Below are 101,715 nucleotides of genomic sequence, written 5' to 3' on the forward strand. Positions count from 1 at the left end.
GTGGCCTAACCAATGTCCTGTACAGCCACAACATGACCTCCCAACTCCTATACTCAATGTTTTGACCAATAAAGTGTGAGAAACGAAGCTCACTGTTTAGTAATTTAAGTCCGAATCAAATTCTGAAGCAGTCTTTATTCATACAGTCTTACAAGCCCGGGTGACCATAAAGGAGGCACACCAGATCAGGAGGTTACATTACAATTTATACAGTTCAGTTGAGTCTCTTGGTACTCCCCTCTTACTTCTGCTAATCTAATCAGCTTACCACATCTGTCTGTGGCGTGCAGCCCTGCCACCCTTGATAGCTGGGTCTTATTACTTTTGCTGACACAACACTGGGTCTTATTTGGTTATCTTGTTCATACTAACTCCCTATGTGCGTGACAACTGCAACGGTCATGTCAATACATCTGTTTCTACTAGTTGACCACCTCCCTTTTCAGTTAGTTATTTCTTGGAATATACCCTCATGATTCCACCTTGAATTTTTTGCAGAAGCAAGATGCAGCTACTTGTAACTGCTTGCAAGCATATCTAGCTTAACATATACACCCCCCGTCCCCATGACTCAGCCTTATGATTTTTGCAGAAACAACAACTTTCGCAAGGGCCTCTCACAAAAGGAAAGCATACCGAATGCCTTCTTACTATTCTATCTACCTGTGACTCCACTGTCAAGGAACTATGGACCAGCACTCCAAGGTCTCTTTGTTCAGCAAGTCCCTAGGACCTTACCATTAAGTGTATGAGTTCTGCTCTGATTTGCTTTTCCAAAATGCAGCACTTCACATTTATCTAAATTAAACTCCATCTGCCACTCCTCGGCTCATTGGCCCATCTGATCAAGATCCCATTGTAATCTGAGGTAACCCTCTTCGCTGTCCACTACACCTCCAATTTTGGTGTCATTGTAAACATACTAACTATACCTCCTATGTTCACATCCAAATCATTTATATAAATGACAAAAAGCAGTGGATCCAGCACCGATCCTTGAGGCACATCACTGGTCATAGGTCTCCAGTCTGAAAAGCAACCCTCCACCACCACCTTCTGTCTTCTACCTTTGAGCCAGTTCTGTATCCAAATGGCTACTTCTCCCTGTATTCCATGAGATCTAACCTTGCTAAATGGTCTCTCATGGGGAACCTTGTTGAACTCCTTATTGAAGTCCATATCGATCACGTCCACCAATCCTTTTTGTTACTTCTTCAAAAAACTTAATCAAGTTAGTGAGACATGATTTCCCATGCACAAAGTCATGTTGACTATCCCTAATCAGTCCTTACCTTTCCAAATATATGTAAATCCTGTCCCTCAGGATTCCCTCCAACAACTTGCCCACCACTGATGTCAGGCTCACTGGTCTATAGTTCCCTGGCTTTTCCTTACTACCTTTCCCAAATAGTGGCACCATGTTAGCCAAACTCTAGTCTTCTGGCACCTCACCTGTGACTATCAATGTTACAAATATCTCAGCAAGGGGCCCAGTAATCACTTCTCTAGCTTCTCACAGAGTTCTATGGTACACCTGATCAAGTCCTGTGTATTTCTCCATTTTTATGCATTTCAAGACAACCAGCACCTCTTCCTCTGTAACATGGACATTTTTCAAGATGTCACCATCTGTTTCTCCACTTTCTAAATACAGCAAGAATGGAAAAGTCAAATTCCCAAATGTCAGGAAAACAAATTCCAATCCTGTCCTTAACATTCCAGCAGTGTTTTGAATCTCACTAATGAGCAGTGGCCATCTTTCCATGTGTTTGCAAATCATTCTTTGCCATTTTCATCTCATTTCTGTGCAGCTCCCCATTCTCTCCTCCTTCTCTGAGAAATTAGACAACATTAATTGCTGGCATAAAAGTCTGAGCAATTTCCTGCTGCCACAGCTCACTGCTTACTTCTCCAGGACTTCTTCCAGCCACAAGTGATTGAGAAATGCAGAGGGCATGAATGGTTAGTAGTTTGAGAGGGTAAGGTGAGTGAGAGCTATTGAATGGACATGATGCATAGAGTCGCTGAAGCCAAATGCCAACTGGAGGACACTTCTTCCTACAGCCCCCTCGACCATGACCCTCATTTCCCAGACCATACAGAACTTCATCACCTCAGGAGATCCCCACCCACAGCTTCCAACTTCATAGTCCGGGAACCCCACACTGCCCAGTTCTACCTCCTGCCCAAGATCCACAAGCCTGACCACCTTGGCCGACCCATTGACTCAGCATGCTCCTGCCCCACTGAACTCATTTCTACCTACCTCGACACTGTCCTATCCCCCAAATCCAGGAACTTCCTACATACGTTCGAGACACCACCCACGCCCTCCACCTCCTCCAAGACTTCCGTTTCCCCGGTCCCCAACGCCTCATCTTCACCATGGATATCCAAGCCCTCTACACCTCCATCCGCCATGACCAGGGCCTCCAAGCCTTCCGTTTCTTCCTCTCCCTATGTCCCCAACAGTACCCTTCCACCGACACTCTCATTTGTTTGGCCGAACTGGTCCTCACCCTTAACAATTTCTCCTTCGAATCCTCCCACTCCTCCAGACCAAAGGGGTAGCCATGGGCACCCGTATGGGCCCCAGCTATGCCTGTCTCTTTGTTGGCTATGTAAAGCTGTCGATCTTCTGTAATTACACCGGCACCACTCCCCACCTCTTCCTCCGCTACATTGATGACTGCATTGGCGCCACCTCGTGCTCTCGCGAGGAGATTGAGCAATTAATAAACTTCACCAACACATTCCACCCTGACCTTAAATTTACCTGGACCATCTCTGACACCTCCCTCCCCTTCCTAAACCTCTCCATCTCCATTAATGACGACCGACTTGATACCGACATTTTTAACAAACCCACCGACTCCCACAGCTACCTGGATTACACCTCTTCCCACCCCACCTCCTGCAAAAATGCCATCCCGTATTCCCAATTCCTCCGCCTCCGCCATATCTGCTCCCAGGAGGACCAGTTCTACCACAGAACACACCAGATGGCCTCCTTCTTTAGAGACCGCAATTTCCCTTCCCACGTGGTTAAAGATTCCCTCCAACGCATCTCGTCCACATCCCACACCTCCGCCCTCAGACCCCACCACTCCAACCATAACAAGGACAGAACGCCCCTGGTGCTCACCTTCCACCCTACCAACCTTCGCATAAACCAAATCATCCGCCGACATTTCCGCCACCTCCAAATGGACCCCACCACCAGAGATATATTTCCCTCCCCACCCCTTTCCACCTTCCGCAAAGACCGTTCCCTCTGTGACTACCTGGTCAGGTCCACGCCCCCCTACAACCCACCCTCCCATCCTGGCATCTTCCCCTGCCACCGCAGGAATTGCGAAACCTGCGCCCACACCTCCTCCCTCACCTCCATCCAAGGCCCTAAAGGAGCCTTCCGCATCCAACAAAGTTTTACCTGCACATCCACCAATATCATTTATTGTATCTGTTGCTCCCAATGCGGTCTCCTCTACATTGGGGAAATAGGACGCCTCCTAGCAGAGCGCTTTATGGAACATCTCCGGGACACCCACACCAATCAACCACACCACCCTGTGGCCCAACATTTCAACTCCCCCTCCCACTCTGCTGAGGACATGGAGGTCCTGGGCTTCCTTCACCGCCGCTCCCTCACCACCAGACGCCTGGAGGAAGAACGCCTCATCTCCCGCCTCAGAACACTTCAACCCCAGGGCATCAATGTGGACTTCACCAGTTTCCTCATTTCCCCTTCCCCCACCTCACCGCAGTTCCAAACTTCCAGCTCAGCACTGTCTCCATGACTTGTCCTACCTGCCTATCTTCTTTTCCAGATTAGTGGTGCTGGAAGAGCACAGCAGTTCAGGCAGCATCCAAGGAGCAGCGAAATCCTATCCACTCCACCCTACGCCCCCGACCTATCACCTTCATCCCCTCCCCCACTCACCTATTGTACTCTATGCTATTTTCTCCCCACCCCCACCCTCCTCACACTTATCTCTCCATGCTTCAGGCTCTCTGCCTGTATTCCTGGTGAAGGGCTTTTGCCTGATACATCGATTTTACTGCTTCTCGGATGCTGCCTGAACTGCTGTGCTCTTCCAGCACCACTAATCCAGAAAATGTTGCATAGAGTCCCACAGTTGTGGTACACAAGTCATGCTGTGGCGGATAGAGTTTTGACATGAATGTGCGCTGGCCTTGGTACCAGATAGAAATCCCAGCAGGGCAAGCAATATGTCTGTCAGTGGCTTTTTAAGCCAGTCATTATAATTGAATTGGACTTCCATGTTTGTTGACTAATTAGTGCAAGTGAACACAATGACGGCTTGCAAGATTTGAGTTCAAATCTACTCTTTAAAGATAATCAGAGGGTTAGATAGGGTGGACAGCGAGAGCCTTTTTCCAAGTATGGGGACAGCAAACACAAGGGGACACAACTTTAAAGTGAGGGGAAATAGGTATAAGACAGATGTCAGAGGTAGTTTCTTTACTCAGAGAGTAGTAAGGGTATGGAATGCTTTGCTTGCAACGGTAGTGGATTCACCAAGTTTAAGTGCAATTAAGTCGTCATTGGACAGGCATATGGACGTACATGGAATAGTGTAGGTGGGATGGGCTTCAGATTAGTATGATGGGACGGCACAACATCGAGGGCCGAAGGGCCTATACTGCACTGTAATGTTCTATGTTCTATGTTAAGGGGTTGGATGGAGAGGAATTTGTTAAGAGGGTACAAAAAATTTTCTTATTCTATTTGTGGATGTACCTACAAGAGAAGAAGCAAAACTTGACCTTATCTTGGGAAATCAGACAGGGCAAGAGACTGAGTTGTCCGTGGGGGAGCCCTTTGGGGCAAGTGATCATAAATGTATTAGTTTTAAAATAGTTATGGAAATGGAGAGACCTGATCTAAAGTTAAAGTTCCACCTTGGAGTAAGGCCACTTTTGACGGAATTACGCAGGAACTTTCAAAAGTTGATTGTGGGAGGCTCTCGCAGGTAAAGAAACAGTTGGAAAATGGGAGAGCTTTAACAATGAGGTGTGGGGAAAGCCGCATGACTAGAAAAATTGTCATGAGATTGATTGAATCCTGAGAGGAGTATAAGGATAGTTGGAGTATACTTAAGAGGGGATCAGGAGGGCAAAAAGGGGACAAGAGATAGCTTTGGCATATCGGGTTAAGGAGAATCCAAAGAGATTCTACAAATGCATTAAGGGCAAAAGAGTAACGAAGGAGAGAATAGGGACTTTAAAGATCAATCAGGCTGTCTATGTGTGGAACTACAGGAGATGAGTGAGAGACTAAATGTATATTTTGCATTAGTATTTATTGTGGAGAAGGACATGAAAGCTAGGGAACTTTGGGAAATAAATAGTGATGCCATGAAAAGTGTCCATATTACAGAAGAGGAGATGTTGGAGGTCTTAAAATGCATAAAAGTAGTTGGATCCCTAGGACATGATCATGTGTATCCCAGAATTTTATAGGAAGCTAGAGGAATGATTGCTGGTCCTCTTGCTGAGATACTATATCATCAACAGCATGGGTGAGGTGCTGGAAGATTGGAGGGTAGCTAATGTGGTTAGGAAAGGCCAAGGAAAAGCCAAGGAACTTGATGACCAGGGAGCCTGCCATCGATGTGCCACACTTGTCTTCATTGCTCAGTGCACTGAGTATAGAAGCTAGGATATTGTGACATTGGTGAGGCTACTTTTAGAATACTACGTTCAATTCTGGTCTTCCTGCAATAGGAAAGGTGTTAAACTTGAAAGGGTCCAGAAAAGATTTGCAAGGATGTTAAAGGGATTGGAGGGTTTGAATAGGCCTCATTTTCCCTGGAGGCTGAGGATTGACCTTATGGAGGTTTACAAAGTCATGAGGGGCATGGATATGTCGAATAGCCAAGGTCTTTTTCCTGTGGTTTAAGGTGAGCAGGAAAGATTTAAAAGGGACCTGACGGGCAGCTGTTTCATGCAGAGGGTGGTGTACATGTGGAACGGAGCACCACAGGAGGTGGTGGAGGCTGGTACAATTGCAACTTTTAAAGGGCAAATGGCAAATTTCAAGAATGAACAAGAACAAAGAACAAAGGCCAAAGAATATTACAGCACAGGAACAGGCCCTTCGGCCCTCAAAGCCTACACCAGTCCAGATCCTCTAGCTAAACCTGTTGCCTATTCCTTAGGATCTGTACCCCTCTGCTCCCTGCCCATTCATGTATCTGTCTAAATACATCTTAAATGATGATATTGTGCCCTCCTCTACCACTTCCGCTGGCAATGTGTTCCATGCACCCACAACACTTAGTGTGAAGAACTTTCCATGCATATTTCCCTTTGAGTGCGAGCAGCAGCTAAGGTAAGACAGTTTGTTTTAAAATTACTTACCGGTAGCGGGCAGCGGTGTTTTTTTCTCTCTTTACAGAAAGAGCGGGAGCAGCAGGGGGAAGTGACGAAGACCGGAGGGGCAGCCGGGTAGGTTTTTTTCCCTTTAAAAGCGCGCAGGAGAAGAACCCGAGGCACTACAGAGGTAGTGTCTCCCACCCGCCCTCCTCCTCTAACCTATATAATAAGACCCGTTGTGGTAAGTAGGTAAGTGCTGCATGTTGCTTGTTGTATTCTTTCGACCCAGTTTTTTTTTACAAAAGGTTACTTTCAGAGAGATGGCAGTGAAGGCAGTGCAATGTTCCTCTTGCAACATGTTTGAGGTGAGGGATGCCATGGACGTCCCTGCTGAAAACACTTGCAGGAAGTGCACCCATCTCCAGCTCCTCCAAGACCGTGTTAGGGAACTGGAGCTGGAGTTGGATGAACTTAGGATCATTCGGGAGGCAGAGGGGGTCATAGATCGGAGCTTTAGGGAAGTAGTAACTCCAAAGATGGCAGATAGATGGGTGACAGTGAGGGGGACTGGGAGGAAGCAGCCAGTGCAGGGACCCCCTGCGGCCGTTCCCCTCAAGAACAAGTATACTGTTTTGGATACTTGTGGGGGGGACGACTTACCAGGGGCAAGTAACGGGGCTCAGGCCTCTGGCACGGAGCCTGTCCCCGTTACTCAGAAGGGAAGGGTGGAGAAGAGCAGAGCAATACTAATTGGGGACTCGATAGTTCGGGGCACAGATAGGAGGTTTTGTGGGAACGAGAGAGACTCAAGTTTGGTATGTTGTCTCCCAGGTGCAAGGGTACGTGATGTCTCTGATCGTGTTTTCCGGGTCCTTAAGGGGAGGGGGGGGTAGCAGCCCGAAGTCGTGGTCCACATTGGCACCAATGACATAGGTAGGAGGAGCGCTGAGGATGTTAGGCAGGCTTTCAGGGAGCTAGGTTGGAAGCTCAGAGTTAGAACGAACAGAGGTGTTGTCTCTGGTTTGTTACCCATGCCACGTGATAGAGAGTCGAGGAATAGGGAGAGAGGACAGTTAAATGCGTGGCTACAGGGATGGTGCAGGAGGGAGGGATTTCGGTATTTGGATAACTGGGGTTCTTTCTGGGGAAGGTGGGACCTCTATAAACAGGATGGTCTACACCTGAACCTGAGGGGCACCAGTATCCTTGGTGGGAGGTTTGCTAGTGCTCTTGGGGGGGGTTTAAACTAACTCTGCAGGGGCATGGGAACCCAGACTGTAGCTTTAGGGTGCAGGACCTGGAGTGTAGGGAGGTTAGGAACATGGCATCAATTTCAAAGGAGGGTGCCTGTAAACAGGAAAGTGATTTGAAGTGTGTATACTTCAATGCAAGAAGTATACGAAATAAGGTAGGTGAACTTGCAGCGTGGGTTGGTACCTGGGACTTCGATGTTGTGGCTATTACGGAGACATGGGTAGAACAGGGACAGGATTGTTGCAGGTTCCAGGGTTTAAATGTTTTAGTAGGGTCAGAGGTGGGGGTAAAAGAGGGGGAGGTGTGGCATTGCTTGTCAAAGATAGCATTACAGCTGTGGAAAGGACGATGGATGAAGACTCGCCATCTGAGGTAGTTTGGGCTGAGGTTAGGAATAGGAAAGGTGAGGTCACCCTGTTAGGAGTTTTTTACAGGCCTCCTAATAGTCATAGAAACGTAGAAGAAAGGATTGCGAGGATGATTCAAGAGAAGAGTGAAAGTAATAGGGTGGTTGTTATGGGGGACTTTAACTTTCCTGATATTAATTGGGAAAGCTATAGCTCAAGTTCGTTAGATGGGTCAGTGTTTGTCCAATGTGTGCAGGAGGGTTTCCTGACACAATATGTAGATAGGCCAACAAGAGGTGAGGCCATACTGGATTTGGTTCTGGGTAATGAACCAGGCCAGGTGTTAGAATTAGAGGTAGGTGAGCACTTTGGGGACAGTGACCACAATTCGGTGACCTTTACTCTAGTGATGGAGAGGGATAAGTGTGCACTACAGGGCAAGAGTTATAGATGGGGGCAGGGAAATTATGATGCTGTGAGGCATGACTTAGGATGTGTGGCCTGGAAAAGTAAGCTTCAAGGCAAGGGTATAATTGATATGTGGAGCTTGTTCAAGGAGCAACTATTGAGTGTCCTTGATAAGTATGTGCCCGTCAGGCAGGGAGGAAAGGGTCGTGTGAGGGAGCAGTGGTTTAATAAGGAATTGGAATCCCTTGTTAAATGGAAGAGGGCGGCCTATGTAAAGATGAGGCGTGAAGGTTCAATTGGGGCGATTGAGAGTTATAAGGTAGCCAGGAAGGACCTGAAGAGAGAGCTAAGAGCAGCAAAGAGGGGACATGAAAGGTCCTTAGTTGGTAGGATTAGGGAAAACCCTAAGGCTTTCTATAGGTATGTTAGGAATAAAAGAATGACTAGGGTAGGAATAGGTCCAGTCAAGGATAGTAGTGGGAAGTTGCGTGTGGAGGCTGAAGAGATTGGGGAGACACTGAATGAATACTTTTCGTCAGTATTCAATCAGGAACAGGACATTGTTGTCAATGTGAGTACTGAGTCACAATTAAGTAGAATGGATGGCTTTGAGGTATGTAGAGAAGAGGTGTTGAAAATTCTGGAAAGGGTGAAAATAGATAAGTCCCCTGGGCCTGATGGCATTTATCCTAGGATTCTCTGGGAAGCAAGGGAGGAGATTGCAGAGCCATTGGCTTTGATTTTTATGTTCTCGTTGTCTACAGGAGTAGTGCCAGAAGATTGGAGGCTAGCAAATGTGGTTCCCTTGTTCAAGAAGGGGAGTAGGGATAACCCTAGTAACTATAGGCCGGTGAGTCTCACTTCTGTTGTGGGCAAAATCTTAGAGAGAATTGTAAGGGATAGGATTTATGAACATCTGGATAGGAATAATGTGATCAAGGATAGTCAGCATGGTTTTGTGAAGGGCAGGTCGTGCCTCACAAACCTTATTGAATTCTTTGAGAAGGTGACTAAGGAGGTGGACGAGGGGAAAGCAGTAGATGTGGTGTATATGGATTTTAGTAAGGCATTTGATAAGGTTCCCCATGGTAGACTACTGCAAAAAATACGGAGGTATGGCATTGAGGGTGAGTTGGAGGTTTGGATTAGGAGTTGGCTGGCTGGAAGAAGACAGAGGGTAGTAGTTGATGGCAAAGGTTAATCTTGGAGTGCCGTCACTAGCGGTGTTCCGCAAGGATCTGTTTTGGGACCATTGCTGTTTGTCATTTTTATAAATGACCTGGAGGAGGGATTAGAAAGTTGGGTGAGCAAGTTTGCGGATGATACGAAAGTCGGAGGAGTTGTAGACAGTGAGGAAGGATGTGGCAGGTTACAGCGGGATATAGATAAGCTGCAGAACTGGGCAGAAAGGTGGCAAATGGAGTTCAATGTAGCTAAGTGTGAGGTGATTCACTTTGGTAAGAGTAATAAAAAGATGGGGTACTGGGCTACTGGACGGATACTTGGTAGTGTGAATGAGCAGAGGGATCTTGGTGTCCATGTACACAAATCTTTGAAAGTTGCCACCCAGGTAAATAGTGCGGTGAAGAAGGCATATGGCGTACTGGCTTTTATTGGTAGAGGAATTGAGTTCCGGAGTACTGAGGTCATGTTGCAGTTCTATGTAAACCTTTCCCTCTCACCTTGAACTTGTGACCCCGAGTGATTGAGTCCCCCACTCTGGGAAAAAAGCTTATTGCTATCCAACCTGTCTATACCTCTCATGATTTTGTAGTCTCAATTACGTCTCCTCTCAATCTCTGTCTTTTGAATGTAAATAATCCTAATCTACTCAACCTCTTCGTAGCTCACACCTTCCATGCCAGGAAACATCCTGGAGAACCTCTTCTGCACTGTGTCCAAAGCATCCACATCCTTCTGGTAACTGTACGCAGTATTCCAAATATGACTGAACGGTAAGTCTTATACAACCGTAGCATGACCTGCCAACTCTTGTACTCAATACCCGATCTGGTGAAGGAATGCATGCCGTATGCCTTCTTGATCACTCTACTGACCTGCATTGGCACCTTCAGGGAACAATGGATCTGGATACCCAGATCTCTCTGTACATCAATTTTCCCCAGGACTTTTCCATTTACTGTACATTTCACTCTTGAATCGGATCTTCCAAAATGCATCACCTCGCATTTTCCTGGATTGAACTTCACCTGCCATTTCTCTGGCCAACTCCCCAATTATTTATATTCTGCTGCAATCTCTGACAGTCCTCTTCAGAATCTGCTACTCCACCAATCTTAGTGTAAACCTGCTAATCAGACCACCTATACCTTCCACCAGATCATGTATGTATATCACAAAGAACAGTGGCCACAACACAGATTGCTGTGGAACACCAGTAGTCACAGTTCTCCATTTTGAGAAACTATGTTCCACGACTACTCTCTATCTCCTGTTGCCCAGCCAGTTCTCTATCCATCTAGCTAGTACATCCTAGATCTCATGTGACTTTCTCCATCAGCCTACCATGAGGAATTTTATCAAACGCCTTACTAAAGTCCATGTATATGATATCTACAAACCTTCCCTCATCAATTAACTTTGTCATTTCATCAAAGAATTCTCTTAAGTTGGTAAGATATGACCTTGCCTGCACAAAACCATGCTGCCTATCACTGATAAGCCCATTTTCTTCCAAACATAAATAGATTCTATCTCTCAGTACCTTCTCCGGCAGCTTTCCTACCACTGACATCAGGCTCACCGGTCTATAATTACCTGGATTATCCTTGCTACTCTTCTTAAACTAGAGGGCAACATTAGCAATTCTGCAGTTCTCCGGGATCTCACCTTTGTTCAAGGATGCTGCAAAGATAATGATGGATACATGCATAGCAGGGGTTTAAAAATTCTGCCAAATGTGACTAGATCAGTTTAGGATCAGACCAAAAGCCATTTGGAAATAGGGTGCTTTGTTCTGGGTTATGTCAATGTTCTTGAGAGTTACATCTGTGCTCATCCAGACAAGTGGGGAGTACTCCATCGCACTCCTGATTTGTGAGAGGCAGTGAGCATTACATATTTATATTGTAGTATTTCAAACTGTGTGATGAGAAATTTTACATCTTTATTGAATAAGTCCTGCTCTATGATAAATCAATTGTTGTGTAATTTATTAAGGAAATCCGCTTGATGGATTTATATTCTGAAACAGATCAGCATATCATTAAATAACCAAACAGTTTTTTTAATGTGTGTTGGGACTTGTAAGGTTGAGGGACTTCAGAATGACTGTGCTTCTCCCATTTTAGTTGTAGCAAAATGTTAAACTCACTTCTTGAAAGCCAACAGAGACTCCATTCCCAGAATTTCTACCTAAATGCACCATCAATGATGCATACACTAGTTAGACATTGTGAGACTAATATACACATTGTGGTTACTACCAAAGTGCAAATTCCGCCATGTGGTTAATTGAATGATTTTCACATTGTGGTTGCTATATTGCTGACTGAGACTAAGGCAAATTCCTTTAACAGAAATACCACTGTTCTAGAAAGCAATAAATCTAAATATATAAATTTTTGCAAGTAGGTAGAGCATTGTTTTTATATTTTCATGAGGCATCTATTAAATAAACCTATAGTGTTAATTTGCAAGTTTATTTTTAATCATTAACCTTTCTTAAAGTATTTGAACCATGATGCTAATTTCTTTCCAAGTTCATATTTTTTCAGTGGAATAGGGTAAAGCAGAAGGCCATTAAAATAAACCATGCAGTTGCATTTATGAAATAGTTGGAGTGTTTTGGAAGGAATATTAAAAGATAGAATGCATGACAGGTGGGTCTCTTATGTTCTTAGATATACCATAAGCTCAACATGTATTTTGAAAATCAACTCAAAACAAAACCTTAATGTTATTACATTGCAACATATGCAGGTATTTCGCTGACATTGCAGTTTTCAATCAAGAAAGAACACCCTTTTTTGAGATCAATGGATCACGTTTTCTTCCTGGACACCTTCACAACATCTCTCTGTCATTAACAAAAGTACAATAAGGTAACTTATCAGTAGCACATCTATAGTTCTCCTGATTGCCCACTCTCTTCAACAGAAGTCTGGCTGCAAAGTAGATGCATTTTCCGTCGCAAAAAAAAACATGATCGGCCAGTAATTGCAGAATTGAAGCCATCATAAACTCATTGCAAAAGTTGGTCATTTGATACAGTGGTGCAGAGGGAAAGGAAGTGCTACTTTGTTTTGCTTTCAGTTCTGTGGTGGTTCATTTTTAGTGGTAAATATTAAAAATAGCTGTACTGTGTTTTAGTATTTTGTGCAAGTTAGTGCATAGATATAGAAAATTTAAAAACAAATTACCAGGTTGGGTGCTTGCTGCAGCATATAGGAGTTAGCAGGCAGTGGGGATACATAGACTGCACATGTATGAGGTAGATGACTCCTTCTTGACTTCCTTTGGCTCATTGACATTGAGTTGATGTGTGAGTTTGAGATGCTGTGACATGTAAAGGAGGAGGAATCATATCTAGACATTGTTGCATCTTCGAACAGGGCCCCTAGAGAGGGAGCAGGCTCAGAATAGAGTTTGTGAGAAGATAGGAAACAGAGTAAGGCGAAGCAATATGTAGTAGAGAATGGGATCTCCACAATCAGATTCTGTTATACAGGTATAATGTACTTGCCATCTGTGAAGTTAAGGTTAAAGAATGTAGGAAAGACATGTAGAATGGAGACCATGGTACGTTGGTGCAGTAGGCTGGCCAAAAAGGGCAGGAGGAAGAGAGAGAGAAGGGAAATGTAATATGATAACAAAAGGAATTTAATAATAGGGGGACAAATGAGTGAGAAACCTACATTGTGGTGATTTTAATCAACCTGCTCAGACATGCTGTCACACACCTGCTGACAAGTGATCCTTGAATCCAGACTTTCTGGCTTCAAGGTAGGGAATCAAATCCAAAGGAACAATAAATTTAAATGTCATCTTTTTCAAGCTGAGTCTAAGAGTCTGTAATTATTAATGGTAAAGAAGAGACCACCAGTGAGTTTTAACAAGAAAAGGCACCTCTCTTACATTTCAGGAGCAAGTTTATTACATGATAGAAATAGGTGCATATTACACTGACTACTTAGCAATAATTATTTGAGACGATCAGGAGCCAGAGTTAGCACTAATGTATCTATCAACATCTTGTGCTAGACTCCACCCAAATTCTCCACCCATAGACGTGGTCACACAGATTGTGTGGAGTTTGTTACAACTTCAAATTAAATCCTTATATATATGCGGACTGTCACAGCCTTAGATACTCTAGACTAGTATCTCAATCAAAACATGTGGTGCTGGAAAAGCACGGCCAGTCAGGCAGCATTCGAGGAGCAGGAGAGTCGACGTTTCAAGTGCAAGCTCTTCATCAGGAATCACATTCTTCTGCTCCTCGAAAGCTGTCTGACTGGCCGAGCTATTCCAGCACCACACTTTTTGACTTTGATCTCCAGCATCTGCAGTCCTCACTTTCTTCTAGGATCTCAATGTGCACATAGCGTAATATGCAGACATAAAGCACATGACAAAGCATAGTGGAAACTGGGGAAAAACACTTCCAAAACAAGGATGCCAAGTTGAAGCAGAACCCATAGGACACATCTGGAAAGGGAAGAATTCAAAAACCACAACAAGTCCTCAGATGATTCTGAGGTGCAGTTGATAAAAAGGAAACCTGACTCCAATAACGGATAAAGGTCTTGGAATGGTAAGGGTTAAGGCATTGAAAAATATTGTTGAAAATGAAGAGATCGCCAAGGCAAGAAAGTGACCACAAAAAGCTTCAATTACAGTGCGACTGAACAGGAAGTCTCTGAAGGGTGGGAAGAGGAACCTCAGAAGTCTGTGAAATTTAGCTTTAAACTGACAATACTCTGGAAGGAAAATAAAGAAAGAATTGAGACATTCCAACATGACAAATCCATCTATTCACCACAATCAGGCACAATAGTCTGTAAGTGATGGGAACTCTCAATCAGTTAATGAAACCAAGAAGTGGGAATGATGGACATGGCAGCATTGTTTGCCCACCTTCAATTGTCCAGAGGGCAGTTAGGAGTCGACCATGTTGCTGTGGGTCTGGAGACACATGGAGGCCTGACTGGATTAGGACAGCAGTGAATCAGATGGGTCTTTCCAACAATTGACAATGGTCTCAGGATCATTAAGCTCTTAATTCCAGATTTTTTTAATTGTATTTAAATTCCACCATCTGCCATGTTTCCCACTGACTTGGCAATGGTTAGTCATTTGCCTGGGCCAGTCAGGGTCTACATGACCACAGTCTGGAGCCTGGGCAATGGTCAGTCCTGTAGGGCCATCACAAACATTTGGGCGAATTGTGTATTGTTAGTCAGGGAGCTGCAAAGTCAGAGGTCAGGGATTTGGTCAGTCATGTTCAGGAGTTGCTGTTGAAGTGGGTCAGGGGACTGAAGCGAAGATAATCCTGGAAGATAGAGTACAGGGTGGGGGGGGGAGTTGTTAGACTGGGGACAAGATTGGAGGGATGAAAACAGAAATGTGTTGATGTGGGGACAAGGTCAGCAATGAGGGTAATCTTGAGATATAAGGGGTTAGCACTGCAGTATATGGTAGGCCATGACAGAGGGGTTAATTACCATGACCATCACCATGGACTCCACAGGGAGAATTAAGAGGAACAGGGCGACCATCATTAAACTGCAATGCTGAGCTCACGGGACAAGAGGACAATTAGAAGCAATGTTCAATGTGGTGGATCACAATTAGGGAGGTGTATGAAATGAGGCTGTTGAGACATAAAAGGGGTCATGGAAACTCTGAGGGTTACCTAGCAACTGGGCAGAGCATAGGCCTTGGATAGTGTTGTAGAACAGAGGGAACTATGGGATCACGTATATAATTCTTTGAAGTTTGCGTCACATATAGACAAAGTGGTTAAAAAGACATTTAGCATGCTTGCCTTCATTGTTCAGTGATTGGACTGAAGAGTGTTTCCATGCTATATGACTCTATGGTGCTGACTGTCCACTATGAGCTGAGTTCCCTGCTATCACTTGTACACACTGACTGCAACTGGAAATGGCTGGGACAACATCCAAACTGGGCAGAATCAGTGGCAATTTAATCAGCAAAAGCATGGGATCCACGACTGCTGGATGCTACAACATTGAATTGGCAAATACAAATTTACTTTCTATTTACTTTCCAATTATTTCTTCCACCATCTGCAAGGTATGGCAGTGAACATGCTTTGGATCAAATAGTGGCCAAAGTCAATTTGCACCATGATATTGATGCTTACAAATTGATATCACAATGATGTTGAAGTTATTGGAATGATTTACAAACAGGCAAATGGTCACCTGTGAAACTTGGGAGTGGGAGAATGGGAACATAATTTCATCAAATGTCATGAACCTTTACTGAAAGTTTGAATGATTGATGTGGCCCTGAGATGGGCAAAGTGTCAGATTCTACCAGGCATGCCCTTTTTGTGCAATGGGTTGGTGGGTCCTATAACGGACACTGCATCTTCACCGATGCACAGATTGTCGGGGCGGTGGTAGAGCAGACAGGAGCACTGCTGAAGATGTGATTCTATTTCTTGGAGCAGTCTGAAGGTAGCCCTCCAGTATAATCCAGATGGAGTATGTGACATCACCTTGGCATGCTGTGCCTTCACAATTGGAGCAGGCAATAAGGGTGTCTGCTGTGTGCAGGGTACTGCAAGAACAGGTAAAGTCTTCCAAGGAGGAGAAAGAGGAGACTGGGGAGGAGGAAGTTCTTTTTGTGCATGACAGAACTTAGATACATTAGATGCTGCAAGCCAGGCAGGACATGACTGATGGCCAGTTCCAGGAGATGATGAGAGCTGGGTGCAGAAAACCATTATACAATGTGATATAGTCTTTGTTCATGATGCCAGTACTTGGCAAGCTTTAATAGCAAGACCTTGCAGAAGCTACAACAATGGACGAATGGACACCGCTCAACAATCGCCAGTCAGGAATGTTCCCTCCCAGTCAGGGAACACTCCAGCTGTGAAGGTCATTCAGCCTCTGATCTTCAGGTACATATCTTCCAAGGCAGCCTTTGAGATATGCAAAAATGCAGAATCGCTGAACAGAAATTGATAGCCAGGTTCCGTACCCATGAAGATGGCCTCAATCATGATCTTGGGTTTATGTTGCGCTACATGTGACCCCACCACACTGTAAAATCCTCCTTACTGTCCTGTTTTGACACCATCACCTGGATAAATTGTTATGATCTGTTATTAGTTTGTTACAGCTTTGGATTACTTATTACTTTGGTTAGGCCCTCACATGCAACTCTTACCTATTATATTATTCCAGTCATTTGGTTTGTCTCCAGCATCACTTTATTTTAATTACTTTATAATTATTTCTATGCTTCACTAAATCAGATTATAGGTCATCCCTTCCCATGTTATTCATCTATTGACACTTTACTCATACCACCTGGCACTCTTGATCCCTGCAGAGACTTACCATTTGGCCTGTCAACACTCCACTCACACCATTTGTATGACTTTTTGATCTCTCTGCCCATTGACCTCTCTGCCTGTAAATTTTGTGCCTGTGTATTTCTCTCTCACTTCACCTGATGAAGGGGCAACACTTGTGATTTCAAAAGCTTGTGATTTCAAATAAACCTGGTAGGCTTTAACCTGGTGTCATCTGTCCACCCCAGTCTACCACTGGCACCTCCACATGAGGGGAATGGATAGGGTGAATAGTCACAGTCTTTTTCGTAACATGGGGGAGTCCCAAACTAAAGGGCATAGGTTTAAGGTGAGATGGGAAAGATTTAAAAAAGATTTGCAAGTATGCAACAAGCTGCCTGAGGAAGTGGTGAAGGCTGGTACAATTACAACAGTTAAAAGGCGTCTGGATGGGAACATGAGAAGGAAAGGTTTAAAGGGATATGGACCAAATGCTGGCAAATGGGATTAGGTCAAATTGGGGTGTCTGGTCAGTGCGGACAAGTTGGACTAATGGGTCTGTTTCCCTGCTATGTGACTCCATGACTCTATATTGCCAGGGAGGTGCAACAGTGGATTGCCAACAAGTATTCAGGAGCTCAATGGCCTTTGATGAATGGCATAGATGACAAGGCTGAGTGGCAAGTTGCTCTTAGAACAATGTGTGGTAAGATAGGGACAGAATCTTCATTTGAGGGACACTAGAAGGACAGATAGGTGGTTAATGAGGTGAATTTGCTAAATTTGGTGTGATCTTTTTGGGTCTTGTATCGAGAATCGCTCCTAAAATCTCAATACAACTGACATTTAGCCAAAATAACATGAGATTCAGTCCACTGCCTTTTGATTGTTAAAGCAAGTATCACTTTGATTGTAAAGTTGGATTCTCAATAATGCCTAATCTAATCCTATCATCAACTGTGGTGATAAAGTTGATAGCATAAAGCAGACTGTCTCTGTTCCAAATGACTTTTTAAAAAATTATTAGCAGGTAATTTGGAAATCCCTGCATAAATCAAATGGCAGGCCCCTCTTTGAACTTGTTGTCTAAGTATAATACCACAAAGCTGACAGAGCAATGCATTTTACAAATTAAGATGGTTGCTGATGCAGTAGTGGTTTCTGCGCGACGTGATAGTCATTTTACGAGGAAGTAGGAGAGAGGCTGGGGAATTTTCAATTAAAATGTAAAATGGCAGCAGTTCAAAAAGGCAGCTCACTATCAAGAGCAATTAGTAATGGCAAAAAATGCCAGTCTACCCACATCCAATGAATAATTACAAAAAACATTTGTTTCATTCATTGTTTTTCATAACTTAGATATAGGTATTTTAAAACTCCGTGAGGAACAGAATACTTTTCAAAACATAAGCCAATGATCCAACACTTCTACAATTTCAAATAAAAACACATTTTAATCAAATGAGGGAGTTCTATTCGTTTTAACAATTATATATTTACTGACATATCAATGCAGAAGAGACATCACTTTTACTTAGTTCCAGAATATTCTTTGCAGTTTAAACTGTGAGTCAGTGGGGAGGACTTTATGGTCAGTGACCATAATTCTATTCTTAAAATAATGATGGAAAATGATCGTATCCTCAGAAAAGTATAAATGAATAGGAGTATACTTAAGAGGGAAATCAGGAGGGCAAAAGAGAAACATGAGATAGCTTTAGCAAATAGGGTTAAGGAAACTCAAACGGGATTTTACAAATACATTGAGGACAAAAGCGTAACTAGAGAGAGAATAGAGGTCCTTAAGGATCAACAAGGCTACTAATGTGTGGAAATGCAGAAGATGGGGGAGATAGTAAATGAGTATTTTTCATCAGTGTTTACTGTGGAGAAGGACATGGAAGATATAGAAAGTGGGGAAATAAACAGCGATATCTTGAAAAATGTCCATATTACAGAGGAGGAGGAGATGTTGGACAGCTGAAAACACATAAAGTTGGATAAATTCCCAGAACTTGACCAGGTGTACTCTAGAACTCTGTGGGAAGTTAGAGAAGTGATTACTGGACCCCTTGCTGAGATATTTGTATCATCAATAGTCACAGGTGAGGTACCGGAAGGCTGGAGACTGGTGAACGTGGTGCCACTGTTTAAGAAAGATTGAAAGGAGAAGCCAGGGAACTATAGACCGGTGAGCCTAACATCAGTGGTGGGCAAGTTGTTGAAGGGAATCCTGAATGACAGGATTTACATGTATTTGGAAAGGCAAGGACTGATTAGGGATAGTTAACATGGCTTTTTGTGTGGGAAATCATGTCTCACTAACTTCATTAAGTTTTTGAAAAGTAATGAAGAAGATTGATGAGGGCAGAGCAGTGGACGTGATCCATAAGGGCTTCAGTAAGGCATTCAACAAGGTTCCTCATGGTAGACTAGTTGGCAAGGTTAGATCACAGAGAATACATGGAAAACTAGCTATTTGGATATAGAACTGGTTTAAAGGTAGGAGACAGAGGGTGGTGGTGGAGGATTGCTTTTTAGACTGGAGGCCTGGGACCAGTAGCATGCCACAAGGATGCTGGGGCCATTGCTTTTTGTCATTTATATAAATGATCTGAATGTGAATGTAGGAGGTATGGTTACTAAGTTTGCAGATGACACCAAAATAGGAGGTGTAATGGACAGCGAGAAAGGTTACCTGAGAGTATAACGGGATCTTGATCAGATAGGTCAATGGGCTAAGGAGTGGCAGGTGGAGTTTAATTTAGATTAATGTGAGGTGCTACATTTTGGCAAGGCAAATAAGGACAGAACCTATACACTTAATGGTAAGGTTCTGGGGAGTGTTGCTGAACAAAGAGATGTTGGGGTTCAGGTTCATAGTTCCTTGAAGGTGGAGTTGCTGGTAGATAGGATAGTGGATCAGGCATTTGTTGTGCTTGCCTTTATTAGTCAGTGCATTGAATATAGGAGTTGGGAGTCATGTTGTGGCTGTACAGGCCATTGATTAGGCCACTTTTGGAAAACTGTGTTCAATTCTGATCTCCCTGCTATAGAAAGAATGGTGTGAAACTTGAAAGGATTCAGAAAAGTTTTACAAGGATGTTACCAGGGTTGGAGGGTTTGAGCTCCAGGGAGAGGTTGAAGAGGCTGGGGCTATTTTCCCTAGAGAGTCAGAGGCTGAGGGGGTGATCTTGTAGAGGTGTATATAATCATGAGGGGCATGGATAGGGTAAATAGACAAAGTCTTTTCCCCAGGGTAGGGAAGTCTAAAACTAGAGGGCAAATGTTTAACGTAAGAGGGCAAAGATTTAAAAGGAACCGAAGGGGCAACTTTTTCACGCAGAGGGTGTTTGGAATGAGGAAGTGGTGGAGGCTAGTACAATTGCAACATTTAAAAGGCATCTGGATGGGTATATGAATAGGAAGGGTTTAGAGGGATATGAGCCAAATGCTAGCAAATGGAATTAGATTTATTTAGGATATCTGGTGGGCATGGACGAATTGGACCAAAGGGTCTATTTCGGGGCTATACATCTCTATGATTCTATGACTCTACATGAAACTTTACATAGAATGAGTGGAGGACTACAGAACATGTTTTTAAAAATGCAAAACTGATTAAACTAGCAAACATAATCATGTTAATTTCTTTTGATTTAATGTCAAATTGTTCTTGTAGCCTGACTATAGTCAAATCACCCAAACGTTTGGAATTTATGAGTCTACAAGCCAGTGAATTTCTTCCTGGATTGCAAATTACTTTTTAACAAATCTAAAGCAGATACAGTGTGACCATGAATACTGTACAAAGAACCATATGTCAGTGACACAGAGTTCCTGAGCCTTTGATGTCTTTAGAGAATGATTGGAAATAACCCTCGGTCTTCACTCAAAACCTCAATAAGTATGAGGAAGCATAATTGACTAGATTAGATTACCTATAGTGTGGAAACAGGCCCTTCAGCCCAACAAGTCCACCGAAGCACAACCCACCCATACCCCTACACTTACCCCTTCACCTAACACCACGGGCAATTTAGCATGCATGGCCAATTCACCTGACCTGCACATCTTTGGACTGTGGGAGGAAACCGGATGTGGGATATAAATGAATTAATGTTATTTCTGCAAGTATAAATTCTGATACAGAATAGGAATGAGAAAATACATATTCAGCAAAAAGAAAGCATGAGACATGAATACAGAACAATGGTGGATATATGGGCAAACAGGAAAGCATCTGTTTCCCCCTTACACGGGGACACAGGAACAAACCCTAATCAAAGAGGTCAAAGTGGCCTCTGGATGGAAATAGATGCTGATAGAAGAAAAGATATGCTTAATCAATAATCTACAATAGACTGACGTCAAACACCCTTATGGGAGTCAGAGATAAGAGTTTGTCACGGACAAGACAGGATAAACAGAAGTTGTGGGATAAGTCTTAAGGAAATGAGTGACGTAAGCGAAGCAGGGAACAGACAATGGAATAAGGAAAAATATGGGGATTCAAACTGTATAAATTTCGAGAGTTTGTTGGATTTGGTGTGCATTTTCTCATTACCTTACCTGGTAATGAGACAGGGCACCCACCTATAGGTGTATAAATAAATGGCGGATTCAGATATTTGTCTCGGACTGAAATTATTAAAGTGAGTGAGCTTTTGTTTCTCACACGGAGCACCCGGAGGAAACCCACGCAGACACGGGGAGAATGTGCAAACTCCACACAGTCAGTCACCTGAGGCGGGAATTGAACCCAGGTCTCTGGCGCTGTGAGGCAGCAGTGCTAACCACTGTGCCACCGTGCCGCATAAACTATGTCTATGGTTATAAGTCATATATGGGTCATTCAAACTCCTCTCAATTTTATACTCAATTTTAGAAGCTAGTTATGAGTAAGGATTGAAAAAGCCCATGAGTATATAAACAAAAATCGAAACAATCCACAAACTGATTCACATTCTTCAAGTAATTAAAACGTCTCATACTTCAAAGATAAGAGGGATTGAGCTCCAGGCAGTAACCTAAGGGATATTCTTTCTTTCACGGTTAACTTTCACACTATCATTAATGAGCTTGTGATGAGAAAAACTACTTTACTTCCTACTGACTACTAGCAAAAGGAGGAAGTTTTCCACTCAATTCTGGGAAATCATGTGAATGGCTAGAAGTTGTTTTCATTGCTCATAATACCTTCATTATAGGGGTTGCCTGAGAATCACGCTGTATGCACAATACTGAACATAAATATCATAGATTTCATAAAACCTTCAGGTGAGAATAATTAATCATTTTCTATAATTATGCAGCTTGATTCAGCAATCCTTTCTCATTGGAAGTTGTACATTGCTTGGCTGTCATGCATTAGATCATAAACCATGTTTCATCGGATTAAGTAGGATTGCATAGAAGATACAAAACAGGAACAGACCATTCAATCCAACTAATTCAAGCCAGAATTTACTCTCCACTCCAACTTCTTCTACATTCTCCTCTAAAAACCTTTTCTATAATTGCTAATTACAAAATAATCCCTAAATTTTATACTATCTCAAGGCTGAGTTGTTTTCAGAGCAATCCAGTGCTACCAGACTTAACTCCAAGCAGACTGCACAGACAAAACAATCATATTGTACTGCATGATTTTGCAAATGGGCATGAAGAAAAGGTGATTCATAACTAGCAAAATCATATAGGTTTCAGTGAAAGCATGTAACATTTCCAGAAGACAATGTAGTTAATGCCCACATCCCACAAGAGCATTAAAAAAAAGTACTGCTTTCTCTTTATGCTTCCACTGGATATGCTAATAATGCACCTCATACTGGACTAAAAACTGAAAGAACTGCAATTGCTGTAAAGCAGAAACAAAAACAGAAATTGCTGGAAAATGTTTCAGGTCCTGTGACCCTTCCGTTAACTCTGATTTCTCTTCAAGGATGCTGCCAGACATGCTGCGCTGTTCTAACAATTTCTATTTTTGCAAGAAATACTGACTTTGATGTTTCTGTTCAATATTTACAAAATCATGAAGGGTATAGACAGGGTGGATAGAGACAAGCTCTTTCCCCGGGTGAAGGATTCAATAACGAGAGGTCATGCTTTCAAGGTGAGAGGTGGAAAGTTTAAGGGGGATACACACGACAAGTACTTCACGCAGAGGGTGGTGGGTGTTTGGAACGCGTTGCCAGCAGAGGTGGTAGAGGCAGGCGCGGTAGATTCATTTAAGATGTGTCTGGACAGATGCATGAGTAGACAAGCTCTTTCCCCGGGTGAAGGATTCAATAACGAGAGGTCATGCTTTCAAGGTGAGAGGTGGAAAGTTTAAGGGGGATACACACGACAAGTACTTCACGCAGAGGGTGGTGGGTGTTTGGAACGCGTTGCCAGCAGAGGTGGTAGAGGCAGGCGCGGTAGATTCATTTAAGATGTGTCTGGACAGATGCATGAGTAGGTGGGGAGCAGAGGGATACAAATGCTTAGGAATTGACCGACAGTTTAGACAGTAGATTTGGATTGGCTCAGGCTTGGAGGGCCGAAGGGTCTGTTCCTGGTCTGTAAATTTTCTTTGTTCTTTGTTCTTAACATGATAATACAAAATAACAAGGTATTTCTATACAAATGTTACCAGAAGTTCACAATCTCTTTTCATTTCTGTACATCACTTCTCTTATAAATCCTTGTTCTTTTTATCCTATTACTTATAATTCGAGGGTAATTTGACTCATTGCTTGTATTAGACAGATTATATTGATATTGCATGAAAATTATATTCATAGAATTCCTACAGTGCAGAAAGAGGCCATTGGAAGGGCATCTCACCCAGACTCACCCACTATCATGTGGCTTTTAATATTGGTTAACCCATCTAACCTTAACATCCCTGGACACTATGGGAAAACTTTTTAAGCATGGCCAATCCAGCTAACCTGCAGATCTTTGGACTGTGAGAGGAAACTGGAGCAAACAGAAGAAACCCATGTAGACTCAGATAGTACGTGCAAAGTCCACACAGACAATCGCCTAAGGCTGGAATTATTCCTGGCTCCAAGGTGTTGTGAGGCAGTAGAGCTAACCACCAAGTCAGAATCTATTAGATTTAGATTAGATTACATTACATTACATTACTTACAGTGTGGAAACAGGCCCTTCGGCCCAACAAGTCCACACCGACCCACAACACCCCCAGATCCATTCCCCTACAATTACCCCTTCACCTAACACTACGGGCAATTTAGCGTGGCCAATTCACCTAACCTGCACATTTTTGGACTGTGGGAGGAAACCAGAACTCGTGGAGGAAACCCACGCAGGCACGGGGAGAATGTGCAAACTCCACACAGTCAGTCGCCTGAGGCGGGAATTGAACCCGGGTCTCTGGCGCTGTGAGGCAGCAGTGCTCACTACTGTGCCATTAAAGAAGTCTTAATAATTCATGTTGAGAATTATAGCATGATCAGAAAAATCAATGTGGTTTTAAGAAGGGAAAATCATGTTTGACAGAGGTATTGAGAATGTAATCATTGATAAAGAAGAACCAGTATATCTAATAAATATGAATTTTTTAAAGGCCTTTGGTAAAAATGCCCTGCATCCAGCCAATACAGAAAGCAAGGATGTATAAAATTGAGGGCAATGTATTAGCGTGGATAGACAATCACATAACAAATACAAAGCAGAGAATAGGCATAAACGGGACATTTCCAAGTTGACAGGTTGTGAGTGCTGCAGAATCCCAAAAATTAGAGCTGGAACACCAGCTATTCACAATGCATTAATGAGTTAGAGAAAGGAACTAAGAGCAATTTGCTAATAATATGTTTAATGGGACTGTAAGGTCCTAGAACTGTACAAAGAGACTTCAAAGACACAAATGAATAGATTGCAAGGGAGTACATGCATCATAAAGTGAGGAGTCATGATATTAGTCACTTTGGTAACAAGAACAGAAAAGTAGAATTTTTTGAAAAGATGTGAAACTGGTAAATACTGATGTTCAGACAGTGCTCATACATTTAACACAGGAAGCTAGCATGCAGGTACAGTCATTGATAAGGAATGGTGTAGAGGTGCTGGTGTAGGGGTGGGCAAAGTTAAAAATCACAGCAGTTCAGGCAGCATCCGAGGAGCAGTAAAATCGACATTTCGGGCAAAAGCCCTTCATCAGGAATAAAGGCAGAGAGCCTGAAGCATGGAGTGATAAGTGAGAGGAGGGTGGGGGTGGGGAGAAAGTCAGGACATGGATGAAGAGCTTCAGGGCTGCTCCTCAGATGCTGCCTGAACTGCTGTGCTCTTCCAGCACCACTAATCCAAAATCTGGTTTCCAGCATCTGCAGTCATTGTTTTTACCTCGTTGATTTTAACCCTACTGCAAATCCTCTTGCAAGGATGCCTGCCTTGAAGAGGTTTTCCTCCTCTCTCTACAAGAATCTCAAAGAGTCCCTCTCCCACTGCAACTCCCAGGTCATTTCCTCTGCCCTGACGCTGTTCAACCATGTCCTGACTTTCTCCCCACCCCCACCCTCCTTTAGCTTATCTCTCCACGCTTCAGGCTCTCTGCCTTTATTCCTGATGAAGGGCTTTTGCCCGAAACGTCGATTTTACTGCTCCTCGAATGCTGCCTGAACTGCTGTGCTCTTCCAGCACCACTAATCCAGAATCTGGTTTCCAGCACCTTCAGTCATTGTTTTTACCTTTACAAAGTTAAAAATCAGACAACACCAGGTTATAGTCCAACAGGTTTATTTGGAAGTAAAAGCTTTTGGAGTGCGACTCCTTCATCAGGTAGCTAGTGGAGCAGGATCATCAAACACAGAATGTAGAGCAAGACATCTTAGTGTCAAACAACTGATGTGATATATTGAACAAACTTAGATTGTTAAGTCTTTCATCTTTTAGAATGGGTTGCAGGTTTCGATTCATTAATATGTAAATCCCAGAACTTCAAACCTCCTACCTGACGAAGGAGCAGCGTTCTGAAAGCTTGTACTTCCAAATAAACCTGATGGACTATAACCTGGTGTCGTGTGATCAGGAAGGCAAATTGCACATTCTTTGTTGAAAAAAAAATGGCAACACAATAATAAGGAAATGACTCATAATTGAACAGATTTAAGGTTAAGATAGAGAAAATTTAAGACATTCAGTGAATCCCAGGGCGTACAGACAACACAGGAAAGTGAATGAAAGTAAATGAATCATGCTGATATTGCATGACCCGTCAGATCTTATGACTCATATGGACTACACATGCTCATATTTCTTATGCTCTTTTGTTCAGTTCCTGATTGATGTGAAAGGAAGTAAAGGACTGGAAGCATATGTAATGACAAATCACTCTTATCTCGAGTTGACATGGTCTCATTCTTTTTCGTTCACACTGTAGCCAAGATCAATGAATAAGAATTCTCAGTTATTACATAATCGCTTCTTAAAAATAATATTACTTTGAAATCTATGGTATTTAGCTGCAGATCCTCTCTTGATCAAGTTGTTTCATTGACTTATTGTTTATTATTGTTCTTTGAGAGTGGCAATTATGAATTAAACCTCTTTACTTACCAGAAGCTATTTTATATGATATAAAAGCAGTGGATGGTCATTTGGATGGTGCTACTGAGAGAATTAAGAGTAGGATTGCAGGGATGTTGGGAGTGTGGACTAGGAGGGTGAGTATTCAATGATACTTAATTGAACTTGCCAAGTGCAATCTTTTCTATAATCCACAGAAATATGCTACTACTTATCTCTTTGACCAGCAGGAAATAGATCTTAATGAAATCTAGTGCTGACTGATGTTATATATTGATATTTCATTTTGCTCCTCATACAGCATTTCCATTGTTCTAAAAAACATTTATTGAAAATCGAATGCATAAGATTTGAAAGTAAACACAGAAAATAAAATGTATATTCAATATCACCTACTCACACTATAAGCAACAAATTAAAGTAACTGTCACTCTACATACCATATTTATTTTCTTACAAGATGTGACCAGTCTTTACTTTGTGATATTTCCTAGTTTAACCATAAAGTTACTTACCCTTATAATTATCCTAGATAACAGCTGCCAGCCTCTTAGTGAAATAATGTTTTCTTATGTTCTGCCATTAATTGAAAGAATCTGATCTATATTATTATTGCAATTTCTCCCACTCCCAGAACTATCTGTGGTATCTGCATTCATTTAATTCTTGCTTCTTGAGTGTCCCTGATTTTATTGCTTTACTGTTGGTGGGTGTGTAAGTTACCTCCAGGTTTTAAGATCCCCATACTTCTCTGATTCTCAACACTGTTTTCATTTTTAAGACACTTCTTAAAACATACCACTTTGATCAATTTTTGGTGGTCTGGCCTGATTTCGCCTCATGTGTCCAGGTGTTATATTTTGTTTTACGATACCTCTGTGAAGTGCCTCTGACCATTCCATTGCTTTAATAGTGCTTCATAAATACACACTGTTAATATTCAGTGGTTAATTATGACATTCATCTCAAAGGCAATTGTCTAAAAGATGAAATCGGTTATTAATCCCAGTTACCTATTGGTTACACAGAAATGTTGAAGGGATAGGTCACTTATCATCTCAAGCCAGTTGCGGGAACCATGGTTGATGTGTGACTCAATTCAATATTGTTGCCCTTATTCTTTAATATCTTTAATATATCCCATATTCTTTAATATCTTTGGATGACTAAACCTATCAATCTTAGATTTAAAATTAACAATGAGCCTAACATCAATTGCTATGTACAGAAGCAAGTTCCAAACTTCTAGAACCCTTTATGTGTATGCGTTTTTGAATTTCACTCCTGAAAGATCTGATTTTATACTTCCATCCAAGACCCATCAATCAGCAGAAATAGCTTCAATCTAACTATCTATCTTGTCTGTTCCTGTTAATATCCCAAAAATGTTGAACCAGTCACCTCCTAAATTCCAGGGAACATTTACCTAATTTGCAAAATCTTTCCTTGCATCCAGGCATCATTCTGGTAAACTTATAAACCCTGCAAGACCAAGGTACCTTGCCTAAGTAAGACCATACTTGAAAGATACAATGCAATTTTAGATGATCTACCTTCAAATGGCATACATTTGTAGTTATTCTGTGCAAGAATCAGAGCATAACAATGACTATTTGAAGTGATGCATGCAATTTTGCAGCAACTGATTGATAGAAAAGCCAGTAATAATATGACAGTAAAAATTGCGACTTGCCAGTGGAAATATTCAACCGTTTGTTGCAAGATGCTTGGGATTACAAGTAGTAAATGAGTTGCATTTAAAAGTGTACAAAATATTTGACACCCATACAGCAAAAATCATATTCCCAATATAATAAAAATCCAAGAGTCCCACCACATATACATCACCCAAACTGCAAAAACATTAAACCTGCAAATGAAAAATATCTAAGCTTCATAAATAAAATCACTTGAGACAAGACTTCCACTAACCATGTTAAAAGGTTGTGGAGTTGTTTTGTTCTGCAGATGTTAAAGCATGATAAAGTGCTATGGAGGAAGTGATCTATTGTCTGTGTTGCCTTTCCAATAAGATATTAAGCTGATGTAATGTCTGTCCTTTTGAGTGATGTAAATGATCCAACATGATTATATTAAAAAAAACAAGGGAATTCTTCCTGAGGCCAGCCAATTGTTTTTTTTCAAGCAACATCAATAAGGCAAATTATCCTGTCATTTATCTCTAATTAAAGTTTGTATTGTGTGAAAGATATTATCGCTGAAATTTCCTACAATGGTGATTATATTTCAATTACTTAACTGGATGTGAATAGCCACAGGAATTCCTGAAGTTGGGAAAAGTGAGATACAAAGTTGTTTTTCTTAACTTCGCCTAAACTTGTTCAGTTTGGATCCATGCTGTTAATTTCTTCAGTTAGCTCTCTCTTTCTCCAATTGACTGTTCTCCATCACCAGGACTGTTCAGCTCTGCTGCCATCTAACATCATTATTCACAAATATTCTTTACTTCTCTGCATTATCCCATTGTTTGTGCCAGTTCTACACAAGCTCAGGATTAGATTAGATTAGATTACTTTGATTAGATTAGATTAGATTACTTACAGTGTGGAAACAGGCCCTTCGGCCCAACAAGTCCACACCGACCCGCCAAAGTGCAACCCACCCGGACCCATTCCCCTACATTTACCCCTTCACCTAACACTATAGGTATTTAGGATCTGGCCACAATGACTTAATAAGTTGATGTTTTATCTTCAACTCTTTAATCCTACTCTCAAAGTATTTTCACCATAACTGTGATGAAATCCGAAAGCACTGGGGGAGTCTTTTACAAAACCTGCCTTGACACTCGACTGCCCTCGACTGTTCTCTCTGAACTCTGTCTGACTCTTGTTAATGCTCAAAGCACCCAAAGTGGAAATCCAGACTTTGCATTCTCTGAACCAGGAAATTTCCCAATACCTGCTGCCCATCTCATGATGAAAAGCCTGTCTAAGATGTCCAGACGACTATAGAAAATGTTACTGTGCAGAAAGATACCATTCAGCCCCTTCTGTCCGAACGCTTCAATTTTGTTTCTGCTCAGACAGCTTGAATGTATTTGAAAAAGATAGGTCATGGAAGGATGTTGTGAAATTTGAAAGGGTTCAGAATAGAATGTTGCCATGGTTGGAGTGTTTGAGCTACAGGAAGAGGCTGAATAAGCTGCAGTGGTTTTCCATGGAACATTGGAGGCTGAGGGTTGACCTTAGCCAGGGAACTATAGACCAGTGAGCCTGACGTCGGTGGTGGGCAAGTTGTTGGAGGGAAGTCTGAGGGACAGGATGTACATGTATTTGGAAAGGCAAGGACTGATTAGGGATAGTCAACATGGTTTTGTGTGTGGGAAATCATGTCCTCACAAACATGACTGAATTTTATGAAGAAGTAACAAAGAGGATTGATGAGGGCAGAGTGGTAGATGTGATCTATATGGACTTCGGTAAGGCATTCAGCAAGGTTCCCCATGGGAGACTGGTTAGCAAGGTTAAATCTCATGGAATAGAGGGAGAACTAGCCTTTTGGATACAGAACTGGCTCAAAGGTAGAAGACAGAGGGTGGTAGTGGAGTGTTGTTTTTCAGACTGGAGGCCTGTGACCAGTGGAGTGCCACAAGGATCGGTGCTGGGTCCTCTACTTTTTGTCATTTAAATAAATGATATGGATGCGAGCATAAGAGGTAGAGTTAGTAAGTTTGCAGATGATTGGAGGTGTAATGAACAGCGAAGAGGGTTACCTCAGGTTACAACAGGATCTTGACCAGATGGGCTTAGAAGTGGCAGATGGAGTTTAATTCAGATAAATGTGAGGTGCTGCATTTTGGGAAAGCAAATCTTAGCAGGACTTATACTCTTAATGGTAAGGTCCTAGGGAGTGTTGCGAACAAAGACACCCTGGAGTGCAGGTTCATAGCTCCTTGAAAGTGGAGTCTCAGATAGGTAGGATAATGAAGAAGGCTTTTGGTATGCTTTCCTTTATTGGTCAGAGTATTGAGTACAGGAGTTGGGAGGTCATGTTGCGGCTGTACAGGACATTGGTTAGGCCATTGTTGGAATATTGCGTGCAATTCTGGTCTCCTTCCTATTGGAAAGATGTTGTGAAACTTGGAAGGGTTCAGAAAAGATTTACAAGGGCATTGTCAGGGTTGGAGGATTTGAGCTATAGAGAGAGGCTGAACAGGCTGGGGCTGTTTTCCCTGAAGCGTCGGAGGCTGAGACGTGACCTTATAGAGGTTTACAAAATTATGAGGGGCATGGATTGGGTAAATAGGCAAAGTCTTTTCCCTGGGGTTGGCAAGTCCAGAACTAGAGGGCATAGGTTTAGGGTGAGAGGGGAAAGATATGAAAGAGACCTAAGGGGCAACTTTTTCACGCAGAGGGTGGTACGGGTATGGAATGAGCTGCCAGAGGAAGTAGTGGAGGCTGGTACAATTGCAACATTTAAGAGGCATCTGGTTGGGTATATGAATAGGAAGGGTTTGGAGGGATATGGGCCGGGTGCTAGCGGGTGAGACTAGATTGGTTTGGGATATCTGGTCAGCATGGATGGGTTGGACCGAAGGGTCTGTTTCCATGCTGTACATCTCTATGACTCTATAGAGGTTTATAAAATCATGAGGGGCATGGGTAGGGTAAATAGACAAAGTCTTTTCCCTGGACTGGGCGAGTCCAGACCTAGAGGGCATAGATTTAGGGTGAGAGGGGAAAGATATAAAAGGAAACAAAGGGGCAACGTTTGCATGCAGAGGGCGGTGCGTGCATGGAATGAGCTGCCAGAGGAAATGGTGGAAGCTGGTACAATTGCAGCATTTCAAAGGCATCTGGATGGGTATATGAATAGGAAATGTTCAGAGGGATAAGGGCCAAATGCTTGCAAATGGGATTAGATTGATTTAGGATATCTGGTCAGAATGGATGTGTTGGACCAAAGGGTCTGTTTCTGTGAGTCTCTATAAGCTCATGCCTCTCAGGTCTCAAGGACTGATAGACATTGTTCAGTCATGGATCTAAATCCAGCAGTTGGAGAGCATAATTGTGACAATCCTCCAGGCTTGGGAAGTTTACAGCTAGGCAAAACAGAAGTGTCCAAAAATACCACTAACTCTAACACATAAAGAAGAAAGCACATGTTCATAGTAGACAGCTTGCAGGATGAATTTATCTTTTACTGTATATCACATTCTGGCCTTCCTCTGGAAGTGGGAGGGGATAGGAGTGAAAGAGGTCTGCATGCCAATCTGCTCAGGACTTGGCTGGGAAGTTTGGGGACACCCACCGCTAGGGGTCTCTGTTCACAAGCAAAAACAGAAATTGTGGGAAAAAACTCAGCAGTTCCGGAAGCATCTGTGAAGAGAAATCAGATGTTTTGTGTCCAGTTAGCCTTTTTCAGGCAGCTAGGAAAAATTGCTTTTTATGCAGAAGATAGGTTGGGAGTGGTTAAGGGAGTAAACAAGAGGTGAAAATAGAGCCGAATGAGAGAGAAGAACAGTTGAACAGACAAAGGAGTGGATAACAGTCGGCCTAGGAGATTGAATGGCTGCTAATTGGGACTAAGTGGTGAACAATGGTTGGGGGTAATAGCAGATTACAGAGGAACCTCGATTATTCCAACGACATCGGCGGGATGTATTTTGTTTGGATAATCAAATGTTCGGATAGTGAAATGCCGGATAACACAGTTTAGCCAAGCATCAGGACCTTTTGATCTTGTTCGGATAATCCGAATTTCAGATAATCAAATGTTAGATGATCAAGGTTCCCCTGTATTGATAACAGGGTCTGGTGTGTGGGTGCTGGAGTAAGGACTTGGGAGAAAGTGCCTAAAGCCATAAAATTGTTGAACTCGATATTGACTCCAGAAAGCTGGAGATTTTACCAAGAGAAAATGAAATACAATTCTTCCAGCTTGCACTGAGCCTTGCTGGAGCACTGCAGCAAGTCTGAGACAGAGATGTTAGCTAGGGAACAGGGTGGTGTTTTAAAGCAGCACATAACTGGAAGCTCAGGGTCTTTTTTGTGGACAGAACGTAGGAGTTCTGCAAAGTGCTCACCTAGTCTATGCTTTGTTTCCCCAATGTAGAGGAACCACATTGTGAGCAGTGAATGTAGTAGAATGGATTCAGCAAAGTATAGGTAAAGTGCCGCTTTACCTGGAAAGTGAGTTTGGGCCCTTAGATAGTGAGGACAAAGGAAGAAAATGGGCAAGTATTATCCCTTCTGCAGTTGGGGGAGAAGGTCCGTGGTGCTTTGGGAGGGATATTGGAAGTGAAGGAGGAGAGGACCAGGGTGTGCCAGAGGGAATGATCTTTGTGGAAAGCTGACAAGGGGAGGAGAGAGGGCAACCATAAGACCAGAAGACATAGGAGTGGAAGTAAGGCCATTCGGCCCATCGAGTCCACTCCGCCATTTAATCATAGCTGAAGGGCATTTCAACTCCACTTACCCGCATTCTCCCCGTAGCCCTAAATTGTTGTGACATCAAGAATTTATCAATCTCTGCCTAGAAGACATTTAGCGTCCCAGCCTTCACTGCACTCCGCGGCAATGAATTCCACAGGCCCACCACTCTCTGGCTGAAGAAATGTCTCCGCATTTCTGTTCTGAATTGACCCCCTCTAATTTTAAGGCTGTGCCCACGGGTCCTAGTCTCCCCGCCTAACGGAAACAATTTCTTAGCGTCCACCCTTTCCAAGCCTTGTATTATCTTGTAAGTTTCTATTAGATCTCCCCTTAACCTTCTAAACTCCAATGAGTACAACCCCAGGATCCTCAGCCGTTCCTCATATGTTAGACCTACCATTCCAGGGATCATCCATGTGAATCTCCGCTGGACACGCTCCAGTGTCCGTATGTCCCTCCTGAGGTGTGGGGCCCAAAACTGGACACAGTACTCCAAATGGGGCCTAACCAGACCTTTATAAAGTCTCAGTAGCACATCGCTGCTTTTATATTCCAACCCTCTTGAGATAAATGACAACATTGCATTCGCTTTTTTAATCACGGACTCAACCTGCATGTTTACCTTTAGAGAATCCTCGACTAGCACTCCCAGATCCCTTTGTACTTTGGCTTTATGAATTTTCTCACCGTTTAGAAAGTGGTCCATGCTTGTATTCTTTTTTCCAAAGTGCAAGACCTCGCATTTGCTCACATTGAACTTCATCAACCGTTTCCTGGACCACTCTCCCAAACTGTCTAGAACCTTCTGCAGCCTCCCCACTTCCTCAGTACTACCTGCCTGTCTACCTATCTTCGTATCATTGGCAAACTTCGCTAGAATGCCCCCAGTCCCTTCATCCAGATCATTAATATATAACATGAACAGCTGCGGCCCCAACACTGAACTCTGTGGGACACCGCTTGTCACCTGCTGCCATTCCGCAAAAGAACCTCTTATCCCAACTCTCTGCCTTCTGTCAGACAGCCAATCCTCAATCCATGCAAGTAGCTCACTTCGAACACCATGGGCCCTCATCTTACTCAGCAGCCTCCCATGTGGCACCTTATCAAAGGCCTTTTGGAAGTCTAGATAGACCACATCCATTGGGTTTCCCTGGTCTAACCTACTTGTCACCTCTTCAAAGAATTCTATCAGGTTTGTCAGGCACAACCTCCCCTTACTAAATCCATGTTGACTTGTTCTAATCTGACCCTGCTCTTCCAAGAATTTAGAAACCTCATCCTTAACGATGGATTCTAGAATTTTACCAACAACCGATGTTAGGCTAATTGGCCTATAATTTTCCATCTTTTGTCTTGATCCTTTCTTGAACAATGGGGTTACAACAGCGGTCTTCCAATCATCTGGGACTGACTCCAGTGACTTTTGAAATATCTCAACCAACGCCTCCGCTATTTCCTCAGCCACCTCCCTCAGAACTCTAGGATGTAACCCATCGGGGCCAGGAGATTTGTCAATTTTAAGACCTTTTAGCTTTTCTAGCACTACCTCTTTTGTAATGGCAACCATACTCAACTCAGCCCCCTGACTCCCTTTAATTGTTGGGATATTACTCATGTCTTCCACGGTGAAGACTGACGCAAAGTACTTATTAGTCTGGTGATGGCATCCAACTAGATATGGCAGCTATTGAACTCTGGATGTGTGTGCTGCTGGGATTGTAGTTGAGGACAAGGGGGACTGTTGTGAGGGGGAAGAGAGGGGGTGAGAGCCGAAGTGCAGGAGATGGTTCGAGACCCAGTTGAGGGCCCTGTCAACTACTCTGCTGGTTGAGGAAGAAGATGGACATTTTGGAGGCCCCCTTGTTAAAGTTGGCATCATCAGAACAGATACGACTGAGGTGGAGGAACTGGCAGGATGGAATAGAGACTTTACAGGAAGCTGGATGTGAGGATGCATAGTCCAGGTAGCTGTGGGAGTCAGTGGGTTCATACTGAATATTGATGACCAGCCTATCACCAGAAATGGAAACAGAGGTATCAAGGAAGGGAAGGGAAGAGTCAGAAATAGACCATGTGAAGGTGGGAACAGGATGGAAATTGAAAGTTTAATTGATAAACATTTCCAATTCTGGACAAAACAGGAAAACAACTCAAGGATATCGTCGATAAGTGGGAGAAAAAGTTGTGGGTTGTGGCCGGAATAGGACTGGAACAAGGAATGTTCCATGTATTTCACAAAGAAACAAACATAACTGGGGCCGGTGTGAGTACCTCTGCCCACCAATTTGATCTGAATAAAGTGAGAGAAGTTAAAAGAGAAATTGTTCAGGGTGAAGATAAGCTCATGCAGGCGGAGGAAGGTGGTGGTGCACGGGAATGGTTCAGGCCTTTTTTCCAGGAAGCCAGAGAGCCAGCCCTGAGACCATCCTAATGGAGGATGGATGTGTAATGCGGCTGCATGTCCATGGTAAAGAGAAGGCGACTGGAGCCCACAAACTGGAAACTCTGAATCACAGATGTGAGTGGGAAGGGACTGGACAATGGGAGAAAAAGAATAGTTGACATAGCAAGAGATGAGTCCAGTGGGGCAGGAGCAGATGGAAACAATGAGTCTGCCCAAGCAGCCCAGTTTGTGCATTTCAGGAAGGAGGTAGAAGCAAGCTGTGTAGGGTTGGGAGACTATGAGCTTGAAGGTGGTGAAGGTGGGGGGGGGGGGGCGGGGCGGGGTTGGAGATCACTGGATGAAATGAGGTTAGTGACTGTGGTGGACACGGGATCCTGATATTTCATGGTGGGGTCATGGTCTGCCTTCTGAGGTATTTGAGAGCTAGGGTTCAGCCTCCGCAATGTACACATCAGGCTGCCAGATAACAACAGCATCACCCTTGTCGGCAGGCTCAATTACAGAGTCAGGTTTGATCTGAGAGCACAGAGTGCAGTCAGTTCATAGGGAGATTGGTTGATGGAGAGAAATTGAAGCGACCAGTATAACTTCGACAGTTCTCAATGAACAGGTTGAATGCAAGCAAAAGGCCACAGGGAAGGGGTATAGGTGGAGGGAGAGTTTTAGAGGTGGGTGAAGGATGGATAGAGCACTCTTGTCCAAAGAAATAAGCACGGAGGTGTAGGCAACGGAAGGAGAGTACAATGTCATATCATGCCTGAAATTCATTAATGTGATAAAAGATTTTCTTTGGACTCTGTATACTGAGATAGCTACTTTTCATGGATTAAGGCCACAATAAATACACAATTAAATAACAATAAAAGAAAGAAATGTTGCAAACTCGAAACAAAAACAGAAAGTGCTGGAGAAACACAGCTGGCTTGGCAAATTCTGTAGACAGAGAAACAGAGTTAACATTTCAGGAGTCCAGGAACCCTTTGTCAAAATGGAAAGCAACTGGGAAACGGTGTTTTTTACACTGATGGCAGGGGGTGAGGTTGAGGAGAAGGAGGAACAGAATACATGGATTTGTTGCTGAGAGAGAGAGGACACAAACAGAGAGATTGCTGATGATAAGCCAAGAGTGTGAATAATTTGGAGTAAGTGCTAACAAGAATTGTGAATAGTTGAAAGTGGGTGGGCTGTGCAGGGAGCAACCCATTCACAACTGGGCCTAGCATGTACGGGTAGGTAATGAGCATGGGGGAGGAAATTGCTAAACACATCATTAAGTCCTGAGAGCTGTAAGATATCCAGGCGGATGAAGAGGTAAAGTTCCTCCAGATTGGGTTGAGCTTCACTGGAACACTGCGACATACCTGAGAGGGAAACGTTGGCATGGAAATACAATAGTGTGTTCAAATGGCAAGCAACTAGTAGCTTGACGTAGTCCTTAGGGACCAAGCACAGATTTCATACAAAGCGATCACCAGTCTATATTTCATCACCCCAATGTAGAGGTGACCACATTCTGAGTAGCAAATATTGTAGACTAGATTGAATGAAGGTGCAGGTAAATTTCTGCTTCACATGCAAGGCAGAACCTTTGATACTGAGAGGGAGGAGGTAAACAGGCAGGAGTTGTATCTTCTACAATTGCATGGAAAGATGGCAGGGGTGGTACAGTGTAAGGTGGTGTTGGGAGTGAAGGAGGAGTGGACTAGGAATCCTTTCAGAATGCTGACAAGAGGGGGAAGGAAATAGATGTCTGGTGGTGGTGAAAATGGCAGCTTATGATACTTTGGATGTGGAGGCTGTTGGAGTGGAAGGTGATGACCAGGGAAACACTACCATTGTTGTGAAGGGCAGGAAACAGGTCAGAATGGTGTAGGGCCCTGTCAACCATGATGGTGTGAAATCATCCATTGAGGAAAAAGGTGGACATTTCTGAGGACTCCTGCAGAAGGTGGCATCATAACAGATGCAACAGTGACAGAGAAACCAGAGAATGGAATGGAGTCATCATAGGAAACATGGTGTAGGGATAAACAGTCAAAGTAACTGTGAGCGTTAGTGAATGAATATTGGTGGGCAGCCTATCCCCAGAAATGGAAATAGAGGTGTCGAGGAAGAGAAGGGAAGAGTCAGAGGTGGAAAGGTGAAGATGAGAGCTGGATGGAAATTGAAAGCAAAATTGATAATCTTTTCCAATTCTGGGTGAGAGAAGTAAGCAAAGTTGAACTTCGGGTCTTGATGCATTAAAACACAGCCAGACATAGATTTGAATTACAGTAAAATATTTTTTCAATAAAGGTAATGGGTTTCACTGACCTTGTCTCTTTGATTATACCTTAGATGGAAACAAAAGCTACTTACAGGAAATTATGTGCAATGGGAATCACGTCTTGTCAGGTTCAATATCAGCTTTATCTTATCAGATGTTACACGGCAGAAAATGTTTACATTGAGTGTTTAGACATCAGATCCAGAGATTGATTGATCAACAAATCTGAACATGTGTCACCTGGTCTGGCATAAGAAATAGTCATATAACAATTGATAAAAGAATTGTCTCCATGACAATGTGTGTCTACTCAGTTTTAATTTAGTATATCTGAGGGATTTGTAGTGACTTTTCATTTGATGATTAATTTTGCTCCTTATTGTTATGGCTGAAATAATATCAACCAAAGGTATGCACATATAAAAGTTCTAAAATACTCAGTTTTAATTCCCACATGTACACTTAATGTAGAATGCTTTTTGTAATAGTATAAATACCATTTTGTATCACTGTTAGCAAATAATGATTAACAGTAAGATTGCTGATGCCAACTTTGATGCTGTGCTGTCACTTCCTATTTCTTCTCTCCTATACTATCACATATTTATTCAAAGCCTGTGCAGCAGCTTTGTGTACACATCATGAATGTTGGCTTCTTTCAGGCCATGTAGTAGAGCCTCCACAGTATCCAAGCGAAGGTTCGCAATTTTCCAATGTTTCAGAAGTCGGAAGGTTTGAACCTGGCCTGTATTCGTCCACCTAGCACCTTGCAGATGTTGTGTACTTATCTTCTTCCCAGGTAGATTAGCCAACAGCACTCTCAACTGCTTCAGTGTCAGTTTCTGACGAGCGATAAATTTAAAGACTGCCTGATCACAGAGTGCAATTTCTAAGGGAAATAAGATAACAAAAGGATTATGTTATTGCTCAATTTCATGGTTGAAACTTCAGTCACACAAAGCTGTGTTCACCACTTTACCATTCTGCAATGGATCTTCAGCTTCTATTAGCTTGACAAAGAATAAAAAGAAAGATCCAAGTTTGACTTCTTGTTAAAATAACATTGCAGGAAAAGTTATTTTTTCAGACCACAGTTTACACATTTCAGTTAGCTCACAAAAAAAATCCTATAGTGGACACCACAGTCAACTTGAAAATCCACAGACAACATCACATTTGATAGAAGTCAAGTGTAAGTGAACTCTTTGAGCATAATCACTTCTGTGCATCATTTACACCCAGGAAGACGGGGAGACGTGAAAATGTGGCTCAATTAGAATCATATATATCTACAACACAGCAAGAGGCCTTTCAGTCCATCAACTTCGCACCAGTCAAAACCAGTCAGCTATTCTAACACATTTTCTAACACTTGGTCCATAGCCTTGCATGCCTTTGGCAGTGGAAGTGCACATCTGAATACTTCTTAGGTGTCATGAGAGTTTCTGCCTCTACCAGGCCTAGAGGTAATGATTTCCAGATTCCCACCACATTCAGGGTGAAAAACATTTCCTCACAGCTCGTCCACACCTTCTGGCCCTTACCTTAAATTTATGTCTGTGTCAAGGGGGAAGGTTAGATGGATTAGATTGAGGAATTAAGTGACAGGTGATGAAGTAGACTGTGCTGAAGACCTGAACAATACTTCAGGCTTGGGCTGGTAAGCAGCAATTAACGTTTCAGCCTTGTATGTGCCATGCACAAATAAAACAAGTGAGAATAAAACATTTTGCCTTGACAATGGTAATACCATCACTACCAACATCAAGAGGCTACCATTGACATGAAACTGAATAGACAAGCTATATAAACACTGCGATCATAAGTGTAGGTCAGAGTTGGGAATTCTGCAGTGACTGCCCTCTTGACTCTTCAAAGGCTGTCCACCATCTCCAAGTACATTGTCTAACCAGAAGTGTCACCTCCTTTATATTGATAGCACAATAAATTGTTTCAGGGCAATGACTTGAAAGAAATTCTAGGATTTGCATATTAATCAATCAAAACCTTCACTTTAAGAGTCATCATGAGTTGTGTGACCCTTTGATCTTTTTCTTGTAAATTCTGTGTCTAAGGTCTTCCTCTCTCACTAGCACCTGATGAAGGAACAGCACTGTGAAAGCTAGTGTTTTCAAATAAACCTATTGGACTATAATCTAGTGTTGTGTGACAGGACCTAAGGCAGACTGCTATATTCTCCACTTGCCCAGATGAGTGCAGTTCCAACTACACAAGAAATTGACATCCTCCAGCAAAAAAGGAGTCACTTTGTATGCCACTGCAGCAAACATCTTTAATGTTCACTCCCCCCAGCCTCAATGAACAGTGGCAGTAGTGTGGACTATCAAGGGACAGGAAAAGAAATTATCAACCCCAGTACTGCTCCTGGTCTTCCTCCCCAGCCCCCAACCTGAGCACAGTGGAGCCCCTAGAGCCCCAGGGCCTGATGTATGCCCCCTGTTCCAGGCCCTGGTACTCGACACAGGATGCCCAAAATACTTCAAAAGGTTCCTTAGAGAGCAACTTCCAAACCTGTGACTTCCAACATCTAAAAGGAATGGGGCTGCAAATACATGGACATACTACCACCTGTAAGTGCACATCAAAGCCACTCATCGTCCAGGTTAGAAATATATTGCTGTTCCTTCAGTGTTGCTGATTCTAGATTCAATATATTCCTTGTTAACAGCACTTTTGGTATACCTACACCAAATGGGCTGCAGTGGATCAAGAAGGCAGCTCACTACCATTTTGTCAAGGATAATTAACCACAGAAAATAAATCCGCCTCCCAGGAGGACCAGTTCCACCACAGAACACACCAGATGGCCTCCTTCTTTAGAGACCGCAATTTCCCTTCCCACATGGTTAAAGATGCCCTCCAACGCATCTTGTCCACATCCTGCACCTCCACCCTCAAACCCCACCCCTCCAACCATAACAAGGACAGAACATCCCTGGTGCTCATCTTCCACCCCACCCTTTGCATAAACCAAATCATCCGCCGACATTTCCGCCACCTCCAAACGGACCCCACCAACCAGGGATATATTTCCCTCCCCACCCCTTTCCGTCTTCCGCAAAGACCGTCCCCTTCGTGACTACCTGGTCAGGTCCACGCCCCCCAACAACCCACCCTCCCGTCCTGGCACCTTCCCCTGCCACCACAGGAATTGCAAAACCTGCACCCACACCTCCTTCCTCACTTCCATCCAAGGCCCCAAAGGAGCCTTCCACATCCATCAAAGTTTTACCTGCACATCCACCATTATCATTTATTGTTTCCGTTGCTCCCAATGCGGTTTCCTCTACATTGGGGAGACTGGACGCCTCCTAGCAGAGCGCTTTAGGGAACATCTCTAGGACACCCGCACCAATCAACCACACCGCCCCGTGGCCCAACATTTCAACTCCCCCTCCCACTCAGCCAAGGACATGGAGATCTTGGGCCTCCTCCACCGCCGCTCCCTCACCACCAGACGCCTGGAGGAAGAACGCCTCATCTTCCGCCTCAGAACACTTCAACCCCAGGGCATCAATGTAGACTTCACCAGTTTCCTCATTTCCCCTTCCCCCACCTCACCCCAGTTCCAAACTTCCAGCTCAGCACTGTCCCCATGACTTGTCCTACCTGCCTATCTTCCTTTCCACCTATCCACTCCACCCTCCTCTCTGACCTATCACCTTCATCCCCTCCCCCACTCACCTATTGTACTCTATGCTACTTTCTCCCCACCCCCACCCTCCTCTCATTTATCTCTCCACCCTTCAGGCTCTCTGCCTGTATTCCTGATGAAGGACTTTTGCCCGAAACGTCGATTTTACTGCTCTTTGGATGCTGCCTGACCTGCTGTGCTTTTCCAGCATCACTCTAATCTAAACTCTGGTTTCCAGCATCTGCAGTCATTGTTTTTACTACAGACAATAAATGCTGACCTAACCAGCAATGCTTACGTCCCACAAATTTTTAAACTGCAGTGTGTTAAAGATTGAGTTAATGAATTTTTGAGTCTTTTTGGACTATTACACTTTTCTGACAAAACAAAAATTGCAGGCCCTATTTGACTACTCATCCTAATACAAATGTAGCTCTCCAATCTTTTCTGCTAGAAAATCAAATGTTCTGCTCACATATCGAATAATTTGCATTTTCTGTAAGTAGTCTGCATTATAGTGGTCTTGCAAATTTACTCACAAAACTTAAATTTTGTTGACCATGTCACAAACCTCATGTTTGACAGGTTGGTTTTATATTAAATGGATGTCTTAACTTGGTATTCAAGTCAGCCATTAACTCTTTAATAAGCTTCTTCAGAATAAATGGAGATTCAAACTAATTGTCAATATTTCTAATCATGATACTTTTCAGAAGTTGAAATGTTACAAAATGTTGTTTTATATACACCTCTGGAGACAAGTATGTTTACCTTTCTTTGAAAATGGGTCAGAACATCCTGAGTTTGATGCTTCACTGCTCCGACATGGCTCACACACATTATCTTGAAATGCATTTCCTCGGAGAACCTGTTTCAAGCCAAGTGCAGTGCAATTTGTGTGCTTTTGACAGGATTGGCTGGCAGAGCTATTAATTGAGAAAAAGCCCCTTGGACACTTCATGCACTCTGTATTGACATATGGAGTTCCTAGAAAGAAATTGGAAAGTCGTAATGTACAGACAAAACAAGCCACAATTTCTTCAATTACTGATTTATTTAAGCAGTATTAATACAACAAGATAAATAGTCTGTAGCATTAGAGGTTTCTTATCAATTAATTAATCTAATGAGCAATTCTATCGAAACTTTTTTTTTCAGCTAGGGTGGTTAGAGTTTCCCACCATGGCTGTTAAGAATGACATAGATGCATTTAAAGGGGAGCTAAAAGGGGCTCATGTGGTACAGTGGTAGTATTCCTACCTCTGAGATGGGAGGTCTATTTGTCTAAATTAGCCCATCAATTAAAACATTCAAATGGGTTGAAAATTTAATCACATTATGTTCAGACTTACATACTAGGGGCTGGCAAACAACATTATGCTATTGTGTTACGATTACGGATAGAAATTTCTCAGGCTGTCGCAGGCTGGTGTAAGCTAAAGTTGTGTGAGAAAGTTCTGGAAACTGATATAGAGGAGGATCCCAAATGATCCCATCTTCCTCTGACTTTCCCTGAGGTGGCTTTGAAGATGAAATGCAATCAGGGAGTCAGTGAGGTTTTTAAGAAACCAACCAGAAGTTGCTTTAGCTCTAAATCTGAGCTTTTTCAAGCACTGTACCTGCTTCCTGACCTGTCAGTAATTCACCAAAATGTGGGCAGTGTGAAACCAGCTTTACTGGTCAAACTGACAGGTTTTTAACAGCTCCGCTGAAGATCTGAAGCATCCGTCAGGAGGGAGGCTACTGCTCAGAGGGTGCCCTGTATTGCTTACTAACTGACTGCCAACTTCTTGGAAGGCATTTCCTCTGCCTCGCACCTTCCGCACTTTGGTGTGCACTTCCCTGCTGTCAGCTTTTAATGTGCTGAGGGTGAAGAGCAAATGAGTTAGACAGAGAGAGCCAGCTGGAAAGAGGCAATAAGGGATAGGTAACAAATGCTAGCCAAGCCAGAGGCAGCACATCCCACAAAAGAATGAAAGATAGCCCCTCAGCATCCACTACATGAGAGCCAAGAATCAGCCATCACTGCTCTGCTCTCTATTCCAGTGGTTGCCTTTGCCTCAAAAATCAAAATCCTGGTGAGCTTTCCATACCCATGCTCTTTCATTAGAAATCCCTCTTAGATGGTGATCCCTCTTAGATGGTGATCCTACTGTTGTTAATTGGAAACAGAGCTCAGTGGTGAATTTTAATGGGTTTGCTCTGGAATGTTGGGTTCAAGCTCCAAATATGATTCCGTCATTGTGGGACAGACTCTCAATTTTCCTCTTCCACCTCCTCTTCCTGCTACACCAGGGAATCTTTCTGGTTTCAGCTGAGTCATAGGCTGCTCCAAATGCTCCTCTCTGACATGAGATGCCTGTGGCAGATGGCCTGTAGGTTTTGGAAACAGCCATGGCCCTACCTGCCCCTGTAGGCCCATGGTTGTTTCCAAAATGCCCCTGCGGGCTTATTCATCAGGGCAGGAAACAACATGTGTGGTTCTGTACAGTGTTTGGGGAGAGGCAAAAGATGAGAACTGGGAATGCCTTGAGAAGAATCCCCATTGCCTTGCATCAATTGTTTCATCCTGCCTCTCATGGTATGTATGCTGTTCTCTGCTAATGAAGAGCCAGAGAGCCCTCAGCAGCATGGCATTGACCTTCCAAGATGTCGCATTGTTCCATCCTGTGTAAAGTCTTAGTCAGAGCATGCAGACTATTGCCTGGGCCAGCATCCTCTCAATGACCCATCACAGCTGATTCCCCATGCTGGTTGCCAGCTCACATGTGATGCAGTCCTCCCCAGGTTACCTATCTATTAAGCAGGATCCACCAATATGATTGTGTATCTGGTGGAGAATGCAAATGAGTCGTGTGATAGTGAATGCTCAGAGTGCCTGACATCATCTGAGGATTCCACAGGTTAACCCAAGACCATTTCCTCTGCCACCTTTAAGAATCTACGAGAGAGGAAGAACTCAAGCTAGTGTTGATATTCAGACAACAACAATCTCAACACTGTGTATATCATGACACTTTAGTTAGTGGTGACATCAATTCGACCTGTGTGACAGGTCAGTGCCAAGTGGCAGTGCATCTTCCAGTGCTATCACGAGCTCTCTGAGTCATCACCATCTCTCCATCACTGATGCAAAATTTCTTTGCTGCTCTGTTCATTTCCAGTGCATCCTCCTCTAATGCAATCCAAGTAGCAATGGTTGCATGTCCAGCTCAGGCTTTCCCTGGAGTCATCAGCTCTTCTCCTTTAATGAGAGAAGGAAAAGTGCTATGAGTGCAAGAAGTGAAAATGATGGAATGAGTACATTTGTGGATGGTCATCATGTGGGATGGCTGTGAGAGATTATTCGGTGAGCTTGAATGTTGCTGGCTCAGATGGAGATTCGAGAAGATTGCAGGAGACAAAAACTAAAACATAGAACTGCCAGGTAGATTTGCCAGAGGAGTTCTGAGCAGGAGGTCAGAGAGTGAGGGACTGGAAATAATATCTTACCAACCTTTCCTGACCTAATAAGATGATTAAACATTTTGGTGTTGATTCACAGCCTCTGCAAATTCCAAGTTAGTCTGCTTCATTTCTGGGTTGATCCCTTGTTCTCTTTCTCCAGGATTGATGACAACCATTCTGCCCCTCACCACATCCAATATGACTTCCAGAGAAGAGTCAGAGTGTCAGTCTTCCTAAATTTTCCATCTATCTTCTTCGCTCGATGCACTGGTCTAATCAGTTAAAATGCCACTGTTAAAAATAACACTGGCCAACAACTTCTAATGGAGTTGAATGAGGATGTGGGCCTGGTAAAGGTGGAAGAGGGGAGACGGAACTTATCTTGTTAAGGACAACTCATCCCTTCTGAGTCATAGTGTGTTGCGATAGTGTAATCTTGATGGTAGTCATGACAATCTTGTGTGATCCAGAATATTTCTATCTCAGTTGGGAAAATATGCATGGCAGCAATCTATATTTTAACCAGCAATTTAAAAAAAGCTAAGGAATTGAATATTTTACATAGTATAATTCCGAATACTAATACACAGCTTACCAAGCCTCTTTACACCAAATCCTGGTGGGCATTTATAGTGCTTTAGACAAAACTCAAATTCAAAGTAGTGACCTTCAACACATTCACAGACACGGTTGTGAGTGCTGTTGCATTCATTTTTAACATATTGATATTCTTTGCAAAACACATTGCAATACTGGCATTCATCCAAGTAATTCCAATATTCTGTATAATGTGAATCAGGACAAAGTGCACATTCTGTCCTCTTTTCTGCATTGCAGTGCTTCTTTCTGTAGGTACCAGGAGGGCATTGCTCACATATGTGATACTGAGACAATTCATCATCCCAATGCTGGTAGACAGGGACGAGGAAGGATTCCATTTGTGCGTGATCAATCGGCTGTGTTACCAGTGGAACGGATGAAAAGGATATAATGGAAAGCTGAAAAGTAAAGCAAAGTGTTAAGTTTCATCATGTTAAATGTTCTACTGAACAGATCATACAGTGTATTCAGCTATATGTTCTCTCCTCTCTTTATTCTGAGATACAGCCTATATTGCTCTGGAGTTACACACGTTAATGTGAAACCACATCTGCTTGGCATTTTGGGACCTGCCCCCGAAATTAATTTGGTTACTCATTGGATACTGATGAGATTGCACTCAAGTGTAATGGATATGCAGTGAAACAAGCTATAAGTTGTTGCTTGCTATGTGGTGCAAAGTGTGTGATTTATTTATACATAAATATTTTAGAGTTTAGACTTTAAACCAGTGGCACATGGTTTTTTTATCCATGTGTATGAGTTAGTTTAATGATTAACTTGTTAGTATTTCCGGTCTTTTTTTTTGTAAAAAAAATGAGAGAGTCTTCCTTGAATGATGTTGTGAACTTGTTTGCAGTGAGACAGCTTTATGAGAAGACAGAGTAAATTGAACAGCATTTGCTTACTATCAATTAGGAAGATCAGAAACTTTTTTTTTGCTTAGGGGTAAAATATAGAACTTGGAAAGCCTTTGGTTTCAGTTTGCAGAAGTCCTGGTTGAAGTTAGATGAACAAAACATTTATACCCAGAGAAAGGAGATAATTCAGAATATAGGTAAAGAGTAAGGTTGCCTCAGTGTAAGGATTTTAGTTTGTTAACTCTGGTCCACACCCCCCACCAGCCCACACCCCACTCCTGGCACCTTCCCCTGCCACACCTACACCACTCCCATCACCTCCACCCAAGGCCCCAAGGGATCCTTCCACATCCATCAGAGATTCACCTGCACCTCTCCCAATGTTATCTATTGCATCCGTTGCACCCAGTGTGGTCTCCTCTACATCGGAGAGACAGGACGCCTTCTTGCGGATTTCTTCAGAAAACATCACCAACCCCACTGCCCCGTGGCTGAACACTTCAACTCCCCCTCTCACTCCATCAAGGTCATGCAGGTCCTGGGCCTCCTCCACCACCAAACCGTTACTACCTGACACCTGGAGGAGGAACACCTCATAATCCACCTTGGGACCCTGCAAACACACGGGATAAATGTGGATTTCAACAGCTTCCTCATTTCCCCTCCCCCCACATTATCCCAGTCCCAAGCCTCCAACTCGGCACCGCCCTCCAGACCCGTTCATCACTGGCCCCTCCGATCTATCACCTTCTCCCTCACCTTCATCCACCTATCGTTTGCCAGCTAACTCCCCCCAACCCCACCCCCCTCCCATTTATCTCTCAGACACCCGGCTCACAAGCCTCATTCCTGATGAAGGGCTTATGCCCGAAATGTCGATTCTCCTGCTCCTCAGATGCTGCCTGACCTGCTGTGCTTTTCCAGCAACACACGTTCGACTCTGATCTCTAGCATCTGCAGTCCTCACTTTCTCCCCACAATGGTCTGGTTAGAACCTTGAAGTAGCTTTTAAAGCTGAGCAAGTCTAAACTTAGTTGTGTAAAAACTCAAGAAAGGGACTACTGAATTTTCAAGACCAAAAATTGAAAGAAAATGTTAAAGTCAAGAAAGAAACAGTCATCAAATCTATAACTGTGATAGAGAAGGGAACACTCTCTGGTCTTTGAGTATTGTAAGGAGAAGCTGCTGAGATATAGAGAACATTGAATTTTACTGTGTGTGTATTAAAATCTTTCAAATTGTTATATATAAACAGCTTGGTTTATTCTTCTTTATCTTTTCTTTTACATTATAAATTTCTGTTTTATTGTTAAAACCAGAGCTGTAGCAATTTGTGCTTGTTTTCCAGTGAAAGACAACCTCGTGAATTTAAAGATAATTTGATATAGCAAAGCAAATTATAGTCTGTGATCTGATTTGTCCAGTAATAACATAGTAGGAATGAGAACACAATGAATACGTGCATACTATTATTTATATATGTCTGATGGGCTGAACTACAGAAAGGTGCACTGTCTTCCTTAGAAATGTATCTCAGCAAGAAAAAGAGAACATCAATAAGTAAATGAAACAAGTTTTGGCCTACCCATGGAAAATGTGGTGTTCTCATGAACTGAACACTGATACTTCAAAACCAACTGGATGTTTTTGTGCCAGAAACCTACTGACTTATTTTCCGATATCATTACATGTCCTGAGTTGAATCAAAAATACCAGAAGTTTCAAATCAATTTGGTGACTCTTGTGGGTTAAGTCCCAGGTAGACATTTGAACAAATAATGTGATAAGTTTTAATAATATGAGTGCTCATATGAACTAAGACAATTAAAGATGTTCATAAACATACAAAGTGAGAATGTTGATGTTTGAACCTCAAAGCAATGAAACACAAAATGGTCTATTTTGATAGCAGGAATAACAAAGCCATGTAATTCTTGGAAAATAACAGCCTAAGTAAGGTACATGCAGCCAAGCAATCCAGTGTTAATTTTTTTTATTTTAATTGACCTACAGGATATGGGCTTTGCTGGCTGGCCCACATTTATTGCTCAACCTTGGTTTCCCACAAAAAGCTGTTGGGTGAGCTGCTTTCTTAAACCACAGCAGTCCATATGTGTAGATTAACCCACAAAGTTCCAGGATTTTAACTCAGTGGCAGTGAAGGAATGGTGATTTTATTTTCAAGCCAGAATGGTGAGTGGCTTGGACCAGAACTTGCAGGTGGTGGTATGTATCTGCTGTACTTGTCCTTCTTGATCGTAGTGGTCATCGGGCTTGGAAGGTGCTGTCCAAGGACCTTTGGAGAATTTCTGCAGTGCATCTTATTGATGGTACATGCTGTTACTACTGCATATTGGTGATTGTGGGAGTGTATGTTTGTGGATGTAGTCCTGGACTTTGTCAAATTACTTGAATGTTGTTGAAGCTGCATTCATCCAGGCAAGTGGGGAATATTCCATCACACTCCTGAGTTGTCCCTTGTAGATAATGGACAGTCTTTGGAGCGGTCAGGAAATGAGTTCCTTTCTACAAGATTCCTAGCCTCTGATCTACTGTTGTAGCCACTTTATTTGTATGACTAGTTCAGTTCTGTTTCTAGTCAATGGTGTGGGATATAAATGAATTAATGTTATTTCTGCAAGTATAAATTCTGATACAGAATAGGAATGAGAAAATACATATTCAGCAAAAAGAAAGCATGAGACATGAATACAGAACAATGGTGGATATATGGGCAAACAGAAAAGCATCTGTTTCCCCTCCTCAAGACACAGGAACTAACCCTAATCAAAGAGGTCAAAGTGGCCTCTGGATGGAAATAGATGCTGATAGAAGAAAAGATATGCCTAATCAATAATCTACAATAGACTGACATCAAACACCCTTATGGGAGTCAGAGATAAGAGTTTGTCACGGACAAGACAGGATAAACAGAAGTTGTGGGATCAGTCTTAAGGAAATCTGTGACGTAAGCGAAGCAGGGAACAAACAATGGAATAAGGAAAAATATGGGGATTCAAACTGTATAAATTTTGAGAGTTTGTTGGATTTGGTGTGCATTTTGTCATTACCTTACCAGGTAATTAGACAAAGCACCCATCTATAGGTGTACAAATAAATGGCTGATCAGAAATTAGTCTCGGACTGAAATTATTAAAGTGAGTGAGCTTTTGTTTCTCACAATTGGGGGCTTGTCCGGGATTTTCTTCCATCACCGGGGGGAGTGGCTGGCCTTGAACACTGGGAAGACGCGTCCCGTTCCCCATTGAGGAACGGTCTCGTGTCCCGGTTTGGTCTGCTCCCTTGGGTGACTGATGTGAATCCTATAAGAGAGACATCTGAATCAGACAGTGATAGGAGCTCGATAGAAAATACGGTGACAAAAGGGGCCAGGCAACTCTGTGCACAGACCAAGGTAAGAAAACTGACTTTTAAGTATTGCCTTGGTGGCCGGGATTGAGTTTTAGTAGTTAATAAGGGACTAACGAAGGAACTCAATATGGCTTGCGCTTTGGGTAAGGAAAAAGCCTCCGGGGAAACTAAGTAAGGACACGGCAATGGAAATGGAGGCGGGGTCCCTTACAACATTCCTCCGGAAAGTCCTTTGGGCAGGATGTTGTGGAAATTGGCAAAATAATACTTGTACAAGGGAGAAAGATGATTAAATATTGTTGCTTTGTATGGACTAAGGACTCCATTCTTCGTCCCGCTGTCTTCTGGCCAAAGTACAGATCGGACGAAGACTGGGTTTGTGAATATCTGAGTTTATATGTCCATGTGCGAGAGAGCGAGAGAGAGAGAGAATGAAAAGAGCTGTACAGCTGGTAGGAAGTTTAACCCTTTGTGATTTGGTTTGAGTGAACATTTGTTTGTTGGTGATTGAATGTTTGTGTTTTATTCCCTGGAGCTTGTGTTCCAGGACTGTTTTCAATCTGATTTTGTTATGGAAACTTAACATGATTTCTTTTAAGGTTAAGGATTCTATTGAGATTAAAAAAAAAGGAATGATAACTCCTGTTCTTTTTACAGATCATGACTGCCTTACTATCAGTTTCTAACTAATCTCTTTTATCTTTACATAACAGTGATTTATGGAGGACAGTTGAAGTTTCAGTTCAACATTAGATTGTGGTAAAAGCAAAATTCTATGGTTAATATCTGTGACCTTGGATTCAGCCATTGTTCATGCATTGGAAGTTGTTTTTTAAAAAAAAAACTTGAGTAGACAAATTCTTTTAAGGCAAGCTCAGATTATTTTACGACCTATAGTATTGTAATTGAGCAATGATTGGTCAGGACTATTTAAGGAAACTAATTCTGGATCTAAATTAAATGACTAAAACTGGGTAATTACAGTGAATTGCAAAATTGGGAACTGTATGCATTTTGCATTTTGACTATTAAATACTGAAGAAATGAACGTAAATATATATAAATATATTTATAAGTTAGGAACAGGCTTTGAAGGTTAGTCAAGCATGAATTGATGAATTGGTGTTTGAAGTTATGGGGAGCTAGAAATATTGCAATATTTCTTTGAAAAAAAGAAAAAGGGGAAAAACGTAACGACTTATCCCCTTCGGGAGGTACCCATAGGGGACAAAGAGATTGGGTTTGTAAGTGCCCCCCCTCACCAGTGGGGAGGTCAGAACATTTAAAAAGGAAATGAAGGTCCTGGTTGAGGATCCGGTGGGATTGTCTGAACAAATTGATCAATTTTTGGGGCCCAGTCTGTATACCTGGGCTGAATTAATGTCTATTTTGAATATATTATTTACTGGGGAGGAAAGGGGACTTATACGAGGAACTGCCATTAAAATATGGGACAGGGAACACCCGATTGGAGATGGGGATGCTGGACAGGGAGAGGTGAAGTTTCCCCTCAGAGACCCCAGTGGGAAAACCAAAACCCAGAGCATAGAGAAGAAATGAGGGAATTGAAAGACCTGATTCTAAAAGGAATAAGAGAGGCAGTTCCGAAGTCACAGAATTTGATTAAAGCCTTTGAAATTAGACAGGAGAAAGATGAGACTCCCTCAGCTTTCTTGCAAAGATTAAGGGACTCAATGCGGAAATACTCTGGAATGAACCCTGAGGTCCCAGTGGCACAGGGTCTTTTGAAAGTACATTTTGTGACAAGAGCATGGCCAGACATACAGAGAAAGATACAGAAGATAGAAGGATGGAGTGAAAAACCATTAGATGAATTGTTCAGAGAGGCACAGAAAGTGTTTGTAAAGAGGGAGGATGAGAGACAAAAACAGAAGGTGAAAATGATGGTAGCTACGGTTGATGAGGTAATTAAGAGGAGAATGGAACCAATAGTGGGCAACCGGAGTGGCAGGAGGCAGCATGCAGGACAGAGAGGAAAGGGGAGAGGGAGAGGACAAGGGGGAACAATTGATAGAGGGTTTGAGCGACAGGGGCAGAGATGGAAGTCGCTACAGGCAGGATGCTATTATTGTGGAAAGATAGGGCATTTTAAGCGGGAGTATCCTGATCTACAAAGGGAAGAAAAGGCAATTCCGCTTATGAATTATGATGAAGAATAGGGGTGTCAGGGGTTCCTGCCCTCAGGGGCCCACCAGGAACCCTTGATAAACTTGAAGGTGGGACCCTGTAGGGAAGAGGTAGTCTCCCTAGTAGATACGGGGCAGCACGGTCATTGCTGAATTTTAAACCAAAGAAAGTAGAAATGTTAACACGGTCAATTACTGTTTCGGGGGTAAAAGGGAAGGATTTACTGTTCCACTATTTGAACCTATGATGATAGAAGGTCCTAAAGGTAGGGTTACAGGGGAACTGCTGTATATCCCTGATATAGGAAGTAACTTACTGGGGAGAGACCTAATTATCCTTTTAGGACTGGAGATTGGAATTCAGGAAAAAGAATTAGTTGTACAACTGGCGATGTTGACAGAGGATGCAGAGAGAAAGATAGACCCTATTGTATGGGCTAGAGAAGGGAATCGTGGAAAACTACAGATCCCTCCCCTGTTAATAAATTTAAAACGGAAAGGGGACTTTGTCTGTGAATGACAATACCCTATTTCCATAGAAGGTAAACGAGGACTGCAGCCAGTAATTGAGGGACTGATTAGAGATGGACTATTGGAGCCATGTATGTCTCCTTATAATACCCCAATTCTACCAGTGCAGAAATCTGATGGAACTTATCGATTGGTGCAGGATTTGAGAACATTAAATCGGATAGTGCAGGTCAGGCACCCAGTGGTACCAAACCCCTATATGTTGTCAAGTAAGATCCCTCATGATCACAAATGGTTTAGTGTGATAGATTTAAAGGATGCCTTTTGGGCTTGTCCCTTGGCGGAGGAAAGATTTGGGACTATCCCCTTATGAAATTTTATTTGGATTACCTTATTTGGGAACGCAGGGAGAATTGCCAATTCCTGAAACTAAAGATTTGTTTTTAAAAAAGTATATACTGGGCTTGTCCTCCTCTTTATCTTTCCTCAGAAAACAGGATCTATTGGCACAGACTCCGCCCCTTGAATTTGCTGTTCATCCCATCCGGCCAGGAGATTGGGTCTTAATAAAATCATGGACAGAGACTAAGCTGCAGCCAGACTGGGAAGGGCCGTACCAGGCTCTTTTGACTACCGAAACGGCAATAAGGATGGCGGAAAAAGGCTGGACTCATTACATTCGGATCAAAGGGCCAGTGGACCCTCCAGTTGAGGAAGAAGTCTGGACAGCCGAATCAACGCAAGACCCGCTGAAACTCAGACTAAAGAGACTTTGAGTAATTGACTATACAGTGGCGACGCGAGCGCGGGATTATTTCTGTAAGATTGTATATTAAGCCTTTTTGTGTTTTAGCATAATGATCAGAATACTGGGAATGCTTAGAGTTATGATGCTAGTCCTCTTGGTATTGGGATTTTGTCACATATCATTTTCATATGTATTATTAATGGTTCCTGAGTCTGATAATCCACAAGTAATAGACACTGATATATGTAGCTTAGTAAATTGTGGGAATGTAGCTAATCAGAGACAATACCGCAACTCAGAGATACATCTTAAGTCCTATGGGGATGGCCTCGGGGATGGTACCTGGTATAATGGTCTTGTCACAATACACCGGGCCCCCTTTCGACCAGCACCGATTGTCCCGATAAAAAGTGTAACCCCATATATTTAACGATAAGGAAAACCACATGGCACGAAGCAGTTTTGGGAGGTGGCACTTATGAGGTACAATTAAATGAAACATTTGGGATTGAAATGAAAGCAAATGGGAAGGAGTTTGTGGGCTGTTGTTTTCGAATTAGCATAGGACAGGGAAAAATGGGTAGAATTACTGGGTAATGAGATACAACCTTTCACCCCTCCCAATGATCCTAAATTATAGAGGTAAAGGATTTGAAACAGACCATCGAGATAGAGACTGGGTACGGGGATGCAAATGCCTGGGTTGAATGAGTAAAGTATACTGTAAAAGGTCTGAACAAAAGCAATTGCTATGCATGTGCCTCCAGTAGCCAGGGGCCCAGGTGGTTCCCTTTCCGCTCGGGTGGAAGCGAGACAGGAAGGGCATGAAATGTATGATAGCCCTGTATCAGGATGAGACTGCATGGAATGATAGAAATTGTACCTCCCTATCTCTGATGTTCCCTCCCTTGGAGGAGAAAGATGCAAAAGTTCCCCCCACATTTTCCGCCGCAGTTGGAAATCACATGTCATGTGTGTGCAGGCGAGGTACGAGTCGGTCGAGAGATTTGGGGGAGCTGAAATTATGTACAGAGATTAAGAATGTTACCGAAACTGAGAAGGGAGGGAACTACTCAGCATTAAAGGTTCCCCGAGCGGATCTGTGGTGGTACTGTGGAGGAAAAATATTGAGACCCACCCTACCTCCGGATTGGAAAGGGATAGGCGCAATTGTACAATTGGCAATTCCATTTACCCTGGCATTTGAGAAGGAAAAGATAGTAGAGAAAAAGGGAAGGGGTAAGAGATTACTGTTAGATACTTCTTTTGATAACAGGATTTATCTTGATTCGGTAGGTGTTCCTAAGGGAGTACCTGATGAATTCAAGGCTCGTAACCAGATTGCAGCAGGCTTTGAGTCAGCTCTCTTTTGGTGGGTAACAATTAATAAAAATGTAGACTGGATAAATTACATTTTTATAATCAACAGCGATTTATAAATTATACAAGAGAGGCGGTTAAAGGAATATCAGAACAGCTTGATGCGACAAGTAGGATGGCATGGGAAAACAGAATAGCCCTTGATATAATTTTAGCAGAGAAAGGGGGTGGTGGTTTCTATCCTTACTTCCCTGATAGTAGTAGTCGGGGTATTGGTGGCCATTGGCTGTTGTGTCATACCCTGTATACGAGGGCTCACCCAGAGGCTGATTGAAACAGCCGTGGTGAAATGAATACCCCTGAGGGGAATCAGACAGAGGAACTTTATCAACTAAATAATAAGGAGATGAGTGAGACTAAGATGGATGAAATCTCTGAAATGATGCTTGCGAATTTTGGGAACAATATTTAAAAAAAAAAGAGACAAAAATGCAGAAGATAACAGATAGTAATGAAAAGAAAAAGGGGAAATTGTGGGATATAAATGAATTAATGTTATTTCTGCAAGTATAAATTCTGATACAGAATAGGAATGAGAAAATACATATTCAGCAAAAAGAAAGCATGAGACATGAATACAGAACAATGGTGGATATATGGGCAAACAGGAAAGCATCTGTTTCCCCTCCTCAAGACACAGGAACTAACCCTAATCAAAGAGGTCAAAGTGGCCTCTGGATGGAAATAGATGCTGATAGAAGAAAAGATATGCCTAATCAATAATCTACAATAGACTGACATCAAACACCCTTATGGGAGTCAGAGATAAGAGTTTGTCACGGACAAGACAGGATAAACAGAAGTTGTGGGATCAGTCTTAAGGAAACCTGTGACGTAAGCGAAGCAGGGAACAAACAATGGAATAAGGAAAAATATGGGGATTCAAACTGTATAAATTTTGAGAGTTTGTTGGATTTGGTGTGCATTTTGTCATTACCTTACCAGGTAATTAGACAAAGCACCCATCTATAGGTGTACAAATAAATGGCTGATCAGAAATTAGTCTCGGACTGAAATTATTAAAGTGAGTGAGCTTTTGTTTCTCACAATGGTAACCCCTGAATATTGGTAGTGGGGAGTTTCGATCAATAATCATTAAAAGTAACAATGCAGATTAGTGAGGTAATAAAATACACATAAAACTCACTGTTAATTTCTGAAGAAATAAAACTGAAAACCTGAGAAGTTATGCTAAAATTATATTCAGAACCCTAATTAGACCATAGTAGAACTTAAAATTTGGGCACCACTTACAGCTGAGTTTGTAGAAGTGGTTAGTGTTGCTATTTAAAGTTGCTGAAGTCTACAGAGAGTGGTGTGGAGTGAGCTGAAGGCCTTAATTCTGACTTCAGAGTTTCTGCTCAGTCTGCTTGCTTACAGTCATGGGTAAAGTCTCTGTTAGCCAGCAGTATGATAGGGCCGATGAGTACAGGCAACACAAAAGAGGAGGAAGAGGAGGGCTCTCAACAGGAGGCCATCTATTCCCAGAATCTTTAGGAAATAGTTCTGTTACCTCAGTGAGGAACAATGCATCAGAAATTTCCACTTGGCAAAGAGGTGCTCATTGAAATCTGCCACTGGTGCAGGCAGACATGCAGTTTGAGGGCCAAGTGAGAATGGCATTGTCAGTGATTGAGAAGGCCATAACCATGGATTTCTATGTCTCGGCTTCTTCTCAAATTGGAGCAAATAATATTAGTAAGATCTCCCAGTTCACCACTTATTGTAGCATAAGGAAGTTACAGTGGCTACGTATGCAAAATGAGATAATTATTTTTTATCTTGCCAAAGAGAAGCAGAAGAAATCATCACCTGGCTCACAGCAGAAGAGGCTTCCCGTGATGTACAAGACGACCATCTTTAATTCTGTTCCCTCCACGTTGTGTTGATGTGTCTCCACACATCAATGTCAATGATAGCAGTCGTGGTGCCTTTATACTGTGGTAGGCAACTGTAGCACCTGCATTTGTGGCACCCTGTCAAACTACTGGGTGGCTACTGAGTGATGTGGATGATTGTCTAACCACCCACCTCATGACTCTGCTGTACTCCCACATGTACATGTAAGAAAAGCCTCAGGGCAGTATTTTATCCTCTTGGAAGTGGCAAGAATGATGACAAAGTTGGTTATTTTAATTGGGCGGGAGTCTAACAGTCTGATTCTTGAGGTCATAACATCTTGCCTGATTGAGTCCTCACACCTTAGATGCAAGTTCGGAATCTGACCATCATGTGTCAAAAAGCTTATTACCATGCACTGTATCGCATGAATGGGCCAAATCACTGTATCATCAGTATACTCCCAACCATTCTCAAGAAACCCAATGCCACAAAAGCCAACCTTGTAAAACACAGCGAGTACCTGTTGACTTATCCTATCAGTATCTGTTACAGCTCACAGAATGGGTGCATCAGCCACAGAGCTTCTCTTTACATGGAGCCAGCTCTTCTGAACAAAGTGAGTTTGTAGAAGTGGTTGGTGTTGCTACTTAAAGTTGCTAAGTCTACAGAGAGTGGTGTGGAGTGGGCTGAAGGCCTTAATTCTGACCTCATGGTTAATGGCCATGTTCTTCACAGACCCTTCATCCATACAACTCAGCAACAGCAAAGCACCAGCTTCACAACATCATCAGGTTTGCCCAGCTCAACACAACATCAGAGCTTCAAGTGTGTACTTTGGAGCTGAAACAGTGCCAGGACTCCCAGTGGTGGAGCAGGCTATTTTACGTTGACCATGTGCCAACCACCTGGTGCATCTGTACATGATTTTCAGTGTTGCCATTGAACTATCCATCATTTCCCTCTTAGTTTGTCTGTGACCACAAAAGGTCTTTACATGCAAGCAGCCCTTGTATCTTTTGTTTGTATGAAGAATCCTGCAATGTTTAAACTCAGCAGGTCATACAATGAGCTTGCTCTTCCTCACTCACTCACTCTCAGGGTCCCGTTCCCAGGACACAACATCTCACAGCTGTTTCCGGGATCAAGTAGTGCAAGCTTCTCTCTACACAGGCTCAACAACAAATCAATCCTCCTCTTGACTACATTCAATAAATCAATGGACCAAATTAGATTTGACAACCCCCAAACCTTTATGTCCTTATTTTAGCTGCATTTTAGCACAGAAAGGATTCTTGTGTAAGTTTCGCAGCAAGCAGCCTATGTGTATAATCTGGCTTATAGTGCAGAAGAAGTGGCTGCAGCTTGTGGTCATGGGAAACAATGAGGAATAAATATATCAGACAGACCCGGGGTGGATGGCTCCTTGTATAACAATGATGCCATATCAGTGTCAGAGCTGCAGGATGTGCCAGCAGTTTATAAAGCCGCGTGTGCTTCATGGAAATGGTGAGGTGTGAAAGCCAAAGGACAGAAGGGTTTAGTGGGCGTGGGTATTTCCAGACAGTCAGAGGGTATCATTACAATCAAACGGTTGGACCATTTCCTGTCCAGGAAATAGACCATGATCAGTCAGGTGCTTGGGCCGGGGATCCGTGCCCTCATGGGCCTCCCACTTTTATTCCAGGCTACTGACTGCCTTTGGAACACATGCCTGATGTTTCTGTGCCTATCTCTGCAGGTTGAGCACATCAGCTATGGCTGAGAATAGGGGCATAGCTTCTAAATGGCTCTGAGCAGGTACCTGGACTCATCAGTCCTCTAAGAGCCAGTCACCTCGACTGTTTCTTCCTCAACCAGCCGTGTAGATATGTCAGTGACTGGTCAGCAGATTGTATCCCCAAGTCTAATCCAGGTACAGTACCCACTGAGGTGAAACTCTCTATGTTAATGGAGAGTGCAGGTGAATGCTGGTGCAACCTCTAAGAGTTTGCAAGCTTATTCCTCAGAGTAGAGTAGTCACTGAGAGGTTCTCGCTCCAGGATGCCACTAGTAACTGCTTAAGTGAAGAGGTGGAATTAGTACGCAAAGATGGATAAAAGCTTGTGCAGATTAAAAAATGAGTTAGTGCTAGTAATGATTGTAGGTAAGAAGTACAGCACAATGGAATTTACTGGGATGGTTGCTGTCTCGCCATCAGCACATGAGCCATCCAGCTTAACTCTCCTGCTCAGGAGTGAGGAGTCTGATGTCCACCAGAACCTCATCCTGGATCATTCAGCCTGATTGTCTTCAATATTTTCTGCACTGTGGTTGAATGAGGTAGGTGCAAGAGCAGTTAGTTAGCATGTATGAGTTGGAGAAGCAGTAAGGTGTCCACAGTGAGTGAGTAGGAAGCACAAAGGGCAATAAATATTCATATTTGTAAAAGGTGGATTGGACATGAGTAGACATGACGTATATGATGGTGAGGGTTATGACTATCACCTTTGGTGAGATGCATGAGGCCGCAGTTTTTTTTTTAAGATTAGATTACTTTACAGTGTGGAAACAGGCCCTTCGGCCCAACAAGTTCACACCGACCCGCCGAAGCGCACCCACCCAGACCCATTCCCCTACATTTACCCCTGCACCTAACACTACAGGCAATTTAGCGTGGCCAATTCACCTAATCTGCACATTTTTGGAGTGTTGGAGGAAACCGGAGCACGCGGAGGAAACCCACGCAGACACGGGGAGAATGTGCAAACTCCACACAGTCAGTCGCCTGAGGCGGGAATTGAACCCGGGTCTCTGGCGCTGTGAGGCAGCAGTGCTAACCACTGTGCCACCGTGCCGCCCATGGTTGTGCAGTGCAGTGACAGAGTTAGACTGAGCATTGGCTTTTTGGGGGTGAGGTAACAGAGAGAAGATGGAGCCATTTAGCCTTGCAGAGTACAGGAGATCATTGACCTTCTTTCTGCACTGCTGTGTACTTTTCCTCCAAGTAACGTGGCTGAGCTTGTGCACAGCACCTCCAATGGTCCATGCAGGGGAATTGGCAACAGCACTCAGATTTCAGCATTGAATTCCAGTTCCAGGGGGCTGCACAACTGGTAAGGAAGTTAGAGAGAATAGTGGTGCAGGATGTCGATCTTTAGAGTGAATACAGCACGGATCCATGCTGCTATCTGTGGCCAGGTTGCCACATCTAATAGGATGGCCTGTTGTTGCAGGCATCCAGGAAGAGAATTGAACATCTCTCCATCTCTTTGTCCACCGGCACTTTGAGAACTTCCTTTGTGAAGCAGGAAGTGAGCTTATTTTCCTTCTGTGCTATGGGTTGAGACAGTGTGAGGGGTAGCTCCCATCTGATAGCAAGTGGAGCCTAGTTGGATTCTAAACATGGTGCCAGAGCTTAGAAAGCCAGAGGTTTCCAGCAGGGATCAGCACTTCCACGTCATCTTACTGCCCAACATGCCTGTCACCTTGTTTGCATAAAGAATGAAAGGAGAAGATGTGACTGTGTGTGAGAGAGACAGAAAAAACACACTATGGGCTATGACACAAATGATGCCATCAAACTTGCTCATTGCCATTCTTTAACATCACTGGGAAAATGTCCACCAGTGCTGTCACTTAAAATGTGATCAATACAATCATTTGGGTGTGTAAAGAACAGGCAGAATTCAACACTGACCTCCAAAATGAGTTTGGAAGTCAGGGCCATTTAACTGGGCGAAGACCCAGTCATCTTTTCACTCTGACCATTTTCAGTCCCGTGATTGGTTTACCTGCCTTGGCATCAATTGAGACCCATAACTGAAAAATTACTTAAGCATTTCAACTCACTTGCATTGGTGTACAACCAGCAGCAGACAGAGCAGTTGCCGATAGGAAATCAAAAAGAAAGGAACTGTCTGATTGAGGGGGCCAGGAGTAAGAGTGGTTGTCTGTTGTAAGTTAAACCCTGTCCCAATCTTCTGATCCATCTGCACCTCTACACCTCATCCTTCTGGCAGTGAAACCCTCACTGCAACCCCCATCCCACCTTCACTGACCTGTGGCCTGTATCCCTTGCTGACCCTAGGTCTCTGGCAGATGCACTGCTGACAGCTACGCTTACTCCCTCAGTGGTACTGATGGCAAAGTAGAGCCACCAATCTCTGGTTGGTAGTCGGTTTTCTTGGAGGAAGGATAAGGTAAGTGCTGAGGAAGAAGAATGGAGTAGTAGGAGGAGGTAGAAGAGGAACAGAAGAAAAGGAGAAGGCAACCAACACATTGCCTTTCTGGCTGGCTTTCCTTAACCCGTTCACCTTACTGAAATATCAGAGAATACAATTCAAATTCTGTGTTCACTTGTAATTGCACGCCTTACTCTCTATCTGTTAATGATTATCACAAAACTAATTAAACCTGCCACAGAAACAAATATTTTATACCAAATTTATAATTCAATAATATTCCATAGAAAAGTCAATTAATTGCCCTTTTACGTTCCATTGATGCTGGTCTTCCTTATGCCTTTCCTTTAGTCCCATTGCTCCTACTCAATGCTAATCCAATGGCTGCAGCCTGTCTACTGGAAGGCTACTGACCCTTGAAGGCAATTAAGGTTTACTGTACAATGTGCAAAAAAATATCACCATGACAAACCTATTTAATTGCACCCAGAATCATGTTACCTGCCAAATTCCATGCAAGAAAGGCCACATACATTTTCCTAAAAGTGATGTTAATAGCTCATAAATACTTAATCAAAGATTCTTATCACAAACATATGGCATATTCAGGATTGGGCCAATTTAATTCCAGCAAGAAAGTATGACATAATGTCTCAGTTTAATGGCCTTTCATCAGGTCTAGGAAATGTTACCGAAATTGTAGGCTTGGATGAAAGAGGGGAGGTTCAGACAGTGAGAAAAATGAACAAAACGGAAGGCCTGCAATCAAATACAATGCAGAAGATATGACAAAAAAAAAATCAGAAAGAGAAGCCAAGATTTATGTGGGAAAATGGTGAATAATAGAATCATGAACATCCGCTGTCCAAGAGTAAAACAGCTTGAGGGAAAATTAGAAAACCCCCATTAAAAGAGGAGATAAGAGTACAGAACTGAGGAGAGGTTATTAAAATCTCCAGCATGGATGCAAATAGGACAGAGTATCTGAAAAATGTTAACAATCAAACTTCAAGTACATTGGAGAAATGACTGACAATGAGAAGAGGGATGGTTAAAACAGGACTGAAGGTGTTATATCTGAATGCACGCAGTATAAGGAATAAGGTAAATGAGCTTGTGGAGCAGATCAAAATTGGCAGGTAAGATGTGGTGGGCATCACCGAGACGTGGCTGCAAGGGGATCAGGATTGGGAGTAGAATATTCGAAAAGATAAGCAATTGGGCAGAGGGGTTGGAGTTGCCCTATTAGTAAAAAATGAAATTGAATCAATAATAAGCAACAAAGTAGGGTCAGATGGTGTAGAATCTGTGTGGGTAGAATTGAGAAACCACAAAGGTAAAAAAAACATATTTGGAGTCATATATAGGCCGCCCCTCATCAGGAGCTGGGGCAGGAGGTAGAAAAGGTGTGTAGGAAAAGCAAAGTTACAGTGAACATGGGGGATTTCAATACGTAGGTGGATTGAGGAAATCAGGTTCGTAGTAGTTTGCAAGAAAAGAAATTTGTGGAATGTCTACAAGTTGGCTTTTTGGAACAGCTTGTGATGGAGCCATTAGGGAACAGGCAATACTGGATTTAGTGTTGTGTAATGAGGCAGACTTGATAAGGGAGCTTTAGTTGAAGGAACCCTTTGGAAGCAGTGATCATAACGTGATTGAATTTACTCTGCAGTCTGATAGAGAGAAGATAGAAGCAGAGGTAACGGTATTTAAGCTGAATGAAGGCATGAGGGAGGAACTGGGTAGAACTGTCTGAGAGAGAAGCCTTGCATAAAGACAGTGGCACAGCAATGGCAGGAGTTTCTGGGAGTAATTGAGGAGACACAGCAGTGATTCATCCTGAGGAGAAAGAAGTATGATACAGGGAGGATGAGGCAACCATGGTTGACCAGGGAAGTCAGGTATAGCATAAAAGCAAACGAGAAAACATATAAAGTTGTGAAACCAGAGGATTGGGAAGCTTACAAAGATCAACAGAGAGCAACCAAAAATAAGAAATAAAGAGGGAGCAGATAAAATATGAGCATTAGCTAGTAGTAATATAAAGGAAGGCTGTAAGAATTTCTTTAGATATATAAAGGACAAAAGAGAGGCAAAAGTGAACATTGGGCCACTGGAAAATGATGCAAGAGAGATAGTAGTGGGGAGCAAAGAAATATCTGAGGAACTGAATCATTACTTCGCATCAGTCTTCACAGTGAAATTAATGAGTAATTTCTCCAAAGTTTAGAAGGTTGAGGGGACAGAGCTCAGTATGGTGGTCTTCACTAAGGAGAAGATGCTAGAAAAACTGAATGGCCTGAAGTTGGGTAAATAACCTGGGCCAGATGGTCTATACCCCAGGGGTCTAAGGGAGATAGTTCAAGAGATAGTTGAGGTGTTAGTGGTAATCTTTCAGTAATCAGAATTGGGGAGAGTCCCAGTGGACTGGAAAATTGCTAACATGATACCTCTGTTTGAAAAGGGAATAAGGCAGAAGATGGAAAATTACAGACAGATTAGTGTAAGATCCTGGAATCCATTGTGAAGGATGGGATTTCTGAATACTGGGAAGTGTATGGTAAAATTGGGCAGAGTCAGCATGGTTTCATCAAGGGTACATCATTCCTGACAGATTGGCTGGATTTCTTTGAGGACATAATGAGCAGATTAAACCAAAGAGAATCAATGGATGTTATCTACCTGGACTTTAAGAAGGCATTTGACAAGGTGCAACACAGGAGGTTACTGAGTAAGAAAAGGGCTCATTGTGTTAGAGACAAGGTGCTAGAATGGATAGAAGCTTGGTTGTCTGGCAGAAAGCAGAGAGTGGGAATGAAAGGGTCTTTATCAGGGTGGCAGCTGGTAACTTTATGGAGTTTAGAAGGATGAGGGGGGATCTAATTGAAACTTACAGAATACTGAATGGCCTGGACAGAGTGGATGTTGGGAAGACGTTTCCATTGGTAAGAGAGACTAGGACCCGAGGGTACAGCCTTAGAGTAAAGGGAAGACCTTTAAAAACTGAGATAAGGAGAAACATCTTCAGCCAGAGAGTGGGGAATCAATGGAATTCATTGCCACAAAAGGCTGCAGAGGCGAGGTCATTGAGCATACTTAAGATGGAGATAGATAGGTTCTTGATTGTAAAGGGGACCAATGGCGATTGGGAGAAAGCGAGAGAATGCGGTTGAGAAACTTATCAGCCGTGATTGAATGGCAGAGCAGGCTTGATGGGCTGAATGGCCTAATTTCTGCCCCTATGTCTTAAGGTCTTACTGTCTTAAAGTGCATTGATTGTAATGAAATCAGCCAGGTGGACCTCAAAGAATATGAAGTCCCTAACTGGGGCTGTTAACTTGGTCTAATTAGGGAGCCCTGGCTGACAGATATAAACAGGAGTGTCTGAGATTCTGTTCACTCTAAGAGTCAGCTCTGAGGAAGCCAGACCAGTGTCAAACACTTTGCCTGTGTAAATAATGGGTGAATTGTTGACACTCTCTGTAGAGTTATTTCACAAAGAAAAACAAGAAGGATAAAAACAAAGTGAGCAAAAAGAAAAGAAACATAATGAGGGAACAGATTATAGTCTGATATTGGTGAACCTGTTCAAGAAGGGGGGTAGAGACAATCTGGTTATTATAGACCAGCAAGTCTTATTTCGGTTGTGGGTAAAGTGTTCGAAAGGGTTAAAGAGATAGGATTTATAATCATCTAGAAAGGAATCTGTTGATTAGGGATAGTTAACACAGTTTTGTGAAGGGTATGTCGTGCCTCACAAACCTTATTGAATTCTTTGAGAAGGTGACCAAACAGGTGGATGAGGGTAAAGCCGTTGATGTGGTGTATATGGATTTCAGTAAGGCATTTCATAAGGCTATTGCACAAAATATGGAGGCATGGGATTAAGGGTGATTTAGCAGTTTGAATCAGAAATTAATTAGCTGAAAGAAGTTAGAGGGTGGTGGTTGATGGGAACTATTCATCCTGGAGTTCAGTTACTAGTGGTGTACCACAGAATCGATTGTGGGGCCACTGCTGATTATCATTTTTATAAATGACCTGAATGAGGGCATAGAAGAATCAGTTAGTAAAGTTGTGGATGACACTAAAGTCAGTAGAGTTGTGAATAGTGACAAAGGATGTTGTAGGTTACAGAGGGACATAGATAAGCTGCAGAGCTGGGCTGAGAGGTGGCAAATGGAGTTTAATGTGGAAAAATGTAAGGTGATTCACTTTGGAAGGAGTAACAGGAATGCAGAGTACTGGGCTGATGGTAAGATTCTTGATAGTGTAGATGAGCAGAGAGATCTCAGTGTCCAGGTACATAGATCCTTGAAAGTTGCCACCCAGGTTGATAGGATTGTTAAGAAGGCATACAGTGGGTTAGCTTTTATTGGTAGGGGGACTGAGTTTTGAAACCATGAGGTCATGCTGCAGCTGTACAAAACTCTGGTGCGGCCGCACTTGGAGTATTGTGTACAGTTCTGTTCACTGCATTATAGGAAGGATGTGGAAGCGTTGGAAAGGGTTCAGAGGAGATTTACAAGGATGTTGCCTGGTATGGAGGGAAGGTCTTATGAGGAAAGGCTGAGGGATTTGAGGCTGTCTTTGCTAGAGAGAAGAAGGTTGAGAGGTGACATAATAGAGACTTATAAGATAATCAGAGAGGTAGATAGTGTGGATAGTGAATGCCTTTTTCCTTGGATAGTGATGGCTAGCACTAGGGGATATAACTTTAAATTGAGAGGCGATAGATATAGGACAGGTGTCAGAGGCAGTTTCTTTACTCAGAGAGTAGTAGGGACATGGAACGTGCTGCCTGCAATAGTAGTAGACTCGCCAACATTAAGGGCATTTAAATGGTCATTGGATAGGCCTATGGACGAGAATGGAATGGTGTAGGTTAGATGGGCTTCAGACTGGTTTTACAGATCGGCGCAACACCAAGGGCCAAAGGGCCTGTACTGCGCTGTAATGTTCTATGTTCTATGATCTAACTCACTGTTGACTCTGGAGGATGGTAAAATTCCTAACCGAAAGATGAGATGCTGTTTAATGGACAGAAATGTCAGATTGGGAGCAAAGTGGAGAATTATAATACAGGGGATCAAAAGCCTGGGGCTACAGTTGTGGATTAAAGTAAGTGGTTGTTCTAAGCAGTCACTCAATCTCCATTTTCCCTTCTCAATGTAAAGGAAACTGCAGTATGATCAGTGAATACATTATTTTAAACTGAATGAAGTATCAGTGTATTGGGTAACAGAATGTAACTTCAGCACTTCTGCTAATCTATCTGTGTCTGATATCTCCAAGTTGCGATGCAAATGCAAATGTTATGAAGATGTTTCACTGTTTATTTAATGTTTAATGTTTTGAAGGATTCTGGAAAAAAGAATTTACTTTGAGTCTTGTGGACATACCTGGAGTGGTTTCTTTCATTCTTGAAAATTCACTATGAACATTGGAGCATTTATTTAACGTGGCTTCCTATAAATCACATGGTTGGTGATAACTGCTTGCTTTGCTGTTGACCCCACTGGGGCTGTTTTTGAACAGTGATGAGCTTGGGGAGATGTTTGTTTTATCTGGCCAAATCAGAAACAGAAAGAGCAACAGACTATATACTTCACTTTGTCCTTTTACCTTCCAGAATAACACAGTGGGCAAAGTGTTCTTTTGTCAGAAGCCTCTGAATCTCTCTGCAAAGAAATTTGTCCTTTTCTCTCTTTTCCTGAAGAGAGTGTGTGTGTATGCTTGTGTGTGTGTAGTGGGATATTTACAAGGATAAGAATTTATACATCTATACAACTGATTGTGTAAATAAACAATTTCTGCATCTTAAGGAACAAGATCTGTTTTGATAATAAACCTTAAAATGTGTTTATTAAGAAACCTCTTTGACAGATATTTTTGTTTCAATCTCAGTCAGCTTGGTAACTGGAATAAGTATGTTCATTTGATAACAAACACAGAGAAAGCAGGAGAAACTCAGCCTTTGTGGAGAGGGAAACAGGGTTAACATTTTGAGTCCAGTGAGACTCTTCTTCAGAAGTTCCAGTATTTCCAATATGTGGGGTATTTTGTTTCTCATTCTATTTTATTGCAGCCTGTAATGTTGATGCACTCCTCCAGCCTCAGTCATGACACGAGCAATTCGTCATTAACCTGACCTCCGCAAAACCACTTGAATATCTATGTGACATGACTGTCCTATATCCTTCATTCAACCACTGCTCCATGCAATTAACGAGTGCAGTCTCCCTTTAAGTACAAAATGCTTCTGGTTAATGTGTACTTTTGGATTTTTTTTAACAGGAAATTGCCTTTGAGATTAGATAACATAAAATAAAATTTCAGCATGGAGAAATGAGCCATTAAAATATACAATATGAATTTATAAACATCTTTTGAAAACTGGTTCATACTTCAATTAGACTTCACACAGAAGTTGAAATCATTTAGTTCCTTCAATAAAAGAATTTGTTTTTGTTAAAGTGTAATAGCTTTTCTACAATCAGTTCCTTGTCACCCTATCTTATTCTGTTTCAAATAAACCGGAGCTGTCGTAAAAGATCCATTGATGTAAGGTCCAATTTTTAAAATCCACACAAAACAAATAGAGCAGCTGGATTATGTTTACATGTTCCCATAAAAATTAGATTAGATTGTAGATTAGATTGTATTACAGTGTGGAAACAGGCCCTTCGGCCCAACAAGTCCACACTGACCCGCCGAAGCGTAACCCACCCAGACCCCTACATTTACCCCTTCACCTAACACTACGGGCAATTTAGCATGGCCAACTCATCTGACCTGCACATCTTTGGACTGTGGGAGGAAACCGGAGCACCTGGAGGAAACCCACGCAGACACGGGGAGAACGTGCAAACTCCACACAGTCAGTCGCCTGAGGCGGGAATTGAACCCGGGTCTCTGGCGCTGTGAGGCAGCAGTGCTAACCACTGTGCCACCGTGCCACCCAAAAATGATGCAAATGAATCTCTGTGAAACATAATATTAATTGCAGGGTTATGCCATAGCATTGTGTATGTCAGATCCACACAAAGGTTAGAAAGTAAATTTCACTCAGAGTGGGAAAAGGACAGGTTGGGAGTGGTCTTAAAATTGTTAGGCAAAAGTCAAAATCAAATAGAGTTCTGCTGTCAAGGGGTTACTGGAAGTTCATTCCTAAATTCTTGTCAAACTGTATTCAAAGACTAACCCTCAATTTACCTGGTAGTGAGTAAGATAGAGTCAAAAAGAGTGGTGCTGGAAAGCACAGCAGGTCAGGCAGCATCTGAGGAACAGGAGATTTGACATTTCAGACGTAAGCCCTTCATCAGGAATGTAAGATATGTCAGAATGAGATCAGAGATGGAGAGAACTAGAAGTATCCAGTAGCATCTTTACGAGGGTGGATGTGTAAATAACAGGTGAGAACAGAATTGTGCTTATCCAGAATGATCCATGTGGTTGCTTAGAATCACTCCCCAGAGTGTGGAAACAGGCCCTTTGGCCCAACAAGTCCACACCGACCCTCCAAAAAGTTACCCACTTAGAACCATTACCCTAACTAATGCACTTAACTTACACATCTCTGAACAATATGGGCAATTTAGCATGGCCAATTCACCTAACCTGCATATCTTCAGACTGTGGGAGGAAACCAGAGCACACCTACACAGTCAGAGGGAGAATGTGCAAACTCCACACAGTCACGCGAGGCTGGAATCAAACCCAGGTCCCTGGTGCTCTGAGTCAACAGTGTTATCCACTGAGCCACTGGTAATTTTCAGTAATTTTCCTTGGAGGCTACTGAAGAACCCGAAGAGAGACATTTGACTAATTGCTGGATCAATTTCTTCAACAGGAGCTAGATCTAAAAAAGAAGGGGTCTTTTGCTCCCAGAGAAGGCGAGCCGTGAGGTTGGAAGGCTATTAATTAAGTGAGGTAGTGATGTTGACTCCATCTCCTGGATGGGAATGCGCATAGTTGACTTTCCTGACCTGGCAACAACTGAGGTCCTGTTAAGTGACCAAATCAGAAACAGAAAGGGCCTCAAGCCTTCTCCTGCTGTGATTCACCGAAGTGCAAGCAGGTCTTGTTCCATACAACATTCCTGAGCAGGCAGCTTGTCACACCTGTGGGAAGGTCCCTTGATAAAAAGACACTCAGTGTCTGATTGAGCGACTGGACGTGGAGCAGGTATGTACCCACTGAAAGCCACCCAATTCTCCCTTGCCCACCTCTCCCTGTATATCTAACCCAAGAAAGCCCACTTTTGTCCCTACAGCAAATAGTCCAGAGTTCTCTGTGCTTCTGGAACTCTGAGGGTGTGATTCCAGCAGCTATCATGGCCTCCTTTGTGGCATTGCAGAGTTCCAGAGCAGATGCTATTTGATTGGCGGCAGCTCTGGCTGGTTGAGACATATACCCCCGGTCTTGATTCCAGGAATAGGTTGTTTGGCAGTCTCGCCATTGCCTGATCGGCAGATAATCTGGCAGGCTTTCTCAAAAGAGGTTGCACAGGTCTCATGTCAACTCTTCAGCAAGCTGACGAGAAGCCCTTTCTCCAACTGGGCTTTTCCATCCAAGCAGGTGTCCAACACATGCTCACATGGAGGTGAGCCACTCTGCTGCTGAACTGGTGTGGCTTGCACTCACTATGTGCTGTACAAATTGACATAGCGTATACCAATTAATGACTTAGATGCTTAAAATGGAATAATGTTCCATTTCCAGCATTAAGGCACATTCTGTTCACTCAAGCTTTCCACCTTCCTGTCACACTTCATCAGACTAAAGATCACTTTACTGCCCTTTTAAATTCTTTTGGCATTTAGTTATTGCTATTCTTCTGCTTAAATTATAATCCATTCCCTCACCACTGAACCACATCCAATGTTGCAGGAAAGTTAGCCGCAATCTTCCCTGTGTTTGGCATTTATCATTAGGGAAAAACTAACATTGTGTAACATTATGAATGAAATAAGCAAAAAGCAGGAGCCATTGGATTAGTAGCATGGAATAAAAATAACAGAACAAACTGCTTGATAAAATCTCATCAAATACAGAGCATTAGATAAAGGAAAATGACACCAGGTAACTCAAAGAAAGAAGATACAACATGATGGTATGTTATCAACTGGGGACTTGCTTTGTTTCATTTAAAACATATTGGGTTCTACTGGATCAATTTTGCAAGATTTTAATCTCAATGCAGACTCACTCCTGATGGAGAGAAACTGATGACAAAATCAACCAAGTAGTTCATCTCACCCAATTGACAGGATTTCAAATTCTCCTATTGTTCTCTGTGAAACAGGAACACTCGATATAAGACCCTGATGACAATCCTAAGGTATAGATGTAGGGCAGTCAGTAGTGAAGTTAGTAACATCTGACTTGGCTAGGAAGGTGGTAACATTGGAAAAGAAACAATTTTTGCAACTGTGGAGCAGACAGAGCCCAGGGTGCTCCTGACTCTCATTGTTCCTATAAAGCAGTCCGGCTCCTCAAGACGCCGTGAAAATTATTTTAAAGCTTAGTTTAAGCCTATGTCCTGCTTTTTCACCTGCTTTCACTAAACGGGGTGCATAGAATAGAATTTGACTGTTTAAAGACCAGTAAAATTTTACCATAAATATGCAGTGCATCATCAAGGTCCAGCTTACCAAAATCCCACAGGCCCCCATGTGTTCAGACAAGAACCCTCAGTCACAGGTTATGAAGACACTGAAGGGAATACGGTGGTGGGTAATAAATGAATTAACGAATCCACTGCTATAATGTTGACTCTGATCCCACAAAGATAGGTATAAGCCCTGGATATTTAATCTCAGTGAATAATTTAATAGATTTGAATTGAGTAAGTTAACAAGTTATAACTGACTAAAACCTGCATAAATAGAAAGGGATTGTATAGTTGACTCATGACCAGGAGCAGAAGAGCTAAATTCAATAGCACCTTAAAATGAGTATGGGAACACGATGCCCAATTAATCTGTTGCAGGAGCAATGCTAACTTCATTGTGCCTGCTAATTCAAATGATGACAATAGGAAACCAGTGCTAACTGCTACTGAATGGCTCAACATCTCAGTGGGATCAACGTTATGGGAGGATAGGCATTAATTAATGCTAATCTGCACTACTTAAAGCCAACCTGCAGATATTTTGGGAATGTACACTGTGGCAGGAGCAGGTTCGGGAAACATTCTACATTCATTTTATTTTCCTGGGATAATGTGGAAGTTTGGGCGGAACGGTGGCACAGTGTTTAGCACTGCTGCCTCACAGCACCAGAGACCCGGGTTCAATTCCCACCTCAGGCAACTCTCTGTGTGGAGTTTGCACATTCTCCCAGTGTCTGCGTGGGTTTCCTCCGGGTGCTCCAGTTTCCTCCCACAGTCCAAAAAATGTGCAGGTTTGGTGAATTGGCCATGCTAAATTGCCAGTTGTGTTAGGTGAAGGGGTAAATGTAGGGGAATGGGTCTCGGTGGGTTGCGCTTTGGGGGGTCGGTGTGGACTTGTTGGGCTGAAGGGCCTGTTTCCACACTGTAAGTAATCTAATCTAAGTAAGAGCAGCTCCAAGCTTTTTTGAGATTAGATTAGATTACTTCAGCCCAACAAGCCCACACCGACCCCCCAAAGCGCAACTCACCCAGACCCATTCCCTACATTTCACCCCTTCACCTACCGCTACAGGCAATTTAGCATAGCTAATTCACCTTACCTGCACATTTTTGGACTGTGGGAGGAAACCGGAGCACCCGGGGGAAACCCACGCAGACACGGGACAATGTGCAAACTCCACACAGTCAGTCGCCTGAGGGGGGAATTGAACCCGGGTCTCTGGTGCTGTGAGGCAACATTGTTAACCACTGCGCCACTGTGCCGCCCACAGACAGTCGCCTGAGGCGGAATTGAACCCGGGTCTCTGGCGCTGTGAGGCAGCAGTGCTAACCATTACGCCACCGTGCCGCCACTTGTCTGGAGGTCTCGGTCACGTGTGGTTGAGTGGATGGTACACTTGCCTGCAGTTTAGAAAGTTATGAGTTCACAATACTAGAGTAGAAATTTTTGGCTTATATTTCATGCATTATTGAGGAGTGCTGCAACAGCACAGGTGGTGTCTTTGGATTAGATGTTAAACTGAGTTTTGTCTGCCCTGCCAAGTAGATGCTAACATCCCATGTCATTATGCAAAAAAGAGCGATCCATCTTTCTCTGGAACCCTCCCTAATACTAGCCTTTCAATCAACAGCACTAATGATTGATTATTATCATATTGTTGAAATAATGTCATAAAGACCAATATCCCATCACCAAGTCACCCATTATTTACATGTGCATAGTACTTGATCCAGCTTCCTTAGAGCCAGCTCCGAGAGTGAACAGAACCGTGACACTCCTGTTCATATCCAGGTCTCCCAGATTGGACCAGGTTAACAGCCCCAATCAGAGAGCTCATGTTTTATGAGGTCCACCTTGCTGACCTTGTTCTAATCACTACAATTGCTGATTCTGAAAAGCTGCTGTGTGTCAGATTGGCTGCCACATTCCTTTCATTACTGCACTTCAAAGATACTTGGTTTCTGTAAAGAACTTCTGGGATATCATCAGGTAGTTAAAATACTATTTAAATGTAAGTCTTTCTTTCTTGATAGAGGATGTGCAAAAGAGGAGTGGTATCCTGTACCTGCAATGGCACAGGATCACTAGAAGGCAGCCAGAGCAGATCACCATTGAGGTCAATGTCAACCCCAAGAACCTGAGTGCAGTGTCACAGAACTTCAACAATTTCATTTAGAATCACAGAGTCATAGAGATGTACAGCACGGAAACAGACCCTTCGGTCCAACTCATCCATGCCCGACCAGATATCCTAACCTAATCTTAGTCCTATTTGCCAGCACTAAACCCTTGCTATTCATGTACCCATCCAGATGCCTTTTAAATGCTATATTTGTACCAGCCTCCACCACTTCCTCTGGCAGCTCATTCCATACATGCACCACCCTCTGCATGAAAATGTTGCCCCTTAGATCCCTTTTATATCTCTCCCTTCTCACCCTAAACCTATGCCTTTTAACTCTGGACTCTCCCACCCCAGGGAAAAGACCTTGTCTATTTATCCTATCCTATTGAGCAAAAATACTGCAGATTGCAGTGGGTCAGGCAGCATTCATGGAGACAGAGCAATCTAATTTTTTGAGTCTAGATGACTCTTCATTAGAGATAGTCATCTGCCTGATTGGCTGTGATTTGCAGCATTTTTTGTTCAGTCCCAATTCCAGCATCTGCAGTAATTTGCTCCAACAATGAAGTCATAAAGAGTGGCCAAGTGCCATATCCTCAGAACCGTTAGCCTCAGAGGTTGCTCATTTCGACACAGCTCTGTCACTCACTTACCAACATTCTCAATCAGTCAGTAACAAAACCTGATATTCTTATGGTCCACTACAAGCCTCATTGCCACATCTCACAAGTTGTATACAATGGCAGTTATCCAACTACAACAGCCACATCATTCAAACAGTCTGCACTCCACCCACTAACATGCTTCCCTGTTGCTTTCAGGACAAAGTATCAGACAACCAGAGGCAGCAGGAGCCTAAGACTGTGATAGGGGTAAATATGACTAAATATCCTAACTCCTGTGAACAAAATTGTATAATAGTATTCCCATTTTCAACAACACCTCCCAAACCTGCAAATTTCACCAGTTAGTGGGTTTGGAAGATGGTGTTGAGAGGGGTTTAGTGTGCTGCTACAATGCAACTTGTGGATGCTTCACACTGTTGCCAATGTGTAGTGGGGTCTTGAGTGTTTAAAGTGGTACTAATCACACAGACTGCTTTGTCCTGGATAATGTCAAATTCCTCGAATGTTGTTGGAGCCAGAAAAATGTAGACAAATTTGACCAGATCACATTCCCATGCCTCGTAGATGGTCAACAAACTTTGGGGAAACAGGAGGTGAGACCTATCCACCGCAGAGTTTGCAGCCACTGTCCCATACTTTTAGACACAAAACTGAAATGTCTGTTCTTGGTCACCGTTTGATTGTAATACTGTTGAACATTAAGTGGTGATGATACATTTCTCTCTGCAATCCAGCTTGAATGCAAAAGGAGCCCTCAGCTTCGTTTCCCTCTTGTAAACTGTCTTTATATCCACTCTCCCCTATCTCTTCCATTCTCACCTCCAACAATAAGGGTGAGCAGCTAGTAAATTTCAAAGTCATTAAGACTCAGACGATGCAATCAGCAGACTCTGTTGCTTCCCTCTCTTCCATCCAATGGACCAAATTTTCTCAAAAATTGTTCCCATCCAGCACTCAGATCTGTCTCTATTTCTTCTGTTATCTCCACTCCAATTTTCTATGAGATCACCTCAATCATGATTCTTACCTCTATTTTGTTCCACCTCACTCCCACCAAACTGCTGATAACCCAGCTACATCTTCTGGTTCCGTTGTCAGTCAATATTGATAACAGTTTTATCTGTTCAGGTGTACTATGTCTTTCCTATAAATCTGGCATCATTACCCCATAAGTGAATCACTTCAATCCCATTTCTAACTGCCACAATACCAAAATAACCCGAGTCAAAGTCACAAATTATTCAACACAGTTGCCCACACAATCCTCCTCCAACATTTCTTCACTGTTATCCAGTTGGGTAGCACTTGTTTCCATTCTTATCTATCTAATTGTAGCTTGTGCTTTTATCACTGGTACACCCAAAGGATCTAATCTAGGTCTGATCCTCCCTTTCACCTACATGACGTTCCCTCAATAAAATCATCCCAAGGTGTGGTGTTGATTTGCTGAGATACACCGATGACACCCAGCTCTACCAGATGATCAATCTCTCTTGACTCTTCCATTTCAATTATTAATTATTATCCAACATCCATTGGATGGGCAAAAATTTCCTATAATTAAGTATCAGAAAGACTAAAACTATTATTTTCAGCACCTGTTGCAAAATCTATTCCCTAATCACTGACTTAATCTCTTTCCCTGGTAACAGTTTGGGAAGAAACTAGACCCAGAGCTAGAGCTCTGACAACATGTTAATCCCTAATACTGCCTATTTCAACCATCCTAACATCATCGGACTTCAACAATTTTTCAGTTTGTTTGCTGGTGAAGCTTTCATTTATTATTTTGGAGAAAGAATTTCAGTTGGAGGGATAAAGTCCAGAGAAAACATGAGTTCAGAGCCAGAGCAGGGACTGAACACTGCTCCAGGCAGAAAGGATGTGTCTAGGCTGTGTATTTACTATCTTCCTCCCCTCTTTCTCCTGCTTCTCTTTCCTTTTCATGCACTTAAAATATTTACTGTATCATTGGTAGCTATGGCTGCCCCTTACGGTGGTACGATTACACAGTATGTAGTATGTAGATAAATCTTGACCTGTTCTGCCAAGTACTGCAGGATTCCTTTAGGAAAGGCTAGACAGTAAAAGTGATACTTTTGGTTCGTTCTATATTTTATGTAGCAGCACAGGTTTCATTGCACAAGCCTTGTGCTCAGATGATAACCTTTATTATCTAGTAATCACAAATTCAGTTTGCTAAGGTGACTCAAATGCCATGACTATTGTGGGCTGCTGCAGATTAAAGGCATCATGACATCTGCCAGAATAGTGGGCATTAGCCTGCATGTTATGCAGTCTATAGTGCCCTGAATAATGGCAAAGTTGCAACCCTTGTGAACCAATGTGTTTATCGTCTCTGCTTTTCTCTAGCAAAATAAGATGAAATATAATTGACTGTCATTGAGCAGAGAGCCATACTGCCCCACCTTATACAATGCTAATGACAAACTGCAAGTTATTGCAAATATCTCAAGCATCATCCTGGAAAGAGTCACATATGAGTTCATTGTCACAGTCACCTTCACAGATACTGACTATTTTGTCCTTACCCTGCTCTGAGACTGTGGTTTGGCTAGAGAGGAAAAGGACATGGGCGTGAATTTTGTCTCGAGGTTGGGTGTGCACAAGTCGAAGAATTACTAGCTATATAAGCCAGGCTTTTAAAAATGCCCAACTGCACTCTCCAGGTGGCAGGCGGAATAACTCAGAAACAGCTAACCCCTGAGACGGGTTGGGTGAAAGGTTAGGGCTCCAGCACTGTGGTGAAAAATTGAAATACAGGGATAAGAAGATATAAAACATTCCTCCAGCTCTCACCCTTGACATCTCTTCATTCCCACATCCTCCCCACACTCCATGTGTGCTAACCCATGCCACCTATTGTCCTATACCCATCCCCATAGCCCTTGAACTTCCTACATCTATCAAACTTTTCCCAACCTGATGACCTCCTCATATACTTCTGTCCAATCCTCATGGCATTTCAAACCCCCATGCCTATTTCTACCCAGCAGCCTTTTCCCTGCGCCTACCAACTTGCCTGTAATTCATAAATACCCATGCATGGAAAGAAAAAAAAAGTTCTATTAATTACTGTTCTAAATTGCAGACTATATTCTGTTGAGTGAAGCACTCTCATTCATATAAAAAATTCTGATATGATGTCGTTACTTACTTTCAACTCTTAACAACTCTAGCCAATTCAACACTTCGGGACAGCTCTTGACAACAACTCCTAACAGTTCTTGATAGCTTTCAACAGCTTGACATTTGCCATTTGTTGAAACTTCTTGACAACTCTTGTCAGATCAACATTTCCCGACAAATCTTGATGACAATTTTTGACAGGTCTTGACAGCTCCTAACATGTTCGATATCTCTAAGGTGTTTTATGCAAATATTCTCTGCAATCAACAAGCTTGTAAGGCACTTCACAAAAGTTTCACCATTCCTTGTGATACTGCCCCGACTCCACCATGGAACGCTGACCCCTCAACTCTCCTGTGCCATTGCTACAGCAGCTGGAAAGTAGGGAAAGACATACACATTTTATGGAGGCAACTGGCCATATAAATCTTCAACTGCTTCGACTGAATTAGGAATTTATTGCCCTTAGGGTGTGAAGTTTGAAGTGTGCAAATTGAACCTGTTAAGAGCAAACTTTGTGGATTTGCTTGAATAACCAGGTACCCCTTTGGAGAAAAAAGGCCCAAACCTTTGCAGTTTGCAGTTCCTAGTCCCAGGAATCCTGTGATGGAGGTCAGGTGCCTTTCAGAGAAGGCAAAGTGCCATTTCGAAATGTTCAATATATGCAAGCATTTGATTAAAATTAAAAGCGTAAGCTCATGACTATCAAACTCATTTGAATAGTCCACAAATCTGTCAAAAGTTACAAGTGTCAAAAGAGTCTTTCAGAAATGGCAAGACAATGTGTCAAAATCATCAAGAGTACCTGTCAAAGTAAGTTATCAAGTTGTTACAACAGCCTTTAAATCTTTGAGAAACATGTCAGGTGAGTTTAAAAGGAAAAATTGCTTAACATATCATTGCTTTAGTTGACATATACTTGATAGCTCTCATTATTATTGCTGTATTACTGATTTCATAGCCAATCATTATCACAGTGAAATGACTACAATTTGATTAACAGCTACAAGTAGTTATAGACCACTAGATATGCCATAATGAGTTTAGAGTGCATGCTATAATGGATTGTGTACTTGAATGAAATGTTTGCGTTCTATGGCATTATTAAGTTGAAGAAATGTAAATATATTAAATGGGTTTTATGAATAAGTGTTTTTTTTTCAATGTAGTAAGCCAGCTTCAGACATTTAGGACGTCAATTTGTAGAAGTTCATTTTACATAATTTCTGCATGGGTTCCTCAGTCTGTCCATGGGGAACACTAGGTCAGTTGGCATGGTAGATATGAAAGCAAAGGGTTGTGGTTTGCTTAGCATAAGTTGGCACTAATTTGGAATAGGTCTATAAAGGGTCATAGGGTGAAGCATAGATTGGTTTGGAGGGTATAAGAGTCTATGTGGAATGCGTAGATGGACATAGTTTGGCATGGGGATATAAGGAGCAACAAAGATTAGCGGGTGCATGAATGGCATGGATTGGTACAAATGGGGCATGTGGAGTGTATTGAAGGGCTGTAGTAGAGCTGAAGCGCTGTTCTATGTTTTATTAAATTTTAATACATTGCCAGTGTGCTGGGGCAAGTCTTCTATACAGCTCACCTGCACAACTTGTGGCTTCTGTTCTCATTTCAGGATCAATAAGCCCACCTTGCAGAGGGCTGGGCCACCCAGAATGAAATACAGACCCTCTGGCTCACTTTTCCTGAGCCAAGTCCCAAACCTACACTCCTAACCCAGGAGTGAAAATAAGGATTAACATTATGAAAGTTAAGGCAAGGTCGATGTCAGAAGGTATTGCCACTCATTGGGAACACCAGAACAAGGGACAGGATATAAAAACTAAGCACCATTCAATCCAATGAGGAATTCAGTAAAAACCTCTTTACCCAGAGAGTGGAAATTAGCAACACAAGGAATAGTTGAGGTGATTAGCATTGTCAGATTTAAAGAAGGCTATGTAAACATATAAGACAAAAGGATGAAGGGCCTGTGAAATTCAAAACGAAATCACAGTACACATGAAGAGGCTCAGTAAAACTACATTGTTGGAAAAATGCGCAGAGTCTGAAGTTACGAGTTAGTGTTCAGATCACAGACATGCACAATGTCCAGGAGAAATTTTAAACACTGTTCTTCGGTTTATATTTACCCTACTTTGAAATAGTCTAGAATGCAAATGAAGGATAACTATTTTCACTGGGCAGCCTCAGGAAGCCCTGGATCCCTCTTGTGGTCATTTGTTTTCAAATCAATCACCTAACCTTGATATGAACTTCCCAGTACAAAGGAGAGTACCATCGACAATAAATACAGTACATTAGCTTGTAATAAATATAAATAAATTATTGTTAAAAATTAGACCAGTATTTGATATTCTAGCTAAAGGTTTAGGAGGAGATGGATTGTCAGATGTTACACATGGAAGTGTCAGAACAAAGGTACAGAAAATAGGATAGATGGCAATGGAAACAAATGTATTTTGAGGAAAGACATTCTGGCTATTGAGGGAGTGCAGCGTAGGTTCACGAGGTCAATTCCTGGAATGGCAGGATTACCTTACACTGAAAGACTGAAGCGACTGGGCTTGTATACCCTTGAGTTTAGAAGACTGAGAGGGGATCTGATTGAGACATATAAGATTATGAAAGGATTGGACACTCTGGCAGTAGGAAACATGTTTCCGCTGATGGGTGAGTGCCGAACCAGAGGACACAGCTTAAAAATACAGAGTAGACCATTTAGGACAGAGATGAGGAGAAACTTCTTCACCCAGAATGTGGTGGCTGTGTGGAATGCTCTGCCACAGAGGACAGTGGAGGCCCAGTCTCTGGATTCATTTAAGAAAGAGTTGGATAGAGCTCTCAAAGATAGTGGAATCAAGGGTTATGGAGATAAGGCAGGAAGAGGATACTGATTAGGAATGATCAGCCATGATCATATTGAATGGCGGTGCAGGCTCGAAGGGCTGAATGGCCTACTCCTGCACCTATTGTCTATTATCTATTGTCTATTTTGTAAGGATGAGCTCCTTTGAAAATCAGAAAGCAAAATGAAGAAGAGATAAGCTCGATGGTGAAATTATATTGCAGATGGAAATACTAGTGGACGATCTGGTGAATGTGGAGCCTATTAGGATCTAAATTAAAGATAAGGAGGCCTCTGTCAATACCATGCAAGGAGAATAAATGATACAGTTACAAGGAATTTGACTGGAGCTGTCAAAGATCCTGCTAATGACTATTAAGGGGTTAATCGCTATATTAATGAATGAATAACTTGTAAAATGTAGTAGTCATTTACTTTTTGTTAGTCAGTTCACTAGATACAATCCACCACTTGATGTTTTGATAATGCTTTTGAAACTTTCATTCTGCCAATGAGAAAGTGCATAAAGGTTTGGCAAAACTTAGATAAAATTCATAGTTTCTGGTCAGACATAGCAATGTCAAAGATAGATTAGAACTGGAAAAAGTCAAGGATGAGGGGAGACCATCTAATCTCTTAAACCTCAGCCATCCAATAATCAGATATATTAGCATTCAACTGCATCCTGAATTCCCTTACCTTCTTAATGTTTTTGACTCTACATTATCTAATAGACTGGTACATTTTGACTAGCATTTGAGTAAAGACATTTTTAACAATGTCTTTTAAACTTACTTTCTTTGCAAAGTAAGCATGTGACAACAGACTTAATTTGTCAGTTAGAGCTTTTGTCTTGCTTTACAGTTTACAACATAGTCATAATTTTAACTACTGACTTTCTAAAATGACAATTGCACATTAAGTATTACTAATAAACTATAATACAAGTGACAGGAATACATATTCGTTTTGCCACAGGATCCTAATGAAAGAAATGATGATAAACAGAAATAATCTACACAGTACTTACAACGTAGGTGCAGAGAGAAATCAGAATCATTTCTGTGAATTAAGTGAATAAGCAGAATAAGCATTCTCTGTGAAGAATGAACTTTCCCAGTAACTTCTCCCTTTATATAGTTCTGCATCCTGAAGCCAAGCCAATTCATAGAATAAAAGAAAACATCAGAGGCCATCAGTTATTGTTAGATTTACCACTCTTTTTTGTTTATAGTTTTGAGGTTTTTTTTAACTTAACAAACAGTGATTTAGTATTCTAGTCAACTCAAATTAATGTCAGGAAACTAATGTCAGAATTTTGGGATAGAAGACATGGGGTTTGAATCCTGAACTTAAATACTAAGTACAGTTTAAGCAAAAATTAAGTTTAAGTAACTTAAATTTTTAAATATTAAAATGTAACAAAAACCATAAGACAGTAATAAGAAAAGGAATAGTCCTTTCAACTCTTTGAGCCTGCCCTGCCATTGAATAGGATCATGGCTTATCAGAAAATCCTCATGCCTGCTATCCTGCCTTTTACCTGTAACCCTTGATTCTCCTTATGATCAAGAATCAGCCTTAAATATACACAATTCCTTTATTGTTCAATTTTTTTTCTCGGAATCACAGTTATGATTGAGTTTTATGCCTCATGAATAATACATAAATTTCAATCTGTTTAAATGCAAGAAAGCATTAAATCATATTTGCTATGTCAGCAGAATGTCCTAATCAGTAGTAGTTTTTTTAGATTAGATTACTTACAGTGTGGAAACAGGCCCTTCGGCCCAACAAGTCCACACCGCCCCGCCGAAGCGCAACCCACCCATACCCCTACATTTACCCCTTACCTAACACTACGGGCAATTTAGCATGGCCAATTCACCTGACCTGCACATCTTTATGACTGTGGGAGGAAACCGGAGCACCCGGAAGAAACCCACGCAGACACGGGGAGAATGTGCAAACTCCACACAGTCAGTCGCCTGAGGCGGGAATTGAACCCGGGTCTCTGGCGCTGTGAGGCAGCAGCGCTAACCACTGTGCCACCGTGCCGCCCACCTATGGAGGTGAAGCCATTTTGATCATTGAGCGGTTCTCGAATTCACAAGTCAGACGCCTACCAGAAATTGATGGGGTGAGTGTGGGGTATCAATTAAAAATAAATTGGTAATGGTCTTTAAACACAGGTTATTTCAACCTAATTGACACTGCTATCAATCCTCCTCAGCATGCTATCAATTAAAAGGGAACCATTCACAACCCGTTTAAAAGGATCCTAAACAGCTATCAATGAAAAGACTGCAAATGTTGGAAGACAGGGAAATAACATTTGCACTACGTAAATCACAAGCAATGACCCTCTTCAACAAGAGAGAATCCAACCATCTCCCCTTAACATTCAATAGCATTACCATCACTGAATTCTCCACATTCAATATTGTGGGCTTACCATTAACCAGCTTTATAAACACTGGTGTTACACAAGCAGATCAGAGTTTGCCAGTTCTGCAGCAAGTAACTCACCTCCTAGCAGCAAATGCCTTTTTACCATCTACAGGGCATGATTCAGGAACACAATGGAATGCTCCCACTTACCTGGATAAGTGCAGCTCCAATAATGCACAACAAACTTGGCACCATCCACAAGAAAGCAGCTTGCTTAACTGGCATGGCATCCACAACCTTCAGTATTTACTCCCTGCATAATCACTACCAATAGTAGCAATTCGTATCATCCACAAGTTCCCTTGATTAGCGCCTCATGTACCTTGAAGAAGATTATCTCAGAGAAAAACGCGACATGATCAAATGGGCCAATGGACAATGTAGTGGCAGGTTGAGTTTAATTTAGATAAATATGAGGTGTCCTATTTTGGTAAGGCAAACCAGTGCAGGATGCACACGTTCAACGATAGTGTCCTGGGAACACTTCTGGGTGTAGGTGCATAGTTTCTTAAAAGTGGAGGCACAGGTAGACAGGGTGGTGAAGAAGGCATTTGACACATTTCATTAGTCAGAACGTTGAGTAAAAGAATTGCGATGTCATGTTGCGGCTCTACAGGACGTTGGTTAGGTCACTTCTAGAATACTGTGATCAATTCTGGTCACCCTTTCATAAGAAGGATGCCATGAAACTTGAGAGAGTGCAGAAAAGATTTACAAGGATGTTGCCAAACTGGAAGTTTTGAGTTATAGGGAGATGCTGAATAGGCCGGGCCATTTTCCCCTGGAGCGTCAGAAGTTCAGGGTGACCGTATAGAGGTTTAAAAAATCATGAGGGGCATAGATAGGGTGAATAGCCAAGGTCTTTACCCGAGGGTGGGGGAATCGAAAACTAGAGGGCATAATATTAAGGTGAGAGGGGAAAGATTTAAAAGGGATGTAAGGGGTAATTTTTTCACTCAGAGGGTGGTGCGTGTATGGAAATAGTTGTCAGAGGAAGTGGTGAAGGCTGGTACAATTATAACAGTTAAAAGGCATCTGGATGGGTATATGAATAGGAAGAGTTTGGATGGATATGGGTGAAATGCTGGCAAATGGGCCTAGTTTTATTTAGATATCTGGTCAGCATGGACGAGTTGGACTGATGCTGTACATCTTTATGACTCTATGACAACATGACCGGGCCTTTTGTGAATAGATTGGTCGATTTCTCCTTGAACTATTTTTGTTAAAATGGAATAGGCCTAATAGTGGCATATTCATAATTGAGACATTTTCCTTTCCATCCATCCCCAACCCACCCAATCCTGGGGTTAAAATCTAACCTCGTAAACCTTTGTCAATCTAGCCAATTTGCACCAGACCTCTTCCTAGCTAGCATAGGGAATGTCAGGAAATCAGACAATCTGCTGTTCGTAGTTCCACCAAGCAAGTGTCTGAAGCCAACAGAGAGAAAACAGGCCTTCTATGACTTTCTGCATTGATAGCTTGCAACAGCAGAATAGAAGCTGCAGTCTGGATCGATTGCAGTTTCCCTCAAAATTTAAGGTCTCACTAACCAGATCAAATCACCCAGCTGATGAACCTTGCGTTTTCAGCAATCACAGGGTCTTCTAATCCATTAATGCACAACGAGATTGTGATTACACTGTCAGATCAATGTCAAGAAAAATTCTGCACTTAGATGCTCAGGGAACAAATACAATTACAAAAAGCAGAAGTATAAAAATATACGGAAGTCTAAGACAAAGTGAAAAGAACAATGACTAAAGAAAAATTAAACTGTCTGAATAGCACAGTGTGTAACATCCAAATAAAATCGAGGAACTAGTGGCGAGAATCAGTAGCAAGAAACACAACATATTAGGATCAACTGGTATGTGGTTACATACAGAATAGGTTCAGCTATTAAATATTGCAGTGTGTAACCTGATCGGAAAGGATAACAAAGGAAGTGGTTGAAGGTAGTTGTACTGAATATAATGGTGATGGAAAATAGGAACAAACTACTAGGAGGTTCGAAGAAAATCATGTGGAAATCAAATAATCAAATAAAATAAACAGAACCAATGAAATAACAACCCGGCATGGTGGCTCAGTGGTTGCCCCAGCACGGTGGCTCAGTGGTTAGCACTGCTGCCTCACAACGCCAGGGACTCGGGTTCAATTCCCACCTTGAACGACTGTCTGTGTGGAGTTTGCACATTCTCCCCGTGTCTGCATGGGTTTCCTCCGGGTGCTCCGGTTTCCTCCCACAGTCCAAAGATATGCAGATTAGGTGAATTGGCCAAGCTAAATTGCCCATGGTGTTAGGTGGATTAGTCAGGGGTAAGTATAGGGGGTTGAGTTTCTCTTCGGAGGGTCGGTGTGGACTTGTTGGGCCGAAGGGCCTGTTTCCACACTGTAGGTAATCTAATCTAATATTAATTGTTAGCTTTGAGCACTTGGACCACAAAATTGGGCTCAGTAAAAGTTTGGGCTGTAGCAGTTGGTGAAAATGGATTGTTATAGCAGGAGGCAGAAACCACATGTATGGGGAGAAGGAGAACTTTCAAATCAAAGGCGATACTCAGTGGGCATTTATCTTACCTTCACCTCAGTAAGGAGCAGTTTCTGCCATGGTTAATCTTCACCAAGGACAGGTCACTGAACTCACCACTTTCCTCAACCAGACCTAACTGTGATTACACCACAGTTGAAGAGGGTGAAGACATGACTGCCCAGCTGGTTCAGTGCGCTACGTGCTTGATGTGGGAGTTCAACGACTCTGGTGTGTCTGGTTCATATATGTGTGGAAAGTGTGTGCACATTCAGCTATTGACCGAGCATATTGCAGCGCTGATGAAAGAACTCAAGGACCTTAGGCTCATCCGAGAGAATGAGATCTTTCTGGACAAGACCTTCAGTGAGGTTATTACACCGACCATACCAGAAGAGAGCAGAAGAGAGCAGATGATGAGGAAGGCAGAGAGGAGACAGGTGCAAGAGACCCCGGGAGAAGTACTTGTCAGGAACAAGTTGAAGCTTTTGGAAACAGAGACTGATGACGCTGCCAGTTCGCAAAGCGGCCATGTCTGTCAATCAAAAGTTGGCGCAGAGGCAGAGTGGAAGAGTCGGACCTCGCACAGAGCTGTGGTAATAGGGGACTCCATCATGAGAGGAACTGACTGGGGTTTTTGTGGCAGCAGACGGGATTTAAGGATGGTGTGTTGCCTTCCTGGTGTCAGGATGAAAGATATCACGGACAGAGTGCAGGAAATCCTCAAGGACGAGGGTGAAGAGCCAGAGGTGGTGGTACATGTCGGCACAAATGATGTCGGGAAGAAGAGGAGGAACATACTACAGCGGGACTTCGGAGAACTAGGAAGAAGGCTGAAAAGCAGGACATCCAAGGTGGTTATCTCCGGTTTGCTTCCAGTTCCTCCTGCTGATGTGGCCAGAAACAGGGAGATAATGGACTTGAACGTGTGGTTGGGGAACTGGTGCAGGAAGCAAGGATTTAAGTTCTTGGATCACTGGGGTATATTTTGTGGTAAATATAAATTCTACAACAGAGACGGTTTGCACCTTAATAGGTTAGGGACCAGCATTCTGGCAGGCAGGTTTTCTACTGCAGCACCACTACATTTAAACTAAGTAGCGGGGGGGAGGGGACAAACTGGATGTTTAAAAAGGAAATTGAAGGGAAAGTTAGAACAAGAGAAGTCAAGAAAGACAACTGTACCAATGAGGCAGAAAACTCGGAAAGGGATCATGCTGTAAGGTTGAGTGAAATAGGGGTTGATGGGAAGGGTGAGAGCAGTAACAAATTAAAAATACTATACATGAATGCACAAAGCATTAGACATAAGATGGATGAGCTTGAGGCTCTTTTGGAAATTGGCAGATACGATATTGTGTGGATAACTGAGACGTGGCTTCAAGTGGACAGGGCCTGGGAAATGAATATTCAAGGCTATATATGCTATCGTAAGGACAGACTGATGGGCAGAGGGGGTGGGGTGGCCTTGTTGGTAAGGGAGGATATTCAGTCCCTTGCACGGGGGGACCTAGAGTCAGGGGATGTAGAGTCAGTGTGGATAGAGCTGCGATATACTAAGGGTAAAAAAGCCCTCTTGGGAGTCATCTAGAGGCCCCCAAACAGTAGTCTGGATGTCAGATGTAAGTTGAATCAGGAGCTGAAATTGGCCTGTCGTAAAGATGTTACTACAGTTGTTATGGGGGATTTTAACATGCAGGTAGACTGGGAGAATCAGGATGGTATTGGACCTCAAGAAAGAGACTTTGTAGAGTGCCTCAGAGATGGATTCTTAGAGCAGCTGGTACTGGAGCCGACCAGGGAGAAGGCAATTCTGGATCTGGTATTGTGTAATAAACCAGAATTGGTCAGTGACCTCGAAGTGAAGGAGCCATTGGGAAGTAGTGACCATAATACATTAAGCTTCAATCTGCAATTTGAGAGGGAGAGGGTACAGTCGGAAGTGACAGTACTTCTGTTGAATAAAGGGAACTATGGAGCTATGAGGGAGGAGCTGGCCAAAGTTCAATGGTGCAATACCTTAGCAGGGATGACCGTGGAGGAACAATGGCGGATATTTCTGTGTATAATGCAGAAGTTGCAGGATCAGTTCATTCCTAAAAGGAAGAAAGATCCCAGGAGGAGGCATGGGTGGCCGTGGCTGACGAGGGAAGTAAAGAAACATATAAAGTTAAAAGAGAAAAAGTATAACATAGCAAAGATAAGTGGGAAAACTGAGGACTGGGAAGCTTTTAAAGAGCAACAGAGGATTACTAAGAAGGAAATATGCAGAGGAAAAATGAGGTACGAAGGTAAATTAGCCAATAATATAAAGGAGGATAGTAAAAGCTTTTTTAGGTATGTGCAAGGCAAAAAAATGGTTAAGACTAAAATTGGGCCCTTGAAGACAGAAACAGGGGAATATATTATGGGGAACAAAGAAATGGCAGAGGAATTAAATGGATACTTCAGATCTGTGTTCACTGGGGAAGACACAAGCAATCTCCCTGAGGTAACAGTGGCTGAAGGACCTGAACTTAAGGGAATTAATATTTGCCAGGATTTGGTGTTGGAGAGACTGTTAGGTCTGAAGGTTGATAAGTCTCCAGGGCCTGATGGTCTGCATCCCAGGGTACTGAAGAAGGTGGCTCAGGAAATCGTGGATGCGTTGGTGATTATTTTCCAGAGTTCGATAGATTCGGGGTCAGTTCCTGAGGATTGGAGGGTGGCTAATGTTATACCACTTTTTAAGAAAGGTGGGAGAGAGAAAGCTGGAAATTATAGACCAGTTAGTCTGACCTCATTGGTGGGAAAGATGCTGGAGTCTATTATAAAGGATGAAATTACGGCATATCTGGATAGTGGTAACAGGATAGGACAGAGTCAGCATGGATTTATGAAGGGGAAATCATGCTTGACTAATCTTCTTGAATTTTTTGAGGATGTAACTCTGAAGATGGACGAGGGAGATCCAGTAGATGTAGTGTACCTGGACTTTCAGAAAGCTTTTGATAAAGTCCCACACAGGAGGTTAGTGAGTAAATTTAGGGCGTATGGTATTGGAGGCAAAGTACTAAATTGGATTGCAAATTGGTGGCTGATAGGAAACAAAGGGTAGAGATAAACGGCTCCATTTCGGAATGGCAGGCAATGACCAGTGGGGTACCGCAGGGATCCGTGCTGGGATCGCAGCTTTTTACAATATATGTTAATGATATAGAAGATGGTATCAGCAATAACATTAGCAAATTTGCTGATGATACAAAGCTGGGTGGCAGGGTGAAATGTGATGAGGATGTTAGGAGATTACAGGGTGACCTGGACAAGTTAGGTGAGTGGGCAGATGCATGGCAGATGCAGTTTAATGTGGATAAATGTATGGTTATCCACTTTGGTGGCAAGAACAGGAAGGCAGATTACTAGCTGAATGGAATCAGTTTAGGTAAAGGGGCAGTACAGAGAGATCTGGGTGTTCTTGTACACCAGTCAATGAAGGCAAGCATGCAGGTACAGCTGGTAGTGAAGAAGGCTAATAGCATGCTGGCCTTCATAACAAGAGGAATTGAGTAAAGAAGCAAAGAGGTGCTTCTGCAGCTGTACAGGGCCCTGGTGAGACCACACCTGGAGTACTGCGTGCAGTTCTGGTCTCCAAATTTGAGGAAAGACATTCTGGCTATTGAGGGAGTGCAGCATAGGTTCATGAGGTCAATTCCTGGAATGGCGGGATTATCTTACACTGAAAGACTGAAGCGACTGGGCTTGCATACCCTTGAGTTTAGAAGACTGAGAGGGAATCTGATTGAGACGTATGAAAGGATTGGACACTCTGGCAGTAGGAAACATGTTTCCACTGATGGGTGAGTGCCGAACCAGAGGACACAGCTTAAAAATACGGGGTAGACCATTTAGGACAGAGATGAGGAGAAACATCTTCACCCAGAGAGTGGTGGCTGTGTGGAATGCTCTGCCCCAGAGGGCAGTGGAGGCCCAGTCTTTGGATTCATTTAAGAAAGAGTTAGATAGAGCTCTCAAAGATAGTGGATTCAAGGGTTATGGAGATAAGGCAGGAACAGGATACTGATTAGGAATGATCAGCCATGATCATGTTGAATGGCGGTGCAGGCTCGAAGGGCTGAATGGCCTACTCCTGCACCTATTGTCTATTGTCTATTTGCAGAGCAGGACCCAAAGACAGTGCTGCCCGTGGGCGTGGAGTGTGCCACAGTCCCTTATTTCTATGTCTGAGGATTCTTCCAGCCTGTAGTTGCATCAGTTGGGACATATCACATTCATCTCTGAATCAAGTAGATCACTGAGGTTGTGTATCTGATAAAAGAGAGTTTCACTTGCTTCTCCTTAAGAAGAGAAACATGGCAGCAGGCATATGAGGTTATAGGGAAATTATATTTCCAGTGAAGTAGGGAACCATTCCCTCCATGCATGTAGTTCTGGGATGGTGTCCCAGAACTGGAAAGTCCTCAACTCTGTTAATGTGCTATTGGTTTGAAACTATGCGCAGAGCAGCATCTTGGGGAATGCCCACTGCCTCGGTAGCATCCATAAAGCTGTTATTCTGGTCTACTTCTATCATATTCAAGTCAACACAATGAGCTATAGTGGCTTCTTGTTGACAAAAGCTATCAGATCTACATATGGCTCATGATTTCTCACAGTGCTCGGCAACCACACAGGGACAGCTCTCACCATAAGAACCATACTGTGGCCAGCAGCCTTGTGAAGTAAACCGTCAGCATGCTGAAACAACATGTCTGCACTTCTCAGGGAGACACAGAGCATTCTTTTATTCACATGTGCAATGTGGGCATCACTGGCTGGACAGCACTTATTGCCTATCCTGAGTTGCTCTTGAGAAGGTGAGAGTGAGCTGCCTTCTTCAGCTACTGCAATCAACCTGTTTTGGTTGACCCACAATGCCGTTAGGAAAGGAGTTCCACAATTTTGACTCACAACAGTGAAGGAACGATGATATATTTCCAAGACAAGATGGTGAGTGGCTTGGAGGGAAACTCGCAAAGTGTTGGTGTTCCTATCTATCTGCTGACCTATCCTCCTCAATGGTTATGGTTGTAGATTTGGAAAGTGCTGCCTAAGAAGCCTTGGTAAACTTCTGCAGTGCATTTTATAGATAGTACACACTGCTGCTACTACTGAGTTTCGGTGATGGAGGGAGTGGATGCTTCTGCATATTGTTCCAATCAAGCGGGCTGCTTTGAACTGGATGGTGACAACTTCTTGAGTGTTGTTTGAACATGGAACATCAGGTCATCTACAAATGATTTAGCACCAGGTTCTCCATAAACATGATGTGCGTTTAAAGGAGAGAGGCAGCACCCATACAGCCGCGCTCCAGACCAGAACCAAATAGCACTACGCACTGACTGGAGTTAGTTATTGCAGGCCAACTAGTGATCTGCAGCGTTTGGGTACTGTTACATTTAGGCATGATTCTGACTTAGAGGCACTCAATCATAATCCCACAGATGGTATCTTCACACCATTGGCTCCTCAGCAAACACATACACCCAAATGTCTGAATCTGCGGTTCCTCTCGTACTGAGCAGGATTACTATTGCAACAACAATCAGCTGAGCTGCATCCATCCAGGTGAATGTAGAGTATTCCATCATACTCTGAACTTGTGCCTTCTAGATGCTGGACAGACTTTGAGGAGTCAAGAGATGAGTTACATGCTGCAGAATTCTTCGCCCCTGACCTGCTCTTGTAGCCACTGTGTTTATGTGGTGAGTCCAGTTGAATTTCTGGTCAATGGTATCTCCCAGGATATTGATAGTGGGGGATTCAGTAATGGTAAGACATTGAATGTCATGGGGCAATGGTCAGATTGTCTCTTATAAGAGATGGTCATTGTCTGACATTTGTGTCTTCCTACTTGCCAGCCCAAGTGTTGATATTGTCCAAATCTTAGTGCTTCAGTTTCTGAGGAGTTTCGAATGGTATTGAACATTGTGCAATCATCGGTGAACATCCCCACTTGAGACTTTAGCTGGAAGGAAGGTCATTGGTGAAGCAGCTGAAGATGGTTGGATCTAGGATGCCTGAGGAATGCCTGCAGAGATGTCATGGAGCTGAGATGACTGACCTCTAACAACCACAATCATATTCCTGTGTGTCAGATATGACTCCAACTAGCATAGATTTCGTGTCAGATACACATTGATTCCTGTTTTTTGAGGGCTCCTTGATGTCATGGGCTGTCACTCTCACCTCACCTCAGGAATTCACCTCTTTTGTACATGTTTCAAGCAAAGTTGTAATGAGGTCAGGAGCTGAGCGATCCTCAGAATCCAAACTAGGCATCACTGAGCAGGTTATTGCTGAGCAAGTGCTGCTTGATTGTACCTTTCATCCCTTTACTGATGATTAAGAGTATATTGATGGGGTGATAATTGGCCAGGTTGGATTTGGCCTGCGTTTTGTGTACAGGACATATCTGGGCAATCTTCCACATTGTTGGGTTGATAATAATGTAGTAACTGTACTGGAACAGCTTGGCTAGGGCAGCGGCAAGTTTTGAAGCACAAGCCTTCAGTACTATTGCAGGAAGACCCATGACCTTTACACTATCCAGTGCCTCCACCCTCCCAGTACTTCCAAACATGTGGTGGTTTTCTATTTTCTGCATAAACTGTATTCAATTATGGTGGAGCCTCTGTGTTAGGCCACAGTTGAAATATAACTTAACAGTCAACATCATGAAATAATCACTGTCAGAATATCCATTTGGCTGCCCTCCAAGCTGAAGGCTGCACAACATGATGTTAATGAGGCTCTGAGGTTCAGCCAGTTTCAGTAGCCCTTCATCCTCCCTACCAACCCATTAATATCAAGGCCTTGATGTTAATGCTCATGTCTTATCAGTTGAACTGCTCGTGCCTAGGTATTACCATCTTCCTGTAAGGATGTCAATTTAGGGATTCAGCAATTCCAGAAATTTTATTTCAAATCCATCATTATAGCATTTAAATTATTGTAGTGACTCTCTACCAACCCAGCTCTCTGCTACCTAAATTCAGGCTGGCTGAGCCTGGTACTGTGGTCTCTTCATTGATGGTCCACAGTAACAAAGGTGGCCCTCCTCTTTACCATCCCAGACACCAGCATAAGGTCTCTTTCTCCAAAGCTAGGTGTCGACCCTTCTTTCTGCAAGAGTTAGTTCAGAAAAATAGTGTAGCAGCAGATTATGAAGGACAGTTCTTGGCTTGCAGCACTTGAAGTGGCCCACAGCCAGGATTTAAACATGGCACCTGCAATGAGCAGAGTGAATAGCACAGAATCCTGGCAGTGGTAACAGTTCATTTCCTGCTGCTCCTGCTGACTGACCAATAATGGATCCCAAACACCTTACTAATGAGGTGAGCAGCAGAGGATCATGTGAGAAGAATTACTATAATGCACAACAGGAAACATTCCCTGAAATTACACTTGGCTAAAAATAAAATAGGGAAGTTCATTCCAGGGCGTTTTCTGGGGCCAAGGGAAATGAAGACATTGTAAAGGGTGGGGATCTACAAGATAATGGAATTGAAGCACATATGAAGAGACAGAGTTGGTCAGATCAGTCGAAGAATTTAAAAAGCAATAGATTTTATTTGGCTTTCAATATGACAGAAAGACGGTGGTCTTACTATTTTACCACATCGATTTCTTTGAATACTTTATTGTTGTTTTCAATCACCTTACTCTCTTACAAATTATAGCAGCTATAAATTAAAAGTACCTTATCTGTTTGTTTCCTTCTGTCTGACATCTCACTAAAAGGTTGGATGGAATTTTTTTAGTCAGTTTTTGTTCTGTTGGTATAAGTAGAAAAACAAATAGGAAGTTATTTCAAATATCTGGAGGGGTCTGGAAAAAATAAATAGGGAGAAAATGTTTCCAATTATGCAAGGATCAGAAAGAAGAGGGCACCATCTTCAAAAAATTAGTACAACACGCAAAAGTGACATGAAGAAAATCTTTTTCATGCTGCAATGGTTTAGAATGCATTGCCTGAGGATTGTCATGGAAGCAAGTTCAAGTAAAGCATCTAAAAGGGAACTAGCTGAGTTTTTGACATGATAATAAATACAGGATGACAGGGAGAAGGCAGGAGAGTGGCCCAAGTTAAATTGCTAATTTCGAGAGCTAGCACAGACACACTGGGCTGAATAGCCTTGTACACTGTAACAATTCTGTAATTCTGTGACAGTATGTTCAAAGTGAAGCAGAGAAATGTTAGCCAGACCTTGTTAGTTATAAAAATGTGTATTAATTTCATACTTGTTGGTCAGTCCAGTAAAATAGATATATCAATGAATATTTAAAATAAAAACAAAGTTAAAAATCACACAACACCAGGTTATAGTTCAACAGGTTTAATTGGAAGCATAGCTTTATGAGCACTGCTCCTTCATCAGGTGGTTGAGAAGATAATAAATACAGGATTACAGGGAGAAGGCAGGAGAGTGGTCCAAGTTAAATCGCTAATTTCGAGAGCTAGACACACTCGGATGAATAGCGTTCTACACTGTAACAATTCAGGTGGTTGACACCACCTGATGAAGGAGCAGCGCTCTGAAAGCTAGTGCTTCCAATTAAACCTGTTGGATTATAACCTGGTGTTGTGTGATTTCTAACTTTGTACACCCCAGTCCAACACTGGCATCTCCATATCATTAAAAAAAACAAAGTGAATGTTGGCCATATAGAAAGTGAGTCTGCGAAATTAATGATGGACATAAGCAGATGGCAGGTGGTTTGCATAAACCAAGAAACAACTTAAGAGAATTATAATCACCAGGGAACTGAGTAAATTGTTGGAGCTACAGGCTGACAAGTCCTCAGGATCCTTATAGATTTCATCCTAGGGTCTCAAAAAAAGGGCCAGTGAGACCATTCATGCATTGGTTCTAATTTTCCAAATTGGTTCTAATTTTCCATTAGATTGTATATGCAAATGTAACTCTTTTACTCAAAAAAGGAGGGTGACAGAGAGCAGAAAACTACAAGGCTAGTCAGCTTAACATCTGTCATGCTGGAAAATGTTGGAAGCAGTTATTAAAAATGTTATAGCAGGACACTTAGAAAAGCTCAAAGTAATCATGCAGAATCAACATTGTGTTATCAAAGGGAAATTATGTTTAATTAATTTATTGGAGCTCTGGAAAATAACAAATGCTGTGGATAAATGAATATTGATGGGTACACTGTATTTGGATTTCCAGAAGGTATTTGATAAAGTGCCACATAAAATGTTGTTAAAAATAAAATTTTATGGTGCAGCAGGTAACATAATGGCATCTCTAGAAGATTATGTCTAGAAGGCATGTCAGAAACAGATGGGCATTATGGGTCATTTTCTGAAAAGCAAGGTGTAACATTTGTACACCACCATTAGTACAGGGGTATCACCTTTGTACAGCTTGTTTCAATGACTTGGATGAAAAGATCAAAAGCCAAATTTGCTGTTGACACAAAGATAGGTGGGAAAGCAAGTTGTGAAGATGATGTAATAAAGCTACAAAGTGATATTAATAGGTTAAGTGACCACACAAAAATGTGGCAAATGAAAAGAATTATGGGAAAATGTAAAATTGTGGATTGTGGCGGGAAGAAATACAAAAGAGCATTTTGTCTAAATAGTGAGAGAATTACAGAGCTCTGAGATATATAGGGATCTAGGTGTTCTAGTGCAATAGCCACAAAAGATCTGTATGCAGGTCTATCCAACAATTAGGAAAGCTAAAGGAATGTTACTGTTCATCACAAAGGAAATTAACACAAAACTAGGGAAGTTATGGTTCAGTTATATAAGGTTTTAGTGACACCACATCTATGTAACAGTATTGCTCTCCTTACCAAAGGATGTAAATGCTTTGGAAGTAGGTAAGAGAAGATTTACTGGATGAATACATTGAAAGGGCATGTTATCTTATGATAAAATGTTGGACAGACCTGGCTTCTATTTGCTGGAGTTTAGAAGAGTAAGAGGTGACATGTCAGATCCTGAGGCATCTCGACATGTTGCATGTGGAATGAATGACTCCTCTTGTAGGAGAATCTAGAATTAGGGGTCACAGCTAAAAATTGGATGTCAGCCATTTTAGACAAAAATAAAGTGATTTAATTTCCTCGCAGAGTTCTGTGAGTCTTTGGAACTCTCTTCCTGCAAAGTAGTGGAAGCAGAGACCTTTCATATTTTTAAAGCAGAAGTTGATAGATTCTTGATCAGCAGAGGGGTGAAAGGTTATCAGTGGTCAGCCGGAATGTGAAGTAATTAGATTAGATTACATACAGTGTGTAAACAGGCCCTTCGGCTCAACAAGTCCACACCGACCCTCCGAAGAGCAACCCACCCAGACCCATTCCTCTACATTTACCTCTTCCCCTAAGACTGCCGGCAATTTAGCATGGCCAATTCACCTAACCTGCACATTTTTGGACTGTGGGAGGAAACCGGAGCACCCAGAGGAAACCCACGCAGACATGGGGAGAATGTGCTAACCCGAGTCTCTGGTGCTGTGAGGCAGCAGTGCTAACCACTGTGCCACCATGCCACCCTTTGTGCTACCGTGCCGCCCTCTCTGCCACCGTCATTAGCCAAGCTCTTATTCAATATTTGCAAAAACTGAGGTTACAAGTGGTCCACTCTTGCTCCATTTTGTATGTTGAACAAAGGTGGTGGCATCATTAGAAGATGTGAATTATACAGTCTAACATTTAAGATGTTGTCTTGAAGAAATTTTTCTTGTATTGAAGATTATGTAGCAGCACCATTCAGTTATCTTAAGAAAAGCATGCATAAAACATGGACAAATTGTCATATGATTGACTGAAGAAAGTCATTGTTCAAACATTTTAAGAGACTCAAGGGATATAGGATCATAGAGTCATAAAGAACAAAGAACAAAACGCAATACAGCACCGGAACAGGCCCTTTGGCCCTCCAGGTCTGAGCCGCTATATTTTGCCGTTCCATACAAAAACATAGAGCTGTACACCTATGGAAACAGACCCAGGAGTCCAACTCATCCATGCCGACCAGCTATCCTAAATTAATCTAGTCCCATTCGTCAGCACTTGGCCCATATCCCTGTAAACCCTTCCTATTCATATATCCATCCATATGCCTTTTAAATGCTGTAATTGTACCAGCATCCACCCACTTCCTCTTGCAGCACATTCCATACACCAACCACCCTCTGAGTGAAAAAGTTGCCTCTTATGTCCCTTTTAAATCTTTCCCTCTCACCTTAAGCTTTTGCCCTCTAGTTTTGGACCACACAATCCCAGGGAAATTCACCAACCACCCTCTGAGTGAAAAAGTTGCCTCTTATGTCCCTTTTAAATCTTTCCCTCTCACCTTAAATTTTTGCCCTCTAGTTTTGGACCACACAATCCCAGGGAAATTCACCCTACTCATGCCCCTCATGATTTTATAAACTTCTATAAGGTCACCCCCAGCCTTCAATGCTCTAGGAAAAATAGCCCCAGCCTATTCAGTCTCTCCCTATAGCATATGATACAACAATGTCAAAGGTTGATGTGGAAATGCACTCAATGACCTTGTCTGGCTTGTAATTCATGAGAGTTGCATTATTAAACTGGTCAGCATTTACTGACAGTTTCAATACTCTACAGTCTCTACAAAATGAAAAGGAAGATTGAAACTGCATTTCCTGTAATCATGTTCAAGCAAATAGTTCAAGTCAGAGCGTTATCTTGGTGACTGGGCTTCACAAACACATAAAATTTCAAAATCAGAACTTCCTAATGGTAAGTGAAATGACAGTACCCTTACAGTCATAGTATTTGGAAAAAGGAACTGTGTAGGAATTTCCCTTGAAGCAATTCTATGTCTCATATGTTACGATTTTAAGATGCCGGTACTGGACGGAGTGTACAAAGTTAAAAACCAGGTTATAGTCCAAAAGCTTTATTTGGAAGCACTAGTTTTCGGAGCGCTGCTCCCTTATGCCCCTGTGTGATATGTTATACAACAATTTACTTGTATGTCACCAAAGTTACTTGGCCAATGAGTAAAGTATAAATAAATCTTTGTGTTCAAAATGACTTTCAACAGTCTAAAAATGTAAACATGCAAGATATATCTCGCCTACTTAAAAACTTTATATAATAAATATAAGTATCAGGTGAATGAGCAGATGTGACAGGAATTAAGTTAATTTTTCAGATAAGATCCTTCACAAGCTCACATCTCTTTCATATTTTACGTGTAAATGTAGAGGCTTCTCAAATCTGAAGTCTCTCTGGACATTCCTGTCATACCTTTAGCAAGACACTATTGGGTTGACCAGATCCCAGCCCTTGACTGGAATTTGATTAGATTAGATTCCCTACAGTGTGGAAACAGGCCCTTCGGCCCAACAAGTCCACACCGACCCTCCGAAGAGCAACCCACCCATACCCATTCCCCTACGTTCACCCCTGACTAATGCACCTAACAATACGGTCAATTTAACATGGTCAAGTCACCTGACCTGCACATCTTTGGACTGTGGGAGGAAACCGGAGCACCCGGAGGAAACCCATGCAGACACGGGGAGAATGTGCAAATTCCACACCGACAGTTACCCGAGGGGGGAATTGAACCCGGGTCTCTGGTGCTGTGAGGCAGCAATGCTAACCACTGTGACACGATAAAATGTGGAAGGTATAGGTTTTGCTTGCCCTCAACTTACACAGCCCTCAGTATGAGGTAGGGAATGCTAGTCTGTCAACAGCTGGAAATACAAGCCCCTTGCAGATTCAGGCTTGGACACTGAAAAATGAAAACAGCCAAAGAAAGGTCATAGAGTTATACAGCATAGAAACAGGCCCTTTGGCCTGCCTTGCCTTTGCTGACCAACAAACATCAAGCTACACTAATCCTATTTACCTGCATTGGCCATAGCCTACAATGGCCTGGCATTTTAAGTGCTTGTCCATATGCTCCTGAAATGTTGTGAAAGAACCTGCCTCCAACCACCCTCTCAGGCAGCATTTTTCATATTTCTATCACCTTCTGGGTGAATAAGATTTTCCTCAGATCCCCTCTAAACCACTTACTCTTCACCTTAAACTTTTGCCCTCTGAGGTAGGTTCTTTACACAGAGAGTGATGGATGCGTGGAATGCATGCCAACAGTGGTAGTAGATACATTAGAGATAATTAAGCAACTCTTGGATAGGCACATGGGAGCTAGTACAATGAAGTGTATGTAGTTTGATCTGATCTTAGAGTAAATAAAAGGTTGGCACAACATTGAGGGTCGAAGGGCCTGTACTGTTCTGTGTTCTATCTAGATCTTTTCTGCATCCTCTCCAGTTTAATAATATCCTACCTATAGCAGGGTGACCAAAACTGTATACAATACTCCAAAAGTGGCCTCACCAATGTCCTGTATGACTGTATCATGACATTCCAATTCCCATACTCAATGATCTGAGCAATGAAAGCTAGTGTGCCAAATGCCTTCTTTACTGCTTTATCTACCTGTGATGTAACTTTCAAGGAACTTTGTACCTGCACCTCTAGATCTCTCTGTTCCTTCTGTACAGATAGGTCCAACTCTTTCCCTGCATAATCCTTTCATTCTTAGTAGACTTAGAAATATCTGCCAAAGATAGTTCATGGTCCCTCTTTAATCTTATAAGCACTCTATACTTTTGAAGGGCCTCTCTTGTTTTTAATGCATTTCCATATGCATTACCATATACTTCCTTCTTTTCCTTTATCAAACTCTCGATATCTCTTGACATCCAGGGTTCCCTAGACTTGCTGCCCTTGCCCTTAATTCTTAGCGGAACACGCTAGCCCTGAATTCTCATTGAACTACTTTTAAAGGACATCCACTTTCCAACTGTAGACTTAATTGCAAGTAGTTGCTTCCAGTCTATGTTTGTCAGATCCTGTCTAATGTTATTCAAATTGGCATTCCACTGAAGGGCTTTTGCCCGAAACGTCGATTTTGCCTGTCCTCGGATGCTGCCTGAATTGCTGTGCTCTTCCAGCACCACTGATCCAGAATTCCACCAATCTTACCTAACACTATCCTTATTCCTTTCTATAATGATTTTGAAACTTATGGATTAAGATCACTAACCCCAAAATGCTCACCCAATAACACTTGACCAGCTTCATTTCCGAAGATTACATCTAGCACTGCCTCATCTCTAGTCAGACTGTCTATGTACTGGCATAAATCGCTCTCCTGGATGCACATTAAATATTCCACCGTGTCTAAAGATGATCCCAGTTAATGTTTGCAAAGTTTAAATCCTCTATATATAGCTCCAACTATAACTCTATTCCTCTCATGCCTTTCTGTGATTTGCGTACATATCTGTTCTCCTATCTCCCTCTGACTGTTGGGAAACCTGTAGTATAATCTCAGCAAAGTAATCACCCCTTTTTATTTCTAAGTTCCACCCGGATGACCTCATTTAAAGAGCCTTCTAGGACCTTCTCCTTCATTACTGCAGTGATGGTTTCCTTTATCAATAATGCAATGGTCCCACTTCTGTTACACCTGCAGCATGTTACCTGAAACTTTTATAATCTGGAATGCTGAGCTGCCAGTCCTACCCTTCCTTCGATTAGGTCTTAATGATTGCAAGAACATCATGCTCCCACATACTGCTGTAAGTTCAACAAACTTACCAGTCAAATTCCTTGCATTAAAGTCGATACAATTTAGCTTTCCAGATCTCCCATATGCCTGAAAATGCCCATATATTCTCTGCCTGCTGGAATGTTCTAATATTCCTTCTATATTTCATTGGACATTGCTCCAGACTTTATGTCTACACTGTGCCTCACCTCCTGGCCAAATCAGCTTAAATCTGATTTACCAGTACAAGCAAATAGAACATAGAACATAACAGCGCAGTACAGGTCCTTCAGTCCTTGATGTTGCACCTACCTGTGAAACCAATCTAAAGCCAATTTAATCTACACTATTCCATTATCATCCATATGTTTATCCAATGACCATTTAAACCCCTAAAGTTGGCGAGTCCACTACTGTTGCAGGCAGGGCATTCCACGCCCTTTTACTCTCTGAGTAAAGAACCTACTTCTGACATCTGTCCTATATCTGTCACCCCTCAATTTAAAGCTATGTCCCCTTGTGCTAGCCAGCACCATCCAAGGAAAAAGGCTCTCACTGTCCACCTATATAATCCTCTGATCATCTTGTATGCCTTTATTAAGTCACCTCCTAACCTTTCCCTCTCTAACAAAACAGCCTCAAGTCCCTCAGCCTTTCCTCATGACATCTTCCCTTCATATCAGGCAACATCCTAGTAAATCTCCTCTGAACCCTTTCCAATGTTTCCGCATTCTTCCTATAATGCAGCAACCAGAACTGCATGTAATACCCCAAATGCGGCTGCACCAGGGTTTTGTACAGTTGCAACATGACCTCATGACCTCTACCAATAAAAGCTAACACATCATAGGCCTTCTTAACAACCCTATCAACCTGGTTGGCAACTGTCAGGGATCTATGCACATGGACACCAAGATCTCTCTGCTCATGCACGATGCCAAGAATCTTACTATTAGCCCAACACTCTCTATTCCTGTTACTCCTTCCAAAGTGAATCACCTCATAATTTCCTGCATTAAACTCCATTTGCCACCTCTCGGCCCAGCTCTGCAAATTATCTATGTCCCTCTGTAACCTACAACCTCCTTCCGCACTGTCCACAACTCCGCTGACTTTAGTGCCATCCACAAATTTACTAACCCATCCTTCTACACCCTCATCCATTATAAAAATGACAAACAGCAGTGCCCCCAAAACAGATCATTGTGGTACACCACTAGTAACTGAACTCCAGGATGAACATTTCCCATCAACCACTACCCTCTGTCTTGACATGTCTCTGTATTTTCTGCAATTTCCCACCAAGGATATTGGACTTATTCCGGTTCAGCTGGTACAGGTTGCACCTACCCCAGCATCTGTCCCATTGATCTAAAAATCTAAATCCCTCCCTCCTACAACATTCCTTTCAGCTCACATTTATCTAATCTATCTTCCTATTCTTATACTCAGCCGCATGTGGTACTAGAAGTAATCCATAGATTACAACCTTAGTGGTCTTCCTCGTTAATCTAATACCTAACTCTCTAAGCTCCTCTTGCAGGACTTCATTTCTTTTTTCACTCATGTTGTTGGTCCCAACATGGACCATGACTGCTGGCTATTCACCTCCCCCTTCAGCATGATGTGCAGCCATGCTGAGACATCCCTGAACCTGGCACCAGGAAGGCACCACGCCATTCAAAAGTCTTATTTGCTGCCACAGACCCATCTGTCCGTTTCAGCTTTACTGTTGTACTTTCCCTCATAGGGGAGATCATGGGAATAACTGCATCCTCTTTCTGAGCAGTACCCAGCATCTCCCCAATATCGGATATTTACACAGGACCTCTCGATTTCCCAATAAATGCAGGTGGCTTCAATGTGCTCTTTGTGGAACAGGAACACCTCACCACTAAACACACCACACCCCATCAACTTTTTACCCAGTAATGAAGGAACCTCTTTTGAATTCACAAGAATTGGCATAGTCATTGCATGCCAAAGAAAGCAAGCAGATGTAATTTGACATTAAAGCACCTCCCACTGGGATCATCTGCTTCCCTGACATTTAAGTTTTGATCATTCCGGACTGACGTGATCTTTCCATTTTGTAAATCTCTGTTCCACAGAAGTAAATGTATTATTAAAAACATTCTCTAAGCTTATGTCTCTTACTTTAGCAGTTGTTAAATTAAAATGTGTTCCCTATCAGCTTGTGTCAACATATTATTTGTATCATCATGGAAACAGTGTGGCCACTGTTAAATAAACAGACTTTTTTTTAAATAGGTTTAGTTTGACCCAGTATCAGATGGATGGTAAATCCAAGGTCGTTAACACAGAGTACAAAATTCAACCCAAAGCTCCCAACAGAAGTTAATACAGGACATGTTAGCATTATGAGTTCCCGAAGCAAGGGTAAAAGGCACCTTGGCCATAAATCACCTTTAAAGCCTTTCATTTTAAATTATTTTGATTCCAGAGTGGAATTTATTTATAAATGCTGATTCTAATTGCATTTGCATTTGTTTAGCATTGTAATTCTTTTGATAAGCAATTTTTAATATGTATATATAATGGATTAATTTATAGTTTACATACTTAAACATCGCTCTGCTTCATTCCCAGCATTGACTTTGACTTCGAGAAATGGGGTCTTCACTTTTGGCGTCAGGTTGACTGCTTCTCTCTTTCCAGGCTTGTCAAGCTAGTTCTCATTTGTCATTCTTCTATTTTATTTTGATTTTTAAAAAACTTTAATTGAGATACAGGATGGCAAAAATGATGAACATCCAAATCACCTCATATACTCCCTTCACCCACAGCATTGTAGCAATGAATATAAAATAAAAATCCAAGTATTAACCAAGTATTGTGGGTGGCACAGTGGTTAGCACTGCTGCCTCACAGCACCAGAGACCCGGGTTCAATTCCCACCTCAGGCGACTGACTGTGTGGAGTTTGCACGTTCTCCCCGTGTCTGCGTGGGTTTCCTCCGGGTGCTCCGGTTTCCTCCCACAGTCCAAAGATGTGCAGGTCAGATGAATTGGCTATGCTAAATTGCCCGTAGTGTTAGGTAAGGGGTAAATGTAGGGGTATGGGTGGGTTGCGCTTCGGTGGTGCGGTGTGGACTTGTTGGGCTGAAGGGCCTGTTTCCACACTGTAAGTAATCTAATCTAATCTAACCATGAGTGCCAATATGTTTCTCCTGCACATTAAAAAACACTGAAATGGAGGCTCTTCAAATGTTGTAATTTTCAGGTTGTTATCCTTCCTCAGAAGCATAATTTCATGAAAGGCATGTTTTTGAAAATGAGACATTTTCAGTTTTCAAATTATAACATCTAGAATCTTGTATATTCAGCTAATTGTTCATCTTTCCCCCCAAAGATTGTCCTCACTGTTTGACAGCTTTATATCCACAGAATCAGGTCTGTGTCTGTGCTGTGACCCTCCAATTTCATAGAATGTACTCAAACTAGCAGGAAAGATATCTATTTATACTTCTAGGATCATTGCCATGACAGATAAAACAGCAATATTTCTTGCTTTGCTTCAAAAGGAAAGATTTTAGCTATTATACCCTGATATACAGCAT

General features: G+C 42.4%; 1 protein-coding gene and 1 long non-coding RNA gene across 2 annotated transcripts; one reads left to right on the forward strand and one right to left on the reverse strand.

The window, feature by feature from the left end:
- The first annotated feature begins 12,095 nt into the window (after positions 1 to 12,095).
- LOC148150099 (uncharacterized) lies at positions 12,096 to 52,902 on the forward strand. Its single transcript, XR_015756918.1, has 3 exons — positions 12,096 to 12,193; positions 12,294 to 12,415; positions 52,517 to 52,902. It is a non-coding gene; the product is annotated as an uncharacterized LOC148150099 (long non-coding RNA).
- On the reverse strand, positions 37,432 to 79,672 carry LOC122549335 (tumor necrosis factor receptor superfamily member 11B-like). Its single transcript, XM_043688982.2, has 4 exons — positions 79,568 to 79,672; positions 45,172 to 45,574; positions 41,901 to 42,116; positions 37,432 to 38,363 (listed from the first exon to the last, which is right to left on the reverse strand). Exons 1-4 carry the CDS (start codon positions 79,595 to 79,597, stop codon positions 38,083 to 38,085), a joined length of 930 nt encoding a protein of 309 aa, XP_043544917.1. The 5' UTR covers positions 79,598 to 79,672; the 3' UTR covers positions 37,432 to 38,082.
- Positions 79,673 to 101,715: the final 22,043 nt, after the last annotated feature.

Source organism: Chiloscyllium plagiosum, unplaced genomic scaffold (assembly GCF_037043375.1).
Source record: "Chiloscyllium plagiosum isolate Xiang-an unplaced genomic scaffold, Cpla_swu_hap1 HiC_scaffold_4, whole genome shotgun sequence".
Classification (NCBI taxonomy): domain Eukaryota; kingdom Metazoa; phylum Chordata; class Chondrichthyes; order Orectolobiformes; family Hemiscylliidae; genus Chiloscyllium; species Chiloscyllium plagiosum.

What these genes read in the sequence shown, in the direction of transcription:
- LOC122549335 (XM_043688982.2), bottom strand. Translation starts at nt 79,597, where the DNA reads ATGATTCTGATTTCTCTCTGCACCTACGTT. An exon ending in ATTTGGTGTAAAGAGGCTTG is followed by an intron (nt 42,117 to 45,171) that starts GTAAGCTGTGTA and finishes ATTTCTTTCTAG; the next exon opens with GAACTCCATATGTCAATACA. An exon ending in TGACCCATTTTCAAAGAAAG is followed by an intron (nt 38,364 to 41,900) that starts GTAAACATACTT and finishes TATTTCCCTTAG; the next exon opens with AAATTGCACTCTGTGATCAG.